This window comes from Megascapheus bottae, chromosome 8 (assembly GCF_031878675.1).
Source record: "Megascapheus bottae isolate mThoBot1 chromosome 8, mThoBot2.hap1, whole genome shotgun sequence".
Lineage (NCBI taxonomy): Eukaryota > Metazoa > Chordata > Mammalia > Rodentia > Geomyidae > Megascapheus > Megascapheus bottae.
In genome coordinates this window covers 9,230,104-9,374,282 of record NC_143516.1, presented here as the reverse complement: position 1 = coordinate 9,374,282, position 144,179 = coordinate 9,230,104, and the positions used below count along the sequence as shown (strand labels likewise).

The 144,179-nt window shown below is 40.3% G+C and overlaps 3 protein-coding genes across 4 annotated transcripts; all 3 read right to left on the bottom strand.

The window, feature by feature from the left end:
* Positions 1–17,590: 17,590 nt before the first annotated feature.
* On the bottom strand, positions 17,591–33,306 carry Fbxo5 (F-box protein 5). Its single transcript, XM_090337619.1, has 5 exons — positions 33,031–33,306; positions 21,633–22,350; positions 20,501–20,591; positions 19,172–19,351; positions 17,591–18,281 (listed from the first exon to the last, which is right to left on the bottom strand). The coding sequence occupies exons 1-5, from the start codon at positions 33,131–33,133 to the stop codon at positions 18,030–18,032; spliced, it is 1,344 nt and encodes a 447-aa protein (XP_090193745.1). The 5' UTR covers positions 33,134–33,306; the 3' UTR covers positions 17,591–18,029.
* A 4,586-nt stretch (positions 33,307–37,892) lies between these two features.
* Mtrf1l (mitochondrial translation release factor 1 like) lies at positions 37,893–44,842 on the bottom strand. The gene is made up of 7 exons (XM_090337943.1): positions 44,569–44,842; positions 43,998–44,077; positions 43,010–43,193; positions 42,387–42,550; positions 41,263–41,380; positions 40,030–40,166; positions 37,893–38,326 (listed from the first exon to the last, which is right to left on the bottom strand). The coding sequence occupies exons 1-7, from the start codon at positions 44,816–44,818 to the stop codon at positions 38,120–38,122; spliced, it is 1,140 nt and encodes a 379-aa protein (XP_090194069.1). The 5' UTR covers positions 44,819–44,842; the 3' UTR covers positions 37,893–38,119.
* Positions 44,843–51,654: 6,812 nt separating this feature from the next.
* On the bottom strand, positions 51,655–125,550 carry Rgs17 (regulator of G protein signaling 17). Of its 2 annotated transcripts, none has more exons than XM_090337941.1 (5): positions 125,407–125,550; positions 74,047–74,190; positions 61,478–61,567; positions 59,699–59,933; positions 51,655–55,040 (listed from the first exon to the last, which is right to left on the bottom strand). In XM_090337941.1, exons 2-5 carry the CDS (start codon positions 74,163–74,165, stop codon positions 54,852–54,854), a joined length of 633 nt encoding a protein of 210 aa, XP_090194067.1. In that variant the 5' UTR covers positions 74,166–74,190; positions 125,407–125,550; the 3' UTR covers positions 51,655–54,851. The 2 variants fall into 2 exon arrangements, with proteins under 2 accessions (XP_090194067.1, XP_090194068.1); XM_090337942.1 differs by having other exon boundaries at positions 125,372–125,473.
* Between the last annotated feature and the right edge of the window lie 18,629 nt (positions 125,551–144,179).

The window sequence follows — 144,179 nt, the reverse complement described above, 5'->3', positions numbered from 1 at the left end:
TAGGTTATCAATTCTTTTCTTTCAGGGTTTGAACTGTATTATTTTATACCTGCCTAACTTTTACAATGTCTTTTGAGAAATCTGCTGTTTTCTGATTGGTTTGCTTTTAAATGACAGCTGGGACAAGATACCCCCACTGCAATGTACTCTGGAAGCTACATTAGAAACTACAGGATTTATTGTTTGCCCTGATGAACCTTTCTCTTCAGGTGGGCTAATTCCTCCTATTTGTGGAATTCTCCCTTGTTAGAAATACTTAATACAGTCGGTTTCACCATCAGAAGCATGCAATTGTTTTTTAAACAGAAATGAAAGTGTTTGCCTTGAACACCAGGTGAGACTTTGGATCTGGACTTTAGGATAGCATTGGAAAAATGAGGGCTTTAGGATTCTTGGTGATGAAATGAGTGCATTTTATATTAGAAGATAAATGCAAATTCCATGGGTCAAAGTTAGCATTCTATGGGTAGGATGCCTTAGTCATCTCTAAAATGAAAAAGAAAAACAAAAAACTCACAATGTGATTGCATCCTCCCTCTTCCCCAGGGCAGTACTGGATGCCGGCATAGGCCCTCATAAAATCAACCCCAGGAGGCCCTGCCATCACAAGAGATTATGGGGCCTTCATTTCTTTTTCTACTCTTTCACATTTTTTTTTATCTTCTGCAATTCCAAATGAGGTCCTTTCCTCACCAATGTAAGCACCATTCTCTTTGAGAGAATAATTCCATGTAGAGTAATATCCATTAGAACAAACTCTTACAAATAAGCTTAACCAAGGAAGCAAAAAAAAAAACCCTGCTGTTTGAACATAAAAAAATATGGCTGGAAATTTAAATAAGCAACAGAAAAGACATTCTATGTTGATGGCATGAGCAACTCTGGGAAAGTAACTTGGCCTACTAAACAAAGTGTGCAGCAGACTGCCAGTTTTTGTAGACAGATACTTTTCCTCAATAAGCTCCTCCTAAAGACATCAAAAAATGACTTGTTCATAAATGACAAAGGCTCACACATCTAATGCTAACAATTTGGAGGCAGAATTTAGGAGGGTTTTTATTTGAGGTCAGTCTAAGAGGGAGGGTGGCGAGATTAGTGAAACCACATCTTGACTAATGAAAAGCTGAGCATGGGCCAGAAATTTGGCCTAGTGGTAGAGTGCCTACCTAGCATGCACAAAGACCCGGGTTCAATTCTTTGGTACCACATACAGAGTAAAAACAGGAAGTGGTGCTATGGCCCACGTGGTAGAGCTCTAGCCTTGAGAAAGCTCAAGGACAGTGCCCAGACCCTGAGTTTAAGCCTCAGGACTGGTAAAAAAAAAAATTAAAAAATAAAAAAGAAAGAAAAAGAAAAGAAAAAGCTGAGCATGATAAGTGTGTTTGTACAACCATCCCAGTTACACAGAAAACACAAATAGCAGCATCATTGTCCAGGCTGCCCTGGGAATGAGTGTGAGACCCAGTTTACACACCAGTACTACAAAAAAATATTTGCTAGGTTTTGATTTTTAATAGACAGCCGTTTAGAACAGTGAAGGACTGAGGAGCTACTATCAGCAGGAACAGTGATGTTGCCTGTTACTCATGAGAAGATTGTATAAAGAGTACAGGTTATTCTTCAAGCTCTAACACAAGTGGATGGCAGCAGTTTGTTATAAAACATGGAATAAACTTGTTATGTATGCAGAACTTCTAGGTTAAACACTCCACTAGAGAAATTCATGAAAAAAAGCTCTCAGGCTCATGACATCTTTCTGTTTCCTACAGGAATGACTTCACTGAGGTCCAAGTTATAATCATAGTACTATCTATCATCAAATACTGACATAAGAAACACTATCAGACAATGTTCTATGTATTTATTTGTATTTTTACATGAAGTAGCAAACATTTTGTTCACTCATCTCCTATCAAGACAAACATGATAAATTTAGCATTATAAAAATATGATAATTCTGAGAGGGTTCCATGATTATAGTTATTATATGAAAATTCAGTTACAGTAATTTTTTCTCCCTGAACCCAGATTTTCTTTTTTTATAATTACCTTGTTTTTGTTTTTTCTTTTTTGCCTGTCCTGAGGCTTGAACTCAGGGCTTGAGCACCGTTTTTGGGCTTTCTCAAGGTTACAGCTCTATCACTTGAGCCACAGCACAATTTCTGGCTTTTTCTATGTATGTGGTACCGGGGAATCAAACCTAAGTCTTTGTACATGCTAGGCAAGCACTCCACCAGTAGGCCAAACTCCCTGACCCCAGATTTTCTTTTTATATTTGCCTCTACCCAACAAAAGATTCATTCCCTTATCAGAATGGCAATGATTTTTGTGCTCTTGCTGTATTATTTGTCTTTTCTTATTGCATTTGTCTTTTCTTATTGCATTAGGGCAGTTGGCTTCTATCAGCGTGGTGGTAGTGACCACATGCATTATAGCTAATTGCTAGCCTTCACAAGACAGGGTGATTTTTTTTTTGGTTGTTGAGAACGTGCCACATTCATTTTGATATCTTTCATAGAGCATTATTGTTTCCATAGGGATTGGAAATACCACAGCATATTTATTGCTTTGTTTCTTTAAATTGTTTTGCGTTACATCAAATCTTTTTCTGCAGGAGAGAAAGTAAAGTATAAGTAGTCATTTTTAGGGAAATATCAATACTTTTTGACATTGAAATAAGATAAATATTCTACATTCTTATATCCAAAGTTCATTTCCTATGTAATTTTTATTCAGGAGAGTTTACTAATACAGCCAGTTTATTCTTTCAAGACAATATGCATACATAAGAATTTCATAAATAAAAATTTTGTAAGAGAAACTTACTTAAATTCAGTCTTCAACTAAAATATTCTGAACATCTACTATATGCATGACTGCAGTACAAACACTTGGAGAAGATGCTAGTCCTGATAGAAATATAAAGGAGAGGAGAAAGACATGATTGATTCTGTCAAGATGCTATTGATTGGCTCCCATTTTCAAGTACTTTCTAGAACCAAGATGATTTGAAGAGATGGCTTAATAGGCAGGTCCATTGTCTGTCCTTCAACAAAACCTGTTTTTTTTTTCCAGTCCTGGGGCTCGAACTCAGGGCCTGGGCACTGTCCTTGAGCTTTTTCAGGCGAGCACCTCTACCACTTGAGCCTTCCCTTTTCTGTGTATGTGGTACCCAGGTTTAGAATCCAGGGCTTTGTGTGTGCAAGGCAAGAACTCTATCAGATGTAACTGTAACCCTTCTTTCTATATATCACCCGGACAATAAACTACAATTGAAAAAGGAAAAAAAATGGTACAATACAAAATCTTAAAAAAAAAAACCAAACACAAAATGGAGACCTAAAAACAAATACCAATTGAGAAAATATCCATAGTGTGGGGCAGCAGTGGTATTTGAAAAACCATTCATCTTGCCAGGAAGAATCCCACGAAACTAAAGCCCATGTCATTGTGGAAACCTTCTAGTTTTTGTTTGGCCACCTTTTGGTTTGGATCACCGTAGGAAGATAAATAGGGAAGTCAGAATGTCAGGGTTCAAATCCACAGCCCCTTGTTGATCTCAGGAGAGTTACTTTTGTTTGATACCTTATATGAAACTTGAGAGAATGCAAATGATGCAATAACTTATTAATTCATACTGTTTTCCTTCCCACTTACTACCTAACTACATATCATATGGTTATTTCATGTTCATGCAAAGTAACTCTATGGGGAAGACTGTCTTCTGTTATGTTATTTAGGCTAGCCTTGAACTTCCTGCCTCAGCTTCCTAAATGCTTTGATTACAGATGTGTACCAATAGAAACTGTGGAAACAAGAGTTTGCAACTTAAGCCAGCAAACAAGTTTCTGTGAAAACAAAATGAAGTTGGGATTTTAGTTAATGTTATAGTAAATGATTCGCATGTATGTAACTCTATTGTCCACATAATACTCTTTCGTATGATTTATTTATTTATTGCCAGTACTGGGCCTTGAGCTCAGGACCTGAGCACTGTCTTTGGACTTTCTCAAGGCGAGAGCTCTAACACTTGAGCCACAGAACCATTTCTGGCTTTTTTCTATGTATGTGGTACCAAGGAATCGAACCTGGATCTTCATGCATACTAGGCAAGCACTCTACCACTAGGCCAAACTCCCAGCCCTTTTTTCTTATTTTAAAAGAATGAAACACATAGGTGGAATGCTATGTCTGGTATCTTAGAGGAATAACATTCAAAGAGACTCACAAAGTAGCTCTTTGTATATAGTCTTTTCAGTCAGAAACTGCCTTTCATGGGCTAACAGTCATAATGTTTGTAAGCTATTAAATTTGGCTAGAGTGTTGCTCTGTGCAAGTTGATTAAATTCTTTCTTTCTTTTCAGTCATGGGGCTGAAACTCAGGATCTAGATGCTCTCCCTGAACTTTTTCACTCACGACTAGCATGCTACCACTTTGAACCACAGCTCCACTTTTGGTTTTCTGGTGGTTAACTTTGGAGATGACTCTCAGGCTTTCCTGCCTGAGTTGGCTTTAAATCACAATCCTCCAGTCTCTGCCTCCTGAGATTAAGTTCTATAGATGAAAAAATGTTTTGGACTCATTGGTTACCATTGTCAAATAATCCTAGGAATGACATTGTCAAATCCTTATCCCAATCACTTACAAGCACCCTGTGATTGTGAACTAACACCAGACTCCTATGTGTATCCTACAAACTTGCAGAAAGCCTGCCTTAGCCATCTTAATCCTCCCATCTTCTACTCCTTCTTGCTGTTATCTGGGGACAATGGTTTTCTTGTTTCCATGTGCATCTTGAGCTCAGCTCCAACTTAAGGCCTTTATCCTTGCCATTTGCCCTGCCATAATCTTCTCCAGAACTCTTGTCTATTTGCTAGGCAGTTGACACTCAGACATATTGATGACTGACTGAAAAACTGAGCACAACTCCCAACTACCTTATAATACTGTACGTCAGACTAGGAGTTGGGCCTAGTGGTAGAATGCTTGCCTAGCATGTATGAAGACCCAGGTTCAACTCCCCAGTATCACATACATAGAAAAAAAAGCTGGAAGTGGTGCTGTGGCTCAAGTGGTAGAGCTCTACCCTAGAGAAAGCCCAGGACAGAGCTCAGGCCCTGAGTTCAAACTCCAGGACTGGCAAAAAAAAATACTGTACATCAAAAAAAAAAAGCACAGTGTGTTCCGATATCTGCTTAAATTAACTTGCAAGCAACTTTTTCTAAAATGGCTTCAAGAATCCTTATCATTTGGCTATTACTTTCCCCTGTCCTGTTCTATTCAGAATTCATTTCATATCTTTGAATTTTTGCCCACAGATCATTTCAGTTCTTTAGCCAGCTCTTAGATCATAGAAATTAATATTCTAGTAGTGTGAAAGTCTGATTGTTCCCTTTTTTACTTTACTCTATGTTTTAGAAACTTGATAAATTAGCCATTATAGGAATCATATTCTGACCAAAGTTGTTTACATATCAATCATTATTGAATTCACAAAGGCTAGATTCATCATTAATAACAATTTGCCTCCTTCATCTTTTCCTAGTGAAAATTAAATTCATACTCATGCATATAGAAATGCTAAATAACTTGTATTTATCATAGTCATAATTTCCTATTTTCATCATCAAAAACCAAAAGGCATAGACAGCTTTTAGTAATTCCAGACTGGAAATACAACTAAATAACCTTTAAAAAATGTGAATAACCATAAACAAATGTTTTCTTCAAGTCATAATTGGCAATTAATCCCTCTTTGTCCTTCCTTCTTTGTCATGAGTTTCAATGATATTATGTTCAATTTGTGGGGTGGCCTCTGACATCTGGGCAACACAAATCCAATTAATGGCATTTGACATTATAGTGCTGTGCGTAATGTGCCACACTTGACCTCATCTCTGAAGCAGTCTCTTCAAGAACCCAGAAGGTCTCATTCCGTGAATATGGCTAAAAAGTCATTTACTCTGGAATTGAAATAATATCCATGCAGAAAAGCTCTCTGACATGAGCTCTCTACTATTAGGCATATTCCTCCTGATATTACTTAGATGGAATAGTCAAGAATGGAGTTTTCTGAGAGTGGCAATTCATCTATCATTCTGTGAGGAATTAAGAAATAGTTTATTATTCTTTTATTACAGCCTTTATTATGCACCTTTTTGTCAGCCAGACTGTGAATATTTATTGGCATAAATGTGTAAGACATCTTAGTCCTTTTTGCGAAGAGTAAAGAAAAATATCTTTCCAGTATAAAATAAAAATAAAAATCATGGAAAGTATCATTATACCTCAACGATTTGGCTATGAAAGGTTCTCAAAAGGCCTGTGGGCTCAAAGCATGGTCCCTGGCCATGGCCGAATTGATAGATAACTGGGTCATGAAGATCCTTTTTTAGTAGGATAATCCATCCACGAGCCCATTCTGTGTGGGCGGTCATTAGTGGTGCCTGGCTGGTGACAGTGTTGCACAGGTGACCACTGTATATCTCCTTCTGTTTCCTGGCCAGGATGTGAGCAGCTCTGCTCTACCTTCCTCCACAAGGTGCTGCCTCACCATGGCTCCAGAAACAAGAGAATTAACTGAACATGAATTGAAACCCCTGAAACCATGATCTCAAACGAACGCTCCGCCCTTACACTGAGTTTCTCAGGTTATATTTGTCACAGCAAGGAAACATTGATGAAGAGAAGTGTCCATAGATTTCCTTCATTAATGTCCACAAACTGAGGCTCCCTTTCCTCTGGAACCCATCCTGTCCTTTCTGCTCCCTGTCACTTCCTCCCTAGTTCGTATGTCTTCCGGGCCTCATTTTTCATGAGGCCCATTCTTCAAACCATCTTGTTTCTGTCTTGGAATTGCTTCTCAGTTCTATTCTTCATGGGGACCAAAACGCAATGCCCACTGTCCAGATTGCTCATTGATAAAAAGAATGCTCTTCAAGGCTTGTATCTTCTAAGCTCATCTTAATATTATATGAAATGTTTGAAATAGGAATCCTCTGACACCCTGCCACCTGCTGGTGCTGACAGATCTATCATGAGGCCACTGTAGCTAGAATTACTCTCTAGCAGTGAGGCAAGGCTAGAGAACTAGTTATGACTGCCAAATCCTTTCCAAATGAAAACTTTAAAATAACATTGTTCAACCCAGATCCTGTCCAGATTCAGGAACTATAGGATGGTGGCATCATCACTTTCCTGGTTCACTAACTCAGTCTCTGGCCCACCATACACTCCTAAGACAGAGTTGCATTGTCTTCTATGCAACACCAAGAGTGAAGAAAATGAAGACATCTGTGGTAAAAGTGTCCAGGTGATACCTCTAAGGGGAGAGCTGCAGAGATACACAGCCCCTTTACCTCTCTGAAAGACAACTGTGAAAGGAAAAGTTTCAGCACTTGCCACTGGACCTGGCTGGGTTTTGCTTGGAAGGGAAAAGGAACAGAAGTGTAGCTGTATACTGATCACTGGCTGGAGACAGTGGTTTGACCACAGGATCAGGGCCTCAGAAGGAACATGACTAAGAATTGGTGATAAAGTCACTTTAGGGGAGTGGTAGGTGGCTAGATCTCTAGGAATGGAAAGGGGAAGGCCATGAAGATGTTTGTGTCCCATACAAATGCTCACCAGTGGGTGATCTCAGCAGAGGAGATCAAGTAAAATGAAATGCTCAGAGCAGGGAAAGGTTTTGCTTTCTGTCCTTCCTGCTCTTAAGCTCTACAAGCCTGGAAGTCTTCATACCAGAGATGCAGTATTTCTACCAAAGGTCACAGCAATGATGTCATGGAAACAGAAGGTCAAACTACTTCGTAGTCAAGAGGTGCAAGAGAAGAGACTTACAGTGCTGGTCAAGGTAGGTGATGTGTTCTACCAAGGGCAAATAGGAGCACTTCACAATGGAGGGAAGAAAGAAAACATGTGGAAGGAAGGAAGAGTACTCAATGGGAAATGAGCCCAGCCCAACTGAAACTGAACAACGAATGACCTTGCAAGAATAGCTGTGTGGTTCTCTCCTCTGGGCAAGGAGGGAATCCAGAGAAAGGAACAGAAGCAGGTGGTTATCAAATACTACCTGTGACCACGTGACCACTGGGCTGGGTGCCAGTGGATTATGTCTATAATTCTAACTACTCAAGATTGAAGGACTGTGGATCAAAGCCTACTCTACCAGGAAAGTTTGTGAGGCTCTTATCTCTAATTAATGTGCAAAAAGCCAGAAGTGGCGGTGTGGCTCAAGTGGTAGAACACAGGCTAAGGGACAGCTTTTCAAACTAAAAATGTTTTGACTATACAAGTAGCTGGTGGTAGAACTTTCACCAAGAATATTTTATTGGTTTGTATTTTGCATATATTAAGTAGGTATCTTTGGTGATAGAAAAACTGTTCACAATAGAAACACATAGTCATTTAGAAATAAATACTTTAAAATAATTGGCAACTTAAACTCATGGAGAATAATCATATTTTGGCAGATGATTAGATGTTCTAGTCTGTTATACATGATGACTTTTGATGTTGCATATTCAATCTCACCGATTTATTGTTTTAAAATTCTAATTTTCATTTATTATATGACCCTACTGAGCATATTAAAATAAAGAAAAGTTTCGTTAATTTACTCAGCATTGCATTGTAATCATAAGAGAAAAAGTGAAAAGTGGTCTAGAATTAAAAAAAAATGTTTATGTCTCTTTCATCTTAGATAATGACCAAGGACGAAATAAGAGTCATATTACCTCATGAGAGCCACAGAACTCACTCAGGATTGAATTACTCAATTTGCTTGAATAAAACCTGTTACTTCTAATAATATGTTCAAGTATTTCAGCCTCATCTTTTATTTCCAGTTAGCAGTGCTTTGCTTTGTACACACTATAAAATCGATATTTTTCTCAATACATTCCAAATGAATTTTAAGAACAATTGGTAACATAACTCACTATGAGGAAACTTGGAATAAAATGAAAAGTGCAGGAAGAAAACAAGAAACAGGAATTCCTTCCCCTAAATATACATATGGTACTTATAGAAAGAGAATTATCAGTATAACAGCCAGATATATGATACTAAATCACATTTAAAGTATAATGTTAGCTCTGTTTTCTCTTATTATATTCTTTAAAAAGGCTGTCATTATAACATGTCCATGATGTATTTTGAAAAGTAATGACATTTAATAATTCTGTCGACACTCTGTGCTGAAAGGTAGATTATCCTAAATATAATTGTCATCTGGGATGGATACTTTATCATTTTCTTCCTGTGACTCACTCCTGCCTCATGCACAGCTTTAGTTAGATCTTTTTTTCCCCCCCTTTCTGTTTGCATTTGAGATGGTTGGCAATAGCTCCAGGGGCAGAAGCAAAGAAACGAATAGTTTCTATAAAGGTCAGTCTTAGTCATACATGAAAGAGATGGACATCTGATTTCAGAGGCATCCAGGAAGTTTCCAGTTCCCTGAAATACTCTCTTATTAATGCTAGAATTCACTTGACACATAGTATGACATAATATCCTGTAACATATTCTGACAAAATATTTACATTGACAAACAAATAAGGATGGAGCTTTTAATTAAATAAATCATAAACTGTAGTTAAGATGTGGAGGGATAAGTAATCAATTGATATATATATATATATACAGAATGTCTGTATATGATAAATTAATGTGACTGACTGAAGTTCATTCAGTGAGCCTGAAAACAGATAACACCACTGACACAGCTGTGATATATAGCAAGTCAATTAAGATAAAGTGACCAGCAGGAACTATAGGAAAATGTCTCAACAGTAAGAATTGGAAGACTGAGAATTTTTATCCAAGCTCTTAAGAGAGACACCATACTTTCCAGCAGAGTAACTCATGCTTGTATTTTGAAAGCAAACTTTAAATACTTGCAAGCATCCTCTTCACAATAATTGTCTCTCATGAAAGTCTTTTTTTAGTATACTTGTGAAGAATGTTCTGAGCAAAGAAAAAAAATGCATAGGCCAGACGAGAGACTGTTTAGATGAGGTGGAAATATTCATACCACACAGCACAAGAAAACATGTATAAACAAAAACTGGTCTTTAGTTGAGTACTGAATCTCTAATTCAGAGCAGAACTTTGTTTCGTCTGTTAGCTTAGACCACATACAATGTACAGTATCACATAAATAGCTCATTCTAGTCTTCATCCCAAAGGCCACATCCAGATTCTGCCCAAACCCTAGATGTTTAAAAGTAGAAACAATAGACAACATGAACAGACTCATGTAGCTGACTTTTACATTTGAACCCAGATTTCTCACTGGTATAGGTTACATTAAAACATATAATATAAATTAGACATCATACATGTTTTGTTCTGTATAATGATCTAAACGATTGCTGTTATATCTTCTAAAAAGCTTCACTAGTCACCATGGCCCTGACTTCAGCTTCTATGGAATGGTCAGCTAGTTGTAATCAAGACAAAGAGCCAGGGAGCACACCTGTTTTCCTAAACAAGTATAAAATAGTCCCAATGGACGTTATCGACATCAGTAGAAGAAATTAAAGCATGACGTTTTCCAAGTGAACTCACTGCATACATTGATGATTACATTTGATTTTCTTCTATTCTTTTACGTAGAGCAAAACAAATTCTCAAGTGCACAATGAGCTAACTAATAGTGTGGCTTTCTTCAACTAGATTTGGAAGTAAACACAAAGCATATATATTTGTAGCTCTGAACAGGTTTGTGGAGATTTAAAAGGAATGAAAAGACTACCGTTCTGGTTTTGAGCCAAACTAAAGGGCATTTAAGTGAAATCAAATGCAGGTGTTCTGCTTGGTGGGAAAGCTAATTTCAAGGCAGAGAGACACAAATAGCTATCCAACACAGTTCTCAGGCTTAAATTAAAAAAAAAAAGAAGAGTTTGGTTTTGTAAATTAAAACAAAACTAAACAATACCTATACTTTGTTTAGTGAAATAAAATCTATAAATCAATCCAAAGAAATTGTTCTATTACTATTACTGTTCTTAACTACAGTCAGTACTATATGGTAACAAAAAAGCAGTGGGCCTACTAAGATATTCCAGTGCTAGTATTCTGGATTATCACATTTTAGAAGAATATTTATAGATCTGTTTTTTACTTAGCAAATTATTGAGACGACAAACCTTTGAAAAGACTTAATAAGGCATCAGATATTTAATAAATATATTACACACCTGCATGAGTGCCCATATTTCTAATATATTTAGACAACAAATTAGACAGAAACACTTTCCAGTATATATCCAGATAAATCAACCCCATTTGTTAGCACTGCAAATTTCTCTCCCCTTTAACAGGCAGAAAAGTTTTATAACTTAACAGGAGACATCCGTCACCAAGAACGACAGTTCTATAGATTTTTGCTTGGTTACTCACCTCCGCCTTGGATTTAACAAATACGTCTTGATGATTCACAGACATGGAGTAAGGCTAAACTTGACAGCAGAATGACTGCTATCTACCGTAGGCCCATCGATAACCGGAGATCGGGCCTTTCACAGAAGTAATCCACGTGCGAAATCATTTTGTAAAACTGAAGAAACTTGTTCTCAAACTGTTCTATTGGCATGATGGGTGCAAGTCCCTCACAGGAAGAAATAATTAAGGGCAGTTTCCATGTCCATTCACAAAACGGTCCAGCCTCCCCCTTAGAATTAATGGAATGATTTCTCTGTGGACTCCATGCTAAGAGGGGGTCACTTGGAAACAGAGATGAGGTCATGCTTTCCACAATGAACCACACTGGTAGTGCTGAGTGAGCAACCCAGCCAGCACTGATAGGCAGAAAAGTCAACTGGAGATGAAATTGCTGGAGACTGGAGTCAGCTGGAGAGTAAATTAACTTGTTGCTTTTTCTTTAATGGAGCTGACGCTGCAGTTGGAGCAGGTTCTCAGGTGACCCTGATCTTTCTGGCCTGCAGGCTCCTTTCTGTGTGCCAGGGAATTAAAAACATGTTAGCTATGGTTACTGATTTCCATACTACACACCCCGTCTCCACTGTGAACCAGATATATATATATATAGTCAGTGTCACTGTAAACTGGTTCCGTTTGTTGTTGGTTGTTTGTTTGCTTGCTTGATTTGGAAACAAGGTCTCATGTTGAAGAAGTTGGCCTTGATCTCTAGATCTTCTTGCCCCAGCTTCCTGAGTACTGGGATAACAGATATATACTACCAATGCCTGCTTTGTAAGGAGACTTTAATTTTGTTCTACTTAGTCCATTTAGTTTTAAAAAAATAAGTTGCAAGGTGCTTTCAAGAAAAAATGAGTTAGGAATATTTGTTAGACTTGTTTTGTGTTATTAAGTAATAGCTTATTTTTTTTCCTACGTTTGGAGAATTCTGATAGAAGCAACCTTCAAAAATGTTGCTAAAATAGCCCCTCAGGGCCGGGAGTTTGGCCTAGTGGTAGAATGCTTGCCTAGCATGCATGAAGACCCAGGTTTGATTCCTCGGCACCACATACAGAGAAAAAAAAAGAAAAAGCTGGAAGTGATGCTGTGGCTCAAGGGTAGAGCTCTAGCCTTGAGAATAGTCCAAGCATAGTGCTCAGGCCCTGAGTTCAAGCCCCACAACTCCACAACTGGCAAAAAAAAAAAAAAGAAAAAAAAGAAAAAAAAAAGAATAGCTTCTCTTCCTCCTTCTAACAGTATAAAAACTTAGCTAGATAATAAACATCAACCAAAGCTGTATAGTCTCTAACTTTCTGAACCTTTCTAAGAAAGCCCTATGGGGGTAAAAAGTGATAAGTTTTAGAACAGGACCTTTTTAGATTCAGCACAAGAAATTTCACTTACTTGTGCTATCTTGGACTTGAGTTTTTGTTTCCTTTCATGTAAATGTGTATTAATCAGCTTTGCCTTCTACGGTCACTTGTTCCTTTTGCTTCGGTTCTGTGGCAGCAGAGTACATCGTGGCAAAGACATGGAGAGGGCCTGTGTGTCTCATGATGGCTCAGAAGGAAAAAAAAATTTTTTAAAGAATGATTAGGGAAGGGGCTTCCCCCTAATTAGGGGGCCTAGAGACCAAATCCTATTTAAAGGCTATCCCCAATGACCTGTTTCTTCCACTAGGCTGCACCTCTGGACCTCTCCAGAGTGCCTTGGGTGGAAGGCCAAGCTGATACATGGGCTTTGGGGAGAATTTAAGGTCCGAACTGTAGCAATGGCTGCATAAAGACAATCTCACAGTCACTTAAAACTCATTCACTGAGCAAGGCACTATTCTAGTAGATGGATAGATCAGTGAACAAAAGGACACAGACTTTACCCACCTTTGTCTATTAGTTAGAAAAAACTGAGCATACAAACCTGGTACTTAAAATTGACAGCTAGCTTTACATAGTAGATTTCCACTCTTCGATGGTTGCCAGTCAACTCCTAGGTGATGTAGAACTGCCATTATTGTATACTTTCCTGGAAACATTTATTCTCATAGCATGGCTATTATATGCCAACATGGTTCTGCGGGTTTTCCACATGTGTCTAGACTCCTTGAGTCCTCACAGATATCCAAAAGACAAGTTGTAACTCTCCTTTGATGAGGAAAACCTAATCAGGAGAAGATAGAACAATCTCTCTAAGCATCAGAGCCAGTAAATTGTAGGACCGGAATCAAAATTCAGAAATTGGGGCTTCAGATGTTTTGTTCTTAGCCACGGCACCTTAGAGCAATGAAATGGTAAGTATACACATCCAATTTCAGTTCATGTATTGAATAGTTGTAAACTGTCTTAGGTGGGTGTATTCTGCCCCCTGGTGGAAGGAAACATGTGCAATAGTAACAATAAGGAGCAGAACCAGTAAGCTGAGTGGTGTTCTAAACTTCACAAATTTGCAAGCTCCTGAAAAGGCAAGGAAATCTAGGAACAGATAGGTTCCAAGTATTCCACACAAAATAGATACCTCACTTATTACTCACAGGAACTTTGCATATTAAGTACTTACTATAGTGTTAACATTCTGTGGCAGCAAAGACTCCTGGAATTTCGTTGTGGGATCTTCGACATTGATACAGAAACTGAATCCTTTACATAATTCAAAATGGTCTACACGATCTCACATTGAAATAGTAAAAACAAAAAAGTAAGAGTGCCTTTCATGGACCTAATATACCAAAATATATGATCATTCCAAATGTGCAATCAAAACTGAAATACTTGATGAGATTTTGTTTTCTCTTCACACACAGTCTGGCATCCATTTTACATGACTAATGCATCTCACTCAGAATATGAATGAGCCATGTTGTTGGAGTCAGTAACTACCAAGTGTCTCCTGCATTGGTCCCTGCAGATCTAAGCTTTGCTATGCAGACAAATGTTTTAAAATGTTGGAGAGAAGCTAAACTTGTGTTCTTCTATCCTAATATCAACAGGTAAATTGTTTATCTATACCTATCATATCACTGTGTATGGACACAGTTTTCTAAACTGACAACAAAAATTCAGCAAGAATGTATCAGTGTTTTCAACTTTTTATAGTAAACCTTGTGAATGAATACAATTCAGAAATGGTATTGCAACAGTACCATCTTGTGGTCTTGTGCTGATATTGCAAAATCTGAGGAAAAGATTATAAGAGTTTTTGTTGTTTTCTTTTTAACCAGAGAAAGGATACATTTTTTTTTCCCCTTGCATGTAGTCTCTACAGAAGATCCCTAAACTACATATGACAAATTTCTGGGACACAGAACATGGAAACCTAACCTTGAATGTCAGACCTTGGCTAGTGTAAACAGCTCTCAATGCTAATTCATGAATAAGGCATCTGCTTCCATGCAGTGTATGATGTTGAGGGGAGAATAGCCACATAAAATGTGACTACAATGCAATTTTTTAATTCTTACCCTCTATGAGTGACAGCAGAGTTACTACAGGTTTTCTGAACCCATTGTTTTTAAGGGTTCATTGAAGCCATATCCGCCCTCCATAGTCATCCCAACTGACCAAAAATACTAGTCCGTCTTGCACTGTATTAGGAGAGCTAGGAACACAGTTGAGTCATTCTGCTGTTGAAGTCTCAGCTCAGACCTTGTTTGACCAGGGTTGGCTTAAGGACTCTTATGAACAGTGTGTTCTTTCCCCAACATGCAGCAACTACTAAATCTTGTGAGAAAGGTAAGAAACACCTTTCATTTTGTAGTTAGAACTGTGAGTTTCCTGGCCTATGCAACCCCATGATTCAGGGCAAGGGCTGAGGCAGGGAGGGCTAGATGATCGCATCACTAAACATTGTTGTGAACATGCAGAATCTCATGTTAAAAACTAAAACTGAACTTGCTAGCAGAAGAACCTAGGGTGAAGAGAGCTCCCTTGAGAACTGGTAGAACTACTGGGGGGGTCAAGAGGAACGGACAAAGACTGAGATGAAAAGATGAGATTCAGAAGACAATTAACACTCAGAACCCACAAGAATTGCAATCTAGAGTCTGGCTCCAGGAAGTCAAAGGTTCTAAGTAGTCCCACCTCTTGCACTACCAGCTCATCCACTGGGAGCTGGCCAGATTTTGAGTCCAAGACAGAGTGCCTCCATGCAGCGGAGAGACAGCTGGAAACAGAAGTGGGAATCATTTCACCTAGAGACATGAAATAGAAATGAAGAGCTCTAGAGGCAGGTGATGGAAAATGACTTGAACTGAAAGCACTCTTTCCCCTCCGATGGCGGTCTTAGAACTGTCCTTGATGCTGACTTCATTCAATCAGCACCTTTCCCTTCCCTTCCCCATGAGCAAACATCCTGTGGTCTCAGAAGAGCCTGAATCTGAGGTCTGATGCTGGCCGGGGATGGGAGACAGATGCTGTGGAAACCTGGAAACTCCTCAAAATCTCAGAGCTCCCATCTCACCCAGCTCCTATCTGTGCCCCTTTCCCACCTCACTTTTTCTCCCAAGTTACTTAAAGGAATCCTTGTTAAAGGGTTGTGGCATTTCCCCTTCAGCTGGCGCTGCAGTCCCCCAGAGTCCCCCAGAATGAAGCCTGCTGGGCCGCTGTTTTGCTGTTTTTCTTACAGTGGGAGCTGAGGATGAGCTGTTTCAGGCCATCACCTGAGTTAAGTCAGATATACCCTGAGGGTGCAGTATGACCTTTCAGGCATGATAAACATCTGAAACCCCACAGGGTTCCTGGGCCCCAAACCAGACCTTGAACACGGGAAGTGGTATGTCCACACAGAACAGGGCAGCCCAGCTAACAGTATACCCAGACCTTCATGAAAGCCAGGCCTTCTGGGTAAGAATAGGCCAGGGCCTGGCAGGCCATCCAAGGCTGAGGAAGAAGTGGGCAGCTTGGGTGGAGATCTTTCATTGATGCTTTTACAATCTCTTTTCCTTTGGTTGTAGGACTTGAACTCTGGGTTGTCCGAGCTCTTCAGCTCAAGGCTACCACCCTACCCCTTGAGCCATAGAGCGCCACTTCAGTTTTCTGGAGGTTAATGGGGAGGTAAGAGTCTCAAGGACTTTAGTGCCTGGTCTGTCTCCTGAGCTAGGATTACAGGCATGAGCCACCACTCCTAGACACAATTTAATCTCCTTAGGGAAATGGGTATGTCTTATCCCACTCGATTCCTTCTGGAGTTCTCTGTTTATTAGCCAGACTTACCGGCAATTTACAAGACATTCTCTTTGCCTTTGTTTTACTCATTTCTTTTTTAGATAACATTGATCCTATAGGGTCCAGGCTGCCTACAGCCTGCTTCCCGACAGGTTTTATTCCAGGCTTTTATTTTTAGTGCTAGCGAGCCACAATCCGAGCCAAACATTTAAATTTTTTCTTCCTTGCCATCTTTAACTTTTTCAATCAGGTTTGCTTTCTTCCAACAAAGCTATCCTTTATAACTGAAGGAAAAATGTCAGCTATGATTAAAAAAAAAAAGGCAAAAGGAATCCATGACCAAAGCCAGTACTGTAGAGAATACTGAAAGGAATCATACACAATAAAAAGTATATAAACACAGTGCCATGACAATCAGGGGAAGAGTAAATTTCACTATAAAAACAAGCAAACAGGAATTACAATAATCTTTACAACCTCAATTGTTCAACTCAAAGACCAGACTAGTAGATTGGATGTAAGAAGAAAAAAGGCAGGGCTCTGGGTAGCTCACTCCTGTAATCCTAGCTACTTAGAGGCTGAGATCGGAGAATGGAGCTCTGAAACCAACCTGGAGAGGAAAGTCATTGAGACTCTTATCTCAAAATCACACAGGAAAAGATAGAAGTGGTGCTGTGGCACAAGTGGTACAATGAGCACTAAAAGGCTCATGGACAGTGCTTAGGCCATGAGCTCAAGCCCCAGGACTGGAAAACTAAACCAAACAGGACTAGAAAATAAACTCTGGTTCAAGTGATAGTGCACTTGAACCAGTGGGAGAGCCTTGAGTGAATAAGCTAAGTGACCCTGCCCTGAAATCTAAGCTCCAATACCAGCAGTGAAGACCCAACTGTTTCTCTAAGAACCACGCCACACTGACAAAACTTATAACAACTTTATTCATAACAAAATTTATATATATATACATGTTTACTTTAACATAAAAATACAAAAATATTTACACACATAAAAACAAACAGGCTTCAGAAATAGGAAAGTAGACTAAGTTTTGGAGAAATATACACACTGGAAAAACAGTTGACAAGATATCAACAAGTTGGTAAAACAAGTAAAATACTAAGACATTAAACCAGATTGTCTAGGTAGAATTTCATCCTCTTCCCATGAGATTGAATCAATTCTTGATTATATCAGGTAATATTCCTGATATTTCTTTTTCTTAAATAGTTGATATTTTCAGTCTGTACTGAGGTATTTTAAATTCCTTCACATTATATCGTAAAATATTTTAAGAGGTTGTTGTGCACCCTCTGTTTACTGGGGAAAAAAATCCCAGGTATAATATAAAACTGCAAAACACCATTATTCTTATTCATAAAAACAAATAAAACCTGATCTTTTTCTCTAGCCATGATCATTCATCATTGATCCATGATTGTTTTACTGAGAGGTCACAATCTTCGTAAATTCTTTTTGCTTTTTTTAGTACCAGGTAAAGGGCCAGTTTTACATGAGTCTTTTAAGAGCCTGCCATTTGAACAGTCTTTGGAGGTGTGATAATCGCACAGGCATCGTGTACAGTAATCAAATCCACAGCCTTCCCTTTTGCAAGTTGCACGTTGTAAATAGCAATCGTATTTTGCAGGTGAATTACACCGAACACAGGCTTTGAGGCTTTCATTCTTTTTCAATGTTTTGGCCATCTGTGGAGGGGGAAGGAAGCACATAAATTTTAGTAAGATAAAATAGGATTTAGTTTAAAAAAGGAAGTTACTCCTACAATATTTGTCGAAAGTGTGACCATCATACATTAGATAATTCTCTGCCCTTAGGAATTCACTGCTTGATGGGATGCGTTGAAGGTATCAGGTAATCATTTTTAGTTCTTTATTTTTTTTGTGGGTTGTGGGGCTTGAACTCTGGGCCTGGGTGCTTTCCCTAAGATTTTCAGCTCAAGGCTATCACCCTACCTTTGAGCCCCCTTTTCTAGTGATAAACTGGAGATAAGCATCTCTGGTTCTTTAGTGCCATGGCTGGCTTTGAACTCTGAACCTTGATATCCTCAGATCACAGCCTTCTGAGTAGCTGGGACTAGCTAGTATTTTGCCAAGGTGCCTGGTAATTTTTTTTTCCTACCATAGCCTTTCAGGTGCTGAAACTAACATGCCACTCAGTCCCTCCATTATCATTTCTCATGCAGCCACCTTACACTGTATTTCATTTCAAATAATGCATACTGAGATGAATGTTTTTTCTTTCTTTTTTTTTTTTTGGTGGTGTTGTGGGGGGAAGAAGAGTGGGTCATGGGGCTTGAACTCTGGGCCTGGGCCCTGTCCCTGAACTCTTCAGCTCAAGGCTACTGCTCTATCCTTGAACCACTGTGCCACTTCTGGTTTTCTAGTGGCTAACAGGAGATAAAGAGTTTCAGGGTCTTTAGTGCCTGGGCTGGCTTTGAAAAGGGATCCTCAGATCTCAGCCTCCTGAGAAGCTATGATTACAGGTGTAAGTCACTGGGGCCTGGCTTGTCCCATGTTTTAAAATCTGGCAAGTAGTCAAACAAAAACAAGCAAGCAAGCAAGCAAACAAAAATTACCTCAGAAAATTCACTGTGTCGACTACGCGTAGAGCCTTTCTTATCACCTTGACTGGATAATTTGGCTTGAGTGTTTCTGGAAGGAGCTTGAGCTGCAGACTTTTGAACAGAAGCTAAGGCAGTTCTGATGGTAACATATTCTCTGGTTGAAGCATGTGGTGAAAACTTTATTTTGTTTTCCTAATTAAAGAAGGTTTTACTTGGAGTTAATTATTTTATTTCCTGTTTAGGCCACACATGGGCTTATCCCTACAGATAATTTATCTTTACAGGTTCAAACACAGTCAAACATCATGATGTACCCAGGAATTCCTAATTTGTTGACAGAAAATATCTCTCAAACTGAGATCACTTTACTCTTCATGACATGCCCTTTAACTACATGAGCCAAAGGAATGACTAAAATTCTTCATCACCAGGAGATGGCAGTAGCCACATTGAAAGTGCCACCTTAGCATACTGAACAGAATTAAAAACCATCTTTTATAATCACATTTTCCATTAATAACAATATACCAATAAGAAAACTAAACATGGAGAATTTAAACAATGCTTGCCAAGAACTACCTACATTTGGACCTAACCTTATCTGATGCTACACTTGAACTTTTAATCATGTATTGACCCTGATTCTCTGAGAACATCCAGTAGTAACTATCAAATATGCTTCTCTTCTACAGTAAGAATCTTCAATATATTGATAATTTACCATTCTTTTTCCTGGTAACTTGAAAAGGGTATTATTTTCAGTCTCTATTTGTTCTTAATAACCAGAAAGTGCAAATACAAAGATAATAAGACACATAAAAAACAGCACCCAAGATGGTCAACTCTCATTATCTAAGAACCAAGTATCATTAATTACTTTGTGTGTGTGCTAGTAGTGGTGCTTGAATCAGGGCTTCATGTTCTCATTTAGACATTTTGTCACGGCTGGCACTCTATCACTTGAGCCATGCCTCCCCTTCTAGCTTTTATAGCTGGAGACAAGAATCTCACATGGATTTCTCTAGCCAGGCTGGCTTCCAATCATGAGCCTCTCAGATCTCAGCCATCTGAATAGCTATAGAAGTATGAGCAACCAACACCTATCTGGCTACTTTAGGAACTTTATTTCTAAGGAGAATCCAAGAAATAAGTAATTGCAGTGAGGTTACTTTCTCTAGTTTTGAACTTGGAGCCTTAATGAGTTCTACTGAAAGTCTACTATACTAGCCTTTGTGAATTTCAAGAAGGAACCCTAGTTTATCTGGCATTTGATTCCTATTTCGCATGGTAAGAGAGGTACTAATATATCTTAACAGAAAAACATCAACCACAAGGACTTACAAAGAATCTTTTCATTGCTTTCTCATAAGACTGGAATGCCCACTTGTCATTTTCAAGAATCTTCTTCCAAGTTGTACTCACTTTAGACAAACTAGAAAAGATAAAAGGGGAAACAAAGTGTCATGAACATGCCAGGATGAGTGTAGCAAAGAAACATTTTTGCAGGTCCTAGGGCTTGAACTCAGGGCCTGCCTGTCCCCGAGTCTCTCTGTGCTCACAGCTAGAGCTGTACCATCTGAGCCACAGCTCTACTTCCAGCCTTTTCTGTGTATATGGCATTGAGTACTTGAACCCAGGGCTTCATGCATGCTAGGCAAGCACTCTACAACTAAGCTACTATCCCAGCTCCAAAGAAACAGGTTTTTTTTTTTTTTAATTTATTTACTTTTTGCCAGTCCTGGGGCCTGAAATCAGGGCCTGAGCACTGTCCTTGGGCTTTCTTCAAAGCTAGCACTCTACCACTTGAGCCACAGCACCACTTCCGGCTTTTCTATATATGTGGTATTAAGGAATTGAACCCCGGTCTCTGTGCATGCTAGGCAAGTACTCTGCTACTACGCCAAATTCCCAGCCCCAAAGAAACAGTTTTAACTGTGCAAAAAGGAACTGTCCTTTAGCAGTGGTCCTCTGCCTAAGTATATGTACATTAACATTGCTTGCAGGAACTTAAATGGGGCCCAAGGCACTACATGTTTAAAGAAGTTCCCCATCAAGTATTTCTAGTGTATCCAGATTAAGAACCAGTTCGTTGTACCTTTATTCTTTGACGACCTAGCAGCACTTAGCACTGTACATATGAATGCCATGTCTGATGAAAAATATAGATGAATTGCAAAGTATTCTAAGACACACTGCTTCTAAAAAGAAAGCACTGTTCTTTCTGCTAAAGATTGTTTTTTCTATACAGGGTCTTTCATTATTCTATATGAATTTTTGCATTTCTTCTTCTATTTCATTAAAGAATGACATTGAGATATTGATGGGTATTGCATATAGCCTATGGCAATTATAAAAGAAATTAACTCATTGGAGAGCTGAATCCAATCGGGCTGTACAGTTTGTATAATCTGCTATTTCTCAAAATTACCCCATCCTTATTGCACTTACTTGATGGAAAGGAAAATCAATTTACCTGATTAAGTCCATACCGTTGAGCTGGGTCAAAATACTTGCTAGGAGGTGTCGAAGTCCCCTTCGGAAGAGTTCACTGAGAATATCTACACACTCTAGGCCCATTTTTCTGCCTATTACATTCTGTAGCTTAAAATTTTCCCTGAATATAACTTCCTTTAGCATTTCTCGGTCTATTTTAGGATTCCGCTTGGCATTCTTTTTTAATGTTGAACAAACCACTTTTTCAAAATGAAGAACAGGCAGTAAGTTTCTGTTGGGGTAAGAGTCTGAGCTTTCAGTGGGTGGCAGGCAGGACTCTAGGCTGTGTCTAAAGCTTTCTTCCAGCACAAGGCTACCCTCTTCATGTTCAATGAGGCTGCTTGGTTGAGTAAACGAAGAGTAGCCACTGTCTTCATACAGTGTACTGGCCTCTATTTCTTCCACATCACTCAAACTGTTAAGTGTTGGTTGCACACGTTGATTTTCTTTGTTATGTAGAGGTTTGCCTTTAGGTTCATGTTCTACACCATTAGGGCTCGCAATTGGTGTCCCAATGTATGATAATCTTTCATAGTCTTTAATACAGTCTTTACAAGAACCTTCCAGACAGGGCAAGGTGTAAGAATCTTGCCTTCCATTGTCATTAGATTTTGCCAGTTTAAATTCAGAATGAACAGGACTGCAATTAAAACCACACTTCATGTTGATAGGAAGAGTGGAATTTTCTTCTTTACAACCTACAAAAAGAACACAGCATTGATTTCTTATTTGTGTTATTCTAACACATCCCAACTTTTTAATTTGGTCTATAAAGGCTCAATTGCTTTACATTTTCTTACCAATATGCATTGCCTCTGAAGCTGTAAAATTCCTCCAGCTTACCAATTACTTATAAATAACATTATTATGTTTGAATACTAAACCTTGTAAGTATAAACCAATACTATTCACAAGGTACTTCAGAACTGCTCATTTCTGAGTCTATAGGTACCAACATCTGACATGTTTGAAATTACATACTATAAAATATTTCATTTATCCTTTTATAAGATCAAATAGGCTTCAACTTAAAATTACTGAGACAAAGTTTATCACATACTAATAAAAGGATATCTTCAGGAGGATATAACCATTCTAAATATCTACACACCAAATGCTGGAGCACCCAACTTCAACAAACAAACATTACTTATACTAAAAATACATGTAGATCCAAACATAGAGAACCTTGGTGACTTTAACATTCCACTGCCACCTCTGGACAGATAAACAAGGCAAAAACTCAACAGAGAAACCTCAGAACTGAACAACTGGATAGGCTAACCAGACCTAACAGGTATCTGCAGCTGATTCCACCCAGCAACACCAGAATATACATCCTATTCAGCAGCACATGGAACATTTTCCAACTAGATCACATTTTAGGGAACAAAGAAAATATGCACAAATTCAGACATACTGAAATTACTCCCTGCATTCTCTCAGATCACAAAGGTATAAAATTGGAACTCGACACCAAATGCCACCATAGAAAATCCTGTTACTTATGGAGATTGAGCATTGTTGAATCACTAGTGGGTCACGGAAGAGATGAGAAAATAAATTAAACAGCTTTAGGTATTTTACAAAATGGAGCACACAAAACACCAGCTCCTTTGGGACACAGCAAAGGCAGTACTTTGAGAAAAATTTATAGCTCCGAGTGCCTCATCAACAAATTAGAGAAATCTCAAATAATTTAATGATACACCTTAAGCTTCTGGAAAAAAGAGCAACAAACCAAAACCCAATCCAGTAAGAGGAAACAAATTATTAAAATCAAATCAGAAATAAATGAACTAGAGCCCCAAAATAACTACAGAAAGAATCAATAAGAGGGGCCAGGAGTTTGGCCTAGTGGTAGAGTGCTTGCCTAGCATGCACAAAGACCTGGGTTTAATTCCTCAGTACTACATATATAGAAAAAAAGCAAGAAATGTTGCTGAGGCTGAGGCTCAAGTGGTAGAGCTCTAGCCTTGAGAAAAAGAACCTAAGGACAGTGCTCAGGCCCTGAGTCCATGCCCAGGGCCAGCGCAAAACAAAACAAAACAAAAAAACCCAACAGAACAAAGATTTGGTTCTTTGAAAAAACTAACAAAACTGACAGACCCTTAGCAAATCTAATAAAAAAAAGAAGAGAACCACCCAAATAAACAAAATCAAAGACAAGAATGACAGAAATTACCAAGATCCAGAACATCATAAGAATCAGGACCAAGATCCAGGACCTGATGGATTCACAGCTGAATTCTATAAGACTTTCAGGTAATTGCAAGTGAAAAAGAGAACGGTAGAGGCCTTTCTTTGATGAACAAGTCATCAAAAATTGTACACTATGATCAAACAGGATTCATCGCAGGGATGCAAAGCTGGTTCAATATATGCAAATCAATTAATGTAATTCATTAAATCAACAGAAGAAGAAGAACTATCTCAATAGATGCAGAAAAAGCATTTGGTAAGATCCAACACCCTTACTGATAAAAGCTCTGGTGAAACTAGGAATCCATGGAACATTCCTCAGTATAATAAAGGCTGTGCATTACAAACCTAGCATTACACTTAATGGCAAAAACTTAAAGCCATTCCCTCTAAAATCATGAGCAAGACAAGGATGCCCAATCTCTCAACTTCTTTTCAATATAGCATTAGAATTTGTAGCTAGAGCAACAAGGCAAGAAGTAAACTAAAGGGAATCCAAATATGAAAAGATGAAGTGAAACTTGCTCTTTGCAGATGACACGATTCTGTATTTAAATAACCCTACAGACTCCTCTCCCAAGTTACTTGAGCTGATATGAAAACTTCAGCAAGTTAGCAGGGCATAAAATTAGCCCTCAAAAACCAATGGCTTTCCTGTATGCCAATAAGAGTGAGGCTGAAACTAAGAAAGCAACTCCTTTTGCACAAGCCTTAAAAAAAAAAGTAAATACTGGGAAGAGTTTGACCTTGTGATAGAGTGCTTGCCTAGCATGCACGAAGACCTGGGTTCAATTCCTCGGTACTACATACATAGAAAAAAAGCTGGAAGTAGTGCTGAGGCTCAAGTGGCAGAGCTCTAGCCTTGAGGGAAGAAAAAAAGCGCTCAAGGACAGTGCTCAGGCCCTGAGTTCAAGCCCCAGGACTGGCAAAAAAAATAAATAAACAAATAAATTAAATACTCAAGAATAACCAAAGAAGTGTTCAGGACCTTTATGGTGAAAACTTTAAAAATCTGAAAAAGGAAATTAAAGCAAACTAAGGAATTGGAAAAACCCCCAATGCTCCTAGATTGGGAGGATTAACATTGTGGAAATGGCAATACTGCCAAAGGCTATATGCAATACCCATCAATATCCCAATGTCATTCTTTAGTGAAAGAGGAAGAAATGCAAAAATTCATATAGATTAATAAGACCCTGTATAGAAAAAAAAACAATCCTTAGCAGAAAGAACAGTGTTACAGCACTATCAATACCAAACTTCAAACTCTATTACACAGCTACAATAATGAAAAACAGCTTGGTACTGGCACAAGGACAGGTCTGAGGATCAATGAAATGGAACTGAAGAACCAGAAATCAGCCTGCAGACCTATGGTCTCCTAATCTTCGACAAGGGAATCAAAAAAAAAGGATGAACGAAAGACAGTTTCTAACAAATAGTGGTGGCAGAATTGATTAGACACCTGTACAAAACTAAAGTTGGATCATTATATATCACCCTGCACCAGAATCGATTCCAAATGAACCCAAGATTTTGAGGTAAAAGCAAATTCCCTGAAAATTTTACAGGAGGGATGAGGAGATACACTAGGGGTCCTTGGCATAGGTTTGAAACCTTCTTAATAAAAGCCCAGAAACACATCAAAAAAAAAAAAAAAAAAAAAAAAGCAAAAAATGGGACTGCATTAAACCGCAGAGCTTCTGTGTGGCAAAGGACACAAGCAGCAGGATAAATAGCCCACAGAGAGTGCGAAAAGATCTTCACTAATTGTCTGATAGACAAGGAACTCATATCTAAAATACAACTAGAGCCCCAAAAATTAAATCTCTCAAAAACAAGTCCTCAAAGAAACAACCATCCCATTAAAAGGTAGGCTAGTCTTAAAGAGAATTCTCTGAAAAGGAAAAAAGAATGGCCAATGGACACATGAATGCTCAACATCTCAGGCCCTAAAAGAAATGCAAATCAAAACAACTTTGAGATTCCGCCTATGGCCATTATCAAGAAATCCAGTAACAACAGATACTGGCAGGGATGTGGCCAGAAGGGATTGCTGCTACACTGTTGGTGGGGGTATACTGTTCAGCCACTCTGGAAAGCAGTATAATGACTCCTCAAGACTAAACATAGAGCTCCCCTATGACCCAGCAATCCCATTCTTGGGCATTTACCCAAATGTCCAGAAACAAGGCCATACTAAACCTACCAACACAACTAGGTTCACTGCAGCATTATTTACCATAGCAAGCCACAAAATCAATCCAGAACCCCTCAGTAGATGAATGGATTAAGAAAATGTTTTATTTATATACAATGGAATTCTATGCTGCCATCAGAAAGAACGACATTGCCCCATTTGTAAGGAAAGATTTGGGAAAAAAGTCATATTAAGTGAAGTAAGCCAGACCCAAAGACATATAGGCTCTATTCTTTCCCTCATTTGTAGTAATTAGTCTGCATCTAGGATTTTCCTAGCAGAGGATCAAAATAGCTCAAAAAGCTCTATGTATATGACCAGACTGGGTATGTGAAAGGGAAACAAGAGGTTTATCTTTATGGTTGTAGTTTTTAATGTACTATGTTAAGTTATTTCTTTACTCTTCCCCCCCCATCCCATTATTGCTGTATCTGACTTTGGAGCCTGGTGTATACATTTATTTATCTGAATTAGAAAAGAGGGAAAAAAAGACGATTGAGACAAAGGGGATCCAATGTAACAGCAATATTCACAAGACTATATGTTCGAAATGAACTTTACAACTTGGGAGGGGAAAAGGGAGGAAGAGGTAACAATGTTCAAGAAGTAATATACAAGTAATATACTTACTACCCTATGAATGTAACTGTAACCCTTCTATACTATCATCATGAAAATAAAATTTAAAAAATACATCTTAAAAAAATATTTCACTTGAGCTGGCGTGGTGGCTCACACCTGTAATCCTAGCTACTCAAGAGGCTGAGATTTGAAGATCAAGGTTCAAAGCCAGTCTGGGCACAAAAGGACCTGAGACTCTTACCTCCAATTAACCTCTAGAAAAAGGAAGTGGAGCTTGGCTCGAGGGTAGGGTGGTGGCCTTGAGCTGAAGAGCTCAAGGACAGTGCCCAGGCCAAGTTCAAGCCCCATGACCTCCCCCCCCCCACAAATTCATTTGAGTTGGGCTAGTGGCTCATGCCTGTAATCCTAGCTACTCAGGAGATTGGGATCTGAGGATCATGGTTCAAAGTCAACCCAGGCACCAAGACCTTAAAGACCATGAGACTCTTATCTCCAATTAATCACTAGAAAATGGGAAGTGGAGCTGAGGCTCAGGTGTAGTGTGGCTGCCTTGAGCTAAAGAGCTCAGAACAAGCCCAGAGTTCAAACCTCATGACCCACAAAAAAAAAAAAAAAAAGGAAAAAAAAAGAAAAAAAAAAAAAGCCAGAGATGGTGACTCACACCTGTAATCCTACCTACTCAGGAAGCTGAAATCTGAGGATCAAGGTTCAAAGCCAACCCGGGCACAAAAAGACCTGAGACTCTTATCTCCAATTAAGCTCCAGAAAATGGGAAGTGGGGTTTGGCTCACGGGTAGGGCGGTAGCTTTGAGTTGAAGAGCTCAGGGAGTTCAAGCCCCATTACCCCCCCCCACACACACACAAAATCACTTATGAACAAGTGAGGAAAAGAATAGTGTTTATTATTTCCTAGATTTAAAATAGAGTAAACATGGCTGTCTATCTATTAAAAACTTGGTAATTATGGCCTGTAAGGATGGCAAATATCCAAATGCTCTTGGCAGAGAAAAAGTTCCTCCTCCAGGATGATCAGGATTTTGTTATGCAGCTAAAAGGTTATTTGATTAAAGATAACCTGAACAAAGACTACTGAGCAAAGGCTGAGAAGGAATACCGCTGACACATCTAGGAAAAATCCCTTAGCTTTGTTGAAGGTAGAGCAGTAATGCAGAAGTGATTTATTAAGAAACCTCAGGTTCTACAACATCAGCATAAACACAAACTTGATGTGCTGCTTCAAAATGCCTCACTATAAACATCCCTTCTGAAAGTGAATGTGTAGGTAACAATATGTCCTATTAGTGCATGAATGTACTGCTTCTTATATATGAAATACTGGCAATTATGCATTAATTTCACTCAAATTTTTGGTGAAAAAAAATAGGATGGAAGACAGCCTCTTCAACAAGTTGTGCTGGCAGAACTGGTTAAGCACCTGCAGAAAACTAAAGTTGGATCCTTCTTTGTCACCCTGCACCAGGATTAACTCCAAATGGATCAAAGACCTGGAACCTGGAGGTAAAAGCAGATACACTGAAAACTTTACAAGAAGGAATAGGAGATACACTAGGTCTCCTTGGCACAGGTCAAAACTTTCTTAGTAAGGATCAAGAAACACAAATCAGAGAAAGTCTGGATAAGTGGGACTGTATTAAACTGCAGAGCTTCTGTATGGGAAAGGACATACAAAGCCTACCGAGTGGGAGACGATCTTCACTAACCATACAACAGACAAAGGCCTCATATCTAAAATGATTCAAAAAATGCAATCATTCCCAAACTAATCTCCAAAGAAACAACCATCCCATTAAAAGATGGGCCAAACACTTAAAGAAGAAACAAAACTGGCCTAGAGACACATGAAGAAATGCTCAACATCTTTGGTCATAAAAGAAATGCAAATCAAAACAACTCTAAGATTCCATCTTACTCCAGTTAGAATGGACAGGATCAGGAAAACGAATAACAACAGATGCTGGAGGGGATGTGGCCAGAAGGGATCACTACTGTTGGTGGGAGTGCAAACTCATTCAACCACTATGGAAAGCAGTATGGACGTCCCTCAAAAGACTAAACATAGAGATCCCCTTTGACCCAGCAATTCCACTACTAGGCATTTACCCAATTGTCCAGAAACAAGGACATCCTAAATCCATTAGCACAACGATGTTCATTGCAGCACTATTTACCATAGCAAAGATATGGAACCAAGCCAGATGCCCCTCCGTTGATGAGTGGATCAACAAGATGTGGAATTTGTACACAATGGAATTCTATGCTGCTGTCAGAAAGAATGACATCATCCCATTTGTAAGGAACTGGAAAGACTTAAAAAGTGAAGTAATCCAGACCCAAAGGAACATAGGCCCAATGGTTTCCCTCATTTGTCATAATCAGTAGAAAGCTTGGGCCATAGAGCAAAACCTAGATACGTAAGGCCATATAGTATGCCGCTAAATGAAAGGACCTACCAGGATATAGAAACAAAAGTCATATAATGAGTGATTGTTGTCCTTAATGTACTATGTTATCTCTCATCTCTTTTGTTGTCCCTTGGTTATCTCATATTGTTACAGTATTTTACCTTGTTATCTGATATAGTGTATATATGCTTATTTGGTTATTTGAAATAGGATAGGGAAGGGAGGAAAACAAGATGAGGGGCAGGGGTAGGGATAGGGAAATGGGAACCAAGATATGCGAAAGGGTATCAATATTAGTGAAGTATTGCACCTTCCTTCTATCTGGTGAATACAATGTAACCCTTCTATTAATTACAATAAAAATATATGAAAAAAAGAAATTTTTGGTGAAATTATAAAGGAATACCTTCCTGTGAAGTAAACTTAAAGGTGGAGACAATTTCTCAGTGTCTACTAGATTCAATCTGCATTACTGCCTGCTTGCAACAGAGAGCTCAAAAAGAGAATAAAGTGGTTCTCTTGTAAACAAAGTTTCTTTTTCTTTCCCCCTATTCTTGCCTCAATCCTCTTTCATTCAACACCATTTTTTGGACAAAGGCAGTAATTTAAAACAAAACCATTCCAAAAGCCTTTTTATTGTAAATGTTGACATCTACCAGTATCTATACATACTTTGTCCTCATAACCTATTGAGAATGGAACAGGTAGTAATTACCTTATTTCTACAATGCAGCAACACTGAAGCCAGGTAGCTAGCACAAGATTCCTCAAGCATTTAAGAGAGCCAAACTATTTTTCTCAACTACACATCCAGTGTTCCTTCCACTTTCCCTGGCAATGAAGTGCTTCAGAAACATACATGTACTTACAAGTGAACACCATGAAGATGAAGTATAAAAACATATTTCTTGCTGGCATCAATGGTTCACACCTGAAATCTTATCAAGTCAGGCTGAGATCTAAGGACTATTGTTTGAAGCCAGCCCAGGCAGAAAGGTCTACTTGACTCTTATCTCCAGTTAGCAAAGCGGAGCTGTGGTTTAAGAGGTAGAATGCTAGCCTTAAGCCAAAAATCTAGCAGACAGTGAGTGTCCAGGCCTTGTGTTAAAGCCCCATGACTGGCACAAACAATAACAAAAAGAACAACAACAAAAAAGTTTCCTAGTATAATAGTTCATGACAATAGGATTTGTACTCTCATTCATGGGTATCCCACTGTATACTTAATTACCATTATCTCAGCATAGTTCCCCCATCACCTCCTTTGTCAAATTTTGACTTCCCTTATACAATGCCTCTAAATGGAGATTTCATGTTCCTCCTACTCCCTCAGCTTTTTTTTTTTTATCTCAGAGATGAAGGGTTGTTAGGGAGACAAACACAGGTAAAGTGCTATTGTCCCACCAAGAGTAAATGTTATTAATAAGTCTGATAAGGTTTCTGCATAACAGTCCTAAATCTTTGTATCAATACACACCAATGAACTTCGAGTTATAATCTGACAATAGATTGTGTTGCTCATCTTATTCCACAATGGCATCACAGAACAGCTGTAGATATAATGTTAAAATGTGAAATGAATGCAATGAATTTTTTCATCTCCAAAAAACTACCACAAAATACCACCACTTAGAGTAACAAAAGCTGCTGGCAAAAGGTTATTTTCATGTATTTGTCCTTGCAAAGATTATGAAGTACTTCTAAACACTGGCTAATACATATCATACATTGCCAAAAAGGGAGAAATTACCTGGCCCCTTAACTTCTAACCAGGTATTAGAGGGCACAGAAGAGATTCTGCAAGGATGATCTTTCAGAGAAGGAGACATGATTCTTTCAGAGAAAGTGATACAACTCAGGGAAGCTCAGGAAGCCAAGTACAAATGGAACTAGTTAGGCTTGCCACTTAAGCCATGAGACAACTGACCTGTAAGGTAGGCCAGGTCTTTGGTTTCTTCTAAGAGGAAGAGACATTTGGTTCACATTTTATAAACATGACCAGCAGCTGTGAAGAATGGACTGCAGGAAAGACTGAAGTAAAGGAAGGTTTTCATAGAACTTCAGTAAGTTGGGAGCCTGGGGTTAGGATGGTTGCAGTGGAAATGGGATAATTGGCTATATTCAAGGTCTGCTGATGTACTAGATGGAGAATGATTAAGCCAAAGTGGAGGAAAAAGAAATACAATTTACAGAATTGAGGAGGTCAAAGGAAAGCCCTTTAAATAGGAGAAAAGAAAACAGAATGGGACCAAAAGCATATCAATGTCTATCACAAGGGACACACACATATACACACTGACATGTTTATATATTACCTCATTCTTCCCAATAAGCATAAACATTAGGAGTAATAAGATACACCACTTACAATAGTGTAAATTTAGGAATCAGATCCCAGTTCAGTCTTTTGCCCACCTTTACCAGCAGTAACTCACAGCCTAAGTATGATAAAAATGGCAAACTAGCAATATATTGCAGTCTGATCTTCCACTGAACTTTCAAATATAGATCTCACATTCCATATCAAACACAGTAATACCACAGTTACAGGCTTAACAATGTTCACAATTCTCCCAATATGTTAATCAAGTTTCTCCAGTACCTAGAAACAACCATGTGGCCAAGATTAGGAAAGGCCAATCCTTAAGATTGTAAGGCCAGTTCAAGGAATAATCCTCAAGAAAAAAACATAAAGCCTACATTCCAAAATACCTGGGTTCAATCATTTTAAACTGACATTTTTTGAGGCCTGTAAGGGAATGGAGGGAGGGGTACAGAAAGTGGAGGCACCAAAGGAAGGCAATAAAGAACAGTGAAGTTCCACATGAACCTACCAAACTCCAGAATCGAGGGAGAGTGAGGATTCAGAATCTCTTATAGTCAACTTGTTCAAGTAAGTATTCAGGGGCAGGGTCTCAATATTTCCTTTGTAATAATAATAAAAAAAAAGGTATTCACTTGCTGGGTTCCCCCCCCCCCACTTCCCTCATGCTTTTGGTCACTTCCAAGGTAAAATAACTATGTTTAGATTGAGCTGAGCGATTGCAACAAAGAACCAAGAATAAAGGTTAGAGTGCCTTCCCTGTACACTCAACCTTCACAATTAAAAAATAAAAGAAATAACAACCCAAACTATCCATTTCTTCAGTAAAGTCAGGCAGAGGGGTGAATGCTTTTAAATTCTCACATCCGCTAAATACTAGGTACAAATCCATGGTTTTGTATTTTTAAAAAAAAGTTTTTTCTCTCTTTTTTTTTTTTAAAGCCCTCCAGGCAACCAACCACAGGCCTGGGGATTAAATTCTTCCGAAAAGAGGAATCCCTTAGAAGGAGAGAAAGGCGTCTCCTTTGGACGTCCCGATGGACCTGGATCGGATGAGGAGGGGGTGTCTGCATTTGGCGGGAGCAGGCCCGGAGACTCTAGGAAATCCGAGGGGCGGGTGGGCCGTTCCCCGAGGGCGCCACACGCGGAGCCCAGGCGGGAGACACCCGCGAGCTCGATTTCCCGCGCCCGCCAGCGGAGCAGGGGACGCAGCCCCACCGGGAGAAGGACTGGGGATGGGGCGCGGGGACCCCGGCCGACGCCCGTCCGCCCCGGCAGGGCGGGAGCGGGTGGGGGAAGGGAAGGGTCGTTTGGCGCCCATTCGGGAGGGTGGGGATAGGTGATCCGACCCGGAGGGGCCCGCGGCGTCCGGCGCGGTCCCTGCCCGCACGGCCCTGGAGTGGGAGCCCTGGGATGGGCGCCGACTGAGGAGCCCCGGGGTCCACCAGTCCCCCCCCCACCCGCCAACGGCACCCCGCACCCCGCGCGTATCCCCCCACCGGACCTCCCTGCCGACCCCGGTGGTCACCCTCCGGCTCGAGAGGCACGGCAGCCGCCGAGAAGCTCCGCGATGCCCCCCCGGCAGGGCCAGGGGCACCGGTGACTGGGAGTCCCCACCCGCACCCCGCGACGTGCGCCCCGCACTTACTCCCCGAGGGCCGAAGACACCCGGAGGCGGTGACGGGGCTGGAGCTGCACGAACAGGAGCAGGAGGATGGCCGTGGGACGCAGCTGCAGGGTGGCCGGCTCATGCCAGGGGACGCGGGGTCCGCCTCAGGGGAGGGAACTGCGGTGGCTCTGCGGGCCAGCCGCTTCTCAGACCTGAAACTCTTCAAAGGCGCCAGCTGGTACTTTTAAAATCTTTGAATTTGGTGCCCAAATCGGAGCGACCCAATGGGGAGCGCCGTTCGTAGGCGCGCACCAATAGGCGGTAGGTGGGCGGCGACGTTCTCGCCTCCATCCAATTAGAAGCCGCCAAGGCGGGGCCGAGCCGCGAGGCCCAGCCCCCTTCCACCGACTCAGCTCAGTCAGTCCGGAAAGATGCTGAGGTGGAGGCGGGGTTTCGGAGGGTCCGAGCCCGCCGCCGGGCCGCACGCGGACAGAGCCTACCACGCATGCGTGTAGCGGACGAGCTTCCCTCCGCGTTCTGCAGAACCGGCTTTCTGCAAGTCCTAGGTTCAGCCTGCGGGCATCTCCGGCTTCCGCTTCAAAGTCTCTGGCTGGTACTGCTGGCATCTTTCTTTCTTCTGTCGTTTTACAAGTGAGAGACCGGTCGGCGGCGACTCCGACGGTCTTCCCGGAAGACGAGTCCTCCTCCGCTTCCTCCCCCCCCCCCCCAAGCCCGCCTCTCTAGGATTTAGGCGCGCTGCTCTCTCTCTCTCCCTCCTAAACTGGCCCCGCCCACGGACCAGTGCTTCTGCGCAGGCGCTGTAGGTGGGCGGTGGCTGCGAGCTTGGCGGGTCGGCGTCTGCGCACTGGGTCCCCCGCGTTTTCCTCCGAGGGCGGGGCGGGCTGCGGAGCGCGGGCAGGTAACGCGGCGAAGGTGCGCGCGCGGGCCTGCGGGCCTGCGGGCTGGGCCTTGCGGCGGCGTGGAGGTGGAGCACCGTCCCTGCTCGTAAATCGACTCGGGTTGCATTTCCAGCCACTAGCCTGGCCGCCGCGGAGATTAGGACTTTCATTGGCCCGCACACCGCGAAGCCTGGCCCGGGGATGCAGCCGGCTCTCCCCGCCCCGGGCCCACGCCCGGGCGGGGTCTGGGGAGCTGTCAATCTCCGGGCTGACAGCCTGGCGGGAGGCGGGGTTCGCGAGTGCTGGAAGGGCTGCGTGCATCGGCCGTTAGTTTGAATTGTTTTACGCACCGTCCACGGTGGATACGCTTGCATTGGTTTTCCTTGTGGTTTTAAATGTTGCATTCAGGGACTGGAGGCGGGTGGGCCGTAAGTGGTGGAGCCTCCGCCAGCCCTCCCGCCAGCAGCCTTGCAGCGGATGGCAGCCTTGTGGGATGTCTGTCAGTGCATTCCGTGTTGCAGTCAAGGCACACGCGTTTAGTCTAGCCTGACCCTAAAGTACCCCATGTATAAACGACTTCTATGGTTTTTTTTAACATACAAATGAGAAAGGACACCAGTAAGTGAAAAGAGAGCAAAGGGGGAAAAAATACACTGCAATAGGATAGGGAATGGAGATGGATTAAGGACTTGAGTGCTCAGGAAAACTTCAGAAGCACTGAACCATGATCTGAATATTGCTCTGGTAACCCAGAGGCCTCTATAATCAGTACAGAGAAAGCTAGAAAGTGTGGTGGAACGCACCAAGGAAGGAAGAGATGAGGTCAGAGAGGTAAGAAGCCAGATCTTGTATGAATCTTTTATTTTACTTTATTGTTGCTGTTTATTGGGGCTTGCAACTTGGGACCTGGACATTGTCCTTGAGCTTTCTCAAGGGTAGCACTACCACTTGAGCCACAGCACTTCTGGATTTTTTTTCTGTGTATGTGGCACTGAAGAATTGAACCCAGGGCTTTGTGCTGGTGAGGCAAGCACTCTACCACACGGCCACACTCCAGCCTTTTCTGTAAAAGTTAATATTAACATTTAATTCTCAAAATGAGTGTAGGGTCAGGCTCGTTTTATGGATTGTTGAAAGTTAAGACTCACTGTAATTCCTAGACTTTCACAGCTGGTAAGTAGAGCTTATGGACTTTGAGTCCTGCACACCTGGAAGATAAGTGAGACTTGATTGTCCTTAGAACCAAGAGGTCAAACTCCTGAGCAAAAGATTTAGTAGCCAGTCACTGGTGGTCAGGCCTTTAAATCCTTCTTACTGAAGAGGCTGAGATCTGAGGGTCATGGTTATTTATCCCATTAATCTGCATGAAGCTGGAATTGCGGATTGGTTCAGTGTTGAGCAAAAAGCCAGGGGAGAGCACAAGGTCCTGAATTTAAGTGTCAATACAGCACATGCACATGTACAATCTATGAACTTTCTTCTTATACTGCATTACTAACCTGTTTGACATTAGAGATTATGTTTAATGCCTCTTTTCTAAACCTTCCTTCTCCTCAGGGCCCAACTTCCCTAGTCTTCTCCAGAGTTACTCACAACCAGGACTGCTACAGAAAAACTTCTTTTAATGTTTTGAGATAAAATATTTGTAAGGATTTTACTAGTTTGGCTTTGTGTGTGTGCGTGTACATGCATGCATCATGGGCCTTGAACTCTGGGCCTGGGCACTGTCCCTGAGCTCTTCAGCTCAAGGCTACTGCCCTACCCCTTGAGCCACAGCCCCACATTTTCTAATTAATTGGAGATAAGAATCTCACGTTCTTTAGTGCTCAGGGCCGGGTTTGAACCATGATCATCCTGAGTAGTAGTTTGGATCACAGTTATGAGCCACCGTGCTTAGCTTTTACCTTGTCTTTAAGATCATTTGAGTCTAAATTCTTTTCAATTTATATAATGAACTCATTTGTCATTTTTACAAAGCTTATCAGAACATTTCAAATCTAGTCTATTTAAATATGCATATTTAGAGGCAAATGATGAGTCACAAGAAAGGGAGTAAGTAAACCCACCACTTCCTAGTTCTAGCCTCCAGTTTGCAAGAAACTATGGACCTGAAGTTAAATGACACTGTAATATCTAGCTCCTCAAATGCACTCAGTGCAGTACCATGAGAAAGCCCTATAGGGCAAGAAGAAATGACGCCTGTTCTAAAGAAATCTGAGAAATCCACCAAATTTGATCCGTGATCTTTAACTGGCCCTTGGTGTGAAGAAGCAGTTCTAACACATTTGGGAAGAGAACTGGAGAAAATTGAATTATTGAGTATTTACAGGAACATTAGAACTAGGCTTAGGTGGCTCATACCTGTAATGCTAGCTACTCAAGGAAGCTGAAATCTGACACTCAAGCTTGAAAGCCAGCACAGCAGGGACACCCATGACTCTTGTCCAATTGACCATCAAAAAGGGTCTCAAGTAATAAATAGCATGCCAATCGTGACTCAGGCTCCAAGTTCAAGCACTAAAATGTAAAAAAGGTATTTTGGGGGCCGGGAGTTCGGACTAGCGGTAGAGTGCTTGCCTAGCATGCACGGGAAGACTGGGGTTTGATTCCTTGGTACCACATATATACAAAAAAGCAAGCCTTGCGAAAAAGAACCCAAAGACAGAGTTCAGGCCCTGAGTCCAAGCCCAGGATTGGCAAAAAAAAAAAAAATATTTTGGGTTTACTCTAAATTTCATTAAGTGACCAATGCAATTTATGAAAGGTAAAGTCTAAAATATCTGAGGGTGAAATGTTAAGGCATTTATAGTTTATTTCCATCACTGACCAAGTATGAAAACACTACTGAACATAGCAGTGAGTGTGCTTTTACCAGTTAATATTACTTCCAAGAAACATACTCACCCAAAATACCTTCATTTTTCACAGGTCTACAGACTAGAGTTCAAGATTAAGTTGTTACTTTTGCTCAAGGCTAGCATTCTACCTTTGAGACACAGTTCCACTTTCAGCTTTCTGGTGGTTAATTGGAAGTGTCTCAGACTTTCCTGCCTAAGCTGACTTTCAAACCAAGATCCTCATATCTCAGCCTCCTAAGTAGCTAGGATTATAGGCATGAGCCACTAGCACCTGGCTTAAAGACTTTTATAAGGGCATCAACAGCACTCACAAGGGTGAACTCTCATGACTTATTGTGGGACTCATGTTGATATGTCAGGCTAGCCACACCTGATTTTGGAGTATATACATTCAAACCACAGCAAGCTGCACATTTCTTCTTAGCCAGCCAGCACCACAGCAAGCTTTGTCAGTCCAGGGCAATGGGCAGAACGATGCAAGCAAGATAATGTCTCTTTCTTTCTCCTACTCTTTGGCACAATTACCAGGTACTGATTTGGTTTACTTTGGGTACTGATTTGTTTTATCCACGGGCCAGCCATGGGCACCCACATATCTGCTAACACATTATTTCTAAGCACATGTTAGATGAAACTAACATTTAAATCAGTGAAATGTCGAGTAAAATACAGTGCCTCATGTCAGTGGATTTCATCTAATCATTTGAAGGTCCATAGGGAACAAAAATAACAGCCTCTCCTCTAAATAAGACAAGTCAGGTGGGAGGATTCCTGGGTCTCTAACATGCTTTTACACTGAAGATTTTGACCCATCAGTTTCAACAATAGGAGCCAATTGTTGCAATAAATCTGTACACAACCAGCTTCTCTAGAACTGCTTCTCTGGAGAACCTGATGCAGAACAAATTCAGTGAGGCTCACCACCCAAGTTTTGTTCACACATGAATAGGAGGCTTCTTTTCCAGACCCCAAGGGCTTGAGGTTATCAACCTATAAGCCTCATTCACCAGCTGCACAACAGCTGTAGGTCACAGCAAGCCACTAAGGTTCTGTAGCTACACACTAACAGGACAACCTCCATTATGAGGGAGCAGGAGTGCTTGAAGTGCATGCTTTCACTGCAGTACCTTTTTTTTAGTCCATTTTAGTAAACATCAACATTTACCTTTACACCTTCTTAATCATTAATTCTGTTATCAGTCAACTAATAACATGGTTTGTCTCCTAAGACCATACTTAGTATCCATCCTGTTTACCCACTAAATGTCTTACATAAAAATCATTTTTTCCAAGATTTATGTATTTATATACAACATAACTTGCTATCAAAAAATCTTCCTAATCTACATTATGAAAAGTTTGAACAACAAATCAATGTAAATCTTTTTTGGAAATGATTTCTACTAAAGATTCATAATCAGCATAGTCCTTTAGTGACTGTATGAGTTCATCCAGCAGACAATCTCCTTGCATAAAAGCTTCCAAATCATACAATGATTTGTTTATTCTGTGATCTGTAACGCGGTTCTGTGGAAAATTGTATGTTCTTATTTTCTCTGACCTTCCTTTAGTTCCAACCTAAGTATATTTAAAAAAAAAAAATGAAATGCAGTGAGAATCAGACAACATAAGCTTACAACTTTAGCTAACTTCAGTACAAAGGACTTGATTTGTAATAACCAAGAACCATTTTTTTTTGTCGGTCGTAGGGCTTGAACTTGGGGCCAACGCACTGTCTCTGAGCTCTTTAGCTAAAGGCTACTTCCCTACCATTGAGCCACAGTGCCACTTCCAGTTTTCTAGTGGTTAACTGGAGATAAGAGCCTTACCATCTGCAGTGCCTGGGCTTTGAACCACAATCCTCAGATGCTATATCTCAGCATCCCAAGTAGCTAGGATTACAGGTGCGAGCCATTGCACCCAACAAGAACCAAGTTTTTAATATACTGAGTTCCCCAAATAACATAGTTCATATGATAAAGAAAAAAGTAATGTGGCTTTTAAAGTCAGAGAAGTTAATGTGTGCATCCTCTCTATGAACTCAATGCTCTGACTTTTGGTAATTTACTTAAATTCCAAACTTTAATTTGAAAAATACAAATGCTACATCCTCCTCAATGAAAGCCTGAAGATAGATAATATATAAGTAATAGATAAATACACAAAATCTCTGGCAATGAATATAGTCAATTGAGGGTTACAAGGTGATATATGACCCCCATATTCAGAAAGTCTTACAAGGACTCTAAGGTATAAAACACCAACTGGAAAATCACGTCAGTTTACTTTACAGATTTCTTGATTCCATAATTGGAGGGAAATAAAAGTGAATGGGGTCAGATGCTGGTACTCACACCTGTAATCCTCACTACTCGGGAGGCTGAGATCTGAGAATCTTTATTTGAGGCCAGCCTGGGTAGGAAATTCTGTAAGATTCTTATCTCCAGCAAACTACCAAAAAAGCCAGATGTAAGGCTATGGCTCAAGTGGTACAGAGTGTTAGACTTAAGCAAAGGCAGCTCGGGGACAGCACCCAGGTCCTGAGTTCAAGCCCTAAGATCAGAATAAAAATTTTTCTGAAAGTGAAGGGGGGAGGGGGCTGGGAGTTAGGCCTAGCAGTAGAGTGCTTGCCCAGCATACACAAAGACCGGGGATCAATTTCTCGGTTATCACATACATAGAAAAAGCCAGACACGGTATGGTGGTTCAAGTGGTAGAGCTCTAGCCTTGAGAGCCCAAGGACAGTGCTCAGGCCCTGAGTTCAAGCCCCAGGACTGGCCAAAAAAAAAAAAAAAGAAGTGAATAGGGACTCAACACATCTTTGTATTAGTACTTTGACAAAGTCGGAGAAAAAACTCTTTGGATATATACAAAGTAGAGTAGAGAGAGGTATAAGATTATTACTATACAAGTCTACCATGTATTTAAGCTACTTGTTTTCATTGGACAAAGATATGAAAATAATTTTACACTTGAAACATGAATTCAAACCAGGCGCCACTGGCTTACACCTTGGCAACTCAGGAGGCTGAGATCTGAGGTTCACAGTCCAAACCCAGCCCAAGCAGGAATGTCTGTGAGACTAACTGGAAGTGGTACCACTTTTGAGTGATAGCTCAAAGTGGTACAGTGGTAGAGCCCTGAGCAAGACAGCTTAGATACAGTGCTCAGAACCCAGTTCAAACCCCATGACCACCACCACCACCAACAATAACAAAAAAAACCATGAATTAATCTAGAAACATTTTATATTCTTCAGAAGCATTACGGTTCATTTTTACCTGGACTTTCCGAGCATCATATCTTTTATTTGTTTCTTCCTCCATATACATGCTGTACAGCTTTGCACGCAGCTTTTTCATAGCTGTTTCTCTATTTTTCAGTTGTGATCTCTCTTGTTGGCACTCAGAAACAATACCTAAATAGTGTTAGGAGTATGAAAGAATTTTATTTTCATCAAGGATATTCCTTTCTCATCCTTTTTGAAGAAAAAAAAAAAAAGCCCAAATAATTTTGTAACCTTATCAGGAAACTCAACTAATCATTTCCATATTGAAGGTATACACTAAACAAGCCATTTAGATTTAGTGTAGTTTGCCCATATCCTCAGATAAAACGAAGTTACTGAGGATAAACAAGTATATATAGAATATATAATACATATACTAAATAAACTGGCTGGATGTGTGGTTCAAGTAGTATAGCCTGCTAGCAAGTATGAAACAAGCTCCAACCCCGTACCACCAGTAAAAAATAAACAAAGAACATATATAGAAATTCAAAATCCTTGCCGGGACTTTGGCCTAGTGGTAGTGTTTGCCTAGAAATTCAAAACCCTACTTCTACAGGTAACAATATTTTTTGAAGATTTCTTTTGTCCCTATTGCCCATGTGAAAATATATACCCTCTTATTATTATTATTATTTTAAATTGAACAATTTGATGTGTTCTAATGCTATCTTGGAATAACCAGTTTTTTGAAATGTAGGTTTTGTCTGAAGTGGTTGTACCGGTTGCTCTGGAAAGGCACACTTTCAGGGCAGGAAAATGCTAAGAGGATGACAATGATTTAAACATCGCAGGAGACAACACAGGTTGGTCTGACTGGGATTCTTTGTACCAGGTGAACTGAGCAATGTGAGTGAAAGAATTTAAGACTTTTGTTTTTGAAATTTCTTTTTAGTTTTTTATACTGCATGGTCAAAAGTAGCTTATAGCACCAGTGTTCTAGGCAGAAGTCCAACACTTATGTTACCTCAAAGGAGTCCATGTTGCCCTCTCCCCCAAGAGATTAGAGATTACGACCAGTACAGCATGGTCACTAATGTGGAAATTCTTTCAGAGACCCCACTTCTGTTTGGCTGTGGAGAGTATAAGCTGCAAAGTGTAAATAAACCACATGATGAGCAATAGTTCCTCTGGTAACACAAGGTCTATTTCAGGGACTATAAGTCAGATCCTTTAGAAATTGTTTTTTCTCCAAAGGTTTTAGCAGCAAAACTTAAGTACAGACCTGTTGGAAGATGAACTATGCGGACAGCACTGTCTGTGGTGTTGACATGCTGACCCCCGGCTCCACTGGCTCGTTTAGTGTCAATCCTCAAATCCTTAGGATTTATCACCAGATTAATCTATGAAGAAAAGTTTGTGATTTAAAATTCTGTGTATCATCTGTACACCTTCCAGGAACTGCGGACCGCAGGAAGAATGCCGAGTCTCCTGAAACTTTGCGTCCCCCATGTGACTCCCGCTGACTTGCTAGATGATAAATGGACTTTAGTCTCCTAATGTTTCTGAAAGCTTCCACCATCTCCAAGATGCTTAACTCAAATGATGCCTGCCATTTACTGTGTCTTTTAACTGTTCTATTCCTTCTCTAGGCTTCTTATACACATCGGACTAGACAAAGAATTTTAACAACTGCCTTACAAAATCCAAGTAGTATGTTTTCTCAAAATTAATTATAGAAACCCTCAAATTTTCTTCTCAAATCATTCATACTAAGTTCTGAAAAACAAAAATTTCCCACCACACTTTTCATGAGAAGGGAAATCAAATATAACAAAAACTCTGTTATCTTATAAACACTGGCTATGATTTTACTTTGTGATGATAAAATATACTCATGTGACCAAGGTATGAGGCAGTAGTTGTTTTAAACAGTTGCCCTATGTATTAATAATAATATTTGGAAGCCAGTCATGCTGAAGACCATCAGCCTGTTTGATTTTACCTAGGAAGATGGTCTCCCAATGTCTATGCAATACTGCCTCATCTGTATATTTAATTTTTACCATTTGTTGTCAAGTTACTTTTTTTTTGTGAGTCATGGTGCTTGAACTCTGGGCCTGGATGCTGCCCCTGAGTTCTTCAGCTCAAGGCTACCACCCTACCCCTTGAGCCACAGCTCCACTTCCTGTTTTCTAGTGATTAACTGGAGATAGGAGTCTCATTTTCTTTAGTACTTTGGCTGGCTTTGAACCATGAGCCCCCTGAGCAGCTAGGATTACAGGCGTGAGCCACTGCACCTGGCTTCAAGTTATGTAGGTTTTGTACTAAGATATGATAAACTGTCAACAGCAATGCCAAATGTGTGAGCAAGACCAAAAGATTATCCTGCTGAGTCCAAAATATTACCTCAGTAGGTTGGGGCAAGATTGCCACTGTCATGGTGCTAGTATGGATGCGGCCTTGCTTCTCGGTCTTTGGCACTCGCTGTACTCTGTGTACCCCTCCTTCATATTTCATGTGCTTATAAACATCTGATCCCCCAATGCTGGCACATGCATGTCTAAGGCCACCTTGAACGCAGAGGGAAAATAGGATTCTTTTTAGTATTTCTGTCGTATAGAAATAATAGACCAGAACATCTACTATTTTAAAGTATCTATAAAAAGAACCACAAAGGAATATAATCACAGAGAATGCAAAGCATTAGCAAGTCTTATCACATGCATGTTCAGTGCTTTAATATGTAATCTTTACTGCTTGCAAGTGTTTATAAAAAGGCATTTTATGGTGCAAAACTGGTATCAGTGACACAGGTAAAAGACTTCTTTAAACACCATTATTGGTCAATGATTACTGACTGCCTATCATTTTTGCAGGCCTTTTCAACATATGCTGACATTCCAAATTATTAAGTAAATCATGAATATAACACTGATTTGACTTGTTGACACGTAAGCTCAAGTCTTGCTCTTAAGATACATGTGGATGAAGTAAACACTTTACCAAAATAAATTGACTGGTTTACTGACCTAGTTCACTTGGAAAGTAATCCAGGATTTCAAAATGCCATCTTTTAAATGAAGCATATTGCTGATACATATCAAACATCTCTGAAGTAAACAACATTGCCTCCTGACCCCCAACTCCTGCAGTTACCTCCAGGATCAAATCATTTTCATCTGTTTCTTCTGAGGGAACCAAAAGTAAGATAATCTGTAATTAGAAGAGTATTGCCCCTGCTATAATAAAGAATCATTTAAAACTTAACCTATGACAAATTTCTCTGAGCAATTCGTTTAATATTGTTCAGCCATCTTGCAACTAGAAATGCATACCTTCCACAAAATATTAGTATTACCATGGTATTATAAATGCCATAAAATTCATCTAAAATTTGCAGGCTTGTTTTTATTTCTTCTTGGAGTGCTTTATATCCGTCTATTCAGGGAACAGGAATTGAGTGCTCGTGAATGGAGCATGACATCTTATGTAGAATGCAAAAGATTATAGTTCTATTCAAATTTAAGGCCTGCTAGGGAAAAAAAGCATTCAAGTTGCACTTGTGTTTCTTCGAGCTTCCTTAATAGGGAATCGAAAACTTGTCATTTTTGAAGGCGAGAACTGGCTAACAGTACTGGACAGAAAGATAAAGACATAGTTACCATATACTCTTACTCTTTTATATTTCTTTCACTTTTCCATCCTTCTTAGAAAACCAACAGGGAAAATGGGCCAATATTTTATTGCCTTCTTTTAGGGGGTAATAGGACCACATGAAGTATATCTTTTCCTGAATTAAAGATCTTGTTTTCAGCTAGTGGTAATAATTTTACAAAGCATGGATGTGTCAAAACATGGTATTGTATGTTTCTGATATAATTTCTGACTACACCCCAGAAGTTTAACAGTATCGAGTTTATTTTTGAGATGCTAATTACTTCAATTACTTTCACAAACCTCTTAGAAAGTACATAAAGAGTAATGGCATAAATGGTAAATTCCACACAAATACCATACCTGGTGCTTCAACTGACTTATTTCTTTTTGACATAAAACCACTTCATTTTCTGCAAGTTTCCGTAAATCTTCATTCTCATCTAAGAAAAGAGGCAGAATATTATCAATAATGCTATAGTGCCAACAGATTTATTAAGAGGCTATTGTAGCTGATGGGCATTTTTTTTCCTTAAAATCTAGGAGTACTTTATACATTAATTTTCACAAGCATGCGCCTATAAAATTTTTAAAAATCTGTATTCAAATAAAGGCCAAACTTTCCTAAAATCTTTGCTAGTATTAAATATATATATATTTTTAAAGTTTCCTAGTTAGGCTCTACCACAACAAATGAATGCCTTGAACTGTTTTTCATGTTCCATCCAGAGGAAAGGGGGCTGCGAGGGAGCGATGTGAGGTGTGGATCTGCAGGCAGTGACCTGGTGAAGAGGGGAGGAACAGAGGGGAGGCCTCCCTCCCCCCATACCATCCTCCCCTTCCCCCCCGCCCCCCCCCCCCCGGCCGGGGCCCGGACGGCGCAGCAGGACCTCGCTCTCCCCCTCGTCCTCGTCGTTCCCGGGCCCCGCCTCACCGCACAGCAGGGCCTCGGTCTCCCTCAGGTCCCGCTCCCTCTCGCTCAGCAGCCGGGCCGCGGCCACCAACTCCGGGCCCCGGCCCTGTAACTGGGCTTCTGGACGATCCAGGAAGGTCCTCAGGGGCCCGCCGCGGGCGAACAACTCCTCCAGCTGCGGACTGCCGTGGCTGAGAGCCCGGCGGGCCGGGCCCGGTGCCCGGAGGGCGCGGAGACACCTGGCGGCGCCCCCAAGAAGCCGGAGCGGCATCCCCAGAACCTGCGGCACCCGGACCGGAAGTGACGCACAGGTGGGGGGGGGGAAATCCTCAAGTCTCGCGACACTGCCTGGAGGCACAGGTTCCAATGGGAATTAGCTCCGCCCCGCCCAGTGCCTAACCCCTCCCTCTTTTAAAAGGAAGGACCAACCGGAAGTTCTGGTGAGAGCTTCCGGAAAGGCCTGGGGAAAGATGCTGATGGTCCTGAAGGCCAGAAGCGGCGGGGCGGGGCTGGGTGGCGGGGAGGGGGGGGCTGCCGCGGGACGGGGCGGGGTGGCGGGGAGGGGAGGGGCTGCCGCGGGGCGGGGCGGGGGGAGGGGAGGGGTGGGGCTGCCGCGGGGCGGGGGGGAGGGGAGGGGCTGCCGCGGGGCGGGACGGGGTGGCGGGGAGGGGAGGGGCTGCCGCGGGGCGGGGCGGGATGGCGGGGAGGGGAGGGGCTGCCGAGGGGCGGGGCGGGGTGGCGGGGAAGGGCGGGGCGGGGGGCGGGGAGGGGTGGGGCTGCCGCGGGGAGGGGCGGGGTGGCGGGGAGGGGTGGGGCTGCCGCGGGGCGGGGCGGGGTGGCGGGGAGGGGTGGGGCTGCCGCGGGGCGGGGCGGGGTGGCGGGGAGGGGTGGGGCTGCCGCGGGGCGGGGCGGGGTGGCGGGGAGGGGAGGGGCTGCCGCGGGGCGGGGCGGGGTGGCGGGGAGGGGTGGGGCTGCCGCGGGGCGGGGCGGGGTGGCGGGGAGGGGTGGGGCTGCCGCGGGGCGGGGCGGGGTGGCGGGGAGGGAGGGGCTGCCGAGGGGCGGGGCGGGGTGGCGGGGAAGGGCGGGGCGGGGGCGGGGAGGGGAGGGGCTGCCGCGGGGCGGGGCGGGGTGGCGGGGAGGGGTGGGGCTGCCGCGGGGCGGGGCGGGGTGGCGGGGAGGGGAGGGGCTGCCGCGGGGCGGGGCGGGGTGGCGGGGAGGGGTGGGGCTGCCGCGGGGCGGGGCGGGGTGGCGGGGAGGGGTGGGGCTGCCGCGGGGCGGGGCGGGGTGGCGGGGAGGGAGGGGCTGCCGAGGGGCGGGGCGGGGTGGCGGGGAAGGGCGGGGCGGGGGGCGGGGAGGGGAGGGGCTGCCGCGGGGCGGGGCGGGGTGGCGGGGAGGGGTGGGGCTGCCGCGGGGCGGGGTGGCGGGGAGGGGTGGGGCTGCCGCGGGGCGGGGCGGGGTGGCGGGGAGGGATGGGGCTGCCGCGGGGCGGGGTGGCGGGGAGGGGAGGGGCTGCCGCGGGGCGGGGCGGGGTAGCGGGGAGGGGTGGGGCTGCCGCGGGGCGGGTCCCGCGCCCGGCACCTCCTCTCCAGGCTCGGGGAAGCGTCGGCCGCCGGCGGGGGCCTGGGCTGGCTGGGATCCTGGCGGCCTCGCCCAGGCAGCGCCCTGCCGGGGGCCTGACGTCTCAGCCCCGGAGCCCTGTGCTCCCAGTCGTCTCCGCAGACTGTTTGGGGTGTTTACTCTGCCCTTGTTTTCAGGTTCCGAAGAGCCTGGGGATCGGTGACGGAACTCACTGGAGCTCCTATCACGTTAGCCTCCAGTCCCTTTTTCTACTCTCCTTATCTGTCAGGTAGTCGCTCTACAGTCTTGGCTCACACCAGCTCCAAACAGCAGGGACACCAGATCCAGCAGGCCTCCTTACATAGCCAGCATGGCCTGGAACCGTAGCGTGTTTGTACTTTCTACAGAGAGCGCCTAGAGTTTGGATTCATTGGGACATACCAAGCATTTTCTAAGGCAACCATGGAGGGATTATACCGAGCCCACTCCCCCGCCCTTCATCTGGTACATACATACTTTACATGCTTCCCAATGATTTTTTCACCCGCCTGACCATTCTCCTATGGTCAGATCTGTTGTTGTTCAAAAAGGTTGAATGAATCCATTGCAAGAAACTAATATGACAAACTTGAAGAGGCCTTGAGCTGGGGTTGTTGCTTGGTAGTAGAGGACTTTGCCTAGCATGACCTAAGCCTTGGCTTCAATCCCAGCAACACAATGAAAAATAACTTCTCCACCCCATAAAGACACCTGTGGGTAGGTTCTGAGACGACTGAAGTTTATTATTGATACGTTTTCACAATTTCAAGACCTGTTCACAGTTCACCAGGGAAATGGATCGAAGAGAGAAAACACAATCAAGATAATCCTGGAGACGCAGGGGGCTCAGTTTGGAATTCCTATGACCGAGCTGATTTGGACAGATCTATTAAGTGGTGTTTCACTGTTCAATGTTAAGAGGAATGATGTACCGAAAGAGCTTCTATTTTTTTTTTTTTTTTTGCCAGTCCTGGGCTTGAGCTCAGGGCCTGAGCACTGTCCTTGGACTTTCTCAAGGCTAGAGCTCTACCACTTGAGCCTCAGCACCACTTCCAGCTTTTTTCTATGTATGTGGTGCCGAGGAATCGAACCTGGGTTTTCGTACATGCTAGGCAAGCACTCTACCACTAGGCCAAACTCCCGGCCCAGGAACTTCTATTTTGTTCTTTGTATAAAACAATCATGTATGTGGTAACAATGGAAAACCTTAAAAGTGAAAATGTTCTTCAGTCATCCAACTTAAATTATCAAGCATAAAATTCTATAAAAATGGATTTCCTCTGTTATGCTTAGTACTACTATATACACAACTGCAAAATGAATTAGGAAAAATGCTATATCTTGAGTAATAGAAAACAAAAGTAATTTTGCTATTTAGATCCCCAACTAATTATAATAATACTTATAGTTTGTATATTTCTGTCTTCAAGTTTCATAAAAATGTTTTGCTGTGAGATAAAATGGTGTAAGATAAAGTTAACACATTTTAACTTTTATCTGGGACTCTCAGGTTGTTATATCAACCAACTCTAAACTCAGATGTAATTATTTTTACCAAAGAAATGGTGAGCGTAATTTGACTTCAGCATGTTTCTCTAAGTTGAATTCTCAAGATGTAAGTTATTTCAAGAATATATATATATATATATTATTTATAAGGGGAGCAACCTTGTAATAAATACTTATAGATCAATGTAAAGAATCAATTGGGAATTTTATTTCCTCTCAATACACAGATTAAACACGTGTGAATGTCTGTTTTATTCCTATAGTGTTACTCCAATGAGGAAACAGTAACTTTTCTAAGGATACACTGAATTCTTTTATTAATTCAAAACATTTTAAGAAAGTAAATATAATGCATATGCATTTTACAATGATATCCATAGGTTTCCATAATATCATTAAATGAAAACAGCTGTTGTTTGACTTAAAATATAGAGATGTCAGAATTTTCTTATATCATTGTCATGCTCAGATTCTATTACATGGTGAAAATTCTAGCATTTTTAATAAGTCTATTATGCACATAGATAAAATGATAAAATAGATTCAGGGAAAGGGGAATAAAAACCCATAAAAATTTAAATTAGATGAAAAATAGGTTGGATTTTCTATTAAATTGTTGAGTACCTACAGTTAATTTGGCATCACAAAATTACCAAGCATGGTGCTTTGTAAGTTTATTCATGCATTCAAAACTTCTGTATAGTCCAGTAACAAATACTGGCTGAACCCAAAATACAGATTAGTAAATATAATGAACATGGTAGTAAGAAAATATGCATGTTCAATTCAATACAACAAACTTTACAGAATTAAATGCATTGAAAGTCATTTTAATATCTTAAAATCATATACAAGGACACTGTATTTATGACAACTAGGTTAAAGCCAGGGAAGAAATATCAAGTTGTTTTTAAACATTACTTCAGTACATTGTTCAGTGGAGCACATATAGAAAAGCACTAAGTAAAATGATTATAAATTTATCTCATACAATAAGAAAAATGGACATTTTTAATACTTAAAGTATGTGGTAAAGGTAGGTAGTCTGAAGTTAAAACATTATTCACCTCTATTAAGTGAACATTCAACTTTTGGAATTTTATTCTCTTATTTCACTTTCCAGTTCATTGCATTTTCCTCATAGCACTCCCAATATTTGTGTTGAGGAATCTGCTCAGAATTTTCTTCAGCTACATGCAAATATCCACTGTACTTACTTCCATAGAACTTATTAACTTACAGCAGAGAAATATCCTCTGTTATGTCTCAGTCAGGCATCCCACAAACATCAATAGCTAGAGAACCTGAAATGTGAGAAGTTCTATAAGAATAGTCATACTGGTGGCATGTATCTTTGATGTCATCTGATAAGGATAGCACTATTCCTTCCCACATCCAAAACTTCCCATTCATAAGAAAAAGACCCAACAGAATGAAATTCTGAGAAATGCCAGACCAGCACTCTTCCAGCCTGTCAAGGTATTCAAATCAGGGAAAGACTGAGAAACTCACAGCTTAAAGAAGCCTGGAGACAGGAGAACTAAATGTACTCTGGTACCCTGAATAGGAATTGGGGACAAAAGAGGACAATGAATTAAAACTAAGGAAATCTGAATAAAGACTTAATGAATCAATACTAGCTGATTATGTGTGTCCCAAGTAAGTGAAAATTTTATGAATTCTCATTAATTTTATGAATTTTCATTATTTTTTCTTTTCATAATTTCATGGTACAATTGTTAAATTGTACAATGGTTAAATATTTCTATTAAAAAGGAATTCTTCTAATGGTCAGTCTCTTGTTAATTTACTTTTAGCCATTTATAAATTTAAGTGACTTGATTTTATATTATGTCTATTATGGAGAACATCATTTTATTTCTATTACATCTAAAATTGTACACATATTTGAAAGGAACATGTCTAGACTAGAAAACAGATTTCAAGATTGTAGATTTGGTGAGATGCTACTGAACTGAAAATAGTGGTTTGAATATTAAAGCAATTGACATTGATATAACTTCACTTTAAAATAAGTTTGGTTGTAGTTTATGGAAGAACCAATACAAGTTTTTAAGTATATTTTTAAAGATAGATTAAAAACTACACACATTTTTAAAGATGTTCTTGAAAAGTAAAGATTACTGAGCTGATGTACATGTATAAATTATATGTAACACTATTCTTCTCCTACGTCTTTTGCTTAATGCTCACTGTCATCCTCTCAATTCATATTCCTCATTTAGAGATAAGGACTCAGATTTAGGGAGGATACGTGACGTCCCCGCCCCTTCCCATCAAGGAAGACACAAAACTGGAAATCCCATTTGTTGTTCTCCCATACTTCATTCCCCAGGTAAATCTCGTGGCCACACATCTCATTCAATAAGGACTTCAAGTGACATCATTTTAATACAGCCAGTGCTGTAACAACAGGTGTAAACCAACACTTAAAATGATAAAACTGCAATATAATGAGATTAATTTAAGAAGTGATGGGGAAAGAGTGAACTTCAGGTTATGCATATAGCATACTACAAATATAAAATTTGGTCACTGTCATTGGGGTTTAACATCATTCTTTTGTGACCATGGGGCTTGAACTCGGGACGTGGGCACTGCCCCTGAGCTCCTTTGCTCAAGGCTAGAGCTGTACCACTTTGTGCTACAGCTCCACTTCCCCTTCCTACTTGTTCACCGGAAATAAGAGTCTCACATACTTTCCTGCCCTGGATGGCGTCCAGCGGCAATCCTCAGATCTCAGCTTCCTGAGTCGCCTGCTTTACAGGGATGAGCCACCAGCACTGGCCATCTTAAGAGTTTTGTCAAAGCTATCAAATCAGTCTGCATACTGACAAGCTCCTAAGGTAACACTCTTCTTCTCTTCCTATGTGTTTCCTCTACAGCCAGGCTCATGAATAGCCTCACCCTTCAGTTGTATAGGAGGACTACCCGGAAAAATGAATGTTTATAATACTAATAAAGAAACCAAAGCCTGCACTTAAGAAATGATACTTACTACTGCTTTGCATTGCAAAGCTATTTAAGTTTTGCAAAGATGATCTGAAGCCAGTTTTTTTGTTATCAGCTTTATTGCACTATACTTGAAATATACCAAATGAATTATATTGGTCTCTCTGGATAACACTGTAGGTTCAGAAATTTTAAAGCTGAAAAAGACCCAAATATACAGGTTTGAAAAAATAGAATTTAAAAATTAAAGTTGATGTTTTAAATAGGACAAGAAAAACTTTGAAGTATCTTCACCATATTTCAAATTGAGTTGCTAATGTATCAAGTTCAAAGTTTTCAAAGTTCTTGTTTGCTAAGATTCGCTATATAGGCATTTTGTATGGATTTCAGAAATTTTAAGGTTCTTATTTTCCTAGGTTCTGACAATGTTTTGAATTCCTTCCCTTAACATTTTTTTTTTTTTGCCAGTCCTGGGCTTGAGCTCAGGGCCTGAGCACTGTCCTTGGACTTTCTCAAGGCTAGAGCTCTACCACTTGAGCCTCAGCACCACTTCCGGCTTTTTTCTATACGTGGTACCGAGGAATCGAACCCGGGTCTTCATGCATGCTAGGCAAGCACTTTAACCACTAGGCCAAACTCCCGGCCCCCCCTTAACATTTTTTTGACAAAGCACCTAGTATTTTGCATTTCTTGCAAATGTAACTTATCACAATGACAATAAAACTTTTTCAGCATTTATATGCTCATAAATGAAAAAAATGAATAAACTCAAAATTGAGAATGAGGTATTCTTGTAAATCAGCTCAATGGGATGAAATATGTATTTGCTCCCAAACAAATAAACATTATTTACCTATTTATACATTTCTTTTACAAAACAGCTATCAGATAAATATATGATACATATTTTATACCAGACAGCATTGAAGGATACTAATAAATACCCCATGCACCATGGCCAGCTATCAGCACTGGTCATGTGTGTGTGTGTGTGTGTGTGTGTGTGTGTGTGTGTGCACACACGTGTGCACTCATGTGCTTGAGAAAGACAATGTCGTGACTACTGCATTTCATAACTTCACTAGCAAACTTCTATCTTGTTCTATTCATAATTCCTGTAACACTATCAGAGAATCTGTTCTAACTTTGGATGTCATAATAATAATTATCGAGAATAAAGAAAAGTTACCCATCCATTATTACTGAGATTTTTGTATGTAATCAATCTCTGAAGAAATCCCAGTTTCCAATTTACATAAATATACACAATCCATACACTCTTCATTTCTTTCCATGATACATACCCCCTGCAGTTAAGATCCTACAAAAAGTGCATTCATCTCTTTCTATTCCCATCAGCAGAGTCTAACAGTATAGAAAGTTATTTTGGCAATGTAAAACACAAAGTGCTCCTTTTTAAAGTGCTAAGGTTTCCACAAGGAGGAATCTACTCACTAGGAGAAAATCAAACTCTAATAAAGCAATTATTATACTCTGGGAAATGGTAGCGTAGACACCAATGAAGGGCTTCTTTTGTTTGTTTATTATAGTTCTGCAATTTAAACAGAAGAAATTGTACCATACCTTAAAAGTGTGTGGAGTTGCAAGCACACAGACATATTTTTCAGAAGCTTGATACACTTTGCAATTAAATGAGAAATTCTTCCCACCCACCCATGTCAGTTTGGCACAGAAATGCTCGTTGTGCATGACTGCCAAAATGCGGTGTGCAAATCTGCTCTACATTCCTTCTCAACTTCATAACCAGGAAGGATGAACTTCCAAATCTCAATTCCACAACTGCCAAGGACAGAGACTGAGTGAGTCTACGAGGACCACTTTACATTTGGTAAAATATTACATATGTGGTCAAACAGAAAATTGCTCTAATAGTCCCAAGTATCTTATAAAGATAACTTCTGACTGGCAGATCACCATCACATACAGCACAAGAAGATGAGCAAGTCTACAATGGAAAAGATTCACGCATGCAGTACCATAGTATATTACATATCTTCTACCCAGGTGCACCAATTGATTGTGCCTCAACAAGTAAACTATACCATACAATAAGCATATATATCACAGTAGCGTCACGAACGCAATTCTATAAATTGTCAAGAACAAATGATTTCGGAACAATAGAACTTCACAATAGAAGCAATGACATTGTTAGGGTTTTCATTACTCTTTAGGAAAAATATGACTTTTTGTAAACATCTTTGTAGCTATTTTTTCAATGTATTACTGAAAACTACTATTCAAAAATGTCTAAGTGACATGGATAAACTATGTCTTACATACACTTTAAGAAATAAAACACAACTGTTAAAAGAAATTATTATAAATATTTTCTATCTTGCATTTCAACTACATGTTCATAAATAATGTATTTAAAAGTGCTGAGTACGGCACGATAGTCAGCAACGCCAGTGTAAACAGAACATTGTGTTTTTACTTCGCAAATCGTTTTAAAATCCCATTTTGTCCAACACTGCAACAGTGAAGATTTGCATAGGGAATAGGAAATAGCCCTTTTAACCATGCCTCCTGAATTCTATATAAATTACAAAAACAAACTTGTTAAAAAAAAGTCTTGAAATGTTTTAAGTGTGTGGGGAAAAAAGAGAAGTGTACAATGTCAACCTTTCAAGTAAAAGAAATTTAAAAAGAAAACCCCAAACTTGTTATTTTTTAAAATGTTTAATAAATTAAAAAATGAGAGGTAGTTAAAAATGACAAAGAAAACCTATACTCCTAATATCATCCTGAATATAAGGCCAGTGTTCTTAATGGATAGAAATCTTTTTTAAAACTTTCATTTTAGATTACTCAGTATTATACTCATTCTTCTTAAGATTAAAAAAATAATCTCCAGGGGACACTAAGATTCAAATGTTACATCTCAATATAAATGACACTGATTATTATCATTTTGTGCACAATAGGGTATCATTTTCCTTGAATATCAGAAGTACATGCCCGTGCCCATGCCAGGCAACTTTTCAATCTTAGAGATTTAGTGTAATTATATATTAAAAAATCATATGGCAGCTAAAATATTTGAGTACTGTAATGTCTTCTAATTTCAGATGAGGAATAGCAGTTCAGTTTTGAAAGCTTGAAAATAATTCATTCTTGGATACTATGTGAAAACAGTTAAGGTCTGAAGTAAAGGAATATCTCATAACTCTCTTGAATAAAAGCTTTCATTAGTAAAAACTTGGTTACTGGATTTCACTTTCAAGGAAAATATGCCATGGAGAGATACTATTCATCAAAATGTCTTACAGTGCTACATGTAGGCATTACTTTATTAAATCATCTTTCTTTGTATTCCAAAACTACATCATCAAGCTCATTTTTTCCCTTGCTGAAGTACATAACTTTACATAACTGTTTTAGAACTGGAAAGCCAGTCTTTAATAAATTACAGTATTGGACATCTGATATGTACATAGGTCATTTTCTTCTATTAAAATTAAAAACACTCTGATTTGTCATTGAGATAGGATATCTTCAAATTATTTTGTGCTTTTTTTTCTTCTTATTAACGTTTTAGTTATGTTAGCATAGCAAACTCTTCTGTACTGGAAACGCCATCGTTTTGGCAGTGAACCACCAGAGAAATCTCCATCAGGATTTCCCAGCAAACAGAGATAGACAGCTCTTTTTTTTCCATTTACAGAAATATTGGCTTCAAAATGAGTGTACTAAACACAATAGATAGCATGTTAAAATACCACTGTTTAAAAATTGCCTTTTTTCTGTCTCAGATTAATGTTAAAAAATACAAACCACAGCCAATTTTTGGCAGGTATTTCTAAAGACAATATTGCACAAAAGTCCTTAAATACAGATATAAGTTACACTACTGGATTAGATAGTATGTCAACTACGCGGCAAACGAAGCAATTTTACTTTGCACATGCAGTCTTTGGAGAAACACTAGGAGATGTGGACTACAGATACAGCTTGCTTGCAAGGAGAATGAGTTCTGAATAAAGCAAACTGAATTTGGCAATTCATTGGTTCATGTGGTGTTCTCGCCAAACTTAATCACAGTTAACTTTGATAAAAATGGAGACAAGGACCGTAATGGTTGTATTTTCACAGTAGCCTGAGGTTGCCAACCTGTAGATTTCCAGGAACTCAACTTCTGACAGTACCGAAATACTTTACTTCCCATCCTAGCCCTCTGTAATGATTTTTATTTTTAATGAAAATTAAGATTCAGAAGAAGAGCCGGCAGTACTTTCCACAAATGACTTATAAATCTGAGAGTTCAAAAACCTTGGGAAAGAATCTCTGTGCATTAAGGTGTAGATCTGAAGCTGAGCATCTTCATACATGTGCGGGTTAGGGTCTAGCAGATTCCGATTGATCACCTCTCGAACGCGAGAATCCAGACTCACCTAAAAAAAATAATAAGGGCAGAGACATTCATTAATACTGTGCTCAAAAGAGCTCAGTTAAGTAACTGCAGGTTTGTGACTTCTTAGGGAATCTTCAACAAGGAGGTGTAACTACCTGGAATTGTGAGGTTCAAAGTCTAGTCTTGTATACTTCACTTCACACAAAACAGAGCTAGGTTCATAAAAAATGGAAACTTAGTTCACGGATATGTAGACTTATTTGGATTTAGCTTTTCTGTGCATTTATTGAGGGGGTTTTGAGCATTTCTCTTCACTGAGGTACAAAAGAACCATCGCAGTGTGTATCGCCTCCTTTTCTGGAACTGCTGGCATGGCTCCTATGACATCCAGTTACAAGTCTAATCGGAAAAGAATTCTCCAACAACTTAACATTACTACCCAATGCTCACACTACTGAGAGGCTTCACAGTGGTCCGGCCCAGTGGGTCTCACTGTCAAAAGTAGTGAAGTAGGAATGTCTCAACCCCCCTGGCAAGACCTCCAAGGCATGGTGCCAGAGGCACCTTTATTCAACACGAGCAGGCAAGGGCTTGAGACCCAATCCATGAGAGGAAGATGTAAGTAGGAATTCAGAATACACCCATTCAAATAAGATAGGGATTTCTGAAGTGTGTACAAAAGTGAAATCCTTTAACTACTGAGTACCTCCCGTGCACTTGCTAATAGATTTTGAACAAGGAGAGCATGTTGGAAGGGCAGTGGGAATAAATAGCAATAAACAGACCTGAAATGCTGTCCTGACATACAAATGTTGTGCGAGGCACTTGGTTTGATTCTCAGCATGGAGAGGGGGAAGAAATGGGGGGAGGGGAAGAAATCTACCTATCTACCTCTTTGTAAGAATCACAACAGTAATTCAGAATCCAATTTACTTCTACTCATACTATTAAATAATAGGATGTTGGGATTTACAATTCATGATATCCACCATTCCTAGTTATAAATATTTTCACCAGCATTTTGCAAAGTAATTTTTTGGGCTAGAAAGCTCTGTTGCCCATTGAGTAAGGAAAGGAGCACTTCAGCTTCCTCAGAAAAGAGAACATACGTGAAGGGGAAAGAATGTTGAGTAGAAATACAAAAGACAAGAATTTAGGTTAGGGAAGTGTGTGTGTGTGTGTATGTGTGTGTGTGTGTGTGTGTGTGTGTGTGTGTGTATGTGTGTGTGTGTTTGCGTACACACGTCTGTGCGGTGCCAGTCCTGGGTCTTGAACTCAGGGCCTGGATATTGTACTGGAATTTCTTTTTGCTCCAGGCTGGCACACTACCACTTGAGTCATTGCTCTACTTCTGGCTTTTTTGATAGTGAAGTGGAAATAGGAGTCTCACAGATTTTCCCACCAGGGATGGCTTTGAACTTCCATCTTCAGATTTCAGTCTCCTGAGTAGTTAGGATCACAGGCATAAGTCACTGGCTCCTGGCTTGGACGTTCTCCTTTTACTTGATTTCCATACTTATAGCCAGATGGAATGGGCAAGGGAAAGTTACGTTTTAGCAACAATAGTGTTTACAAATTCTACCACAGTTGGATAAGGGCACAAGATGCTCTGAGGGATTTGGCAGAATTCAACTGGCAATTTTAGCAATGGTGCAAACTTCATTATGGAGAGCTTCCACACTGAGCCTCAGAAGACAGAAAAGACCTGGACGGGCCTCAGAGTGAAGCTGGAATCCTTCATTCCCCATAGGAAGTAGGAGAAAGAATAATATGCAGTGGCTTGCATTCATAATAAACACATCCCCCAGGAATTCCTCAAAGGGCTGGGGAGGAGAGTGCAGAGAGGCTGAGGTGCAGAAAGAGCATGGAGGAAAATGGGAAGAGCCTGCTAATGAGTCCACTAGTAAGATAGCATGGCTCATCCTGGGAGGTTTTTATTATCCTAAGAAGCACATTATTAAGATAGATACTTCCCATAGAAAGGGAGCACTCACTTGATATTCACCTTGCTTTTGTTCTGGCTGTCAGGATACATTGAACATTTCGATACTGATTCGGCTGGTGGTAGAATCATATTGACAATTTTTCACTGGAAAAGGTTATTTTCTCCCACAGAAGACCTTCCCTTAAGCAAATTTTCTAAACTCTCTCTCGCTCTCCCTCTCCACATATATATATGTATATATATATACACACACACATGTATATATATATCAAGTATCATTAATACATTTACCCTCATGTGTTTTTTATCTTATTTTAAATTGCTTTATTTAGTATTATTTTCCAAGTAAAATTCAGATTTTTTCTTTAAAACTTTATACCAAATTTCACCAATTATAACTTCTATGAAAGGATATTTTCCCACTGGATACTGATGGTTCATGCCTATAGTCTAGCTGAGAATCTAAGGATCACTTATGAAGCTTAGTCTGGGCAAGTAAGTCCATGAGACTTTCTTCAACAAAGTACCAAAAAGCCGGAAGTGGGGCTGAAGCTTAAGTGGTGGTGTACTAGCCTAGAGCAAAAAATTCAGGGACAGCACCATAAGTTCAAGACCCAGAATCAGCATCACAAAAAAAAACAAAAACAAAAACAAAAACACCAAGTTATTTGCTATTTTTAGCTTTAACTAGATTTAGTATCTCCACATTAAAATTTACAGAAATAAACATAGGTGATCCTATTGGTTTTAATAAATTTTGGTTAAATGCACATTAATCATGGATTATGTTATCTTGTTGTTTCTACTGAAAGTAATCACAAAATACAAATAAAACCGAATTTTTCTCTTGCAGTGAAGATTTTTTTTTAAATAGGATAAAATCAAGTAACCATATCATGGAGAGGATCCAGATAATAGGAAATGATATCTTGCTTGTCTTGGGGAAGGCTCAGACATGTGGTTAAGGTTTCTATTTTTTGTCTGAAATTTTAAGGTTGTGTTTATGAAAATCCACAGCAGAGCCATGTAGAAAGTACTGGACAATGGAGGGATAAGTCAGCTTGCTGTAGTCAGAACAGCATCCCATTTGGAATCAGAAGATCCTAGACTTGTACTGCACGGAGCGAGGGCAGGCAGGCAGAAAGGAAACAGCCTATCAGAAGGAGTCAGTGCACCAGGGACATTTTCCAAACGTCCATTCCATATCCTGGAGTGCTGACTGACCACTCACCACTGTTGAGGCTACTTCTTAGCTCTATCGGCGACTTTCCTAAGCCTAAAGGCTAGCCAGAGGCCACACCTAGCTCTCAAAAGAGTTAGAGTTTGATACACATACACCTTTAAACCACTATCTTGCCCCTGAGGGCACTTTAGGAGGAAACCTCTTCCCATCAAATAATGTTCTTGCATCTCCCAGAAATCTTTACAATTTTATACTGATTCTTGGCATTATTATGAAACTCACCCATTCTTTTTTGGTTGACTTGGGGCCTGAACCTGGATCCTGGGTACTATCTTTGAGCTCTTTTTGCTCAAGGCTAGTGCTCTACCTCTTTGAGCCTTCACTCTACTTGTAGTTTTCTGGTGGTTATTTGGAGAGAAGAGACTCATGGCTTTTCCTACCTTGGGCTAGCATCGAACTATGATCCTTAGATCCTCCTGAGTACCTAGGATTACAGGTGTGAGCCACCAGCGCTGTTTGATGCTTTTGACTGCTTGATTGCAATTATTTCTTCAGGAAGTCCCACTTTATAGGAATCTTCTGCTCTACATCCTTTGGCAAGATAAGATCTGACATTGGTCTCTGGGGACATTATGTCCACTGGCTATAACCCTTCAAACACTAATTTTACCTCTTTCAGGAGCAATTTCAATGCTGTGAAGTGATGTCATCTGTCCCCATGGCTGATGGATGATGGAGAGACTTAGATTGAAAAAATATAGTAGGACCATCATTTCTATGTAGAACCACTTACTACTAATAAAAGTTGATCATAATCTCAATGAGACCTTTCTGATCAAACCTGTTTGTGACCTTGTGCCAATTTTAGTTTTACCTTTTCTAAATAACCTTTTTTTTTTGACAACCCTTATCCTCAACTACATCATTCAGTCTACCCTGACATTAACTAAATTTAGAAGAGGGGTAGAGGCTCATCCCCACAAAGCTAAAGTTTAGAAAGAGGACACAAGAGGTGTGTGATGCCGGGCTAGTTAGGGAAGAAAGCATGAGACCCTGTCTGTAAAGTAATTATCGTCAAAGAGGATAAAAGTATGGTTCAAGTGTTAGAGCATTCCAGGCTTCTAATTCACTTCCAGTAATAATCCTTCCTATTCAAATGAAAAAGAAAAGAATATAGATTCCTGGGTTCTGCTTTCAGAAATTCAGATTAAGAACTTCTGTGTTTGCTTCATGAATTTTCTTTGCAGACAAGTGGCTCGAGGGTTACGATCTGAGACTATCACCTTGAAATAAATTCTTTTCTATTTTAATGGTACACATGAGAAACGGCTTGAACAGCTCCCAAGTGCCACTTGTGAAAAATAAGTACACTAGCACACGTGATTCTGCCAGAGATAATATTTATGAAAATGTGGTGGGGAAACATGGCCTTCCAACATGTTCTGGGAGATTCTTGGAATGAAAGGGCATTAACAACAAGAGAGCTGTCCATACTCTGCCCATGGTGAACAGTTCCTCTTTAGGGAGTCTTGGTCTTAAAAGCCCACTTCCGGGTTTTCCCGATTTTTACCTCTTTCGGTGATAGTATAGAAATGTAATCTTCATATATCATTCTGGCTTTTTCTTCAATGTCTTTTTTGTTCTGCTCTTTCTTTAAGTCTTCGCAGGCCAGCCAGAAGAGTAGATTCTCTTCACTATATTCTGTTCGGAGGAACTCGCGGAAAAGATTTCTTCCTGCAGGAGCCTTCATCATCTTGTCAAAATTTTGAGACCAGGATAAGACTTCATCCATGGTGGGGTTTTGACTGCAGAGACAGAAGAAGGTCATTATTGTGAGAGATAATGGAAGTAGAGCTAGGCTGGAGGGGAGAGCATGAAAGAGTCTGGTCCACTCCTGCCACCTAGTGGTGCTTTGCAAATACTGCACAGGGACCGGCTCAGTCATTTCTGGGACTTGTACAGCATTCAGGATGGTACACAGATATATGTTAAGGGAACCACATGTCTAAACAGTAAGGAGCTGCGTACTGCATGTATGTGGTCAGCATAAATTACTAATGAAGCATGGAAATGTATGATCTCTTCATAATAGGGAGCACATGGACAGAAACACCTGGAATGTGGCCAAGTGGTAGAGTGCTCGCCTAGCATGCCTGAAATCCTGGGTTTGATTTCTCAGTACCACATACACAGAAAAAGCCAGAAGTGGTGCTGTGGCTCAAGCGGCATAGCACTAGCCTTGAGCAAAAAATATACAAGAACAGTGCCTAGGCCCTGAGTTGAAGCCCCAGGACGGACAAAAAAAAAAAGAAAAGAAAAGAATACTATTCCTTCCCCCTTCCCCCCTACACCTGTAGCTTCATGATCCATATTTTCATTTTCCAGCTATAAGAAATACTGTATTAAAAAATAAATCTCTAGTGGAAAGTCTTTCATTAACCGCTAGATCTAAGGGAAAAATATGTCCTTTACACTTGTCAAAGAATTTCCTAAAACACTTGAAATGCAGGTTGGGAGTGGAGATTTTTAGACATTTCTATGCAGATTTCAGTGTTTTTTTTTTATATTGTGCAGAATGCACTAGTCATTGACACATTTTCGGCATCAAAGGAGGGAAACCAAGAAGCCTGGAACTTCTGAAAGTTCAAAATGCCCCTGACCTTGCATTTGACCTAAGTGAGATATAGTTACTTTTCTTTTACTTTCTCTTAACTTTTTGACCATATCTTAAAGCAGATTCATTACTACAGATTTGTTACTATTCCGTAGTGGCAGAACCTCCTTAGTCACTTAAAATATTAATAACTTAAAAAGTCTCAAATCACCACGATGCATAATTATTTGAAAATTCAATTTAAAAAACAAAGAATTTATTATCAATTCAATTCAATTCAATTGCTATCCTCAATTTATTCCCTAGGTATTACATTTCCACTAATCGTTTTGGGGAAATCTGGCACAAATTTGTTCTGAGGGGAGAAGAATCAAGAGCTGAGAGGTCACCCTCTGCCACTGACAAGAGTAATCCAATGTCTTTTGTGTGTGTATAGACATTTTCGCATAAATATAACCACTTAAAACACATTGTGAAAAAAAGGGACATAAAAATACAAGGCAGTTTTCTCACCAGAAGCATGCAATGCTCTGTTTCTAGAAAGCAATAAAATTTCACAGATAACATAGCTAACAGAAAAATTAAGAAGTAATTGCAGTCTTACAATGCAGGGTCCCAAATGGGGCAGACATTTACTTCACAAAATCATTTCTAGGCGTACGACAGAGCAGAAGATGGTAGATAGAAACGTCACGTAAGACCGAGAGGCCGTTGAACCATGAAGCTCACACTCACCGTTCCTCTAAGACCTGGATACTCTCCATTTTTGTAGTGTGTGTGGGTCTCCCAGCATTCTCTCCTCTTTCTTCATTCCTAACAGTGAGGCTGAAATGCAGCACAAAAGTATTATGGCAAGGGAATGTCCGTGCAAACAAATAGCTCTTTAAGAGAAACATTACACCCTCTGGTGGTGAAATGTTTTATTGTCAATTCTTTGAGGACACTGGATGTACAAAAAGTGAAATGACGCTTTTAAAATAATGACTATTAAATAAATGCCAATTAAAAGAAAGAAATCTAAATTGAACTGAAAATGATGAAGCAACCAACTATTCCAAAATGGATACTGTTACACATTTCTGGCATCATCCTTACATAATGTAGATGACTTAACATCTGATATATGTGACTACGTGCTTTAATATTTGAGATATTATTACATTGCCCCTTACATAGAAAGCTATTTTCATGTTTGGTTATTTCACATGAAAACTATTTATTTCCCTGTTAGAATGTAAGAAGATGGAAGGTATCAGAAGCTACACTATAAAGATTTTGTTGAGTTTACACCAGAACTGCTGAAACCTGAGCTCCTGGATATGAGCTCAAGTTTGCTTTCCTTTACAATTAGTCCATGTCCACTGTCTTCCATTGCCGGCCTGTTCTAGGGTCTATATAGGATTCTGATGGTTATACAAGATTATGAAAACCTGGATAACTCATACATTTTAGCAATCTAGACTGAGAATAAGTATTGTTCAGTTCCAGTGAATTGTACATGAGCAGCACTTTGGGGTAAGATATGCAAGGTTCCTGGAGTAGAGTGGAGCTAAGGGGGTATGAGTAAATGCTGAGAAACAAGGGGAGGAGTCTAGTGTGGTGGCCTATCATCTCAGCTACTTGAGAGGCAGCTATCAGAGGATCACAGTTCAAGGCATGTCCTCATTGGCTGGAGTCAGAGGTATACCCCTAATGGCTCAGCTACGAAGTCTGGGCACAGTGATATGAAGCAGTCATCTCCAGTGCCAAGGGAAAGTACAGAGAGGCTCTAGCTCAGGTCAATCTGGCATAAGACAAGGCCCTACCTCGAAAACAATGAAGGCAAAAAGGAGCTGGAGTTATGGTTCAAGTGGTACAGTGCCTGCCTTGCAAGCACAAGGCTTTGAGTTCAATTTACAGTACCAGAAGAAGGAGGAGGAAAAAGAGGAGGAATAGGAGGGGGAGAAGAGGAGGAAGAAAGGGAGGAAAGGGAAGCAGGGATGAAGGTAGGTGAGGAGGGGTAGGAGAAGCTGGAGGAGGAGGCAGGATGACTCAGTGGCCTTGTGAAATCTGAGTTCCTACATCAGCCAAGTGATACCCCTGTCTAGAAGCTGGGAGCTGTGTGAGGCCCCATCAGAGCAGAAGTCAGACAGCATCTCTTGCACTAATTCATTCGTGTATTTACTACAGAAGAGGTGATCTAAGTTATTTTTCCAGTGGCTATTAGATGGTGACCATCGGAAACAAGCATTGAAGGGGAGAATGTGTCACAGAGGTTGTCCTTACCACTGAGAAAGTGGGAGGACTGGAGAAAAGAGAACTCAACAAAACCCAGAAAGGACTCTTTAGTCATACCTCTAAGGGGAAAAAAAAGAATAACAATTGACTTGAGAAATAAAGTGAGTTTCCCTCTACCATTCTCAGGGACTGTGGCAAGTTTACTGGTACAGAACCACAGAGGCAAAGGAATAAAACTAGGAAAGGCAGTGCAGCTGAAAGACCGTGGGAAGAAGAACCTAAAGCTCGCTGATGCTGGAACCAGCAGCCCCTAGTGGAGGCTGCCAGGAAGATGGGCCGGAGAACTCAAGTCTTCAGAAAGGACCCAGACACAACAGGCCGTATTTCCGTCTGTGTATGTTGATATTGAAACTTGAGGTAGTCTAGGAAACTCCAGCCCTCGGCGTATTAATAGCCATGTAGGTCAAATATGTCTTAGAGGAGATTCATTCCTTCTCAAAATAGGTTTCACTTGGGAGTGGTTCTCTGAATTTGAAAGTGGTGGTTGTACCACTGAAAATATTCTATGGGAACTTCCTGCATCTAAAACTATTTGTGAATTTGTCAGTAGGAATTAATGCTCCCTCTGCTAAGCTTTGTCTCATAAGTGTATGTCTATATACATTTTACAGCACTGGAAGAAGATTAGAAAGAGATCTTTTTCCTGGTTACATAATGACTTTCACAAGAGCTTACTTCCACATGGTTTTTTCCATGTAAAACACAAGTATACCTCTCATGCAGATTCCCCGGGAAGTTGGGGGGGCAATTGTTCTCCATGTGCTTCTGTTGCCAATCAACAAATCTGGAATCCACGTGCATGATTCACAAGTTTCCGAGCACGAATGCTGGCTCTTTAGATCTGTTTCTCTAATGTTTACAAATATCCCAAATGCTACCATATTAGAATAATCGTTAAAAAAATATTGCCTTGTGTTTACCTCTTTCCTCTCGACAGATGGTAAAACATGGACACACATTTGGACTAAAACTACTTATAACAGACACTTGGGAAATAAGAAACTGTTCACTGTGGGGACTGTCTCTTGATGTACTATTTAACAAAATCTGAATTCTGTAGAAAGAAAGTGAACTTTAGCAATGAGCAATTAATCATCTTCATCAACTTCCCTTACTAGCATGTATTTTACAATGAAGAGAAGTAAGGAAATAAACAAGGGCCTGATGCTGCTAGTCAGACTTTCGCATGAAAAAACAGGAATGCTTCACAGAGGAGGCAAGCATGCATTAGGGTGAAAATGAGCAGATGCTTGCTACATGGAGCCCAGATAAAGGGGATTCCTAGCAGGGGGGGAATACAGTCCTGGAGAAGCTGGGAACTGCGAAAGGCATAATCTAAGCACAGAGCAGACTAGACAGATGAGGGGCTTCAGAGGGAAGTCTATAATGGACCAAGAACACAATGACCTGGACTCCGAATATGGAGCTTTTGTCACTGAGGTCCATGCTTTGTTTTCCCCACTTACGATGCAGATAAAATCAGTAACCTACTTCATAAAGATGCAAAGCAATACATGAGAACGATTATAAGTGTTTAACTACAAAAGCCCCAAAGGCAAATGAATGCTTCCTATAAGGAAGCCAGGCACTGGTGGGTGGCTCATGCCTGTCATCCCAGCTACTCAAGATGCAAGATCTGAGGATCGCAGTTCAAAGCCAGCCTGCGCAGGAGTCCAGTCGACTCTCATTTCCAATAAGCACCAGAAAAGTGGCTCTGTGGCTCAAAGTGGTAGAGTGCTAGACCTGAGCAAAAGAGCTCAGGGACAGTGCCCAGGCTCCAGTTCAAGCCTAGGACCATCATCAACAACAACAACAACAACAAAGACAACTTAGTTACAGATTACTATGACAATCTCAACTTTATCAAAGTCAACTTTAACAAAGAGTTTTTTTATTTCAGACTGAGCAAAGAGAATGACTAATTTCAACTATCATCACACACAGCATGCATTCCTTCATTTCTTTATACTTCTCTCAGACATATTTAGTCTTGCAGGGTCATCCAGGGTCAGTCCCTACTCCTTCCAAGTTTGTTTACAAGGAAACACATACATTGAAAAGAGCCCAGGGTTAGGATGGAGCTTACATTCTCAGCCTTCTAGCTCTGTCCTCATTTTTTTCCAAGCAGTTCCAGTTCTCTGTACATGAAAGCCAAGAACGATGGTATTTTACCCTTTTTTTTTTTTTTTTTTTTTGGTCAGTCCTGGGGCTTGAACGTGGGGCCTGAGCACTGTTCTTGGGCTTTCTCAAGGTTAGAGCTCTACCACTTTAGCCACAGCACCACTTCCAGCTTTTTTATTCTATGTATATGGTACCGAGGAATCGAACCCAGGTCTTCATGCATGCTAGGCAAGCACTCTACCACTAGGCCAAACTCCCGGCCCGTATTTTACCTTTTCGATTATCTGTATGACTACAAACTTGGAAAGTTTGCTGAGTGTGAGCTATTATCCACAGTTCTTCCTCGGCAGGAACTCTGCCCAGAGGACCCAGTTTGCAATAGACAGGGTGAAGAGCAACCTCTTTGCAATTGCTGGAAACGTGAGGGTATCAGAAAGGAGATATTACAGAAAGTTTGGACACCAAAGCCTGAAAGGAAGGAAGGAAGGAGGTAATGAGGGAACAAGGTAAGGGTAAGGCTGGGGCAACGAAGGGCTTCCGGAGAGGTACATTTTCTTCCCATCCACAAAAATAAGTTAAGCAAAGGAAAATTAAGAAAGGAAAATAGAATGGATACATTGTTTACCAAAGACCACTAAGAAACAATACCAAGCCAAGCCAACTAAGAGCACAGAGGCAGCAGAAGCTGGGTCAGTGGACTTACACAGCATCAATTCTCAGGTTCACTTCTACAACTTCCCCTCATGTTCATTTTCACATTTCCGTAATACACCTTGAGTTCAATCATTTGCAACTGACATCTGGACACAAATAGGTCATTTTAACATGGTTAATGCAATGGGTATAAATCATAGGCCGCATAGAAGTCTCACATTTCCAAATCATGGATATCTTAGATTTCTAAGTTATATGTCAAGAAACAAGTTCCTAACTCTGTTTTAGCTTTAGTTTTATACATTGAAACTTTTGAAATAACTTCGTCAGCTATTAAAAATCTTTCCACTAGATGGCTATGTTACCTTTTGAAGTACAATGGTTTAACTAAAAGATAACTGAAAATTTTCCTTGATTATCTCCCCTGGTTCCAAGTGGCTTGATCTGGAATATCTCAGTCTTAAAAAGGGGCAGAGAATTTGGCCAAGTGGTAGAGAGTTTGCCTAGCATACACAAAGATCCAGGTTCGATTCCTTGGTACCACATACACAGAAAAAAGCTGGAAGTGGATCTGTGGCTCAAGTGGTAGAGTGCTAGCCCTGAGTTAAAAGCTCAAGGACAGTGCTCAGGCCCTGAGTTCATGACCCAGGAATGACAAAAAAAGGGGGGACAGGTCTGGTCTTATTAACATTGTCCTTATACTTGCCAATAATAAGTTGTTATGTCCTGTGTTGCCTTATTATAGGAGAATGTGGAACATTGTCATAGGTTCCTAGAATGAATTAATTAGTAAAGCTTATTAATTACCAATGGGTAGGAAGCATTTTTTTACTTAAAAAGTTTTAAGAGAGACACTGGAGAATGGATTCTATAACATAGCACTTTGTTTGGGTTGTATAAATAATAATGAAATAAAAATATCCTTTTATTTCAAATACTGCATAAGTTTGTGTAAAGTTGTTCATTTGGGTTCTTACTGTTTGGTTTCTGTCTGGGTAGTACTGTGGACTGAATGCAGGATGCCATGTGTGCTAGGCAAGCACAATACCACTTGATCCGTATTTCAAGTCCTTTTGCTTTTTTGGGTTTGTTTTCTGATAGTGTGTTGTGCTTTGACTGGGCAGACTGCAGTCTTCTAGTCTTCACTTCCCTAAGTGTAGGATTATAGACCTGTGTCATCTATCATATTTGGCTTCTTTTTGAGAAAGGGTGGCACAAATTCTTAGTTAGATCAGTCTTGAACTATCATTCTATATCTGTCTCACAAGTAACTGGCAATCACAGACATGTGACAAGTTTCCAAAGTTTCTTACTTAACACAGACAAAGAGACTTGAAGAACTTTTTTTTTTTTTGCCAGTCCTGGGCTTGAGCTCAGGGCCTGAGCACTGTCCTTGGACTTTCTCAAGGCTGGAGCTCTACCACTTGAGCCTCAGCACCACTTCCAGCTTTTTTCTATGTATGTGGTACCGAGGAATCAAACCCAGGTTTTCATGCATGCTAGGCAAGCACTCTACCACTAGATTATACTCCTGGCCCTGAGACTTTAAGAATTTTATAGATGAAAGTTTATATGACACATGGTTTACTGAAGTCCTTTCCATCTTTCCAGTGATAACATCAATACTGTAATATGATACTTAGAAAAATACACATTTTCACATTAATGCAGAGTCAAATGACTGGATAAAGTATAACTGATGGAAAAGCATGAATTCAGTTCTCATCACAATGGCTTTGCCATAAGTAGGACTCCAGGTACAGGTGACAAATGCTTGGCAGCTTTAATATTAAACTCCTACAGAGTGACCTGTGGATAAAAGTAAATAGACGGATTTAATTGCTTAATGAAACTTATGTTTCCTGCCATTTTTGCAGGGCAGGCTGGGAGAACCACACCAGTAGCTATTCAATGCACTATAAATGAGTGAGCTAATGAATAGATGATATATACAAGTCCTACACTCCAATGGCCCACTTCGTGATTTATATATGGCCTGCAAAAACTGAGTTCCACTGGTAGATGTCTTTTGACTGTGTAGCCTTAAATGTACATTAGAGAGAAAGCATTAGTAATTCACCCAAGCTAAGTTCTGAAGCAGTAGTATTCTTTGCAAGTTGTATTTATGACAACATAGTGGTAAGTGCTTTGGGATCCTAAGAATTAATTTACTCCACAGGACTGTCTTATGCTCCATGTGGTATGAATCAGCTTCCCAAGGTGACAGGTACACAGGAGACTATTCACTTGCTGTCCCCAATTGCATGTGGGAACAATTTTATTTCCAGGGAGTTCTCTCCACCATAGTGCAGTGAAGGATTTTTGTTTTCCTTTTCAGAAAAGATCCTCTGACTTTTAAAGCATGTATTGCCATTGGCAGAGATCTAAAGGGTGACAGCATTGCAGGATAAAAAAGGACATTATTTTTGCACGGCTTTGAATTATAGAGGCCATGGTTCTCATTAAAAACGGAGGGAGGGGGCAACAAAAGCATGTTTATGAACTACTTAGCATTGATTTAGTGAGATCTATCCCACGGTCTGTCTGGGAACTCTGGATAACCAATGTGTTCAAAAGGGAGGCAGTTTTAGTGGCAAAGGACTAGTTAATTTACTAAATTTATTCTCTGACCAGTCTCTTTGTGCAAAGAATCTGATGTTGTGGGCCAGTTCTCCTGGGCATACCCACCCAACAGGCAGTATGAGGGTGTGTGATTTTGACTAAGAAGACTACATTTGGAAATGATTCATTCCAACCCTCGAAGGCAAAGACGGGAAGTGCAGTATGAATGCAGGCCAACCAGAGGGCTGGATATTAGGGTTTCCTGTTTATCCCCACCTCTGCAACTAATGTGTCCTGTGACAGCAAACGGCCATCCACTATATAATTAGTATTTTCCGAACATCATTATTTCTTAGCAAGGACAATTGTGTTTCAAACAGGAGTATCGGTCTAAGTCTAAAATGAAAACAAGTAAAAACCAAAGCACTCCATTGGAAACTGCAGGTAGAATAACAAGCCTGTTCCTCTGCTCTTTGCATCTAGCACCATCTCATGGCTCAACATCAGAGGGCTTGGGAACATTTTGATGGCTGAGATCTCCTGGGGTCTACTTCTGATTAAATGTGGGGCAGCCTGTCTTTCTCAATGGGGGCACTACTAGAAACAGTGTAGGTACCAAAAGAGTCATTAGGACATGAACTGCTTGTTTTGGAAAAGCCTAATTTTAGGGTAGTCTTTGGTGTTAGAACAGGATTCACGAGACAATTTAGCTTTAACTCAAAATTAATTTAAGTCTCTGCTGTCTATCTCTTTTTAGATAGGCATTGTGTTTGCCAGCACAAAATGGCTTGCAGGTTGTGCCTGTTACCTGCAGTGCAAGTATATGAACAACTTCACTAGTTCACGTAGTCATGACAACCTGCAATGATGCCACCCAACACTTTTCCAAAGCTTCTTTTGCATAAAGTCAGCCCCAAATAGGCCAGTTATTCTACTTACTAGTGCGAATGCCGAACTTTTAGACAAGGGATGTGGCCAAACTCTGTGCATCTGTCACAGTGCCTTGGTCTCATGTACAGAAGGGTTCATTCATGGGCAGACTGTCCATTTTATGACTTCAACTCAGGCCTCCTGCACTCATGGATGGAAGACAATTACACGGGCTCTACCTCATTCTATGTTCTTCATCTAACAAATAGGCATGAGGAGAGAATGGAGAGACACTGATTGGGGGAAGAGAGTAGCATTTTTGACAGGACTACAGAATGGGTCAGATTACTAGTCATTACAAAGTATAAGAAATTGGCTAGAGATGTACTTCATTGGTGGAATGCCTGTCTGGCAAGTAGGATGCCTGGAGTTAAACCCTAGTACTATCAATAAATGCCACAAATGAAGACACAAGCGAGAAAGGAAGGAAATATTCAGCTATGATATACATATTCTCTGTATGCGTTTCCCAAATAAAGTATTGCAGTAATTTTATAAGGGCAAGGATATGATAAATGAGGTGACACTGAATTAAGTAAAAATGAGAAATGCAAGTCTGAGATAAAATGCTTCATGGTTTTAAATGTCCCTAATATGTGAAGCTAGGGTGAAGTATTTATATTTATTACTAGATATAGAAATTTATTTTCTTAGCTCTCTATTTCCTTAAAAGGATGTAAAACCAGCCACATGACAACTGTTTCTATTCACAAATGACAGTTGTTTCATATTTTGATTTCTAGTTTTTTTAGTCCCTAAATTACATTTTTTCATGTTTCTTTTTGTTCTGCTCCTTTGACCCAGCCTGGAAAATTTAAAGAACATTTCTTTCTTTTTTATTTTTAATTTTCACTTGAAAAAAATCCGTCCAATTTTCGTTCTTAAACTCAAAGTACAAAGTAATAGCATTTTCATACTGCAAGCAAAAAGGACAGTTTCATTTACAATGGAACGTAGTCATACTTCCATAGTTCAAGACAATTCAGTTTTCATCCTTTTCAAAAGATAAACACATTGTTTACCTTGGAAATTACTTATTCTTTGTCCTATGTAGGATATAAATGTATAGACTACAGGAGGCTGAGATCTGAGGATCAAGGTTCAAAGCTAGCCTGGAGACTCTTATCTCCAATTAATCCCTAGAAAATGGGAAGTGAGGCTTGGCTCAAGGGTAGAACGGTAGCCTTGAGCTGAAGAGTTCAGGGACAAGGCCCAGGTCCAAGGGTAGGGTGGTAGCCTTGAGCTGAAAGAGCTCAGAGACAGCGCCCAGGCCGAGTTCAAGCCCCATAATCCACAAAAAGAAAAAAATATACAGACTATACATATAGCCCAGGTGTAACAAATCGATGCCCACTGCTGATATGCATAGCTTCTGACCACCACATACAAACATATGCTCTAATATTTGGGAATATCATCTATGTCACCCCAGAGGCATGGCAAGTTGGAGTAGTTTCTCAGAGCTGTTTGGTTATTTATCCACAGTCTGTGTTCTTTTGTGTTAATTTGATGCCCTATTAGGAGTTATCTTAAATGTTCTGTTATTTAGTAAATACTAAATTAATGTCAGGAAGTATCACTCAGTGGCCATATAATAGGTAAAGGCAATCTGCACTAAGTCTAGCTATTTGCTTCAGAAGGCTCTAGTCAATGTTAGACTGTATATACGATAGTACTCCCAATGAGGTTATGATAGAGTTGAGGAATTCCTATCTGCTAGTGATGTCATAGCCCTGTAAAGTCATGAACACACCATCTGCCTGTCTGGCTGTGCTACTGTACACAAACTTACTGTGCTGCCATTTGCATAAAAGCACTGTACATGTAGCCCACTGGACTATATAATACTTGATTATAAGGAAACAAAACTAGTCAGGCGCGGTGGCTCACGCCTGTAATCCTAGATACTCAGGAGGCTGAGATACAAGGATCAAGGTTCAAAGCCAGTCTGGGCACAAAAGAATCTGAGACTTTTATCTCCAATTAACCTCTAGAAAACGGGAAGTGGGGCTTGGCTCAAGGGTAGGGTGGTAGCTTTGAGCTGAAGAGCTCAGGGACAGCATCCAGGCCAAGTACAAGCCTCATGACCCACAAAAAAAAAAAAAAAAAAAAAGGAAACAAAACTGCCTTTTGTATTTACTATACTATACTTTATTGTTGGAGTGCCTACCTTCAATTAAAAAAACACTGACTATAAAACAGTCTTACATGTTACATTGTCAGCTATTTCATCTATTCCCCATTTATGAAGTCTCATGACTCAACACAAAGCATAGCAAGAAACTGATTTGCCTCATGTTGGTTTGTTTGGTTCACTGAGTGACATCACCAGAAGAGCAAACGGCTTCACAATGAGGTTTTCAGAACTCACCCCATCCCTGTTGTTAACTGATGGTAGAACTGTATCTATTTGGCCATCTATGTAGTGCAAAGCTACATTTGTATTCTTTTTCAGGATTTTAATTCTGGACAAATTAAAAAATAATATCTGATTCCAGGAATGAGACATTGTAAAAATGAGAGACAGAAGTATAATCATCAACACTGTGTGATTATGTATTTGCAATGCTTTCCATAGAATATAAAAATAAAATAGCTTTCATTTTCAAGAAAAATTTGTTACGTTTACTTTCTTTTTAAAAAAATGTATATTATTTTCTTTAAAGAGATTTTATTTTCCAGTTGGATGCAGTGGCTCATTCCTGTCACTCTAGATACTTGCAAGACAGAGATCAGGATTGTGGTTTGAGCCCAGCCTGAGCAAAAAGTCCATGAGACTCTACCTTACACAATAAAAAACTCGGCCCAGTGGCATATGACTGTCATCCTAGCTACATATAAATACGAAGATAATGGTCTAAGCTAAACCCAAGCATGAATTTAAAAAGTAAGTGAAGCAAAGGGAGCCAGAGCCATGATTCATGTGGTAAAGCATAACTTTAGTACCTAGCAAATAAAAGGTCCTGATGTAAACTCTAGTACTGAATATGTATATATGCTGTATATATGTGTGAATGTGTGTATGTGTATGTGAGAGAGAGAGCAAGACAGAGAGAGAGAGACAGAGACAGAGACACAGAGAGGCACAGAGGACAGAGACACAGAGAGAGGCAGACAGACATGGAGACAGAGGCACTCAGAGACAGAGAAAGAGAAAGAACTTAAGAACCATAGAGATGAACTAATCTGCTATAGGTCACAGTTTGTGATGGATATGAAAAAACTGAATCCCACCATATTAAGTGTCTACACAGTATATCATGGAGTGAGAGCAGGGCCAGAAATGATCAGAAGGCGATCACACAGCTGTGACTAAGACACTACAACTCTACACTGGGACTGTTCAGGAATAAGGATGAAAACAAATGAAACATATACATTTTCCTTAAAAAAATCAGTTTCCAGGGCTGGGAGTTTGGCCTAGTGGTAGAGCGCTTGCCTAGAATGCATGAAGACCTGGATTCAATTCCTTGGTACCACATACATAGAAAAAAGCTGGAAGTGGTGCTTTGGGTCAAGTGGTAGAGCTCTAGCCTTGACAAAAGTCCAAGGACAGTGCTCAGGCCCTGAGTTTAAGCCCCATGACTGGCAAAAAAAAAAAAAAACAGTTTCCAGAAAGTGGGTGTGTGAGTGTGTGTGTGTGTGTGCGTGCATGTGTTCTCTTTTTAAGGTTGTTACAATGACTCACACTTGTACTGCCAGCTACTCAAGAAGCTATAGATAGGAGGATTACATATTAGGCAAGACTTTCAGAAATCTATCTGCAAAACAACTGAAAGCAAACAAAGGCTAAGAGTTATGAGTTTCTAGATTGTGTAGAATCTGCTTAGCAACAAGGAGAGCAATGTAACACAGCACTTCCTGTGTTCTATTTCTGTTTCAATGGCATGTCACCATATCAAAAAGTAAAAACTCTTCAAACAATGTTGGAAAAGTGCAGAGGATACACACAGAAAGACAACTCAATGACTTGGGCCTTTCTGGAAAGTTCTGAAATAGAGACACCCACATGGCTACTGCAAATCTACTCCTGTTGAGCAATGAATTCACCTGTGTCTCAGGGCTTTGCATCGGAGTGATTATTCTGATCAAACACACTACTGGGATTTGAACTCAAAGCCTCACAATTGGCTGGGCTAGGGTGCCACCGCTTAAGTCACTTGTTTTTATTTCCTTTTTAGATAAGGTCTCCTGCTTTGTAGTCGATCATCTTAAACCATGATCTTCCTACCTTTGCCTCTTACAGAGGTGTGCATGCCCTGGTAGAGTTGCTTTTGAGATAGAGTTCCAATAACTTTTGTTTGTGTTGGAGTTGTGCTGAGATTCTATCTCTGACTCCTAAGAAGCTGGGTTTAAAGGTGTAGGCTACCATGTCTGGCCTAAGGTCTTACCTTAATGTCACAAGACTGTGACCCTGGAGAATATTGCTTCCAGATAGACAGATTTTACTCATATCATTGGGAGGCATGGATAGAGAAAGTAATGACATTAAGTCATTTTTTTCTTCATCCTGTCATCAGTTTAAATGTTAGGGTGGATGAAACAAACATTTTGTCTGTAGAACAGTTGAGTTCAATTAAAGATGGTTTTCAATAATTCCTACTTGCAAGGGGGGAACAAGACAACTTGCACATTCTCTGTGAACTGACAGTTTGACATGGGTGCTCACCCTGGTGTCACCTAGCTCATACCCAGAGCCGCCTTCCCTGCAGGTGTGCCTGCCCCCAGGTGTGCCTGCCCCCAGGTGTGATGCCACCTACCAGGAGCAGCTGCAGCAGCAGCACCAGCAGAAGCAGCAGGTGTTGTTGGGCCTCTGATTCCCAGGAGCTTGGGCCACAGCAGGTGTTCCTTCATTTTGTGATTGCTGCCTTTTTCGCATTTCAGCTGCTGCAGAACCCAACTGGCTGAAAGAAAACAGGAGGCAAGGTATGAAAATATTGCCAGGGCCAGGTAATGATGTTCTGCAAGAAAGGTACTCACTACCTTACATACGTACATATGCACATACGTAACTGTCACTCCTCTGCACATCACCTTGACAATAAATTAAAAAAAAAGAAAATATTGCCAGGAAAAGTAAGCCACCACTGTGGAGAAAGAGTGAATTGTGTCATGAAGAGAGGAGGGAGATAGTTGAAAAAAGGTAAACCAGGAAGCCTTAGTAGCCAACCCCAAAATTCCCAGGAATTTGATTTCTTCAGAACTCTGGGGACAAAAATTATACTGTTACCTGCTTCATGAAATTGTAATCATAATAATGTCACCTATTCCTAAATCATTGTCCAGGTAAACAGGGCAAGGTCCGAAAATTTATTTGTTAACTTGTTTCTCTTAAGTCACTTTTTTTTTTTTTTAATATAATTGGAAGGTATGTAACAATTCTCCCCACTGGTGTTCACAGTAAAGAGAACCAGCTTACAAAGGGTAGATACCAAGATTCTAAAGATAGTACCGTCACAAGGGAGGTCAAGTCTGTATTTGGGGATCTCTAGGCTTCCTTTATAACCCTGGATCTCATTCCTAGCACTTTTGTCTCTTCCTGCAGGGGCCTACTCTTTGAAGCACGGCTGCAGTTACTTCTTACTCCCTTAGGTGTCAGTGTTGTCAAGGCATCACCTCTCTCCCCCCTCCTTCCATCTTCTAAAATTTACTTCCATTTTGCAGAGAATTGGGGAAAATTCACTCACCAAATCCAGTGGGATTGCCTTGGTAGAAGTTATATGTCATGGTAAATATATTGGTAGTTATATATTGGTAGAAATATTAGAATATAGAATGCTCAGTGATCAAATGTGTTGTCACTTGTTTCTACAGAATCAATCCTGGTCTCCGACTGTGTTGTGGGTTATTATTATTTTTTTGGTAGACTATTAAATGTAGCATGTAGAAATAGAAAGGCATTATTATTGAGTGAGGTCTCCATAAAAACCTCACACACATATACTTACATGCTGTCATATATGTATAAATCACATGTATATATATATATTGTCACATGTTGAGTCTGAGAGCAAAATGTATTAGTATAATGTGTTTTGGGTCATTCTGCCCTTGTGAGTTCATTCTGAAAAGATACATATGCACACACATACACACATACATTTCATTTATACAGAGCTACTCCTCTGCTTTTAGATTTTTTGCAAGTTAACTGGAATAAAAGCTTTATGAATTTTTCTTCCCAGGCCAGCTTAGAAAAATGATCCTCAAGTCTCAGCCTCCTGAGTAGCTAGGGTTACAGGCAGGAGCCACCTGTGCCTGGATGCAATGATAGATATTTTTTAAAATACTGTACTTTTTTTTTTTTTTTTGTGGGTCATGGGGCTTGAACTCTGGCTCAGGCACTGTCCCTGAGCTCTTCAGTTCAAGGCTACCGCCCTACCCCTGAACCACAGCCCCACTTCCCATTTTCTAGTGATTCATTGGAGATAAGAGTCTCATGGTCTTTAGTGCCCAGGCTAGCTTTGAACCTCAATCTTCAGATCTCAGCCTCCTGAGTAGGTAGGATTACAGGCATGAGCCACCATGCCCGGCTAAAAATACTGTACTTTTAAAAGAAAAACCCAGGCCGGGAGTTTGGCCTAGTGGTTAAAGTGCTTGCCTAGCATGCATGAAGACCGGGGTTCGATTCCTCGGTACCACATACATAGAAAAAAGCCAGAAGTGGTGCTGAGGCTCAAGTGGTAGAGCTCTAGCCTTGAGAAAGTCCAAGGACAGTGCTCAGGCCCTGAGCTCAAGCCCAGGACTGGCAAAAAAAAAAAAAAAGAACAACCCACATTTCTCCAGAAACTAAACCAAAAAACACGCTGAAAGAAGGCACATGGGGGTTAAAGCCATGGTCACTTGGTAATTCACGTACAGAATCAGAGGCGTGAATATCCTGCCTCGGTGAGGTGTAAAAAATCTCACCATGACTAGTATGAGCACAGACTCCAGGCGACCTGGAGTGGAATCAAGGTCTGTGACTGACACCCTTCCAAAGGTGCCAGAGAAAGACCTCTCACCACTCAGCAGTGCCTAGCTATAGGAGAGGAAGAGAGAGGGCACAGCACACAGCAGCAGCCCAGTGATTAGGCCAGGAACATCTGCAAGCCACCTGTGGACAGCAGGAATCCCAAGACCCTCAGGAATGAGATACTTCAGGACCAGGCTGTGAGACACGGTGGAGAAATCAGCATATAGGAACAGCGAAAAGGGGAGGCGCACCTCACTCAATGCTTTCCTGACAGCAAAGAACAGAAAGTGATTTTATGTCTGAATGCACTGCTGATCAAATACAACTAATAGAATACTCATCTGAAAAGAGTTTAACATATATTTAAGCTAAACAATGTGATTAAGCTATTCATATGGGGAAATAAATTATAAACCAAAGTATGAATAGCTATAACGGAAGCAGAAAACCAATAGCACATAATCGTTCAAAAGACAGAATACTCTATTCCTAAAGCCACCCCAAAGAAAGAAATGGAGGGATGGTACAGTTCCTTCCATCCCCAGCGTGCAGCCAAGTCAACTCCCAGAGGACATGCACAAGCACTGACAAAGCAGAAGCAGTGAAAGGGTCCGGTGTGCCACCATCTGGATTCACATAAGGACTGTCATAACAGATTGTCAGAGAAAGGGATATTGTAAATAAAATTGCTGAGAACTTCTCAAAACTGGACCCAAACAAAAGAGTTTCATTCAAAGATCATGCCTAGCTACTCTGGAAGCTGAGGTCTGAGGATTGTGGTTCAAAGCCCACCCAGGCAGGAAAGTTTGTGAGACACTAATCTTCAATTAACTGCGCCCAAACCTCAAAGTGGTAGAGATCTAGCCTTGAGGAAAATGAGCTCAGGGACCAGTGCCTAGGCACCGAGTTCAGGTCCATAACAGACAAAAAAAATGATAATTCACTTTTGAAAAATTTGGAGTTAACTCCCATTGTGGATATCCACTTATTCCAAATATTTCTAGAGATGTTGTGAAATCAACATAAACAGATCCAAATACAATTCATTAGATTAGCAAGTCCGTCTACATCTTAGAATGTAAAACAACAACAAAAAACATCAAGGGCAAATGCTTTCTTAGTGCTTTTCTAAACAGTAAATGTACATATCATACCATAAACATCTTTTTGGAAAAAAAAAGTCCAACTCACTGATTTCTTTTGTGTAGAGAAGCTCAATCTATTTTCTTTTTTGCTATTTTTTTTCTGAGTAATTTATATGTCCCTGTATAGCAGCTATTCTGCATTTCATCTATGCTACATTCTAAACTTCTCCCAGGCCTCCCGGCATATGGCTGTGTTGAAGACAGTCTCCTAGCACATTATACTACATAGCTCCCTCATCCAAAGCACAAGAAGACACAGCATCACAGAGACTACGGAAGAAACAGTATCTGAGGGACGTGACTCCTGAGCTCCTTCCCAGATCCAGACAGAGGTACCCAGCATGCAGCACTGCACCTGCCCTCTGGTGCTGGAGGGGCCACACTGTGGAAGCCCTATTTGTCACTGTTTCCTGTGTACCAGGGAAATAGTAGCACTGCAGGGAATTGCCTGGGGTTGATTACTAAATACAAACATGAAAAATCTGTGTGCCTGCCATATTTTTCTTGCACAGTTTCTTTTCAACGCCAGTTTTGAGGAAAATAAACTGCCTCCCTCCTACCCTTCTTCTTGGTATTTTAACATAATTTATTATTGCTTCAGGTCAAACATGTCAGAGGACCAGATACACAAGACTCTGAAGAGGAAAACCCCCTTGCATAAAGTGCTCATATAGCTTACTAGATAGCCAGTGACTTTTGGTTGCTCCTTCCTGTCTGCCAGAGATAGTGTAGGCACCCCAAACTACCCTTTACTTAAACTTCATCCATATCTACCTACCTGCTATCCCATTACTTTCCTGCTTAAATCTTTGAACCTGTGTCACAGATTCTTTTTTTCACCCATGTGGTCCTTTCTTCAACCCAAGATGACCTACCACCTCTGCATCCATATACCTCCTTTTAACTATCTTAATTGTTTTTTCTTTAAATCGTTGTACAAAGTGGTTTCAGTGTAACACATGTTGATCAGAGTAATTCCTTCCACCTTCTCTGCCACACCCATAACCCTCAACCCACTCCCATTGTCTTTCCCATCCCCACCTATTCTTTAAGTTTCCCAGTTTAGTTTTTCCGTGGGTACATTGGATCTTATGGTGGTATTTATACACCTTTCCTCTTTTTATTCATCTGTCCTCCCCCTTGGTCAAGTCATGTTTCTGCTTCCTGGTCTTCATGTTGTTAAACTGGAAGATAATTTGTTCAAAAGGATTACATCATGGCACGATATGTCTTATTATCATAAATAAAACGAAATGGATTGATAAAAGTGAAGCCATTGAGAGACTTTTAGTTCCACCTATGGAAAGTCTGGTTGAAACTGAAGATCTTAATTGGCCTGTGAGGTGAGTTTTAAACCAGATATGGTTCAAACAAGACTGAGCAAATCTTTGCAACTTATGGAGATGACAAATTTATGGAGATGATTTAACTGTGGCTCAGACCTGTAATCATAGCTACTCAGGAAGCTGAGATCTGAGGATCACTGTTCAAAATCAACCTGAGCAGAAAAGTCTGTGAGACTCTTCTCTCCAGTAAACTACTCAGAAAAAGCTGCGAGTGGTGCTGTGGCTCCAGTGGTAGAGCACTAGCCTTGAGCACAGAGGCCCAGGGACAGCACCCAGGACCCTGAGTTTAGTTCAAGTTCCAGGACTGGAAAAAAAAAAAAAGGAAAAGAAAAGAAAAGAAGGAACGAAAGAAAAAGAAAAAAATGAACATACAAACTACTTGGATCGAATCTTTGCACTGTCAGTCAGTGACCGCTCCCTGAAGGAAATTCTTCAGGGGCTGGCTCTTTATGTGCCACAAAGCTGGAGGGAACACATACATCCAGGCTATGGAGATTTATTTCTACCCGGACCCTTCTTGCTGGAGATCACATCCTGTCTGGTGGGCAATAAAGATTGCAAACCCAGAAGTTAGCATTGTCCTATCTCAGGGACTGACACAAAATGCTTACTTAGGAAGGAAGAGGAATAATTCCACTAGTGACACTTGCAATGTTTATCATATGTAAATGAGCAGAGTCCCAAGTGACTCATAGTTCCCACAATCAACTGGTTATCCAACAATCAAACTTTATTGTCATTGTAGCCATCCTGTCCTGTTTAGTGAAAGCACTCCATTCTATCATGTCCCTGTTGACTCAGTGTCAAGCCCCACAAAGCGTTTGGTACACGTTTTAGTCCATCCCAGGACATGGCAGGTTTCACAAGGAAACAATTCACTATATACAACTCCCTTCTCCATTAAATGTTTCTGTCTACACTCTGCATCAGCAAAGTCAGCATCTGTTAACAAGTTTTCACTGTCATTTCCTATTTGATCATTTCCTTATCTAAAAAGAACTGTCTCCAAGCTGCTTTTTGCTTTGGGTGGGGGCAAATTTCAGGAAGTAAACTGGTTAATATTAAGAGCAACAACAAAGATGATTTTGAGGGGGCCCAAATCTGTCTTCCTCAATGAGTATGTCCCCACAGTACTTCCCCCTCGTTGATATGTAATGCTCTCCAAAGTGTCACATGGTGGGGTGCCAAACAACTGTTTCTTCAAGTTTACCTCATTTGTACATGTGTAGTAAAAAGACTGCAAATAATTACTTGTGTGCTTTCCTCTCCCTTTAAACAACTGCATCAGGCTGCTATTGCCCTTCCCCATTCTTGTATAAAACATTATAAACACATTTATATGCATTATTTGCACCTTACCCTGCTTAGTCACTAGCTTTTGTCCCCAGAAGGGGTCATTTCTGTGGCACTTGACACCTCCAGTACCTTACTCTCTATCTAGACCTTCTGCTCATGATTGTGCACTTCTAACAACCTTCTACTTGCTTTTTCTGCCCATGTTTTCACTGTCTAATGGCACACATGGATCAGAGAGCTCTGTTTTGCACGAACTCTGCCTTTGTGAGCTGTAAAAATGCCATTTACTTCACTCTATTAGTTATAAGGAACAGTAGAAACTTTTGCACTGCCACATTTTGGGGGCTTTATGATAGTATTCCAGAAATCATTAAGTGTCATTCTCTAAAATTACCACAAGGAAAGGCTGATTCACACGCACTCACTGTTCTACTCTCTGTATGCTCCTCCCTTCCCCACCCCCCTCTTCCTCTCTCAAGCCCTCTCCAGCCCCAGCCCAGGAGATGCAGTTACTGCAAATGAGCTCTTTCCACTTGAGAAAGTAGCATTAGCATCTGCTGCCTTTTTGTACTCTGCTTAAGGTGCCACAGCCATGCCTTCCAATCCTGTGTCAACCCTGAGACTCTGAGAGGGATTGGCAACCTGGGTCATATGAGGTAACAGTGAGTGTGCTCAAGTTGGAATAATGGGTTGTATGTACATCAAACATATGTCTGGGCATATGTAGAGAAACCCTGTGGTATAATGTGGCACACTGGGGTCAGGTACTAAGTAACAGACAAGTAATGTGACCATGGACACCAGGCAAGAGGCAGTTGACAGAGCTGAGGACAGAGAGGCCTTCAGGCAAATGGCATCTGCATCCTCCCTGTGACCCCATGACCACTGCTCACAACCTGATAGGTGTATGGAGTCAGGCCTTGTGGCTCAATCTCCTGGGACCAAGAAAGGCCAAGGAAGAGAGGAAAATATTCTGGCAGTACAAATGGCAGACATTGAGAAATGATAACTGCTCTGTGGGTCCATAGTCCTGTCTGTCCTGTTCATTCCTGTGCTCAGGGACTAACAGAATGATGTCCTAAGAATGGTCTAATTCTCTTGACCATACATATTGCTAAATGTAAAAAGCTAAGCCCTCAAGAAAGAGGAAAACGAAACTTAGATCTACCTCATGATGCATTCCAATTCAGACATGCTTTAGGATTAGTAAAACGAGTATTTTGTAGCTCTTAAAATAAAAATTAAAGAATTATTTCGGCCTTTAAAAAATTCTTGAGCGTGAAATAAACACCACTGTCCTGAAGAGAGGAGCAGATCCCTAGTAGCAAGAACACTGTACACTGTTTCTTACATTTTCAAAGCTCTGGCTTGTTGTGTAACATTTAATTTCCTTCTGGCTGTTCATTTACACACAATCAGCCCAGCCAAAACTCTGCAGCGCTTTGTGGATCCCAAGGCAGTGTTTCTGAGTTGTAACAGACTGGTAAAATCGATTGAGCATGAGTCTATTTCTCTTAATAATACATTTCCTGCATTTTGTTTGGCTCTCATCCCTTGTTTTTAATGAGTCACATAAAATATGTTATTAAGAACACTATTCATTTTCAAAAGCTTCTTCTGTGGAAAACTCCCTATTAAATCAGAATGGGAGCAGATACACCTGGAAATCTCAAATTGCCATTTTGATAAAATTGTGAAGTTCAATGAATATATAAGTGTTTCTTCAACGCTGCAAAGGCTGCCATCCCAGATGGTGGAAGAGGAGATGCTATGAACATAATCTAGTGTATTAGAAAGTCTTATACAGCTTCAGTAAATTAGATATTGCTAGAAATCTTATTCTTACTATCAACGGGTAATTAATTTGGTAATTTTTTTGAAAGGGGTTTCTGCATATACAGCAATCTGGTTAGTATGAAAACGAGATTGTTTACTAGTTAATTGGCTGACTCTGGATGGAAACCTCAGTGTGGGAAAGGAGCTGAAGTTCACTTTGTGAGCTTTTCTTTGAAACAGAAGGTTAAAAAGGAAGCTTAGAGAGGGAAGCTCCCTTGATGCAGTTCAGACTGCAGAGGTAAATAGGGCTGATTATTTCAAATGGATGAATTTACGAAACTGTGAGGACAAAACCAATACAAATAAATGAGTCCATATCTTTTTCTTCACTTAAAAACAAATTTTACATAGAGTAAATTTAGAATAGTTTCATATAGATTAAGTAGCCTTAAATTAACAAAAAAAATAATCAAAATCCATTCTTGCTTGTCTATCATGAGTAAGCCTCATTTACTACTGACACTACTGACAGAAGAAAAATTAAAACTGTATAAAAAGGTGAAAAAGCGATTTTTAAGTAGTTTTGTAATTAATGTATACCATGTCAAAAGAAATAAAAGTCCATTAAAATATTCAATTTTGGGGCCGGGAATTGGGCCTAGTGGTAGAGTGCTTGCCTAGCATGCACAAAGACCCTGGTTTGAGCCCTAGCTACCACATACATAGAAAAGCTGAAGTGGTGCTATGACTCGAGTGGTAGAGCCCTAGACTTCTGGAAAGCCCAAAGACAGTACTCAGGCCCTGTGTTCAAGCCCCGTGACTGGCAAAAAATATTCAATTATTTTCTAAAATACCCTCTAAATTTATTTCTGGTACAAGCCCAAACATTAAAATTACGCAGTACGATGAGAAAATGAGCACTTTTTTTAATAACTAAAGAAAAGGGAAAGACTTGCACACCATGTTCAAATTCTCAAAAAAAAAGGAGAAAGACTCTGCACAGCAGAAATGAAACACAAATACCATCACAAACATAATTAATAGACAAATGGCAAAATGGGAGAAAGTAATTGCTATTAATAGTACAGAGGGTTAATTTTCAGGTACTAGTTCTTTAGAATGACATAATCAGAACCCTAACAAAAACTGGAAAGAATATATGTGTGCATAGATGTACATATATACACATTTGTATATTTGCATATACATATACAAGTGCACACACACACACACACATCATTGAAAAGCATATAATCGCACCCTAATGTACAAAAGTAACATTTAACTTTGCATGAAAAAAAAACCCACAAGGGACACCCAAGGTTCTATTTTCCAAGTATCAAAGTTATGGATCAAAAGCCTAACAACACATTCTACCAGGGGTGCTCTGATCAAGCTGCTTTCATGCACTATGGGAAAGAAGACACAATTGTTAAGTCTCTTCGGACAGGCATTTCACAATGGCTAACCAAAATGTCACGAACATTTACTCTTTGATGTAGCAAATCCTCCCTCCAGGAATCTACTACAATGACTCATCTCTGCAAATATAAAGAGCACGCGCACACAGCACACTCTCCTGCATTATTGCACCAATAAAGGACTGGAAATAACCCAAATGTCTACCAGTATGGGTCTAATGGAATCAACTCTGATGTGTATTCTGTGGATGGTGTTAACCAAATCCTCTTTGCTCCTGCATGGGGATTTTGGTTAATGGTCTCACACTGTACTTCCAGAACTTCGATAAAGATGGAATGCTAACGATGCTTAGTTTTGAGAAAAAAAGACTCCAACCTATAAAGTGCCTCTGCACTTTGGGTCAAAAGTAACTTACAAATTCCTTCCTACCAATGGCAACTACTCCCATAGGTAGGATACATCAGCTTCCATAGGAGCCAAGGTGCCTCTGTTCGCCTCCCTCCTAACCCCTGATCTCCCCACCTGACTTCTCTAGATCTCATCTTGCTTTGGAAATGTGTCACCTGGGATGGTGGCTCCTGCGCTGCCTCGGGCTGTGGACTAGTGAGAACCTGATTGCTACAAGGAGTCCTGCTCAGAGCAACTGCTGCTGCCCTTGGGTCCTGGTCTTGATAATTCTTAGTATTCTGAACAGTTAACCCAGCCTAAGAAAACTCCCTGGAGGGCATATCCATAAAGCAGAGAACCATATACCTGTAAAACAAAAGAAAGCCTTCTCTATATTGGGATGGAGTAATTTACTCCATATGTGTTAAATGAGGAATGAAAAGAACAGTGCGTATGTATAAAAAGAACAAAAAAAGAAAATTTGCCACATACAAAAAATATACACATGCACAGATATGTGCTTACTTTTATATAAAAAACATGACACAGAAAGGATGAGCCAGATAATAAGTTATTTACAGAGGGCCAAAGGAACTGGAGAGAAGGAACTGGGACAATTAGAAGATTATCTCAGAATGAAACCTTTTATACTGTATGTATATGTATATGTATATAAGCATATGTGTTTGATTTTTGAACCATGTTTCATATTCTAATTCAAACAATTAAAAATTATGAAATTGAACAGAAATGCAAACAAATCTAGTACTTGTAAAATTAATAGTATCATTATGTACAGATGAATTGATTTAAGTAATTGGGAAACAGAAGCATTCAGAAGCCTTGCATTAAACAGAGTAGAATTTCTATTAGTAATAATGCTGGAATTGCCACAGGAAACCACATATTTATATAGTATTTTACACAGGAAAATGTAAAATACTATGCATAAATAATATTAAAAGCCTACATTTTCAATACAAGTCACTATTTTCTATAAAAGAAATTTAAGTTATAAAATTGTAATATTGTTACTGAATTACAATGACCTTATGATTATGAAATATATTTCTTCAATCTCTGCACTGAAACATCATAAAAGCAATGAAATTCTACAGCATATGGATCCTGAGTTCTAATCACCAACCCCTACAAAAAAAAGAAAAGAAAGCTCCAAGGAGCTAAAGGAATCTTGTGCCATATATTAGACATTTACCAGCACAGAAGTCAAAGGGTCACATAAAAAGAAATAGCCAATTTAAAGAGACTCCAATTTGCCAAAGTTATAAAGGTTTAAACATTTGAAATAACATACAATTATTTTACCACATTGAATAAATTAAATTTAATGTTTACAATAACCTGAAAATAGGGACATTTCCTTTTTAAGGAAAAAATATGCCAGCTAAAAAATACTGTGAGAATGAAGAATACTAGAATATCATTACCTCTTTCCTAATAAGATAACTGATTCACTTAATATGAATGAGCCCTCAAACAAGAACTTCAAACACTGTGGGGAAAAAAGAATTGTGTTAGGCTTAGATACAGCAGATTCTTCCCTTTTTTTTGTTTTTGCAAAAGGAAAGAAATATGATGCTAAAACAATTACTCCAGCAGACTTCTCTAATGAAGACTACTTTATACTCTGAGACTTGTAACTATTTCAATAGAAAGTACAATAGGAAATTTTACTCAGCTAATATTCTGTCCACAAAATATTTAATTTCAATATCATTAAGTCTCTAGACCTAGTTTTCTGGTGCTATAGTATATAAATTTTTTATTATGTACTTTTCAGAGTTTAAGACATTCATTTAAAAAACGATTTACATGTGTACTTTATTTTATAAGTAATCATTAATAGTATTTCTTTCTCATTGGTAGCACAGAAAAATACAAGAGCTCTTTACATATTCATTTTGTATTCTGACTTCCTAAATCCTCATGGTGGTTCTAGCAGTTTTGCTCTGTTATTTTCCTTTGCTTTTGCAAATTCCTTAAGACAGTCTACAATAATAAAAAGATTATATTCCTTCTACAAATACAGATGGTACTTTCCCTTTCCAATCTATATTTCTTTTTCATGTCATATTGCACTGGCTGGGGCAATTACACTGTTGAAGAGAAGTAAATGTAGGAATTCTTGGTTTGTTTCTGACCAGAAGAGGAATATGTGATTTAAAATAAAATATTTGCCATTTCTCTTATTATGTTCCTGTTTTCCTCTGGACTCCTGAACAATGCTATATCAGCTGTCTGTAACACTGTTTCCTGCTAGTTATATTACGTAGACCCTCTTAAAATTCTGTATCTATTGGCTGATATTTCTCCAGGCTGAGAACCGTATTTTATTATGTTTTTACTTATCTAGTAAATTTTCACTGGATACTTGACATCAAAGTTAAATGCCATTAGATGTTGGTTTCCTTTTTGCTGTTGGTGGTAGTAGTCACGGGGTTAAGTTTAGGACCTGGGTACTGTCCCTGAACTTTGAGTCACAGCACCAATTCCAGTTAATTGGAGGTAAGAATCTCTCTTTTTCTCAGTCTCTGTCTCTTTCTTTCCCTCCATCTGTCTCTCTCTGTCTCTCTCTCTCTGCCACTCTCCTTTTGCTGGTCCTGGGGCTTGAACCCCGGCTATAGGGTACTGATTGAGCCACAGCACCATTTCTAGTTTTTTCTGAATAGTTCATTAGAGATAAGAGTCTTTGGTCTTCGGGTAGCTAGGATTACAGGCGTGAGCAACCAGCATCTGGCTTGTATTGGAAGTAGACTTTTATTCTGGTAGGCTATTTGGTTTATATCACACTATGATTACTATCACTGCAGGCACAGCTCAGTTCTAGTTGGTAAGGTCTGAGGTTACTGTGATTAGTCAGGATTCTCATGAACTCTTCCCATCTGATCTAGCTTGCTGGCATGTAAGGGACTCCATGGGTATTATAAGCCCTGGAGATTCTACAAACGTAGCTTGACTTTGTAGTTTCATCTCCTCCATTAATCTCCTAGTCCTCTGAAAAATTCAAAACCATCTTAATCAGATTTCTGGACTTACTTAAAAAGATACCTCTACTAACTCAGGGCTCCTTCCTACAAATTCCATCTTTTGAGCTGGTTATTAGTAGTTTACAACTTTTATCCTAAGTTCTTAAGAGGCAGAGAGCTGAAGATTACAGTTCAAAGCCAGCCTAGGCAGGTAAGTCCATGAGACTCTTACCTCCGATTAACCACCAAAAATCTGGAAGTGACTCAAGTGGTAGAGTACCAGCCTTGAGCAGAAAAACCTATGGGTTAACTACCCAGGCCCTGAGTTCAAACCCCAGTAAGGGAACAAAGAAACCTCTATTTTTTTTCTGAGATTACATTTCTAATTAAATGTTTACCTGAATTCTAATGGTGAGAAAGTATATTTTGTTAATGGAGAAAAAATCATGAGACTAAGACAGTTTTGCTTGTCAAAATTTAAAAAATAATTAGATACCATTTTAGACTTTAGAAATGTTTTCTCTTTGAGGAAAAGCTGAAATATAACCAGATTTGTGAAGGGGAAACATTTTCTAGTTTCTTTATTTTTTAACTAATGGAATATTTCCTCTCCGGAACCTTGCAGAAGGAAAAAGCTGACAGAGCGGTGAGTCCATTTTTATGGAAATAAGGTCATTAGTACTTGACACAATTCATTGGCCTTTAGACAATATTGATGAGGAGAGAGAAGGAATCAAACAAGAAATGAATCAGTAAATCCCATTCAGTGAACCTTGGAACCTCAAAGCTAAACAACAAAATGTTATTTTAACAGAGGAAATTCTGAAATGGCTAACTAAACCGCTTTGAGTTTTTGGAATCACAACCTTTAAATGGTAATAACTTAAACAAGGTGAGCATAACTATGTCATGAACTGCACTGTGGCATTCCAAAAAATGGCTGTGAGTGGGGGGGGAGGAGGGTCATTAGGGCATGAACTCTGGCTCTGGGCATTGTCCCTGAGCTCTTCAGCTCAAGGCTACCACCCTACCCCTTGAGCCACAGCACCACTTCCAGTTTTCTGGTGGTTAATTGGAGATAACAGTCTCATGGACTTTTGTGCCTTGCTTTGAACTGCAATCCTCAGATCTCAGCCTCCTGAGTAGCTAGGATTATAGGCACATGGCAAATGGCTTATTTTTTAAACATGTATGAACACACATATAAAAGCAGCATCCATATTGAAAATATCATTGCAAACGTGGTCACTAAATAGGAATGTTGACAAGACAAGGATGGATACAAAACATTCAAATGTGACATGGGAGCTTGTGTTTCCAGAACGCAATGATTGGTACTTGCAGTAACCCAAACGACAGGTTGACCAGCTCCCCTACTGAGCAGATAGATGAGGCGGCCCCACAGTGAGAAGGCTGTGGCGTGAAAGACTGTGGCAGAAGGGTCTGTTTATTCAAAGGTGTAGGTTACCAGAGCTTCTATCAGCCAACTTGAAGTTTGATCAAAGTTGAATAACAATGTGACAATGGAATTTTCTTAGCTTGCCACAAATCAGTACTTCCCTATTCTATCCTGTTTCCCAGGCCCTCTTACCTCAGATTCCTTAACTAATTCATTTTCTGTTTTGTTTTGTTGTCCTATAATCAATTTTAAGTCTAACGACAGAAATGGAAGATGATTGGGCTGAACTCCAGGAAGTGGAGAATGAGGTTTGGGGACAATCACAGGTCAGCCTGGGCTGCTTTAACATAGTCCTGGATCAGTGGACGAATTGGAAAAGTGATGAGCAAAAGGGATGATAAGGAAAGGGAGCCAGCGCGGGAAATGAAATAGCTGTAAAGGTTAGAAGATTGAGGAAAAGAGGGATGTGACTTAACAGAATAATTGGAAAGTCTGGTATTGGTGGCTCACTGCTGTCATACTAGATCCGCAGGAGGCTGAGCTCTGAGGACAGGTTAGAAGCCAGCCTGGGCAGAAAAGTCTGTGAAATTCCAAGTAATCAGCCAAAAGCTTGAAATAGTTATATAACCTGAGTAGCAAAATGTCAGATTGGAGCATAAACCCAAACAAAACCACAAAGCTCTGTGTTCAAGCTCCAGTACTTCCCCCCTACAACACACGTGTGCGCACACACACGAATACACACACATACACACACACACACACACACACACAGAATATCAAAAGGACAGATGGACAGCCCTTCCTTTGTATGAGGAGCTGTGGGTTGGGGGCGTGGAACAGGTCCTAGGCCTTGAACTCAGGGCCTAGACACTGTCCCTGAGCCTTTGTGTTCAAGGTTAGTGTTTTGCCATTTTAAGCCACAGGGTCATTTCCAGATTTTTGGTAGTTCATTCAAGCTAAGGGTCTCTTAGTCTTTCTTGCGCTGGCTGACATGAGCCTGGTGAGCTGTGACTCTTTCTTGTAACAGGCTATTTATGGAAAGATGTTTTTGCTGGAAATATGACCATTATTTTTTTCTGGAGGAATCTTAGCACCTGTAAGAACAAGGAAATTACAGATGGTATGGGAAATTCTAAATGGTGGAAACACGGCTGTTCTATTTACTTGTATACATAGGAAAAGACCCCAAAAGCTCAGTGTGTTAGGTTTAATCGCATGCATTTGTATACTCTTTCTTTGTTTGAATTTGTATATAACCGTGTCACCTACATTTAGATAACAGAAAAGAAATACAATCAATGTACTATTTCCATAGTTTCACAATGCTTTTCAATTCAGGCTCAGGGTTTTCGGTGTGTGTGTGTGTGTGTGTGTGTGTGTGTGTGTGTGTGCATGTATTTTCACGTGATGTATAGATACACATATAGGTCACACTGCTTCATGTATCTATTTTCATTGTGTATAAGCCATCATTTCAATAACATTATTGAGTGCCACATTTTACTTTTTTCATGGCTGTACTTACACTCAATCATGGTATAAAATGTGAACTGTGGCTCTGGGAAGGCCACTAGGGATCTCCCAATGCCTTGTCTTCTTCCATAAAGAGGCAGATACCATTAAGAGGAGCTAAATGAATTCCATCAGCAACACACAGCAGATGAACAGCACAACCATAAGCCTGGTCTGGGTCATGGGTGAGAGGAGACCTAGTTTCACCTGCACTATTCTAGTTTGGTCCTAATTAAACATTTAGCCTGGAAAATGCTTATTGCAGGAGGATGGGGGAAGTAGCACATTGATTCATATCCTGCCATTTATTTAACTCTTGGTTTAAAGCCCAGTCTCAGGATGAGGACTTGTCTTTGGAACAGCACAGTTTTACCTGAGCAGGGGAAAAATAAACAAATTGCTCGTAAGGTTGGGTTCTCTTGACAAATGACATTAGGAAACAGTATATTGTGTTATATTTGATCTTTTTTACATATTGTATTTTAATCAGCAAACTTACTTCATCATTCCTACATTGTCTTTCTAAAATTCAGGAAATACTCAACAGATTGAGCTTCTGAAAACAACATGTTTACAAGACTGGTCTGTAACTATGAGCAAATGACTTGATTTAGAGGTATCTGCATAGGGAGACAAGAGAGGAGCTGTCCTTCAACCCTGGTCTTCTTCATTGTTGTATAGGTTAGCAGAGTTCATATCAATCATATTTGCCTCTGTGCACTGGATAGAAACAGCTTCTTGCAGGATAATTACATCTCTACCAACTCTAGGGCTGCAGTTATTCCTTTCAGTACTACTAAAATAATTGTTCTTCATGAATTATCTTTTGAATTTAATCACCAAATGAGCCACAATAATCCTATCCTGTATTTTTTCTCTCTTTTACTTTTGCTAATAGGAGAGAAATAACAATGCCCCCCCACACACATATGTACATACATGTACACACACACACACACACACACACACACACACACACGCGCGCGCGCGCGCGCGCAAAGGAGAGCCAGGCGCTGGTGGCTCATGTCTATAACCCTAGCTATTTAGAAGGCTGAAGTCTGAGGATCACAGTTCAAAGCCAGTCTGAGCAGGAAAGTCTGTGAGACTACCAGAAAGCTGGAAATGGCACTGTAGCTCAAAGTGGTAGAGTGCTAGTCTTTAGCAAATGAGTTCAGGGGCAATACCCAGGTGATGGGTTCAAGACCCATGACCAACAACAACAAAAAAGGAAATAGTTGGTAACACGACACAACCATTCATTACAGGCAGTGTGAATTGATAAGAAATAAAAAAAATAATCATAATTTTGGAAGTGGCCCTGTGGCTCAAGTGGTAGAGCATTAGCCTTGAGCTGAAGAGCTCTGGGACAATGCCCAGGCCAGAGTTTAAACCCCACAAGTGACAAAAGAAAGAAAGAAGGGAAGAAAGAAAGAAAGAGAGACAGAGAGAGAGAGAGAAAGAAAGAGAGAAAGCAAGCAAGCGAGCATGCATGCATCACAATTTTGGACATCGTGCAATGACTCTACACAAGCTATTTCTACATATGAGAGAAATTGTGTGGGTTCTTTTTTTGTTTTTTTTTTTATGGGTCATGGGGCTTGAACTTGGCCTGCGCGCTGTCCCTGAGCTCTTCAGCTCAAGGCTACCGTCCTACTCTCTTGAGCCAAGCCACACTTCACATTTTCTAGAGGTTAACTGGAGGTAAGAGTCTCAGGGCCTTTTGTGCCTGGGCTGGCTTTGAACCTTGATCCTCTCAGATTTCAGCCTCCTGAGTAGCAAGGGTTATAGGTGCGACCCACCGCGCCTGGTGAGAAATTGTTCTTGTTTAGTCAGACTAAAAAGAACACCAGTGATCACTGATTTTGTTTCTCACATTCTTCTGGTAAAAATTGCGTAGCCTGTGATTAAAGATCTATGGAGGAGATATAGAAATATATAAACATATATAAATAGAAAAAGAAAAATAAATATATAGCGCAACTTCTTTTTTCATATATTTTTATTGTAATTAATAGAAGGGTTACATGATATTCACCAGATAGAAGGTACATCACTTCATAAACATTGATACCCTTTCTCATGTCTTGGTTCTAATTTCCCTCCCCACCCCCGCCCCTCATCTTGTTTTCCCCCCTTCTCTATACTATTTCAAATAACCAAATACACATATATACAATATATCAGATAACAAGGTGAAATACTGTAACAATATGTGATAACCAAGGGACGGCAAAAGAGATGAGAGATAACATAGTACATTAAGGACAACAATCACTCATTGTATGGCTTTTGTTTCTATATCCTGGAAGTCCTTTCATTTAGCCTCATACTATACGGCCTATGTATCTAGGTTTTGTTCTATTGTAAATCTCTGCTAGGAGAGCCCAAGGTTTCTACTGATTATGACAAATGAGGGAGACTATTGGGCCTATGTTCCTTTGAGTCTGGCTTACTTCACTTACTATGATTTTTTCTAAGTCTTTCCATTTCCTTACAAATGGGGCGATGTCGTTCTTTCTGACAGCAGCGTAGAATTCCACTGTGTGTAAATACCACATCTTGTTGATCCACTCATCAACTGAGGGGCATCTAGGTTGGTTCCATATCTTTGCTATGGTAAATAGTGCTGCAATGAACATCGCTGATAGCACAACTTCTTTTAACCTTCTTTCTTGTAAAAATTTACAAGATATGTGACATTTTTTTCTCTAGGCACTTCTTTTGGAACCAGAAAATACTGTCATACTGACCCTTGCGGATACAGTGGTGCCATTTTAACATGAATTGCACAGCAGCTGTTGAAGTCTCACATACCATCTCTTTAGAACAATCAGAAGTTCTTACTTGTTTGGCTTCTGAAATGGAAACTTTCACCAATAACTGTTTCATTAAGATCTCTTCTAGGAAACCATTCTTTGATGGAAGTATCTAGAAGGACTTCCTGTTAAATTCCTTTTTTTTGGCACAGAGCCCCTCTGTCTTTACTCATTATGGCTTTTGAATAAAGGACATGAAATTATAGATGGCTGGGTGCGGAATTTCCTTGGGATGTCTCAGAATGAAAGTAGTACAATCCACTTCAGCTATACCTGTAAGCTATGAAGTCAAGGGAGTCTTGAAAATGCTGGAGGCCAGAACATTGCTCACAAATGATCCTAGTTCAATTTAGCTCATGAAGGTTTCAGAATAATAGCATCTAATGACTCATATAACCTGTACTTTAAATGTGTTTTGTTGTTGTGCATTCCTTTTAGTCCAAGTACCCCCTGGAGGAACAGAGTGTAACAGAGCAGTTATGGGTTCCATTGCCCTTTATTATTTGCTTTCATTTAGAAAGCAGTAAAAGGAGGTGGAGGGTAGACTGACTAGCTCCTGACAGTAGAAGAGCTTTGGAATCCTAAATTTCTAGTCTTTATCAGGGGAAAATTCTGACCAGGACTACAAATAATAGGAAGGACCCTTCTCAAAAATACTATTATCAATAGTAATTAGTTCTTACAACCAAATACTATTTACTGGAGGAATTTTTAACAATTTAAATAATGCACGTCTAGTACCCTATTTAATTCTGAGTTAGTGTCATTGAACTATGGATAAGATGCCGAATTCATGTGATCCCAGGCAAATGAAATTTACTGTAGATTGCCAGGACAATGTGATATCTAAATCTCTGAAACTCACCATTCTCTGGAGTGACTTCTGTATTGTACCCACTATAGTGATCCATTTTGTAAGTCAACGCAGCAAGCATCGATTGGCTGATCTCCTGCATCTTAGCCTACTACTGTATCTGCATAAGGAAAGGAGGATGCGGGTTCCCCAGAATGGGACAAAGTGATTCAGTTCTCCCAGCAATACAAATTGTTTTTTAAAAAAACAAAAAATTATTTGTATTTGGTTATTTGAAATTGGATAGGGAACGGGGGAAAACAAGATGAGGAGTGGGGGGAGGGAAATGGGAACCAAGACATGTGAAAGGGTATCAATGTATGGGAATTAATGCACCATCTATTTGGCAAATATCATGTAACCCTTCTATTAATTACAATAAAAATATATGAAGAAAAAAAAAGTTGTGGGGCTCAATGGCAGAACTCTTACCTAACATGTGTAAAGTCCTACATTTGATCCCTAAGTTTTTTCATGTTAGGGACAATTTTTAAAAAATTATTATAAAGGGGCTTAGAGTTATGTCAAGTCAGGTGATGAGTACATTTCTTTTTATCATGTGTTAGGTAACAAACTCCAACAAACTAAAGTGATGGTATCAGCTAGTCCTCATTTCTACAACACATCATGTGGTTACACCTCAGATTTTTTTGCTTTTCTCTAACTAGAACTACACATTTGTATTAAAAAATAACTATATTAGTAATAATATAAAATCTCACACATTGCATATATTTAATATTCATTTATTATGTGTGGAAATTTCTGAACTAATTATATTTTTAACATGTGATTAAAATAATTTAGAGGAACTGTAAATCTAAATGTCATATTCTTTCTGGGTAGGTAATACAAATGAAATTCAGTAACTGATGTAGAGACATATTTTTATAAGAGACTATCCTTCAATAATGGAGACAATCCACTAAGGGAATCTAAGAGTATGTTTCTTAGCCACACTATATAATCAATATTTAAGAAGAACGAGGGAAGCTGGGTACTGGTGGCTCATACTTATAATTCTAGCTATGCAGGAGGGTCAACATCTGAGTACTGTAGTTCAAAGTCTGTTCAGGCAGGCAGGAAAGTCCATTAGATTCTTGTCTACAATTAACTACCAAAAGCACTGGAAGTAATAAAGTGTTAGCCTTGACCAAAATCACTCAGAGACAGTGCCTGCAGCCCTGAGTTAAAGCCCCAGGACCAACACACACATACACACTCACACACACACACACACACACACACACGCGTGCGTATATATATATATATGTATATATACATATATATACACACACATATATATGAGACAAGTAGAAGTATAAAAAAGAATACAACCTAATAAAGCAGAAAAGAGACATTTCCAAAACAGTATTGTTATTTCCCCAATTTTAAGTATTTTTACTTTGAGTTCTGGGAAAATACAATTAAATGATTTTGAAATTTAATACTAGGTATATTAACTCCAGTAACATTGAGCCAGTTAATAATTAAATCTACAGTATAGCTGGCTTTTGAATATTCTATATACTATTCTATAAAAATGTGGAATCAAATTTCATAACTACCACAAGCAATTATCTAAAATCAGTATTTTTAAAGGAAAGTTTTCAAGCTGATCCACCAGGGTGTCATTCCACAACTGTACTGGAAGACTATTAAAAAAAGATCTAATTAGATATATTAATGCATATGTGCTGATTCATCCAGAGATGTATAACTTACCATATGAAAGGTCACTTGACTCCTTGTCTACAGAAATATTTATAGCTTGATTACAAATACCATTAACTCCAAAGAACATTGGGGATCCAAACAGGTTTTTGCTTTTAAAATTCCAATATATCAGCTGCAGGTTTCTAAATCACAGAATTTACCTTCAATGTCCTGTAATAGTCACCTAGCTAACATTTGTTAGGTGTCTTCTGTGTCCTACACAAGTGCCAGGTCCCAAAAATGTAAGGGAAAATCTTAGGTAGCCAACAGTTTCATGGGAAGGATTGAAAGGGTGCTAAAGTTACCGGGAACCCAGAAGAGGGCTGGAGTGGGTGACAGCAGCCTTAGTTTTTCACCTGGATAGTGAAGGCAAAAGGGCTAACAGGCCTTGTGAAAAGAAACATCACGTACACAAGTCCAGAGCTGGGGACACAGACCGTGGGGAAAGTGAGGTCACAGGATGTTTTGTGTATCTCTAACTAGTTGTGTACTAAGACATTTCCTTTAGTCTCTCTAGGCTGTTGTTCTATTGGAAAAAAGACTTGAGGATGCCATGTAGAATGCTTGGCAAAGTGTATCCTCCCTACTTAAGCGCTCACAAAGCACTAGCACCTACAGGTTGGCGATTCAGAATGTCAACTTAGCTTCATTTCCTTATCACATTAAGTCAGCCATATAATCTCATTGGGTTTCCTCTTCCTATTCTATGTGCAACAGGAGAGGTGGATCAAACAGACGTGTGTTTCATATCAATTCTAGGTCACACATTATCAGAGCTACGAGTTGGCACAGAAGAGCAGCTGACATTAATTTCTAAAATTCAGGATTTTTTTCTCATGAAGAACATTTTCAATTACAAAATTTTAAGGCTAAATTTGATGAAGAAAAGGGTCACAGAATTGGACTTTCATCTATTCAATCCAGATGATTCATGTAAGCCTGAATGCTTCAAACTTTCATATTTACTTCAGATAAATTCATTTTCCACCAATGGATCCCAGAAACATAAAGGACAACAAATCTGTAAAGCATGACCAAAGACAGAAGTCCCTACTTCTTTCATTTAACATGCTATTTTCATACCTACCCCTATAAAAATAGAATAGTGAAATCTAGCAAACACTATTTTTAAAAGGAGAAATAGGGAGGATAAAAAAGAATCACTGAAGGAGTAGATTCAATCAAAGTACAGTCCTGTGCAAGTATGGAACTATCACAAAGAAACTCCACTGCACACTTAGCATATACTCATAAAAATAAGAGGTCAAGGAAGACTGGGAGATTGCTCTAGCTATATTAGGTCTAGAAGTAAGAATATCAGAGACAAAGTACATAAGAGCAAATATGGAAAGAAGTAAGAGAGGCTGACCCTGGAAGAAGTACAGAAAGATAACCACGGGGGGGATAAATGTAGTATATCTGGCTGTGGAGGGTTCAAATCTAGAGATTGTTTAGGAAGGAGAGAGAAAAATAGGACCAAGAGGGAAAATGATGAGTAAGAAGGATGAAGTTGTCCATCTATTGGTCACTTGGAGTTAAAAAACCCATCAGATACAAGGGCTGTTGGGAAAGCAATGACTTCATTTAAGGGTCAGGTTTCTCAGGTCTGCTAGTGATGATTGGAAGAGTAGGAATGGGTGAAAACAGGGAAACATACTCCTCTGAAATGGAGTGAGAGTGATGAGTTTCTTGTAATATCCTATGGAAGCAGAAATAAAGACAGCCACTATAACTAGTGAAGGTCTTTACTAGTGGTCTACCAGCAGCAGCAAATACTTCTAGCTACCTCACTTAAATTGTTTTTGAAAAAATTTTATTCACGAACTTCAATACTTTCCACTCATAAAATCAAATACATATTGATTGGTTCTAAAGTGTTGTAAATTAACTATTTTTGCTTTTAGGCTTTACATATGGTTCCGTTTCCCACACATTGACTTTTTTCTTGTGTGTGGGAGGGATTCATTCCTTTAACATGATGGTCAGTTTCACTAAAGTCCTGGATCTCTTTGCTTTAGCCATAAGTTATAGAGCCAAGGTCCAGGCACACTAACAGGAATCACTAAATACCCATGGAAGTGGTGTTATGGTTCAAATGGTAGAGTGCTAGCCTTGAGCTGAAGAGCTCAGTGACAATGCCCAAGGCCCAGAGTTCAAGCCCCATGACTTAAAAAAAATATATATATATCTAACTGCCCCCCCTCCCCCGCAATCCTTCACATGTGACTATGGGGAACTGCACCTGCAATCCTAGCTACTTGGGAATCTGAGCTCAGGAGGACAGTGATTCAAAAAAATCAGTGAACCCTAACAACAAAAACACTGTGTGTGGTGATATCTCACTAACACAAAAGGCAAACTTTGTCATTGCAGCTACACAACTGGAAGTCATATCCAGTTTTCATCTGTAGCTCAGGCAAGTCCAATACAATCCTTTTTCTTATCTAATTATTATTGTTCAAGGAAATACTGCTTCTCTGAGTAGGTGAGGACTTGCCTGGCGTTTCAGTCTCTTGAATTTCATTTCCCACCTATTTCATTTCCAGCTTTTAACTAAACCAACAGTTCTTTATGTGAGATAACTTTCAATATGATATATTGACGATGTCACAAATTTCCATAATAAGGATTATGTTCAAGATACACGTTTTTTTTTTGCTACTCCTGGGCTTGAGCTCAGGGCCTGAGCACTGTCCTTGGGCTTTCCTCAAGGCTAGTGTTCTATCCTGAGCCACTGCACCACTTCTGGCTTTTTCTATGTATGTGGTACCGAGGAATCAAACCCGGGTCTTCGTGCATTGTAAGCAGTCATCTTACCACTAGGCCAAACTCCCGGCCCCTCAAGATACACTTTTATGTACACATTTTATGTATATAAGAAATGTATACATTTTTAAGTGGACAAGAATTTTCCCTAACAAAGACTTTTTTAAGCCTTAATTAACCCGGTTGATCATTTATTTACAAAAAGGTCCCATTCCCCGAACCTTGTAACCAATCAAAATTTTATGTGAAGCTAGTGCCAATTTATGCCTTAAAGAAAAAATACTCATATTTATGTGCTTGTCGTGCCATATTTACCTGCCCACATTATTCATTTTTTATGTGTAAGAGAAAATAATAAACTGCATATCACCATTCATTTGCTATTTGTTCCTTCTTTGAGAAACTTATTTCTCCTAGGCATTTATTTACATCCAGATATAATTTTGGCTAGATTCCAATGTTATAAATGGAATTAGGATGTATACAATACCAAGAAAGGAAACAATATTTTAAAAAATGAATGTACACAGGGCATCCTTGCCAAGTTGTGTCTTTTCCTTATAAATTAGGTAAATATTTAATCTACTTTAGAAATGAAACCCGACAATTTTAAGCAATCTGTGTATGTTGTAAGCAGGGATGGGCAGCTCAGGGGCCTCATTGAGCCTACAAAATCATTTGGTCTATCTCTGCCAAGGCAAACACCAGAGGGATGAGAAGTTTAGTACATCAAGATTTCTCTCATAACAGTAAATTCATATGCAGTGAATCATTACAATATAAATTTTCAGGAACAAGTGAGGAATGCCCATTATGGAACAGACAGGACACATAGGAGGACATGATGGGAGTGACACATGTCCTCAGTGGCCCATTGCTCTGCACGGTGGTGACTTCGAAGTTCTGTCACTGCCAGGCAGGCTGAGAAAGTACACACTGAAAAAGTGTTCAGTGTGGTGCAACTGCAGCAATCCAGTGATGAGACGCAATGGATGGCTGCTTTCCTCCATGACTGACAATGATTGTGCTGACTTCTTTGCTGACAAAGACAATAACTCCAATACACAAATTCACAATCAACAGTCCTCAAAAACCTGAATCTCAGGTGAAGGGTAGGGAAATGGCAACACACAGAAAAGATCCCGAGTTGATACAAATGTTGGATATTGCTCCGAGTCCAGAGGGCAAGATTAAAACACCTACAAACCACAAGATCATTTTGTTGGTGATACAGAGCTTATTGTTGCTTATTATTGGTAACACAGAGTTATTATATAGTTATTAAAATTTAGGTGGAGGGACATTCTACAAATGACAACCACAAGGAAAAGTTGTTGCAAAACATCAACATTCTAAGCAAATGCCTGTGAGTGTTTGCTATTGTTGAAGTCAAAGGCAAATCTGTGTGCGTAGTTTATGGCCATGCACTGGCAGCAATGAAAGAAGCCAATAGATGAAAACTAAACTCAACTAATTGGGAAGTCAAATATACCTGAAAAAAAAAAAGGTTCTTCAGCAGAGTTTGAAAGGAGCTACTTCCACTGGGCCTCATGGCAGAGACAAGACTATTCAGAATAGTTACAGAATAAGTGATCTAATCACAAAGAAGCAGAGGCCTCAAGCAGATGTAGGGCTTGTGAAAGAGTTTGAGCACAGTGAGTGCTGTGGAGCTATTAGCACTTAAGTGATATTGCTTCAGAATGTTAGCTTGCCTTGGAAAACTATGTCGGATCACATTATTGACTTAGCATGGGATACTGAAAAAACACTGAAGGATTCTGTAGGGGAATTCCAATTTTTTGATGAGATAATAAGACATGAAGAACTCTGCCCAGCTGGGTATTTTTATTGGTTGGGTAACAGCAGAGTTTGATACTCAAGAGGAACCACTTTCGCTCAAAGCCATGCATGGCACTGTGGGAGGTGATTAACTGTTCTAGCAACTTGTTTTTATCAAGGAAAGAAAAAAAAAATCCTTGAGCTTACATTTGAAGTTAAGTGGCCTGCTACAGATGGAGCTTCAAACATGCTTGCCTCCACACTGGGTTAATTACATTTATCAATAAAAAACAAAATTATCTTAGTCTTGATCATTTGACTATATGACACTGTATCAGACACCAAGAAAACACCCTGAAGAGTGTGATATCAATGGAAACACCATGCATAAATCTTTTTTTTTTTTGCCAGTCCTGGAGCTTGAACTCAGGGCCTAAGTGCTGCCCTTGGGCTTTCCTCAAGGCTAGAGCTCTGCACTTGAGCCACAGCACCACTTCTGGCTTTTTCTACATAGGTAGTACCAAGGAATCAAACCTGGGTCTTCATGCATGCTAGGCAGGCACTATACCACTAGGCCAAACTCTAGGCCTACCGTGTATAACTTTTATCAATAGCAGAGGCTTTAAAAGTTTAAAAATTTAAGGAATTACTCAAGGATCTTGATGCTAAGTGCCATGATCTTGTGTACTGCTGTGAAACATGGGGGCTGGGCTGTTCGTGAGGTTTTAGGAACTGTGACATGAAGCCAAGTACTTTGTGGCAATGAAGGGAACACTGGTCATGGAACTCACTGGCAGCAAGTGGGTGTGATCGCCCAATCATGGTGGGCATTACCAAGCCCTGGAACAGCCAAGAACCAATTCAGAGGACCCAGCAAAGTTCCTTGCCTTCAAATGGGAAATCATTTCAAGCCAAAGTAAGGCTGTTAGAAATGCAACTAGAAAGGAATAACATGGTACTGGTCCCCACTCTAAAGGACAAAAGCAGCTCCAGGCATCGCATTAGGGATGCAATAATTACATGTTCTACAAAATAAATAGAGCCAGCCAATTTTTAAGTTCATAATTCAAGGTACAAGGTTATAAATACCCAAATGGCATTTGGCAGAGAATAGGTTTTCCACGGGTATTCTAATGCATGAGATCACAAAGTACATGCCGATTCTACTATATCCAGTATTCTAACTGTATTATATGCTATTGATTTGAAAGGAATGGCAGATACCATTTCCATCTCAGAATTCCTTCATAAAATGGAATTGGATACCAGTAGGGTTTCCCTTAGCAGTGACTTCTTATGGCTATTCAGTGCTATTAGCCACCAAGACAATGAGTTTCGTATCTAATATTTAGGCCACGGATGAAGCTATGATCTCTTGTACTTAGTGGAAATTTTGCTCCTTCACGACTTTCTATTATGCAAAACGATGAGCCTTATCACACAGAGTTTTTCATGAATCCTAACAGCCAGGCACCAGGAGTGAGGTGTCTAATGGACCACAGGAAGGATGATCTAGAATGAAATGTACTAGGACATCCTCAGCTCTGGGATTTTTTTCTTAGAGGGAAAACAGGCAAAACTAACACCGTAAACAAGCCACATAAAATTACAGATAATGATGTGGATGTACACCAACATACAGGACACGCATACATGCTAGAGCTGCTACTTTCCTGCTACAGGGACTATACATTAGTCACTGATATTGGAACTCATTATTTGAGAAAAGCTTTGAGTCTTTATTTCATATGTGTGAATTCCATACAGTCACATCTATGTTGTTTTGGAAGCCATTTCCACTTTTTATATTAAATGGAAGTATGTTCCCATTCTTGTTGGCCAATGGCTGGATTAAAGGAAAAAGAGAACCAAAGAATCAGATGGGATGAGTTCATTGAGTTAGAAAAGTTTCCCACATGTCAATCTGGGTAATCATAAGACAAAAGAAAAATGATCATCACTGACTCTTACAGATACTGCACCTACATGAATGGAATCGCATTTTTTTTTGGCTGGTCGTGGGTCTTGAACTCTGCGCCTGGGCGCTGTCCCTGAGCTCTTCAGCTCAAGGTTACTGCCCTATCCCTTGAGCCATAGTGCCACTTCCAGTTTTCTAGTGATTAATTGGAGATAAGAGTCTCACAGACTTTGGTGCCCGGACAGAGGCTTTGAACCGTGATCCTCAGATCCCAGCCTCCTCAGCAGCTAGGATTACAGGCATGAGCCACCATACCCAGCATGGAATTGCATATAATTTAAACACACAATGCCAGGCATTCGTGCTTTATATCTGTAATTCCAAGTACCTGGGAAGGGTACTTAGTAAGAGGATCACAAGTTGAAGCTAGCCTAGGGCAAGTTTGAGTGAGACCCAATCTGTAAAACAAACTAGAGAAGCTAGAAAAGCTCTGAAATATAGCTCAAGTAGTGGAGTACTTGCTTGGTAAATTCAATCTCAAACAACAGCAACAGGAAAAACAACAAAGACTGTGCATACAGAAATCAAAATACTTGAGTCATAGACTTTATCAGTTATCTATCAGATGCATAAAAAAATAAGTAGGAGAAAAAAAACCTCAGTGTTTTTTTTTTCATACTGGCTTTTGAACTCAGGGCCTTCCACTTGCTTGGCTTGACTGTACAGCAGATGTTCTGCCAATTGAGCCATACCACAAAGTGCCCAGGTTTTGGCTGGTCACTTTGGAGATAGTCTTGTGCCTTTCCTGCCTGGGCTGGCTTTGAATCATGATCCTCTCTATCTCAGCCTCTTGAGTCACTAAGATTTACAAGCATGAGTCAGCAGCCCCAGTTACTATCTGAATTCTTTTTAAAGGATCCAGAGATAGACAGGCTACTGGGCTTCTGTAACCCAGCGACACTAGTTGTTGTCACATTGAAAAGGTCGCTGATGGAGATGGTCCCTTAGCACTTCTCCAGGCCCTTCTGTACATGGGTAGAAACTAGTCACAGTTGCCAACTGACAGCTAGCTTGTGGGAATGGATCCTAAAATATTATTTTCTGAAATATTACTTGATTTCAAATTCTGCTAATAGCTAAGCTCAACGCCTTGTGTGCTCTCTTCAAACCAAGGAAAAAGACAGCAATAACTATTGGCAGCATAGCATTATCTATGTGTCTGCTTTTATGCATTCTCTCTTAACATATTCACGTTTTAACCACTGCCCTGTTACTTCATGTCTGGCTCTTGGTGGCTCTCAGACACAATTGCAGGATGAATAAAATGAACTGTACAATGACTTTTTTGCATGGAAAATCATTATGGAAGTATATTGCATTCATCTCAGATTTTATACAATTCAATGAACCAAGAATGTAACTAATATTTGCAGAACTTCTTATAATAATCTATATATCACTCAAGTTATTGTTTTCCAATTTTGTGTAATGAAAGCCAGGGATATTGCAACCAACCACTAAATGTGTATATGTATATACATATGTATACATAATATATACAGATATAGTATCTATACTTCCTCTTATACGTGTATGTGTGTGTACATATGTATATAATATATATATATATATATACACAGAGAGAGAGACAATTGGATATAACTTTTGGGTAATGGGGTCCACTGAAAATACCCATATATATTCATAGTTTCACTTCAATAGATGTGTGTTTCAGGGCTAACAGGCTAAAAGGTTATATATCTGTATGTATGTATCTTTAGGAATAACTTTTTTTTAACTTCCTTTTGTCTTTGCCACTTATTTTAAACAAGCTGTAAAATGCTACCACCAAATGTTCTGGGGTCTGACAAATCAGTTCTGCTTCTGTGGGCTTTGGCAGGAGGCAGCGAGGAGAAGGCTGCAATGTGCTCCTGACTTTGGCCACAGCCTACTGCCTCCCAAAGGACGGCACAGCCCTGCATCCCCTCACATGCTGCGCTGCCCTTTTCTCCTAGCAACGGTGGAATGCTAAAGTGTACTTGCTGAGGTTGCCAGGATATTCTATTCGTGTCTTCCATGAACAAACCCAGGGCAGGAAAAAGTATAAACCAGACTCAAGGCAAAGACTCGAAATCCAGAAAAACAAAGTGCCTTCTTATTAAATGGAAATAAACGGAGCAAATCATTTTGCTGTTAAGGCTTTGAAACTTTATTGCTGCTTTTCTTCTAAAACCAGGAAAATGAATTTGAAACACAACCCACAAAATAATGGCTACTAAACATCTGAAGATGAAATTCACCACTTTATTCATTATAAAAGCCACTTTTCCCAATAGAGGAAGAAAAGCAAATATCTTAAAATTGTCAGTAGAACCTGAAAGACTCAGAACTATATTAACTGCCTTCCTTCATATATAAGAGCTTTGAAGTATAAATCACACACCATTGAATCACTGACTGTAAAGTTCATGTTTATTTTTGGAGTGTTACAATGTGAAAAAACATGCTGTTTAAGTCACTGAATCATGGTATATTACCTGAGAATCTATATCACAATCTATTTTGTCATAAAAATGTCTTCCTAATTTATAAAGGAAGAGCCAGAGTTAGTTTTTCTCAGTGTCCTGCAACTCATAAGAGGTAGAGACAGAACTCAAATCTGCACGTTTGACTCTTATGTCCAACACTTCAGTACATAATATTGCCTCTTCAATATCTTGCACATTTAAGAGATCAAGATTGCTAATAACTGTGTTTACAGATTTTTATAGTTGTCGATATAATGGTCATACACTTAGAAACCCAAGCATTATGATTAGCAGCCCAGTTTTACAAATGACATAAGCCAGACCCAGAAAGACTGGATGACTCACCCAGGGTCACATAATTATAAAGTGACAGGATTGGGGGGAGGGAGGGAAGAAGCTGAAGATAAAATGACTCTTAATCTAGAACATGTTTGACTAAGGTCAGATATTAACCAACTGCAAGATCTGAAATTGGATGGTGGACATTAACATGATGCAGAGAGAAAGGAATCAGATTAATGTACATGACGACCAGCTAGTGCCCATGTCAAAGGGACTGTGCGACTTAGTCAACAAATATTTATTGAATGGCTACTGTGAGCTAGTCTGTTTTAGTATCTGGGCTATAACCGTGAGTAAAAGCCATGAAAATCACCTCAAATTTCAGCATGCCATCAAGAGAAACAAAATGTCAATGATAAGCAATTTAAGTAGTGGCCAAGGAAGAAAGGCATCCCCAGAGAGGGGACATCAGAGCACTAAAAGGGACATGAGGAAGGGATCCACGTGGACATGTGTGGGAAGCACCTCCCAAGGAAGAAGAGAATGGCCCAGTCGGAGATGTCCTGGCCTAGTGTGTGAAGAAAGCAGCTGTGTTCTATGAACAGAGAAGGAAAGGTAGAGTGGCCAGCAATGAGTCGAGAAAGGCAGGGGGTGGTACAGAGAGCTCGGACAGATCACTTAAGGCTGTAGAGGTTAGAAGAAGGGCTTGGGATTATTTGGAGAAAAATGGTGCCCTCAGGTTGAGTCCCTGCCTCTGACACCTGTGCAGCAACCACGATTCTGGGAGTCCCAGACATGTGGACTTCCTCAGTCCCATTTGCCCTGGGCTACTCAGGGAACAGGTCTCACTTCTTCTGTCCTGTTGCTATGTTATAAAACATGGCCTAGGGCTTGGCTGGCCAGTTTCCAGGTCCATGAATAACTGGCTAATAAAAATCTGGAAATTTTAAGATGAGCTCTCCCTGCCAAAAACAAGAATAAAGGAAAGACTCAGTGCCTAGGAGCCCGTGCCTTCGCTGGGAAAGCATTCAGGTCTGTACCAAGTGTCCATAGGTGAAGGTAGATGCACAGAGCTGTTGTTAGGACAGAAGCAACGAACGACAACTGGAAATAGTAACTAACCGACAGCAACATGTCAGGTGATGTCAAGTGGATAAGTCAAGGGAAATAGTATGTCCAAAGAAAAGAACAAGGAAGACGCAGGAGTCCTAAATAGCATGGCTTCCTTTTCAAAGACTCACACATTCATTCTCTCATTTAGTCGTGAGTGGAGTGACAACAGGGATGGACAGACAGGGCACCCTACCAGGGGAGTGACAGCTCCATCCAGTACAGTGCGTGGCTGGGTACTAGCCGCTCATGCCTTTAATTCTAGCTAATCAGCAGGATCGAGGTTCAAAGCCAGCCAGCGAGGTAAAGTCTTGTGAGCCTCTAATATCCAATCAACCACCAAAAAAGCTGAAAGTACAGCTGTGGATCAAGTGGTAAAGCACTAGCCTTGAGCAAAAACAACAACAACAAAAAAAAACACCTCGGGGACAGTGTCCAGGTGAGACAGACACAGACACAGACACACACGCTCATGTACTCACACATTTGTGCGGGGGGAGGGAAAAGAGAAAGGGACACACACACACACACACACACACACACACACACACACACGTGGTGTGTGGGATATTTTGTTGTGGCCTCCAGTGTCACAGTGGGAGACACTGCATGCTTGTGCATTCAGCAGCATCAGGACTCACCTGACAATCCAGCTCTCACAAGGAAGACAAGGGGGGTGAAAGCTCAATGGAGGTAGGGCTGCCATACTGAGCAGTCCAGAGAAGGCGATGGGGCTGACCTGAGAGGGAGAGACAAAGCAACAGAAAAGAACAAAGTCTTCGAGAGACAGACTGAGCACAGGTTAGACATCCAGTTGGGCGTGACTGATGGGGAGAAGGTCACCGCGGATGTAACAGCACAGTGACTGTGTAGAAAGATGCCCTTCCCGTCAGAGAGGAGCGGGGAAAGGCTTTCTTCTTGGGGAAGAGTGCAAGTGTCACTGCTGGTCACTAGGAGATGGCTCCTGCCATCTTGGGACTCCATTTACACATGAAGACATGGCCAGGATTTGAAAAAGCAACTTAACACAGCATTCTAGGCTGAAACTGTAGGCACCTATCAGAACATGGAAATGGCAGAGTGGAAGCCATTTCCTGCAGTGGGAGAGAGGAACAGATAAGAAGCTACTTCTGTAAGTAGCAAAGGAAGAAAAGGGATGGCAAGGTTTACCTTGAACGAGGTAGGGTATTTGAAATTGCCCTTTTGGGGGAGTGATAAGGCATTGTTTTGTAAGGCTTCTGCCTGAATCATAGACGACTAAGGAAGACTACAGGCACTGGCCTGGTCATATTAGTTGTTAGGGATCTTTCAGGAATATTATGTTATACTTCTTTGTCATGCTACGACTCAAATTCCCCAAGCAGATCTATAACCACAGCTAGAACCTAGTCCTCTTGATCTTATCTTGGGATACAGCAAACATTTTAGTAGCTCTAGTCATCACTGCACCAAGTTTTCTCTAAGCACCCAATGTTACAATTGTATGTTATGAGGGAACTATGTTTAGCACAAGGTTAATGACCTTTCGTTTTTCTCTACTTTGCCCTTGTTTACTTTTTCTTATGGGTGAAACTAATTCCAATAACAAGCATGTCATGTTGGATGACGACGCTGATAATGATAATGATGGTGATGCACAGTACTGGAGACTGCTTACATGGCAGGCATTTGATCACTTGAGCCATGTCATTTGTCTTCGCACTTTTAGTTTGTCTTTCAGACTGGATTCCTGGCTTTTAAATGAGTCAGCTTCAAATTAGATAGCTCTGCCTTCTGAGACTACAGGAATATGGCATCATGCCTAGCCCTCATGATAATAAACAATAACAACAACATCTATTTACTTAAATAAAGTTAAAGTCTATATTTTCTATTATATCTGGTTATAATAAACAAATGTTATCCCATGTGAATGATGTGCTTGAAAAATCAAAATGTTAAAGTCTTAACTGTATAAATACCACTTGCTCTGTTTAGCCTCCTGCTGGACACGGCACAGTACAGTACTGTGGGTAATATCTATGGCAAGTCCATCCATTACAAACAAAAACAATATCAAATGGAGCATTCACAATCGTCACATATTTTCCTGGAATACACTCAAATTCTTTTCCTTCACTTCCCCTTGGCCACAACCAAATCCCTGCCAGCTTTGGATAATTCATCCATTCTTGCTTCAGTGCCATTGTGGAAGGTTAAGCCATGCTGTCATTCTGTTCATATCATTTTCAATCAGAAAAACAAAACAAAAAATTAGATATACGTAGCACTCAGATGACTCCAAATGAGTTCTTCTAGCAAACACTGCTTTTTTTTCTTGCAACTGGAAATTTTGAGTTCGTGCCAGTTATAGAGCAATCCACAAAATACCTGACCCTTCCACCAAAAAAACCCCAATACAATGTTTCTCCCACTGTTTAAAGCTGACTGTGCATATGCCCTCATCTCAGGCCACTTTACACATACTTCACATACACTACCGCTTCCACATACTATTTTTCCCAAGAGTGCACAAAAAAATAAAACTGAATTTCTATCTTTTTGCTCAAATCTCTACTTCAGGAGTACATTACTTTTGGTTTTAAACTTCTGTCAAGTGCAATCTGAATTTTCTGATGTATCTACGTATTTTTCTGCTTCAGCTAATTAAGCTCTAAATTCTCAGAAACAGACCTCTAAACCTAGAACACTCGGGAGCAAGTTTGGCAGACAAATGCGAAAGAACTGCTAAGGGATGAAGTTTTATAAACCAGGCAGCTAATTCCTGGGAAGTTCCTGGAGGGAAGTCAGACTTCTAGCCTGATGAGAATGAGCTTACTCCTCCCCCTTGTGCCCAGAACTCTGGATACTGTCAGCCATGTATTTCCTAGAATGAAGGAAGAACAGAGGAGACCCCACTTCCTCTGACTGCTCAAGCTGCAATTAATGTATTTGTAGTTGTACAATGTATCGGGTTGAAATATGCTGACACCTAGTATGGCAATTCTTTTTTTGTTTGTTTTTGTTTTTTGGTCCATCTTGGAGCTTGTCCTAAACTTTTCAGCTCAAGGCTTGCACTCTACCACATTGAGCCACAGAGCCACCACTTCTAGTTTTCTGATGGTTAACTGGAAATAAGAGGCTCCCAGACTTTCATGCCCAGGCTGGCTCTGACCTGCAATCCTCAGATCTCAGCCTTCTGAGTAGCTAGGATTATAGGCATGAGCCATTGGTTTCTGGCTAAGTATGGTAATTCTTAAATCACTATCTTATATGCCAACATGGTAAAGCCAGTATGACTTGTATAATCCATCATGTAGCCACATTCATTTGCATCCAAGCGTGAAAGAGAATTATATAGATTTGTTAAATGGATATATGATAGATGGATGGATAGATAGATAGAAATGAATAGACTGATAGATAATGGATGGATAACAGATGGACAGATGGATGGAGAGATGGATGGAGAAACAGGTAGACAACAAATGGTTGGTGGGTATAGATGGATGAATGATGGATGGATAAATGGATGAACAGAGGATAGGTGGATGCATGGATAGATATATGGTTGATAGGTAACAGATGGATGGATGGCTAGGCAGACATTATGGATGGATGGACGGATGGATGGATGGATAAAGGTAGATGACTAGATAGGTATGTCAACTCAGCAGCTTTGTTCTACAAAGCACAGTTCAGTATGTTTATAGAAGACAAACTGAAAGATCCAGACTGATACCTCACAGGGACAGAAAATTTCAGTTATTTTGCTTTGCAGTAATGAGAACCTCCAAGAAAAATGATTGACACATAATAAGTATTTTTTTACAAAGCATTTGTTAAAAAGAAAATTCACTACACAGTCCATGCACCAAAATTCAGCCTTAGTACCTTTTAGGTAGTTTTTCTTACCACCTCCAACCTAAAAAAAAAATCATTCCTGATTATTTGTTTAAAAGCCAGAGGCAGTAGAACATTGGAGAAAAACAAATAAAATGTGACAGAAGATGAATTTAATGATTGCCCTCCGGTTTTAGTCACATGCCATCCCCCCTACTCTATTTTTATTACCTAGATTTCAAGCCCTATTTTATCTCTCTACTCTTGGATGACAGTTTGCTACCGCATAAAAAGAACTGAGGGTAGATGAAAGTTACATTCAAAAAAGTATTTTCACAATGAGTATTTTTGTTTGTTTGCTTTAATATTCATTTATATTTTTCCATTTGCTTTTCCTGGGGAAGCTACGGTAATTTACTTTTGTACATTGCAAATATCCATTAACTTCACTATTCTCTTGTGAAGTGATTAACAAACTCTAATGAGGAAAGTCTAGTTGTTTGTTTTAATGATCAAACATTTGGTTAATTTTCTAACTAATTCAGTTAACATGATTATCATGACTAAAAAGCGACTCAGCATACACGAAATGAAAAACTGAGGGTTTTCAATTCTTTATCTACACTGAAACACTTTTTTCTATAATTTCATATGTCTCAATAAAGTCATTCAAGAAAAACCAATTTGTAAAATCTGTCTCACAACATCTTTCTTCTGGCTATGATTTAAAATATTAGAGATAAGAAGATTAGGGGGAAAGAATCCATTATTTTTGTAGACTGGGGTGATTCAAGGTGCCTTTTGAACTCATAATGCTCTATGATTATAAAACTCCTTGTGTGTCCTTAACCTTGGGGAAATTCCACTATTTCTAATTTGCAAACGTACACCCTGGAGCCTGAAAGCAAACCTAAGATGGTGCCTCAAAAACTCAAAATTGTTTCTGAGCACCAAGTTTAAGCCAAAAAAATAAGCACAACAGCTCCTTAAGTATCCTATACTATTCTCTAATGCTCATTTTTATATTGCTACAGAAACACTTTCAATTTCTCAAGGATGGACAAATTTGATACTGTAGGGAACCTGGTAGCATTTTTCCTAATCCTTTTCTGTTAGTAATTTTGTTCCTCACTACCAACAAGCTTAGTTCTCTTTAAACTCTTTAACAGATGGCAGAGAAAGTTTTCTTTAGTTCCCTTCTATCATTTATCTCTCCCCATAGGTAGCAGGGAGTTCACTTTCAGCTCTTTCAAGAACTACATTCCTAGAGTTAGTTCCCTGGTTCACCTCCTGTTCTACTGGCTGCCTGTCACCTAACGGTTCAATCTTCCTCTTCAATGCTAATGAGCTTCTTTCTACTGGTACCTGCATTTCTGTCTGTGTGTTACAACCTGACTTACTTTTTTAGACCACTTTTTGAAAGACAGTCTTTAAAATTCATATTACACGATCATACCCAATAACAGAAAAAAGAGAGTTGCTACAGTCTTGGTTACTCATATTCTTGGCAGTTAGGCTCTACCTCCTGTAAATATGCTCAAAAGGAATGTTCATGAACTTTCTATTCATATCAAGACATCTGCTCCTTGTGAGGGTACAGGAAAGTGTAACTGAGAATGTGTGTTCTTCCTTTACACCTTAATTTTCTTTATGTCTTTTTTTCAGAACAAAATTTTGTCATTATCATACTCCTCATTTTCTTCTCAGCTGTCCATTACAAACTTCTCCATCCTATTTAGCTCCCTCATCAATATGGAACTGAGCTTTTTCCCATCCCCCAAATATCATCTCTGTAACCTGCTGTGTTCCCTCCTATGGGAGGAAGAATGATAATAAAATAATCAGCAAATGGTACAGAGCAACCAGAAACAGAATTGCTGAGAGTGATATGATAGATCAGGGGTGTAAGTGGACCTGGCCAAGAGGCCACAGGGTCCCTCTGCCTACATTCCTAGAAATGCCCTACTGCTGTCTCGCAGGTTGTATTTTCAGATTCAGGAGTACCTGGAAACCAACTGGTCTTTATACATGGCATTTATATTGCCTTACTGGCAATACCTCATCTTAACATGGTGCATTTGACCTTCAAGGACTTCAAGAAGAAATAGCAATCCAAACCTAGCCTGCAACTTCAGTAGAACTATTGTTCTTGCTCTCTTCTTAGTAGCATATATTAACTGACCACAGAAATTTCACTATGAAATTTCCAGACACAATGTACTTTAACCAAATTCATCTGCTTTGTAACTTTCCTTATCCCTAGTCCCTTATATCCATACATCCTTCCTTTCTTCCTTTCCTTTTCTTCCCTTCCTTCCTCTTACTTTCCCTCCTTCCTTCCCTCACTCCCTTCCTTTTTATTTTTTCAGTTTCTAGTGAGATCTACTATGCTATTTTCTGTATTTTGGTAGTATTCACCACCCATCACTGCTTAGTACATTGCCTAATATATTAGTCACTGTCCCTCACATACTCTTAAACATATTTGCTATTAAAAGAAAGAAATAAGAAAATACCACTTCCTCTGAAAAACAGGTGTTCTTACAATAATTAATGAGTTATAGAAAACCTGACTGCTGGCCAGGAGTCTTAGAGCTCAATGCAGTGTTTCTGTTACAATCACAAGCTCATCCTGGTTTTGTGATACATCGCTCCTTCCCTCACCATTTTTCTGTGGCACCTTATCTTTATTATGTTATATTTTCCTTGCTCTCTGTGAAAGTGCTTTTATTTAAGGACTGAAACCTTCTGGAAATAGATGACGTATAAATCGTTAATCAGAAGTGTTTTCTAGACAATCATGAGGAACTTCCTCATTGCACAAACTAAAGTGCTATCTTGGTTACCCAACCTTTTTGTCACGTGACATAATTCAGCTGTTCTTGCTTAAAACTCTCTCTTCCCAATCCTTTTTTGGGGGAAAGATAAAAAAATATATATCACTAAAACTGTTTTTAAGACATTTCTATATTCATAGTTTCATGGTCTACTATTTCCTCAGTTCTGTAACAATTTTTACATTCTAGGTTATGTGTATAGGCACATACGTGTGTACATGAGTATGCTCGCATGTGTTATATTTCATTCACCTTCATTAACATCATCTCAATTTAGATCAGCTTTATGTTATTATAAGCCCTCACCTTCCCCTCTGTATTTTTCCTTGGTGATTAATGCTTTTTCTAGTACTATAAAAATCCTTTAAATGTTTATTTTGAGACCCAACCTCTTTCTTGGATTTGCATTTCAGATTCCCTGGTGCCATTTGTATCTTGGAGTTAAAATGAAGCCTTAGTTTTCTATGCTTTCATGATATCTTTATTGCCTAGACACATAGGCTTGAATTCTCCTCTTCATCTCTAAGGCTCCCTTGTGTTTGCCCGAGTCCTACGGGACTCTGAGAGGACTGTCTTCTCATTAAGTGGCCTTCCCACAGTCTGGTCCCTGTATTCTCTTCTACTTTAGGCTTCACTTTTCTCATCTGGATGGTTGAAACCCATTAGTATTTCCTTCACTTCCCATTGCCCAGACCGGATGAAGTGCTCATCCCTCATCTCTTCTAACCCAGTAGGACCTCCTAGAAGGCTTCAATGGCATCTTTTCCTCCTAGCTGGAAATCACAGTTTTTCACCTTGAGAGCAACATTGCTGCAGATGTCTCCTTACCAGAACCATGCTGCAATTTCCTGTGCATTAAGTGGCTTTTGGAAAACTGAACCACACAGTATTTTTCTAGTTCTATGCCTTTAAAAAAATTAATGATTCCAAGAAAGTATTTATATAGAAATACCGATTTCTTTTGTCCTATATTTGGAAGTTTTATATAACACTAGAATAACAAGAAAATAAACTATCAATGCTATAAACTTGTTTATAATATAGTTTCTTAAAACCGTACATTAAGCAAACCATAGTACCTATTTTTTCATCTTTTTAAATTCTCTTTAAGTAGTTACACAAAGCAGCTGCCCTTCCAAACAGCAGTTTACAAATACCATGTGTCATGACCAATGTTACCTGTTTCAACAACAGAATTATTATTATTTTTTTGTGGGGCAGTCATGGGGCCTGAGCTCTTCAGCTCTAGGCTACCACCCTACCCTAGAGCCACAGCCCCACTTCCCATTTTCTAGGGATAAACTGGAGATAAGAATCTCACAGATCCTCAGATCTCAGCCTCCTAAGCTAAGATTACAGGCGTGAGCCATGCTGGCTTTTATAGGAGTATACAGATGATGCTAGATATATTATAGAAAGCAATATAATTGTTTTTACTCTGATTAAAACTAACAAGAGCTCATCTGAGTAACCCTTCATGTCATTTTAAAGAACTCATCTGGAATGATAACTGTTAAATTATCACATTGTTTGGAAATAATTATTAACACTTGACTTTTCTTTCTCTCTATGCATATCTTCTGAATATATGTTTCAGAACACTTGGCAATTAAATGATACACTGAGATGATATCTTGACTATAACATTAAAAGTGATACAATTCTTCAAATAATCACATTTCTAAAACGTATCAACACTATGCCCTGAAGACATTCTCTAAAGATGAAAAGTTCTGCTTGTTTGGAAAATTCAATGACTAAGCCTGTATGTACATTTAAGCATTTTTAAAATATTTTTTCCAAAGAAAAGAGATGTTCCTGTGTACCGTTCTGTCTTAAGCTTTCTAATAGAATTTACAAGTTAAAAAAAAGGAATTCTGAGCCTCAAGTAGTGACACACACCTGTCATCCCACCTGTTATCTGCTCAGGAGGCAGAAGTTGAATGATTCCAAGTTTGAGACCAGATGGGACAACCTTAGGGAGACTCTGTCTCAAAAACAAAAGGACTGTGTACAGTTTAACAGGCAGAGCATGCAAGAAGGCCTTGGGTTCAATCCCGTTCTGCAGGAGACAGTGAGTGGAGTGAGAGCAGAACAGTTTGTATGTGTTCCACCTGGACCAGTTGCCTTACAAAAAATTATTCAGCAATGTTTTCATGATGTTCAGGACCAAAGCAATTAGAAATAATTCAGGTTGTCAAATATCCTCATGAACAACAATACACTAAAATGGTTTTGTTGTGGGATTTGATTTAAAAAAAAAAAAAAGGATTGTTATGATGTTGTAGCTACTTTTCTCCCTGAAGTCATGGCATGTCTTACTTGCTTTCCTATTGGCTGTCTGTAAGAAACACTGTGTATCTTTTGAAAGACTCACAACTTATAACTCCATGCCTGCATGGAACAGGATGGTTGATGCTCCCCCAGTGGAAGCTCCTGCTGTAGCCTGTAATGGTCTGGCCAGTCTGTTCTAATTGGTGAAGTCCATCTACCATGCCAGTGACAAAGCAAACCCCCATCTTTCCCAGGCTCCTCTAATCTGGCAGCCAGTGATCCTCTGCAATGCTGCTACCTGCAGGGGCCTGCAGCACCCAAGACACAAGTAATCTGCTCCTTTTAACATGGACAATATATCCTTGAGCCTGCCTGGAAGGTCTGCCTTTCTTTTAAAAACGTGAATGAAGGAAAGTCACAAGCTCTAGGAAACTCTTGCTAGATTCTGACCTGGCTAGATGACATTAATCTCAAGCATTTTATTTCTCTTCCCAACTGTACGAATTATAGAAAGTTACCTATCTTCTCTCTTCGGCTCATCTTGTAGAGGCTTTTTGAGACTTTGCTGTTCCTTATTTAATTTTACTATTCCTAGGTGTTAAGTAGGACTCTAACAACCCAGTGCATTAATTATGAATAAGGGGATGGAAAGCAGAAGAGGTCAAATCAATGAGTAGCTGATCAGAAGGAAAACTTGGAAATCTAATGTAAACACTCAGAAGGTCAAGTGCACACAATTCATGTTTACCAACACACTGAAAGCCATTAGTTCAGCTTGTTCCCAGTTTAACTTCTTCAGATTGTATTCTCTGAGCTCTAGTCTTAGGCACATAACCTCATTTTCCTCTGAAATGTAACCAAGACTAAAACTCTCTTGGGAATAAGTGGTCAGAGGCCAGCACACTAAGTGCCAATGTTGATTTTAGTTATAATCAGCAGCTTTAGTGAGTAAACTACTTGTGGTGAGCCTTCTAAACCATAAATGCACATTCTCTGCAAAATAATCTCAGTGTCAATGGGCAGACAAGGACACTGTCACTCTCCCAAAATCTTAATAAATATTTTAGACATTACATCATTGCCTGGCCCTATTGCTCAATAAAACAAAGCTTTGAGTATGCATTGGTTCACTGCTGATACTTTGAAATACTATTGAAAGTCTCCATCATAAATACAATTGATTTTACATACAACAGGTACAGGAATAGTCGGATTTAAAGGAAAAAGTTGCTATAGAATTTTATCATTGTGTCTGAATTTTGGAATCATCCTCCAAGAATATATTTGTATTTATTTTTAACTATTTCCCGTAGCTTATCAGGTCAAGAAGTGCTTCAGATTTTTTTCCCTTCCCGGAATTAACATTTACTTAATGGAATTCTACCTCATGAAACCCCACTTGCATTACTCAGATGTTTCGTCAATGAAATTACTGAATTAATGGGGAAAAATTACCTTCTTAAGACAAGGAGGTCACATGAATTCTCGAAACTGGTGGTGGTTACATAATACAGGAGTTACATAATAATACTCTGAACATTACATTTAAAGATACAATGAGTTATTGGCTAGAAGTTTTGCTGTCTGAGTGCAGCCTCCCTTCTTTTCCTGAATTCTCATCTCCCTGTGGGTGTCTCATGTGCTCAAGGGTGTGTGTGTGTGTGTGAGTGTGTGTGTGTGTGTGTGTGTGTGTGTGCATGACTTTTGACTTCTGAGTACGTGGCTCCAATCACACAACCATCACGTCAAATGTATCCCTTCCATTCACAAATAAAAAGTGAAGTGTATGAATCTGCATACACCAACACACAACTGATCTTTACACAATCCCAAACTTTGAAGGCAATCTTAGTCCATAAAAGCGTGTGTATCTCTTTACTTTTTAGTATTAAAAATTATATATATTTACTTTTTTCTAAGTCTACCATTTACATACAAATAGGTATGTCATTTGACACTGAATTCACTAAAGATAATATCACATGAAATCTGTCTCAGCAGTAGCAACTGAGATTACAGAACAGGAATAGCTGGAGAAAATTTGGGCTCTTGTAGTTAGATTAAAAATTGCCAAAACTGTTTATTCACATAAACTAACATAGGTAGGGACAGCTTTCCTTGACCTCCAGAAGAGAATGAAAAAGCACTTTTAGAAAGAAAATTGTCCTGCCACACTGAAGCAGTTGAGTTCTTGATATTAATTTCAGATAAAAAAACTATCCCAAATCCCCAAATGATAAAAAAAAATTAAATGTCAAATTTTCTGTAAAGCGTTAGATATACAAAAGAATGTATATGCTTTCTTCCCCAACTCACCCATTTGGAAACATTAAGGTTAGTGAGATGAGGGGGGAAAATCAAATATTGAGCTTTATCCAAACATGTCTGGAAAATTTGTATTATGGTTCACACTAGAATACTCAATATGCCAACCAGTTCATTACAGAGCTTTAAGTTTAGGATTTATAGTGCTTCTCTTAGTTCCTTCACAAAAGGCATCACTTCATCCTTGGTTATCTAATGGCTCTCACTCAAACTCAACACATAGTTTACAAGAAAAATGTGGTTTGGCTATGCTGAGCAGAAACAACTTAATAAATAGTGTCAGGCCTCAAACTGGCACATTTATTTACTAATAGTGCAGTCAAGAGTTTGATCACAAGCATGGTAAATTCTGTGATCAACAGGAAGATATTAGCTTATCCCTATTTAGTCATTCCTTGTATCCATTTTTTCCCTTTATTCTTATTTTTTTTAAATTGTCATGTACAGAGGGGTTATTGTTACATAAGTTAGGTAAAGAATAAGTTCTTTTTTGTACCCTTTCCCTCACTTTCTCTTAGTTTTTTTCCACACATCCCTACCCACAAATTGTATAGTTCATTTTCAAGTGTCCAGTAAGTACCACTGCTGTATTTGTTCACCCCCTGTCTCTCCATTTCTGTGCCTCCCTTCCAATTTGTAATACCATAAATAGGCAAACTAATTGTGCATTTATCAAATATTACTAGGAAGGATGTAAATTCTTGATCATGTCTTATAAATGGCATCAAGTCTTGATAGATTAAAAAACATACTAGTTAGGCCCAGAAATCATATTGATGAGTCCAAAATGGTAATGTAGAAGACATTTAAAAAAAGTCTTGGGCTGGGAGCACAGCCTAGTGGTAGAGTGCTTGCTTAGCACACACAAAGCCCTGGATCCCATTCCTGGGTACCACATACTCTGAAAAAGCCAGGAGTAGGGCTGTGGCTCAAGTGGCAGAGCACTAGCCTTGAGCAAAAAGTGTCCAAGGACAGTGCCCAGACCCTGAGTTCAAGCCCCAGGAATGGCAAAAAAAAAAGGTCTTGAAAAGATTATTCTGGATTTTTGGTCAATACACTATTACAAAAGATTATTTTCAAAGATGGAATGATTATAGCAGCAAGAGGAAAATTGGTAGTGTTCTTATTTCACGGAAAATGTGGACCCCTAAGGCAGGAAGGGTCAACTATACTCTTCTTTCTTCCTCTGCTAGGCCAAAATTTCAGGATACCTTGCAGTGTATTAGTTGCAATCACTCAAGGTGGCTTTTAACTGGGGCAGAGGAAGGCTCAATATGGACAGGCTTAGACATTTTCTTAAATGAGACAAAGCTGTTGGAAAGTCTCTCTATTTATAGCCTCATTATGAGATTTATGCTTTTCTAATTTTTTTTATCATTTTGCCACTGTGGGGGTTAAACCATCTACCAGCAGAGTCACTTCCTGTTTTTCTTCTTAGAGTCTTCATTTAGCAGCTTAGATTTAAATATCTTTGTACTTACACAGGAAGTCACAGAGCCTGGCAAATAGTAGGTATTCCAAAATATTTATGAATGCATAGATATTCATTTAACTATTTTGTTGAATAAGCTAGTCAAAAATGGGTAAGACAGGGGAGCACTAATGGCTCAAACCTGAAATCCTAGCTACTCAGGAAGCAGAGATCTGAGGATCATAGTTCAAAGCCAACCCAAGCAGAAAAGTCCCCGAGACTCTTATCTCTAATTAACGAACAGAAAACCAGACGTGGTACTGTGGCTCAAAGTACAAAAAAAAAAAAAAAAAAAAAAAAAAAAAAAAGCTCAGGGACAGTGCCCAGGCCCTGAGCTCAAGTCCAACAACCGACAAAAAACAAAAAAACAAACAAGGACAAAAGATGGGTAAGACAAGAAACTTTAGTAAAGACAAATACTAGAAACAAATACCCCCTTAAGAACATGTTGCCTCTACAAGATTTCTTGTGTTCAATTATTTATCTGTAGTATATGACTGAATACCTGCTTAGTGACTGTTAATATACTGAACATATATTTATTTATGTACTCTCCCAACCTTGTAAGAGCATATATAATGTCATTTTTAGGTTTATAGATGATACTAAGGGTGAAAGAGTCAAGCTATTTAAACCCTAAATCAGGGTTCTTCTTCTACCAAATTACTTCCTCTGTTTTTTTTTAAATCACTGTCCAATATTCCAATAATCCATACGTTTCTTTAAATACCTATTATCTAAATTAGTGTAGACTGCTACTGGTCATATATCAGATTTGGTTAATAATACTGAAAAAGTAGGTGAATTAGGGACACAGAACAGGGTATGAGGCGGTCTTCTGGATGTCAAAACCGACTCATAAAATCTCTAAATTAGGTAACCTTCTACAGCAAACAACAAGTCCCTACCTTTCATGGGGACTAAAAATAACACAAGATGTTACCAATTTTCCCAAAAGAGTTTTCACTGGGTTTAACTCATGATACAGAGAAGGTTCGAGGTAATCGAAGAAATCACACAAACATCTGTTCATTTCGTTTGTGTCATCATTTACTCTGGGCTGTGTCTATTTTGCTGGAAATCTGTGTATTGCGATAACCAATCCGCAGTACAATGAAAAGCCAGTGGGCTCAATATAAGGAAGTAAATATTTGCTTTATGAGCCACACTCTGTCTATCATAAAATTATATTTATTGACACAGAGATTTAAAAGAACACCACATCCACAAAGTTTAAGAAATTCAAAGAGGTGAAAGATGTTAATGGCCCATGGTAAACCTCCAATTACAAAACAGTTGCAGAATTTTGTAAAAAAGCCCAAACAGTAGAGCAACAATTTTAGTCCAGTTCTTGCAGTGACATTTTATTACCCACCACCGCTCAATGCTTCTCTTACTCATTACAAATTCTAGGTGCATTAATCCCAAGTTACTGAGATTTTCCTGAATTTGATACATTGAAAACTCCAATGCTTATAAAATTTTAGACTCAGTAAGTAGTTTAATATTTAAGGGACTTCATAGATTTTTCCAAGCTAAATAATTAAACTTTTGAAATTAAATTTGACAAAAGTTATAAAAATTTTAAAAATCAAAACCAAGAGCTCTCAACCACTGAATCATGTAGAATATTATGATGCAAATGAACCTCATCAAGTGCAATTGACTAGGTTTGTAATAGAGTTAATATTAATGTCATGTATACTGGATTCTATTACATATTTAAATCTTACCTGCCATTGGAAATTTGTGATAGGATCTGATACCAACTTGACATTTTTTTCATATATTTTTTATTGTAATTAATAGAAGGGTTACATGATATTTGCCAGATAGATGGTGCATTAATTCCCATACATTGATACCCTTTCACATGTCTTGGTCCCCATTTCCCTCCCCCCCACTCCCACCCCTTATCTTGTTTTCCCCCGTTCCCTATCCAATTTCAAATAACCAAATACAAATATATCCGATATATCAGGTAACAAAGTGAGATACTGTAACAATATGAGATGAGAGATAACATAGTACCTTAAGAACAACAATCATTCATTATATGGCTTATGTTTCTATATCCTAGAGATCCTTTCAGGGAGTGCAAACTCGTTCAACCACTATGGAAAGCAGTATGGCAGTTCCTCAAAAGACTAAACATAGAGCTCCCCTATGACCCAGCAATTCAGCAATTCCACTACTGGGCATTTACCCAATCATCCAGAAACAAGGACATACTAAATCCACCAGCACAACAATGTTCATTGCAGCACTATTTACCATAGCAAAGATATGGAACCAACCTAGATGTCCCTCAGTTGATGAGTGGATCAACAAGATGTGGTATCTGTACACAATGGAATTCTATGCTGCTGTCAGAAAGAATGACATTGCCCCATTTGTTAGGAAATGGAAAGACTTAGAAAAAATCATATTAAGTGAAGTAAGCCAGACTCAAAGGAACTTAGGCTCAATGGTTTCCCTCATTTGTCATAATCAGTAGAAACCTTGGGCTCTCCTAGCAGAGATTTGCAATAGAGCAAAACCTTGATACAAAAGGCCATATAGTTGACATGATTTTTTATAATGAGACTTATTTGTCTCTAATGGAACATTTCCACTAGTGCCCAACAGAATCTCCATCTGCTCTCTCCTTTCCAGTCAACTCCATTTATGTCAGGAAACCTGGTAAGTTCTCCTACAATGCCCACCACTGATAGAAACAACCCATGACAACCTATGAGAGATTCATGCACAAGTTCCTCATGGTAAGGTGTTTTTTAGCTAACTGTTCAGTGACCCTGCAACTGTGCAATCTGCCAGGCCCAGGCGCTACGGCAATGTATGTTACCAATACCACACCAACTCTGATCCTGGAGCAGCTCCAGCTCCAGCCACTCTAGTGCAGTCCCGGTAATTTCTCTCATCTTTGCCATATACGGTTCTTGCCACTAAATATTTCCTTTCCTTGTTTTGCTTTTCCTTTTTACTTTCCCTTTTAGAGACTAATATTAGCACTCAAATAAACAAGCAAAATACATCTGAATACTCATGGATATATGCACAAAGAAACTAAGATATCCACAAAGGCAGAAAGATTATTTATAACCTATAAGTTTGCTAGCTTTCTTACTAGCCAAAGAAATGTTAGTCTGAAAAGTATTCACTTCACATATCATGCATATCATGCTCATATTAGCAATATTTTAAGGAGGTAATTTGTTGGTAAAAACTGTATGTTCTACACTTCAAGTTTGAAGAAGAAAACTACACTACTGATATATATATATATAGAAATATATACACACATAAATGTATACACACACACTACATCTACAAATAAGAACTGACATCATTTAAGATAGGAATATACTGAAAATAAAAGTCCCCAAATTAAAGGATGGGTAGTCAAATTAAGTCATTAAGAAGCCATTCTGAAGCCATCAAATTGCATCAAAAATTGAAAAACAATAATGAAGTGACTTTTTACTTTGTATTGGTACTAGGGCTTGAATTCCTGGCCTGGGCACTGTCATGGTTTTTTTGCTCAAGACAGAAGCTCTACCACATGAGCCACAGCTTTACTTAGAGGTTCTGGCTGGTTAATTGGAGATAACAAGTCTTATAGACATTTCTGCCTGGGATGGCAGCCTCCTTAGTAGCTAGGATTACAAGCATTAGCCATCGACTCTTAGAAAAGTAATTAATATTTAAGAAGGTAATTATTTAAACAATGACATATCCATACACAGGGTGAACAAGTGGTTAAAGCACTGTTTTCAGTAGTAGTTCTTATGGCACTGGGACAACTTCAAGTACTCAGTATATCTGAAGAGCAGTATTCAGTAGTTTATACATGCTATGTCACAATTGGACTTAAGAAGGTATATCTTAATTTTCATTATATATCCAAGGAAACAGAGGCTAAGGGCAGGAATCACACAACAAAGCTATTGAATAGAAGAGCCAACACATACAGTCAGCTTAACAAAAATTCCTGTTCATCATAATTGGGTCTATATACAGGTCATTTTTACTGCCTGTTTCATATACTTCTTTTTATGCTGTATTGAATCTGAAATAAGCAACACTCTTAGCATTTGGATACAAATTGAAACTACAATATTATATCAAAACATACAATGTGACAATTCTAAAATTGCCTTTCTACCCTGGAAGGAAGGAGGTACATTAAAATTCTTTGGAAACTCAAACCTGCCTACTCAGTTACTGCCCTGAGCATTAGAAAAAAAAAGTGTAACTGGAATCAATAAAGATTTTTCTTCCTGAGCTGCACAATTCTACAAAGCTTATTCATTTAAAAAAAATCCTTATTTCATAACTGCCTTTTGTTAGATACCATGATAGGTGCTGACAACATGGCAAGAATAATAGTCTAAATGAAAGTGGAGAAAGTTAAGTGGCTTTGGGGAAGAAGTAGATATGGGGAGACAGGGGAGACGGGAATATCCACCCATAAATCATCAAAAGTTCCACTGCCGCAAAGGATTACAGCAAAGGATTACTTTATTTCTTAAAGCTTTTCAAAACTTGTATGTCTGGGGATCAAAGCTCTCTCAGGGAAGTCATTTTGGACTTCTGAAATGAATGCATATCTGTACCCTATGATAAATGGATGAACTAAAATGCTTTTACACCACACAGTATTCTTCTCACCCACGGAGTACACAGTAGTGCTTAAATTTCTCCTCGGAGTAGTGCAGTGTCTTCACTGGTCACATCAGAATTCCCCGCAGAATCGTGACTGAGTGGATTCCTGCCCCGTATGGCTCCACCTTTCAGTGTCCATGCTCCCTTTGCTTTTCCAGAAAAGACCATATTATTTCAGCAAATGGACTTCTAATAGGAAGTCCATTATCTTTATAGCAGTTGATTAACACATACATTCTTGCTCACTCTTCAGTCCATGAGTCAATCAACATTGTTGTCAAGCCAGACGGACATGGTGGCTCTGATATGGTGGATGTGGTGGCTCACGCCTCTATTCCTAATTACTCAGGAGTCTGAGATCTGAGGATCTTGGTTCAATGCCTGTCCAGGGAAACTCAAGTCTGTGAGACTGTTATCTCTAATTAACCAATAGAAAACTGGAAGTGGTGCTGTGGCTCCAAGGGTAAGGTGGTAGCCTTGAGCTGAAGAGCTTAGAGACAGCGCCCAGGCCCAGAGTTCAAATCCCCTGACTGACAAAAAAAAATTATTATCAACTATGATGCAGATAATTCACTTTTTACTTGTCTGTTGAATTAAGGCCTAATTTATGAAAAAGCATTGTTTTGCCTTTTCTTCAGAACTTCTGGCCCTAGTGGTAATGGAAGGTGGCTATTTATTTACTTGTTTATAGGATTAATAATGAACTTAGATTTTCAAATTATGGGTTCAATTGACTCGGACCCTTCAGGAAGATCCCCACCAAGGAAATCTGTTCAAGAAACCACTGGTGTCTGCATTAACATTGAACAGGGGCACCCAAGTAATTCCTTCATTCCTTAACACATTGAGGACCAGAGCGGAAATGGAGCCGAAACTGGGCAAAATGGACACCATCCATTGTCTGCTGTGTGCGAGGGGCTTTCTTATCTTCCAGAGTAGTGTCAGAACGAGCCCCACTGCCATGGAGACTATTCACATTTAATGAATTTTGCCATCTGACTTTTCTGTAACAGCATGCATTTGTTTCCTTATCTCCAGGAAGTGAACATTCTCCCATAGATAGATAGTCTAGAAGATTATAAAAGTAGCAAGTAAATAAAATCAACACTCCCAGGCGTGTGCTAATGACTGTTTTAGCTCTCAACCTAACAGGAGAAATAACTAACCTCACTGGAGAAGGTCAGACTTATTCACTTGAGTTAACGAGTGCAAATTATCTTTCGATTAGGTATCCATGAGTAACTAGTACCACCAAGATTTCCCAATCAAACACCATGCACTCTAACGTGTTCCATAGTCTGCAAAACCGTTTGCAATGGATACCTAGGGTGTCTGGCAGCCTCGAATCAAGAAGACAAGCATCATTCCCCCACTCCAGGAGTAAAAATTATGTCTCATTTCACCGATGAGGAGGAGATAGTCAGAAGGGTTCACGTTCACTTCCATGGGAGCTGAACTCGGATTTCTTTTTCTCTGTATCCCATGATGGGAAGAAAGCATCTCGCTCTGAAACAATTTTTAATGGAGGAAAAAAAAAAAACAAAAAAACACAAAATAAAACACAACTACGAAGCCTTCAAAGTTCCTTAGACCTGACTTGTTATTTAAAGAAGGGCGGGTGCCAGGAGCCAGCAGGACCGGCCCAGGTGAGCCAGTGTCTCCCGGCCGGGCTGGAGCAGCGGGCAGGCGCGGGGCGGGTCCCCAGCGGCGGGCGGGCTCGGGTCTCCGGGAGCCCTGGACGAGGCGCCCACCGCCTCCCGCTCCCCCGGCGGGCGCGGCTCCCCGGCCGCGGCTTCCGAAGCCATCCTCCATCAGCCATCCTCCATCAGCCCTCCGACATGTTTAACCAAGACAGGGGACGCGGGCGGGTGGGGGGGAGGCGAGGAGGCTGCACTGCCGCAGCCCGGGGAGCGGCAGCGGACGGAGGAGGGGTCCGGCGAGGATGGAAGGGATGATCGGCCGCGGAGCCGCGGACGGATTCACCCACGGGGCGGTGGGGTGGGCGTTCCTGGTCCTCGCCGCCCGGCCCAGCGCCCCGCACACCTTAGGTCTGCGGGACTGACGGGGCGAGGTGGGAACAAAAGAGACCCTTGCGCCCTGCACACGCGCGCCCACGCATGCACACGCCACACATGTGCACACACACACACACACGCGCACACACGCGCACACAGGTCCTGCCCGGCCGCCCTCGGCATCCCTCCCGGCGGCGCCCTCCGCTTCCACCTCGTCCAACCCCAGCAGCGCATTTCCCCCCCAAGACAGGGAAAGGAAACCGAGGGGGATAAAATACGGTCCGAGGCGGAGGGCGGGGGCGACGACCCTGTCCGCGAGCGTGGATTCCGTACCCGGGGTCTTCAACACCCCAGATCCCGGCCCGACGGAGCGGAGCCCCCCGCGCGCTCCCGGGCGCACGCCGGGCCGCCCGGCCGGACCCCCGACGGCGCTGCGCTCAGGGCGCGCGGGGGCCCCGGCCGGGGCGTCGGGGGGGGGGGGCGACGCGGGACCTCAGCCCACCGCCACGGCGGAGCCAGGGCGCCGAGCCCACCCGACCCACCCCGCCCGGGCTCCCGCGCGCCGCCCGCCGCCTCCCGCGCCCGCGCGCCGGGGGTCGCACGGTCCGCCCTCGCTTCCCCCCACCTGGAGCACGCAGACCCAGCCACCCGGGCCAAGCAGACATTTTGATGTCATTTACTTGAGCACCGCTGGGCGTTCGCGGCGACGTCCTACCGGGTCGCCGGGAGGTGTGGGCGAGCGCACGGAAGGTCCGCGGGGCGCCGGGCTGGGCTGCGGGGTCCTCTAGCGGAGCCGGCCGGCTGCCATCCGCCCAACTTCAGTACCCAGCGGGCGAGGCGAGGCGAGGAGAGGCAGGGATGCGGCGCGCAGGGGGGAGGGGGGGAGGAGGCTGAGGTGGGCGGGGAGGGAGCGCGAGCCGCTCGGCGGCGCGCATGCGCCTCGCGGGCGGGCGCAGCCCCTCGCCCCGCGCAGCCGGAGGTGCAGCCTGTTTCCCCGGCGGGCGCGCGGCCGCCTGAGTCAGCGCCCCGCCCCCGCCCCGGGCTCGGCCCCGCCCCCGCCGAGGCCCCGCCCCTTCCCCGCCCCCCCCTCCCGCAGCCCCGCGGCCCCGCAGCCCCGGCCCGCGGGACGCCGGCCGGAGCCTGGGGGGAAACCCGAGAGCCTTCCTCGCGGAGACGCCGGTGCGCCAGGCTCCCGCAGCTTGGCCCCGGCTCTGCCTCCCCCGGGTCTGGAGCCGGCGGGCGACCCCACGCTGGTCTGTACGGCAGGGCGGGCTTCCCCGCAGAAGCCTTTCCGCCCGTGGGGTTCCACGGAGCCCGGAGGGAAGCCAGGCTCGCTGAGGGGAGCACTGTCCGGAGAGTCCTTCACTGACCTCCCTGCCCCGTTCCCCTGAGGGCCCTTGCAGGTGGTCGGCGGGGAGGAGAAGCCCGAGACCGAGGGGAGGCGGGGTGGCTAAGCCGGGGAAGACGCCCCGCGCCCCGGGCGTCCTCGGGGGGGGGGGGGGGGAGCCGTTCGGTGGCCGTCAGCTCTGCTGGTGGTTCGGCTCCGCAGCCCGGAGCCCAGCTCGGCGGCGCCTCCGATTCCCGAGGAGCCCAGGTGAGGGGCGGGGCGTCCGTCCGACGCCTCCTCCACGCCGCTCGGGGATCTGCGCTCCGCACTCTCCAAGCGCAGCCACCCCAGACCCAGCGCCCCCTCCAAGACCGGGAAGGCTGGCCCGGGCTGGCTCCAGGGTCATCCCTGGCTTTCAGGACTGGTGCTCTCAGAGCTGCTGACTGCCGGGCTCCTTCACTGGGTCTGAAACGCGAACTAAAGACAGAAATCGAGAGCAAAACGTAGACACGCGTAACAATTTGACACTGCTTTGGCATCTGAAGTGTATTAGTCACTTGAGCTGACATTTTATTTTTAAAGTAGTTCTCTGTCTCTGTCTCTCCCTCTCTCCCTCCCCCTCTTTGTTTTTTTGTATGTGGTGGTGCTGGGGCTTGAACTCAGGGCCTGGGCACTGTGCCTTAGCCTTCAAAGCTACCACTGGAGGCACAACCTTCAGGTCTGCCTTGTGTGTGTGTGTGTGTGTGTGTGTGTGTGTGTGTGTGTGTGTGTGTGTAATTAATCGGAGATAGTTTCACCCCTTTCTGCCTGGGCTGGCTTCCAATCAGAATCCTCACTCACCTCCCAGCCTTCTGAGTGGCTAGTACTTACTATACACATGAGCTACCAGTGCCTGGACAGGGCATTTCATTTTTGTTGACACCAGACTTCTTGTCTTAATCCATTGAGTAATGGAGACTGGAAAGTCTAAGGTCAAGACTTAGGCAGATCAGGTGCTTGATGAGGACTCAGCCTGGATCTTTTCATCTGTGCCCTCATGTGATGGAAGGAAGCAAGGGAGTTCACTGGTATGGTTTATGGCACTCATCTTATTCATGAGACTTCATCCCTTGGACCTAATCTCCTGCAAGGCACCATCTTTTACTACTCTTACTTTGGGGATTAATATATGGATCTGTGGGAGAGAAAAGATACCGATTGCACTCTTACTATTGGTTCACCATGTGTAATAGATAAAAATCCTTCTCCAAAAACACTTTAAGCAACAATAAATCCTGTGTAACTCCAGGATTTGTATCTTCACCCTCAGCACTCTTTTCTGTCTTGAAGAAGCATTGTTGTCGTTAGTACTTATTGAATAATTACTTCCTACTGGTACCAACCTAAATTCTTCCCGTATATTTCTTATTCTCTCTTCAAACAACCCTACAAGGTAGATACTATTATTATCATATTTAACAGGCATCTCAGAAGCAGAATTCGGGATATCCACCCCCTCCAAACTTGTTCCTCTTCGAATTGTTCTCCTGAATTATTCAATCCAGAAATGTAGAAGTCATCTTTGGGTTTGTCTCCTTTCTTTCATCATCACAGCTAATTAACAAATCACATGTCTTTTAAAATATATCTTCAATTCCTATACTTTATTCTCTCTCCATTGCTATAACCCTTATCCAAGACACTGGGCACTCAAATGCCTCCTACCTTGTCTCCTTGTTTCTGCCCACCATAACCCTGAAATACATACTCCCAACACCAACTGCATCATCTTTTTTTTTTTGCCAGTCCTGGGCTTAGTCTCAGGGCCTGAGCACTGTCCTTGGATTTTTCTCAAGGCTAGAGCTCTACCACTTGAGCCTCAGCGCCACTTTTGGCTTTTTCCAAGTATATGGTACCAAGGAATCGAACCCGGGTTTTTGTGCATGCGAGGCGAGCACTCTACCACTAGGCCAAACTCCTGGCCCCACAACTGCATCATCTTCTAAAAACAATAAGATCTTGTCATATATTTGCTTGGAATTCTCCAATGGATTTTCATTGCACTTTATAACCTATATAATCTTTACCATAGCTTGAAAGGCTCTAGGTTTCCCCATTGCTCTCATAGTCCGCATTCAGGTATTCCAGCCATGTAGTCCTAGTTCTGTCACTCAAGTGGATCCAGTACAATAAACCTGCTGAACTTTCTGCCTTTGGATCTTTATGTATTTGTCATATATTACCTGCTCAGAAAGGCTTGATTTGAACATCCATCTAATTTGTACCAATGAGTCAGAGAGTTGTCTTGTTTTATTTATTTTATTTATTGTCAGGGTAATGTACAGAGGGGTTACAGTTATATTCACCAGGCAGTAGGCGCATTAATTCTCACACATTGATACCCCTTCTCATGTTTTTAATCCCTGTTTCCCTCCCTCTGTTTTACCTTTTTTTTTTTTTTTTGGCCAGCCCTGGAGCTTGAACTCAGGGCTCAAGCACTGTCCTTGAATACTTTCTGCTCAAGCTCTGCCACTTGAGCCACAGTGTCACTTCTGGCTTTTTCTGTGTATGTGGGACGGAGGAATTGAACCCCAGGGCTTCATGAATGCTAGGCAAGCACTCTACCACTAGGCTACATTCCCAGTCCTCTGTTTTACTTTTTTGATGCACCTTTCACTATCTGAATAAGCTTGCTACTAACTTTTTGATCTCACCAGAATGAAGTATCTCAGGAACTTTGCCTTTACTTTCCATTATTTCATCTGTGGTGTCCAGAACAAGATTTTTCATAAAGCACACTCACAATAAATATTGAATATATGAATGATTGATAAATAATATGCCCATGTATTTTTTTCTTTCTCTGTATCTGTGTCCCTCTCTTTGTCTGTCTCTGTCCTGTTGGTTACTCTTCTTGGATCCTAACTGGTACCTGTTATTATCTGTTTCTCTGTGTTTTATCTGCCCAATCTATCAAAAATGGCTAAGGGAGTTGCTTACACTTAAATACAGGCAAGGGCAAAGTCCAGCAACAACTTCAACAACAAACTTAGTGACTTTTAAAAAGAGATCCTTACATCCACAAGCTTTCTTAAATTACCATGGTGGCTGAGCACATTTTTGCATGTACAACTAATGGTAGCTATGCCACCACTCATTTACTTGCAAAACTCAAATATAAGCTCTTTGCACTTTTTAAAATGGTACTGATTCTTTAGTGCAATCCCTTGTGTCATACGAGAATCTTCAGGGATGCTATTCTAAGAACTGAATGTGTTGCCTGACAGCTGAGAGATCATTGGGTAGAATCAACCACATCTGAAGTAAACTCCATTTTGTGTCTGTTGTGATATGCATATATATATATATGTATATATATATATATACAGTAGCCTTGTCATGGTAACTAGGTCAATAATTCTGTTTGATAAACTTTATTAATGTCTACTCTATTATTATATGCGTGTCTCATTATGTCTTCTAGCTTCTTTCTGTAAGAGGGGTTTAGATGGTATATAAAATTATTTTCTTGGTCTCAGAAATGAATTTCTGTTCATTTTGGCAACATGGCCCCCTTCTCTACTCTTGGTACAGAATTCAGAGCACATTGGACTCATGGTTATGAAACAGCCATATGATAACAATGCAAAGCAGATTTGAGAATTTGCAAGATAATAATAAATGTGTTTTTCAAGTATGGAAAATCTAAGTGCAACAGTATGGGTTCAGTGTCTTCATAGCAAGACAGATAGATTTGTAGACAAGTTATTCAACAGGCAAGGTACTGAAAAAGAACAGAATTAGAATATTTAAATGTCATTTGGAGCACAAGAATCTACCTCAGTGAGTGTTGTGCTCTTCAAAAGCTATTCTCAGAAGAAGCTATGTAGTGCTACATTTAATTATCTTCTCTTGCATACTCTTTTGTTTATCCATTTATTTTTTGTGCCAATCCTGGAGATTGAACTCATAGCATAGGATTTCAAAACATACCAATCCCAGATTGACTCTCTGAAAATGAGTTCACTTGGCAAACACAGAGCATGTTGCCAGCATCTCAGTGGTGTCCGGTGAAGACCTTTTTGCTTCGGGTAGCATCACATGACATGACAGAACAGTTATGCTAACTTGAGTCTCTGTTCCTCATCCTATGACTTCATGGACTCCTAAATATCCCTCAGAGACTCCATCTCCAAATACCACATAAATTTGGAGATTAAGTTTTCAACACATGAAATTTTGGTGGGCATGTTCAAACTGAAGCAGGGAAAGTGGTAAAAGAGTTAAAAGGGAAAAGGTAGGTAATTATATGCTTCCTTGTAGCTGATGATGTTTGCTTTGATTCTGGGTGAGTTAAAAATGTATCAGAGGATGTTGATAGGGACTGATGTGAAGATAAACCATAAGGAACAAGAAGATATCCACAAAACATATGTAATACAACTTTCTAAAGACTTGCTAAACATCAGTAAGAAGCAACTACTTAAAGTTGAAAATGAGGCAAAATGTGAGAGCAGGATCACTCCTATATGGCACTGAGAACAGAGCAGGGAAGAAAGATACATGCTGTAGTGAAGAATGAAGGCTCTAGATGTCAAGGTTCAGAATCATGTCACAGCAAGCTGGCTGTATCCTCAAGGTACAGCTTCTATGATGGGCTCACAGTTTGGATGCATGCTGCAAAAGAACTTGAACCAAGAATGACTTCAATAGTTTTGTATTTGACAGGAACTTTCCTTTAATAATAATGTGCTCTACTTCCTGCTCCCAGAGCCCTCTGATCCCTGCAGCTGAGACCAATAAATTACTATAAACAGGCTTATCCAACTGTCCCTGCAGGACCCCTAGTGCAAAAAGCAGAAGGAATTCCAGACCGGAAGTCCAGAGAGGCTGTAGGCTGTGTGCACAGCCTGTTAGCTTAGCATTTGTCAAGCTGGTGTCACACTGGCCTTGCATGTCAGCTTTGGACCCTTCTATGGATGCCATGGAGAGGTCCTGGGTTCTTTATTCATCAAATGAAGAATGATGAGGCAGGATAAGTGGGGGGAAAAAGTTATTCTGAAAGTAAGACTGAGGCAGTAGGTAAATGAGGGCGGCCTCTTGTTTTCTAGTGAGCTGGCACAGGTTTCCAGCTAGGAAAGCTGCCTCGAGGCCATATGCAGTCTTTTCCACCTGCTTCCTTTCCCAGGCAAGGAGAAGGCAAAGGAGCAGAGGGTACAAGAGAACAAGAAGTAGGACTTGGAAATCACTAGTGCATGGGGTCTGCATTTTATATCCCTCTGGAGTGAGTCTTGGCAGCTCTGTAATCTGGTGGGTCCCCGTCTGTCTTACTCCAGGGATGGCCGCCTGTCCCCTATGTCTGCTCCAGGGTTGTCAGGGATGTTGGTTCATCAAGGCCACTCGCTCTGTCTTCCAGCATCCTCAGGATCGTCTCCACCTGACTGTTTCTCTGTATCTGTCTAGTCTTTCCCTTTCTGCCTTCTCCCTCACTGTTTAATACTTCTGAACATCCCCCTGTACTGTCTGGGGTAGGAATGCCACCCCACCCCCCCATCCAGGCTTTAAATTATATAAGGAGCTACTATGGTACCAGCCTGCCTGCTGTCTTGTTCTAATATCCTTGCTACCTTGCTTCCTGGTTTTCCATCTATTTCCTTTTGCCAACCCCTTGACACAGACACGGCTTGGTTGCCAAGATATCTGGTACCTGTGGCCACACTTCAGTGTTGCTGGTAACTTGCTTTTCTGCCCTGAAAACCTTGCCTGTTCCCCTCTGTTTCCTAAATCTTCCAAGCTTTTCTCACATGTTCAGGTCATGCTAGTTCTTAAGGTATTTTCTCCCTCTCTGTCTCCCCCACCCCGTCTCTCTCTGGGATTCTTACATTCCCCTCTGCACAAGTGCATATAACCGAAACTTTAATCAACACAAGTGTAGGTCACCTATGGTGAATAATCTGCATCTCTAATTTTGAGGTTCTAGACAAAACATAACATCAATAACTTATGTTACAAATGTTTATGAATGAATTAAAACATCTAAGTGCACATGATGTGTAATTGCCTCTGTAGAAGCAGGGGCCTGTTGTAGCTACCCACAGTTAGCAGTCGGTTTTACAGCCTAGGACTGAAGAACTCTGACCAAGGCTAGAATCTGATCTTGGGTCTCCCACTATGGACTACCACTGGCAGCTTAATTTATCTCTTGACTCATCTTTGTAGTGGGAGTAGTAACTAGATATCTTACAGAGTTGGTGTAGGGATTCATTAAGGTACTTTCATCAAGTGCTTTGTCATACTTTCTGACACACAGGAAGAGTGCAATATATTTTATACTCTCTATTTTCTTCCACTTTTCCAATCTGAATGTGGGAAAGAAGAAGCAGAGGAAGAGAATCCATGTTATGAGGGAACATCTACTTCCCGAGATCACAGTCTGGGCCTCTCACCAACTTAGTCATAGATGCTTATCTATTTGAGCTTCTCACTCATGAGACTTCCCTTTTATGAGCTAGGCCTTTGCAGTCTAGCACCTTCCATTGTATTGTGTATGGAGAGGTACCCAATAAATAATTAATTGGGTTAGTTGACTAATAATGATAAAGAATGACAAGGTTCTTGGTGTTTATGCCAGTGGAATTACATCTTACAGAAGGAATTCATCAGACATTGGAAGAATGAAACTGTTGATCAGCGGTAGCCTGGGCAGAGCTGCCCTTTGTGCCAGCTAAGATCAGTAAGACTGGGCCGATGTGGTCTATGAGATTATGAACTTTGAAAAGTGGTCAGGAAGCTAGCTCAAAGAGAATTTTGTTTCTAACCTTTTTCTGGAAGGATATAAGGTAGGACATTAGAGTACTTTCATCATCAAGTTCTTGCTTCCCCTTTTTAGACTTTTTTCTGACAACTTTGTTCCAACAGCACTGATATATTTGTTCCTTGCCTGTCCCTCCCCTTCTGGTCACAGTCCTGTATCATTGCCAGGCTTTCTTTCCTTATGTGGTTGCCAGTGCTTGGAATATCTCCCTTCCTATATCACCAACATCCTTTTTCTCTTGGCTATCCATTTCTCACACTTCAGCCCAGCGCTTGATTTCTCCAGAGTCTTTCTGAGTTCTATGTCTCAGCCAGTCATTCAAGTTGATATTCCCTTGCTCTTTGATACAACATTCAATGTATGAAACATGGGAGTGAGTAATGTGTATCTATACCTTGACCCAATTGTTCAGTAAGCCTCTAAGAAAAGATTCTGTGCTATGATTATCTTTTAAAATACATACTTCTGTAAAACGTTTCCACATTTTGCAGATGAGCAGACTAAATAATAAGTTACCTAAGCACCAAGAATAACTGAGCTATAGCACATAGCATGGGTAGCTATCAGCTTTGGAACTTAAGCAGTACATTATGTTGCTAAGATGGGATTTTGTGATCCTTGTTGTGTATGCATAAACATCTATTCATAAACATCACATGCATGTATGTAAACTTCTATTTTTTATTCCAATTTTAGAGCTTTCTGTGTCAAATCTCCTTTTCCTTGATGATATTTTGGAAAGATACCACAATTATCTGATCACTTTCCATAATTAAACTGATCCATAATTATCTGGTCACTTTCCATAATTAAACATTTTAGTTGTTTATTCAAGACATGTGTTCTTTCCATTGCAGAAAAGGCTTTTTGGCTAAAGGAACTTGGAATGAAGACTGGGCAAGATTGCTCTGTCATTCCATTCCCAGTTCCCTTAGCTAGCATCCAGCTCCCACTGGGTCAGAGGGAGCACAGGAAGGAGAGATGTGGAGGAAAGGACAAACCTTTCTTTACTCAACTGGTCTTGGCGCTGGTTCTCATTGACTGTGCTCTGGAGAAGGGCTGATTATTCCATGGGCATAGCAGCAGTGCAGAAACTGGCCCCAAAGGTCTTTGATAATTGAGATGTAGCTATTGTTCTAATACTTCCACAAGACCTGAACAACAGTTCCTGTTACTGAGGTCTTTCCATGGGCTGCTGTGCCTGAGATTTCCTCACTGAGTCGATGACTGTCTTGGCTGGGACTCTGGCAAGTTGGCTCAGGCATGGTTAAGTTTCATGCTGCCAATATAATCATGAGAAAGTCACATGACTTTGCTGTCTCAAAGAATGCGTGGTGTAGGATGTTCTTCTGTTATCTCCAACTCTGTACCTTGCCATCTAAGCAACTGTAGGACAAATGAGACTATGTACAATCTAAGCAGTGTCCATTGCTGAATGTGAGAGCCCTGCTGAACTTGGAACATAAACCCTAGTCTATTTTTTTTTTAGTTTTTAGGTCTGGGTACTTTGTGGTTAATACCTGACATCCTAGATACTCAGAAGGCTGAGATCTGGGGAGTGACAGTTTGAAGCCAGACCAGGTAGGAAAGTCCATGAGACTCCTATCTCCAATTGCCAGGACAAAGCTGGAGGTGGAGTTGTGGCTCAAGTGGTAGAACACCAAGCTTAGAGAAAAAAAAGTATTTCATAGGCCCTGAGTTCAAGCATCAGCATACACACACACACACACACACACACACACACACACACACACACACACAGCTTTAGTTATCCCGCAGTGGTAGGGTACTTGTATGATAACCTAAATTCAATCCCCCAGCAATATAAAAAAAGAAAGTTTTATAAATAATCACTGTCACTTACAAGGCTATATTCACAGTTTAACACACACTAATAAAATATGCACCTGCATATTTGTTCTCTTGGGAATTAAAACATCCCCCAGCATCTCAGTCACCACTTTCCAATTCTGGATTTTAATTGATTTTTCCCATTAAGAGTTTTTTCAGGAAATGAACACTGCATTTATCTCTCGGTGACTGCTAAAACAAGGTATTGCAAACTTGATGACTTAACACGTATGACTATAACATTGTAGTATATATTTGAAGTCAGATATGGCTCTGTCTGAGATAAAAATCAAAGTTTTACTAGGGGTGCAACTTATTTTTCTTTTTTCTTTTTCTCTTAGGGGAGGATCCATGCTTCTCTTTCCCCATTTTCCAAAGGTTTCCAGTATTACTTGGCTTATTGAAACCAGCAACATGACTGTCCCCTCTGTCTTTTCTTTAGTTATGGTTCTCTGGATTCAGCTGACAACTGGGGTAAAGGCTGGCTTTCACGTGGCAGAAGAAAGTAAACTACTGCTGCAAGCCCTTTGTACCATTTTGGTATCAGTGCATTCATAGGGACCCAGCTTTTATGACCCAATCCTCTCCCATTAGGCACTGCCTCCCACCTTCATTCACATCCTCAGAACATTCATTCTGGAAGACACAGTCTAGACTATGTGCCTGGAGGGATGGGGTGACAGTAACCTAAAATCCTACAAAGTTCACAGCTTTTTACTAATGCTTAGCCATTTACTAAAACATTTCGTGTTCCTTGAATTTTTGCAAACTGAGGATTCATCTTTGGAGTTCTGAAATGGCTGATTCTAAGAGTTTGTTTTTTTTTTAAACCATCTTTTACTGATTTTTTCTTTTATGAAGTGGCAATGTTTTTAGCATTCTTACTATGCCACTATTTTTCTGATGATTCTTCATTCGCATCTATTTTTATTTTTTAGATTAGTTGCCCTAGGAACTACTATACACATTTTAACATATTTCACCCTGCTAAAATTAATAAATATTTGCTTATTAATATGCAATATTACCACATGCTATCTGTATAGTACAAGAAGTTGAAAGTAATATAATTTCTGTTACTGCCATCCTATGTTATGCTATTCTTATGTATTTTTCCATGTATTTTTATTGTAATTAATAGAAGGGTTACATTATATTCACCAGATAGAGGATGCATTACTTCACATACATTGATAGCCTTTCTCAAGTCCTGGTTCCCATTTCCCTCCCCCCATATTTTTATGTATTTTGCTAGCATCAGAGTTATAAGTCTCATGATACAGGCATTTCTTTTATTATTTAAATAGTGATATGTCCTTTTAAAAAGTAAGAAATAAGTTTCTTTTTTCATTGGCATATCTACTATTGTGGCAGGTCTTCAATTTTTTTATACCAATTGTTTTCCTAAAAAAAGGAAGAAATAAACATTGGGGAATTAAACCTAGAAAACATTTCCAGAAGTGTAGTCTTCCAAAAATAAATTCTATCAAAATTCAGTTTATAGAAAGGTGCTTTAATTTTATCCCTATTTAAAAAAGATCTCATTTTTCACAAAAATAATTAAGTTGATGGTTTTTCTTTCAGGCTACAAAAGTGTCAGTTGCTTTCTGAATTGCATTGCTTGTGATGAGAATATTTTCTTCATTATGATTTTGCGGAAACGTGCTTCTTTTTTCTCTAGCTTCTCTTAGAGTTGCTTTCATAAAATGGACTGTAATGTACCTAGGTAGGACTTTCCTTGTATTTATCTTACATGAATTCATAGAATGTGTTACACACTAAAATTGTGACACTTGTGCTAGTATGCATCTTTGTATGTATTTATTTATGTCGGTTTTGAGGCTTGAACTCTGGGCTTGGGCATTGTCCCTGAGTTCCTCAGCTCAAGACTAGCCCTCTACCACTGTGCCACAGTGCCACTTTCATCTTTCTGATAATTAATTGAAGATAAGAATCTCACAGTCTTTTGTGCCCAGGCTGGCTTTGAACCTCGATCCTAGATCTCAGCCTCCTGTGTGAGCCACTGGAGCCCTGGGCTAGAATTTCTTTCAATTCATTTTTTTAACCACATGCTTGCTCAGTGCCCCTGGGAATTCAGTTTCATCCATATAAAGTACAGGGTGATGATGTGCTGTTTCTTTTCAAGTTCCTGCACTCTTCATTTCTTACCATTATGTTGAGTAATTTCCGTCTATCACCCTATCTCTAAGCTCCCTGTTATGTTTTTTCCTGCACTGTTACTTGAACTATGCTTTTACCAATGTTTGCGTGTGTGTGTGTGCGTGCGTGTGTGTGTGTATTCATGTGTGGGCATGCATGTTAGTGGTGGCACAGAAGTTTAGTCTCAGTGCTTCAGGCTTGTGAGAAAAGTGCTCTACAGCTATGTCTCCATTTGTTTTTACTTTAGTTATTTTTTAACAAGTGTCTTACATTTGTATTCTGGCTAACTTCATACCCTGGTCCTCCTCACTATAGTTTCAACTTTGACATCTCTGGGATTATAGCTGTCTGTTGTTCTACCATGTGTCTGGTTTACAGAGATGCAGTCTTGCTGAATTTTCTTCTTTGCTTCCAACCATTATCCTTCTGTCTACCACTTTTATTTTGAAGGACATAACATGTTTTATATGTTTTTCTCAGTAAAAATACTTTTTGTAGGTTGTATATTTGTGTGTGTGTGTGTGTGTGTGTGTGAATACTGGGTTTGAACCCAAGGGTTTGCACTTGTCAGACAAATGCTCTACTGCTTGAACCATACTTATAAGTTTTTTCTTTTTAAATCATAGATATTGCTTTGAAAATCTTTTTATCAGAGTTGATGCCCAGGATTGTAACACACACACACACACACACACACACACACACACGCATGCACGCATGCACGCACGCATGCACGCACACATGCTAATTATTTGTTTAGGATATGGCTTGCTATTCATAATTTTCAGTTTTCCAGGTACACAGTAAATCCTGCTCTTAAATGTTTTGTTTTAGGTATCTTTTAACAATAGTCTTAAAAGTTGATTCTTTTCCATTGGGTCACTTCTTTAAAGGTGTCAATTGTATGTATGTTGGCTGTTGGATTTACTTACCTTCTGTCTGTCTCATTACTCTAGTTTCTTACTGCTGCTTCGAGTATCAATTTCCCATAATTTAGTGCCTTAGAAGAGTCCAAATTTACTGCCTTAAAGTTTGGAAGTCAAAATTGTGAAGGGGGTTGATAGAGTTGTGTTCCTTCTGGAACACAGGTGGGTTCCAGCATTCCTGCCTCTTCCAGCCTGTGGAGTCCACCTACATTTCATGGCTCTTGACCACACCTTGCTCTGACATCTGCTTCTGTTGTCACATTTCCTCTGACTCTGTCCCCAGTGGCGGTCTCTGTACCCATGTGATTACCTTGCCCTCAGTGGATAAGCTAAGCTAATCTCCCCATCTGAGCAGGCTTTACTTAGTCATCTGCAAAGCCCATTTGCCATGCAAAAACAAAACAAAACAAAAAAAACAACAAAAAAACAGTTTTGCAGGCTCCTGGGATTCTAATTTGGCACATTTGTGTGCCGTTGGTCTACCCACCACTCACAGAATTCTCAAATCTTACAATTACAAAAAATAATTATGTCAGATTTTCCCCATAATATTCTACCTTCTCAATCTGGTCTGTCTTCCTGTGCCTTTTCTGGAATCTCTTGGCTCTTGTGTTTTTCTCATGAAGTCTTTTATGAAATACTGCTTTCCTTTTAGCTTTTTCAGAAATACATATCTATTAATCTGTTCTTAATATCGTCATTTCTCCTTTTGTGTTGCTTTTGATCAAGCTTTAATTATGCTCAAATATCTTGATATTTTATTACCTTTTTGTTTACATTATGACCTCATTTTTCTGGTGAACTCTCCTTGCCTGTCTTCATGCTATTAAGGCTTTTAATTCATTATTTCCTTGTAATAATTTTCTAAGGTGTTAGGAAGCATTTGTTTCATTTCTTTTGTTTGAAGGAAGAGCCAAATAAAAAGGGAGTTCTTGGATTATTAGGAGACTTGAAGGCCAAAGTCAATTTCTCTGTAATAGCACACCCTAAAAAAATTTGTTTTTACCAGGAAGTATCAAAAATACATCCTTTCTCGTAGCTATTTGTCTGTCTAAGCTGTGACTGGCTTAGAAGTTTTCCGGCTCCTTTCTTGAGGTCTGCAAGCCCTGCCTTTCAGGTCTGTGTTTACATCATTAGGTCTTACATTTACTCACCCCTCTTACAAATACAAATAATAAAGAATGCTTTCCTGTCTGTGCTAGTATTTAAAAATTATTTTATTGTGTATATTTGTACTTTTCAACATTGTTTTATGATATGCATGGGTAATATAATTACTAAAATGAAGAATTTTATGTTTGCTCAGTTTTTTTTGCATAAGAACAGGTATAATTTATTCTTAAACTACTTCTTTGGGTTTTAATTTTAATTTTCAAACATTCTCACCCTACTTCTCCTCCTCCTCCTCCTCCTGCTCCTCTTCCTCTTGTTCCTCCTCCTCCTATTCCTCCTTCTCCTTTTTTCTCCTCTTCCTCCTCTTTCTCCTCCTCCTTTTGTCTCATTCTCTCTTGCTTTCTCATTTCCTCCCTCACCATGGGTTGGTTCCTTCCTTCCTATCCTCTCTGTGGAAAGGTATTATCAACACAACCATTTTCATTTCCCTCTTGTCTCTGTGAATGTGAAATATATTTGCATGTAACTCTGAGCCCATGAGAACATTTCCCCAAATTTCAGGTATTTTTCTTCCCCTATTTTCCCCTGACACAGGTCTTTGCATTTGTAGAGGTTCACTTTGACTCCTAGTATTTTGTTTCCTTGTACCTGAAGCGGTTTCATTGACCTTCACTGCTGTTTTGTCACACAGCATTTTGTTGTCCTGTGTCTGCTCTGCTGGCAGTAGACAAAATACAATGTGTGCTTGTATTTTGAGAGCAATCTTCTTACTAGCTTTATGTTTGTCGTTTTTCTATTTGGGTTTCAGGAGAAATTTAGTATATTTAAATTACTCTCCTGACATAGTAGTGATGTAGAAATATGGAAAATGAATTGGAGAGAACCACTATGATCCCTGGGTTAAGATTAGAAAAAGGGTGAAAGAAGAAGCAAGGAAATCAGGCAGCATCAGTAACCCAGGAGTAGTTAAGTATCATGGACACATTCTTGATATCTTCTGATAAAGGAGGCAGATGATTCAGTCAGGGATTGATTGTTGGATAAGGATAAAGAAAAAAAAAGAAGGTAGAAATCAGAACAAAGACTTGTTGTTGTTTTTTTTTTTCAAATTGTCTTCTGAACAGAGATTCTTAAATACTTTGTTGTTCATAAAATGAAGATGGATGAATTTGAAATTAGCAAAGCTGGATTTACTGGTTACTACACTAGTAAGTATACTACTATTTACTCAAGTTACACCTATTTTATATCTTCTAAATGAGTGCCTCAGATTTCTCTTTTATTTCAACTTGGGGACTAAATTACTTTGTAAAGTAATACAAATAGAACTAGAATTAGAACAATTAAAACTATACTCTTTCCAGGTACTGGTGGCTCACACCTGTCATCCTACTCAGGAAGCTGAGATCTGAGGATCACGGTTCAAAGCCAGCCCAGGCAATAAACTCCGTGAGAATTTTACCTCCAATTAACCAGCAGAAAACAGAAAGTGGCAATGTGGCTCACACTGGTCGAGCACTAGCCTTGAGCTGAAGTGCTCAGGGACAGAGCCCAGGCCCAGAGTTCAAGCCCCAGGACCGACAAAAACAAAAACAAAGACAACAACTATATTCTTTACGAAGAAACAGATAAATACATCTTTGGAATATGTGTATAGTATATTCAAGGATGGAACCGTCATCACCTGGAATCCAGAAACCATTGCCAGTTCAGGGAAGATGTCACATGAGGCAGCTTAGTGTTGGACTTGGCTATAGTGATAAGCCTTGAATTCCCAATTTCCTGTACAATGAAGTGGTGACAGATGGCCTTCCTTCAACTTTTGGCTGTGCTGTCATGAATAGGTTGCCTTTTTGTTCCCCAGGGGAGAGACCTGGACCATCACTAATGAAGGTGTTCTTGCTCATGGCTCTCCTTCCTCCCTTCTTCTCCTCCTGCTCCCTCCATTTCCTTTCCTTATCCTTCCTCTGTCTCCCCTCCACTCCACTGTCCTTTTTTAAGTAGCATTCATCACTTCAGCCCACAGACCATTTGCCCCCCCACCCCGTAGCTTCATGTGTCCACCTAATTGTGAGTGCCTAGACATTTCTTTACTGCTAGTATCTGGGTGCCCTTGTCAACAACTGCATTCAAACATCTATTTTCCTCTATTTTTTATGGGAAAGAAGTCATTATATACTCTTAAAATTAATTTCTTTCATGTTATATTTATTTTAACAGTCTTCCCCAATTCAATGCTTCTTAATTGGTTCTCAGGCTCCTCTTCCTCCTTCTCTTCCCCTCTCCTCCTCCCCTCCCCTTACTCCTCCCCTTTCTTCTTCTCTCTCTTCTTCATTTTCACCTTGTCAGTACTTAAGTTTGAACTCAGGGCCTGTCAGGCTTAGGCTTGCTGACAAGTGCTCTACCACCTGAGCCACAGCCATTGCATGCAAATTTTTCTTTTATAAATGTATTACTTTGTTGCCCAGACTATATTAATTGTATAAAGCATTAATCTTCATGATTGTAGTTCTCTATATCTTGGTTAAGAAAGTCATTTATTTATTTATTTAGTCATTCTGTGCCTGTTCTGGGACTTGAACTCAGGAGCTGGGCACTATCCCTGAGCTTCTTTAACTCAAGGCTAACTACCACTTGAGCCACAGTGCCATGTCTGGCTTTATCTGAGTAATTTATTGGAGATAAGAAAACAAGGGAAGAGGTGACACTGTTCAAAATGAAAAATGTTCATCACCTGACTTATGTAACTGTAACCCCTTTGTGCATCACCTTTACAATTAAGAAGAAAAAGGAAATAAATCTTACAGACTTTGCTGCCTAGATTGGCTTTGACCCATGATCTTCAGATCTCAGTTTCCTGAGTAGCTAGGATTATAGATATGAGCCACAGTGCCTGACAGTAAGTTCTTATTTGATATCATAAAGATATTTTTTTCCTAAGAGTTTTGAGTAGTTTGGTTGGATTTTCATACCTACTCATTTAGTCCATGTAGGATCAAATTTTATTTTATCTTTTCATCAGACTTAATTTGTCAAATGCCATACATCACATTTTAACTTATGTGCAGGTTTATTTTTGTTTTCTTTTTCCATTGTTTCTAAAATTAGCTCTGTGGATATATTTATCTATCCCCATGGAATAACATGCTGTTACTAGAGTTTTAAAATAATCTCCAGACCTCATTTTCTTATTTGTCATTTAACTTCCTGTTTTTTAAAAATTCATTTGCTATTTCATGTGCAATTTAGAATTGGCTTGTCATTTTTTTTTTGGTCAAAGTCTTACTGACATTTTTATACCAACTACACTAATTTATGTAAAATTGTAGAGAAAAATAAAGTCTATGACAAACTTCCAGAGCATTTGCATATTTTGTCATTTGGCTATTAATTTCTTTTCTTTTAACTTTCTCCACATGGGTTTCAGCTGCCCTGTATTTTGCAACTCTCATTTATGTACCCATTTATTTCTTTTAGAAAGTAGAGTTTTTGGGTGTAGATTTATTACAGTTTCTCTTTTGAGTTCAATATTTGTAGAAACATCATTTTATTGAGCATATTATACACATAACCAAGTAGCTGGATACATGATACACATACTCAAGTGTATTAGTATTAAAGTACATCTAAAGGATATAAAGTATTAAAGTACATATAAAATATATGATATAGTAAGGGTTAATAAGTGTTTTGTGGTACAATGGTTATTTTCATGACTAGTTCTTGCTAAATATGTTGCTTGAAAATAATGATACATTTTTGCCTTATTTTATATGATAGCTTGTTCTTTTTGCTGTTTTATTAGTTTAGAATATAAATGGTAGGATTTTGGGTCTTTCTCAAGTGAACAAAGTTAAGTTCCTTTTCCTGCCAGCCAAGAAATTTCAAACAACCACAAATAGATTGGGATTTTATCAGGTGTCTAGAGTGCCCCTGTTCAAGTAAGGATGCCCTCCTTTGGTTTATCAGAACAAAATTCCATTTCAGTCACTGTACGAAAGGAAGGTGAACTTCACTTGAAAGAGCTTTGTTTCTGCTGTTCCCCAGAACCATCTTCCATGGAAAATGTAGATCTCTGGCTGGCTATTTCATGTATACCAGAGGGTCATCTGAAACCAGAGGCTTTTCCTTATCCATGCCTCATTCTGAGGGAATTCTGAAGGAAGTACTGGTGTTGGCTGAGGACTAAGGACCTTGTATCTGACGGGACTCCTGCCCATGTGTTCTGTGTATTGAGGCCCTGCCTCTGCCTGACAGAGAATGGGTTTCTTCCACTGGGAAGTGGAGGAATGTTGGACATGCTTGTGTTTCGTGGTTGGGTCAGATAGCACCTACTTGACGATGTGCTGCTCAGGTCACCTGATCACTGAATGCCTCACAGTTGTCCATTCGCTGTCTGTCGGAGCTTAATAAGAGCCAAAGCCGGGTATGGTGGCTCATGTCTGCAATGCTGGCTACTCAGGAGGCTGAGATCATCGTTCAAAGCCAGCCCAGGCACAAAAGTCCATGAGAGTCTTGTCTCCAATCAATCACCAGAAAATTAGAAGTGGTGCTGTGGCTCAGGGGTAGGGTGGTAGCCTTAAACTGAAGAGCTCAGGGACAGCGCCCAGGCTCAGAGTTCAAATTCCATGACAATTAAAAAAAGAGCTGAAGATTGTCTCTTGAAAGAACAAAACCGCTTCCTGTTATGAAAGACATGGCCTGTGTTATGGTTAAGGACTTAAAACCTAACCATAAGGGCCTGGAGGGATCTGCTAGTCACATATAATATATGAGAACTGTTGGAAACTACTGGTGCTCATTAAAGTAATGATAGCTGTTTATCCTTTACTATGGACATTGGAAAGTGTTTCACTTACAAATCTCTTGCACCCAGGCTGGGTTATAACATCCAGAAAGTATGACAGAAAAGATACACAACTAGTGTTGGAGCACAGTGCCTTAAAGGATTGGCAGAATATACTTATTCTGCTCAGAGTGAATATTCGGAATATTCGTTTAAGAAACCGAGTTACCTCTGAACTGATAGGCCATGGAGGGAGCTCAAGCTCCAAGGATGGAAGAGATACTGCAGAAGAAAAACTAATTTCTCCACTGAGCACTGCTGGATTTTCAGATTGTGAGTTAAACATGTGTTTGTAACGGTATTATTTTTTAAGTAATTACGATTTGAGATGCTGATTATGACATGATCACTTATCAAATGATAGCTTTGTACACTGCCATTGGGTCTAGTTCAGACCATTTTGGGGTCTTCACCTCAGCCCATGCTACCACAATCACCAATCTCATTTGATAGCGTAGCCTAATTTTGCCTG

What these genes read in the sequence shown, in the direction of transcription:
- Fbxo5 (XM_090337619.1), bottom strand. Translation starts at nt 33,133, where the DNA reads ATGAGCCGGCCACCCTGCAGCTGCGTCCCACGGCCATCCTCCTGCTCC. An exon ending in AACGGTATGGACTTAATCAG is followed by an intron (nt 20,592 to 21,632) that starts GTAAATTGATTT and finishes TATCTTTTCTAG; the next exon opens with TTTGTCTAAAGTGAGTACAA. An exon ending in GACACAGTGAATTTTCTGAG is followed by an intron (nt 18,282 to 19,171) that starts GTAATTTTTGTT and finishes CCCCCTCCACAG; the next exon opens with ATGGCCAAAACATTGAAAAA.
- Mtrf1l (XM_090337943.1), bottom strand. Translation starts at nt 44,818, where the DNA reads ATGCCGCTCCGGCTTCTTGGGGGCGCCGCCAGGTGTCTCCGCGCCCTC. An exon ending in TAAGTCAGTTGAAGCACCAG is followed by an intron (nt 43,194 to 43,997) that starts GTATGGTATTTG and finishes TTCTAATTACAG; the next exon opens with ATTATCTTACTTTTGGTTCC. An exon ending in ATGATGCTCGGAAAGTCCAG is followed by an intron (nt 38,327 to 40,029) that starts GTAAAAATGAAC and finishes AAATATACTTAG; the next exon opens with GTTGGAACTAAAGGAAGGTC.
- Rgs17 (XM_090337941.1), bottom strand. Translation starts at nt 74,165, where the DNA reads ATGCGAAAAAGGCAGCAATCACAAAATGAAGGAACACCTGCTGTGGCC. An exon ending in ATCCAGGTCTTAGAGGAACG is followed by an intron (nt 59,934 to 61,477) that starts GTGAGTGTGAGC and finishes CTGTCTCTGCAG; the next exon opens with TCAAAACCCCACCATGGATG. An exon ending in CTATACTATCACCGAAAGAG is followed by an intron (nt 55,041 to 59,698) that starts GTAAAAATCGGG and finishes TATTTTTTTTAG; the next exon opens with GTGAGTCTGGATTCTCGCGT.